Below are 121,896 nucleotides of genomic sequence, written 5' to 3' on the forward strand. Positions count from 1 at the left end.
CAAACAACCCGTGGTTGGGCAAGGCTGAGACAGTACCGCACCTAGAGCAAACGAGGAGGCATCTGCCTCCAGAATGTAGGGGAGGTCGGGATCGGGCTGTTGCAAAACAGGGGCAGAAATGAACCTGGCCTTGAGTGCCTCGAAAGCCTTCTGATGCGTAGGGGTCCAAGAGAACGGGACAAGAGGGCTGGTCAAAGCAGTCAGAGGAGAAACGATAGAAGAGAAGCCGGCGATGAATCGCCGGTAAAAATTAGCAAAGCCGAGAAAGGACTGGAGTTGTTTGATGTTAACGGGAGTTGGCCATTCAGTGACAGCACGAACCTTAGACAGGTTCATGGACAAGCCCCCAGGGGAGATGTGAAAACCCAGAAACTCCACTTCCTTTGAATGGAATAAACATTTTTCAGGTTTGGCGAACAAGGCGTTTGCCTTGAGGCGAGAGAGTACCTCTCTAACATGACCGACGTGTTCCTCCAGGGAGGATGAGTAGATCAAAATATCATCCAGATATACCACCACGAACGTATCCAGGATGTCCGAGAATACGTCGTTGATGAATCGTTGGAACGTCGCGGGAGCATTACAAAGCCCAAAGGGCATTACCGTATATTCGAATAAACCCTGTCGGGAGCAGAACGCCGTCTTCCACTCATCCCCAAGCCGCATACGAATCAGGTTGTACGCTCCTCTTAGGTCCAGCTTGGTGAAGACAGAAGCCTTAGTCAACCTGTCCAGCAGCGTGGATATGAGCGGAAGCGGGTACCTGTTTTTTACGGTGATGGAATTTAACCGTCTGTAGTCCACACATGGACGAAGATCGCCCGCCTTCTTTGGCACAAAGAAGATCGGACTGGCAGCTGGAGAACAAGAAGGCCGTATGTGACCCGACTTCAAAGCCCGATGTATGTATTCCTTAAGGGCTTGCTCCTCTGACTGTGACAACGAATAGACCCTACCCCTGGGAATGGGAGCCTCCGGAACCAGGTCAATCGGACAATCGTATGGTCTATGTGGGGGTAGACCCTCAGCAGTGGCTTTATCAAAAACCATATGGAAATCATGGTAGGCAACGGGTATGTTAGCTGTAACGGCCCCCACGGCGTGCGAAAGCACAGGGTCTGGAACAATGTCATCGATATGGGTGGCAGCCATGGCACCAAGGATCGTGGCAGGAGTGGACAGCGGGTCAGCTTCGATGAGACAAAACTGTTGACACACCTCGGATTCGAACGTGACTTGTCCGTTTCCCCAATTGATCAACGGGTTATGTTGCCGTAACCAGGGTATTCCCAATATGATGCCGAAATGTGGTGTATTGATAAGATCAAAGGACATGGTTTCCCTATGGATGTTTTGTATCACCACTTCCATCGGAGCAGTCTGGAACCTGATTGGGCCGGAAGACAGGGAAGTGCCGTCCACGGCGTGTACAGGTTCCGGGTGTTCTTTCCTGACCAGGGGCAGATTGAGACAATGGGCCAAGGGAATATCGATGAAACAACCAGTGGCCCCAGAATCAACTACAATACGAACTATGTGTGCGATCTCCCTAGTGGGCTTCAGTAGGGCATGAACTACCACTGGTCTGACAGGCCCGAAGGTGGGTTCAGAGGGGGTCATAGACAGGCTCGCCGGTGCCCCCTGTATCATGGGCGAGCCTTCTGAAAACCCGAGGTTTTGTTGTTGGGGCGTCGGGGGCATTCCCTTACAAAGTGTCCGTTTAACCCGCATAAAAACAGGCATTATCGTTTCTCCGACGTTCTCGTTCGGATGGTGTTATCAGACTACGGATACCGCCTACTTGCATGGGTTCAGCAGGGGTGGTAGAAACGGAATGTCCAGATTGACTAGTGAACGTTGTTTCAGCCCTTCTCTCGGATCTCCTTGCGTCAACTTGCAAAGCAAGATCCACCAGATCCGAAAATACCGAGGGAAGGGCAGGAACCACTGAGAGTGCATCCTTCATGGCGTTGCATAGGCCACGATAGAATACGATTGCCTTTTTCTCCTCTGGCCAGGATGTTTCAGCAGCGAGTAGGTTATACCTAGTAATGTATTCTATCAATGATTGTTTACCTTGTGTTAGATCCAGGAGTTCGAGATCCCTTGATTGGGCCTTATAGCGTGTATCGAAGACTTTGGCCATTTCCGATACAAGAAGATCAAAATCATATAGAGCGGGATGATCGTTCTCCAGCATTGGGTTCGCCCAGGTGGCCGCCACCCCAGACAAATGGGACAGAAGAAACGCGGCCTTTGTAACAGAATCGGGAAACGCTAAGGGCCTGCACAAGAAATGTAATTTGCATTGATTAACGAAAGTAAGATACTTCCGAGGGTCCCCCTGGTAGCGTTCTGGCGCAGCAAGAGGGACAGGTGTAGGAAGCAATACAGGAGTGGGTGCAGGGGCCGTGACAGGTGCTGGTTGGGCTGGGGCAACTGTGTCCCCGAAATCGGCATCTGTGGGTAATGGGAAACGTGTGCTTTGTAGGGCGTCCAGACGGTGATGTATAGCTGTCGTAGCGGTAGCCATGTCGGTCCTGAGGGCCGCCACAGCCTGCAACAAAGCGGTCACTGGATCCCCGGCGGAGGGATTCATACTCTGGACGACCAAAAAGGCTTCACAGTCTGTTACGAAGTTCGTTGGTCGTGTAGAGTATGAACAACCCCTCTGTACCCAAGAAACACCCTGACAACACCAGAAATACTGTCAGCGTGATTATTAAGGCCACAGGTGGAAGTTCCCAAGCCAGGACGCGGGACAGCCGGAAGAACCCCTTGAGCGCTGTAAGGCAAGGTACAATGGTTATGTAAGTAGGAAAGCAGGACACAATCTTCCCAAATGCAAATACCAAAACACTGGAATACCTGTGAGGACTTGTGTCTTTCCCAAGGCTGAAAGAGGTGTGAACCTCCAGACTGTGGCTGGACAAGGCTGTAAGGTAGAGCAGGTAACCACCTATTGTAGGACCGAGGTCCTAATGAAACACGTGATCCGTAGAGAACTCCAGGCAGTCCGAGGTCAGAAAACAGATGATTCAATGTTCCAGAGCCAATGAAGGGTTAAGCAAGGACAATCCGTGTAACAAGCGTAAGTCGGCAATAGGCAATCCAAAGTTCCAGAGTCAGTGAAGGGTTAAGCAAAGACGATCCGTGGAGCAAGCGTAGGTCAGAATAGAACTGGTCCTTGAACGAAGAGAGAGCGTCACGTGATCCTAGTTGAAACAGCTGTGAAGCAACGCCTTCGGTTTTCAAACTCCTTTTATCCCTGGAAGGGACGCACGTGACAGTATCACGTGAGAAGTGAACCGAAAGCGTTGTAGTGTTGCTAGGCAACTAAGAGTCACGTGATCCGTGACGTGCCGGGCAGCGGCGGTCTCCACGAAGGATGTGAGTTCCTGGAGTGAAGGAGTCTCCACTTGGTTTGCCACAGCCGTGAAGGGCGATAAACGCCAGCTCCGCCAAACATGCCATGCCGTGCCCTGTTGTGTGAAACGTGAGTGGGAAACGAAGTACATGAATCTGAGCGTGTGTGCCGGGGAGCGCGGTTAGAGGTAGACGCGGAGGGGCGTGTCCTTGACTTAGTAGGAAGCGGTGTGACAATGCCATTGAAGGGGCAATGATAACTAGCACAGATGAATCAAACATACAGCAGGTCAATAATCAACAGAAGAGTAATCAGGGCAGTAATGGGTTCTACCCCAGAGGGAGAGGCTTTCGAGGAAGAGGATGGCAGAGTAATCAGGGTGTCATACGACGCATTCCTACCTGGCATCTGTGGCCCCGATTCCGATTACGCACTTCCTAATTCCTGTCATGTGATTCACGTCACGTCCACTTGATGGTCTAGTCTTTCTCCATTTAGCAAACGCAGCGTTATTTAAGCCACACCCTATCTTCCTTCTGTGCGTTGCAACCCTTCCGGTCAGCTGTGCTTTCTTTTGCTGCAGCGGTTTGCTGTACGCTGTGTTCTGCTCCGCTGAGCTTTCCTCTCTCTACTCCTCCTCATCCTTTCAGGTTCCGATTGTCGGCACCGTTCTCTCTCTATTTTTCTTCTTATTCTTTGGTTCATTAACCATCCTGTTTTGCTTGCTATTTTTTCTGTTTTACTTGTTGTGGGAGTTATTGCATTCCTACACTTCCTGTTTCCTGTTATTCCTTCCTCACTTTCTATTACTGAGTATTGCTGAATTCCGTTGAGTTCAACTGCTACAACCTCCATCAGGATTCCCACCTGCCGTTGTGATTTCCTGGGGGTTTTTGCCTTCACTTGGCTTTTTTCCCCTTTCCGGTCTCTCCCAGGAGGGGGTCACGGTCAGGGCGTTCCTATCGTTCTCACTGTGGCTTCTTCTCGTGGGAGATATCTGCAACAAAGAAAAAAAAGAAAAGGACTACAGAGCGCATCGAACTTTCAGATCTATTGAAGAGGACTCTGATTCAACAGGTGAGGAGTTTGAAGAGGGAAGTGGGGATTTTGACATCGAGATTGTTGACAGTTTGCAACGCCACCAAACATCAAGAATGGCTACTCCTGAGGAAGTGCAAGAGTTAATAGCTGCGGTGCAAAATCATTCTCTCGAAATGCAAAACATGAAAGCTGAAAGTAACCTTTTGAAACAAATGGTGTCGGCACGCAAACCACCCTCAACAGATCTACCTCCTATGTCTTTGTCCTCTGGGAAGTACGATGGGTCTCCTAAGACCCTAAAAGAATTCCTTGATGCTTGCAGGGTGTATTTTTCATTTAGAACCCGTACTTATGCTTCAGATCATGCCAAAGTCGGGTTTCTAATATCAAACATGACAGGGAAGGCTCTTGCTTGGGCTACCTCTCTAGTCACAGGAACTGACCCAATTCTTCAAAATTTCGATACCTTTGTGGATCTAGTAAAACGCACATTTGTGAGACCAGAAATATCTATGGCAGCAGGGGAAGACCTGCTAGACATTCGCCAGGGCCAAGCCGATGTGTTGTCTTACATTTCCTCTTTCAAAAAACTGGCATTGGAGACTGGTTGGTCGGAAAAATCTCAATTTATATTATATCGCCGAGGCCTCAGAGAGGAACTTAAAGACGAATTGGCTCATTTTCCTCGTCCTGCCTCGTTACAGGTTCTGATGACTGCCGCGCTTCAGATGGAATTCAGGATGCAAGAAAGTCGGCAGGAGAGACGCAAGACATCCCCCTTTTTTACAAGAACCTCCTCACCTGCTTCAGCTTCACTCAAACTTAGTGATGAACCCATGCAAATCGGAGCTACTCGTCGGTCCCTGGCCTCTGAAGAAAGGAAAAGGAGAAGGGAACTTGGCCTATGTGCTTATTGTGCTTTGGATCGTCATTCAGTACATAATTGTACAGAATTGCCTCAGAAACCGGCGGAAAACGCAAATCCTCGTACCTAAAAGGGACAGGTTATCGAGGGTAATCTTCCAGTCCCTATGTGACTATGTCAATTGATTCTTCAGATTCCTCAGAAGATTCACGGCTTATGGTATTGACAGTAAAAGTTACCATTCATGGCAATCAACTGAAGACTCTGGCACTTTTAGATTGTGGTGCGGCAGGAAATTTTGCTGATACACTCTGGGTGGACAAAGTTGGAGCAAAGCGAGTTGATCGCAGACACGGCCAAAAGGTTGAGGGGGTAGACGGTACACCATTGAGTTCTGGACTCATTGTGCAAACAACTGAACCTCTGCCTCTCACCATTTTTCAACATTCAGAAGTCACCACATTCAACATTATCAGGGCAGCTCATTTTCCTCTGATCTTGGAGATTTCCTGGTTACGTCAACATAGTCCCAACATCGACTGGAAATCCAACAGTTTGCATTTCAACTCTAATTTTTGTCAAGCACATTGTTTCAAGGACACACCTTATCAGAAGATGAAGATCCATCCCACCACTCTTCAGACGACCAGTGGAGTACACTCTCTTGACAAAGTTTTGGAGGATTACCAATCAGTATTTGCAGAAGCTGCTCCCATGTCTTCACCTCCTAACAGACCTAAGGACTGCACCATTGACCTGGCTCCCAACGCTCTCGTACCCTTTGGCAGGATGTTTGCGTTATCAAAAACTGAAAAGGAAGTACTAAGGAAATACTTGGACGAAAACCTGTGTAATGGTCTCATTAGACCTTCAAAGTCCCCGGCAGGCGCTCCTTTGTTCTTTATCCCCAAACGGGATTCTAAAGACCTCAGACCATGCATTGATTATAAGGGACTTAACAAAGTAACTCTCAAGGACAGATACCCCATGCCGCTGATCCCAGACGTCTTAGAACCCGTACAAGGAGCAACAGTTTTCTCAAAGTTGGATCTGCGTAACGCTTCTCATTTACTCAGAATACGTTCCGGAGATGAATGGAAGACTGCGTTCAGAACACCATTTGGCCTATACGAATACTACGTGATGCCCTTCGGACTAGTGAATGCTCCCGCGATTTTTCAAAGGTTTATCGACCGTATCTTCTCAGATTTGTTATTTGTGTCTGTTGTCATTTACCTTGACGACACACTGGTTTTCTCTCAGACCGTGCCAGAACATCCTATACATCTCAAAGAAGTACTGGAGCGACTCAAAAGGCATAAACTACTAGCCAAAAGGGAAAAGTGTGTATTTGGTGTTTCCTCTGTACCCTACTTGGGATTTATTCTTTCATATCAAGGAATTCAAATGGAGCAAAAGAAGGTCGATGCCATTCTACAATGGCCAGCTCCTTCATCTGTTAAGGATATACAGCGATTCCTGGGCTTGGCAAATTTTTACAGGCGATTTAGACCAGGGTTCTCGAACATCATTCTACCCATCACCAGTTTACTTAAGAAGTCAGCCATGCCTTTTTTCTGGGACACTCAGGCTGAAGACAGTTTTCAACTCTTGAAGAAAAGTTTCTGTAGTGCTCCCATCCTACGTCAGCCAGATCAAAGGAAACCTTTTATCCTTGAGACCGATGCTTCAGCTGCAGCCATAGGAGCGGTTTTGTTACAGGAACACGACAATACAGAACATCCAATAGCCTATTTGTCTAAGACTCTTACAACAAGCCAACAGAATTATTCTGTTATTGAAAGAGAACTCTTAGCTATGAAAAAAGCTTGCGAAGTTTGGAGACATCTCCTACAAGGGAGTTGCCACCCCATCACAATTCAAACTGATCACAATAATTTACAAGTGTTCCAGTCAATGGATTGCATAAACTCCAGACAAGCAAGATGGGCCCATTTTTTTCACAATACGATTTCCAGATTACTTATATCCCTGAAAGCCAGAATACCTTGGATGATGCTCTATCCAGAAAGACACTTGCCTCCCAGACAGCCTCTTCCTACCCTGGAAAACTGTTCCCAAGGAATCGAATAATGGCTACCATCAGCTCATTTTTTCAATAGATTAGAGAAGCTACTTCCTCTCAACCGGAGCCCCATGGCATGACTGAACGTGATGGCCTGTTCTTCAAAGACAAAAAGATATGGGTACCATCCAAGACCCTCCAGAAAGACATCTTGTCTTGGTGCCATGATCACAAAACAGCAGGCCGTAGAGGGCAAGCCAGTACTTTAGACTTGATAAGAAGAACTTTCTATTGGCAGGGTTTGCCTGGGGATGTTAAACGATATGTCAGGACCTGCAAAATCTGTTGTCAGAGCAAAAACAGTACTACGAGGCCCCTTGGATTGTTGCAACAAGACACCATTCCTGATCGCCCGTGGAATCATATATCCACAGATTTCATTGTGGACTTACCACCCTCACAGGGACACATATGTATAATGGTGACTATCGATTCTCTCACCAAGATGGCCCATTTTTCTCCGCTACCAGGTCTTCCAACGGCTGACAGCATGGCATTGGTTTTCATAAAAGACATTTTTCTACTCCATGGTCTCCCAGACAAAATAATATCAGACCGGGGGAGTCAATATGTCTCTAAATTCTGGAAATCGCTTTGTGCTGCTCTTAGCATTCAGCGTGCTTTATCGTCTGGATTTCATCCCCACACGAACGGTCAGACGGAACGCTTGAAAGCCACCTTGGAACAATACTTACGCAGTTACACGACCTTGGAACAAGACAACTGGGTGGAACTTTTGCCAACGGCGGAATTCGCCTATAACAATGCCAGACATTCAGCAAGTGGGATGTCTCCTTTCTACTGTTCATATGGTTTTCATCCCCGAGCCATTATTCCTCTCTCAACCTTTCAACATACCCTTCTGGCGGTTGCTGAAACACTGTCCAGGTTAAAAGATACCCAAGAAAAAGCAAAGGTAAACCTGAATGACAGTTTACAAGTCTATAAGAAACAGGCAGATCGACACCGGCAGGTGGTTCCTGATTGGAAAGTGGGATCTAAAGTGTGATTATCCACTAAATACCTCCCAAGATGGTCTCGTCCGTCTAAACTCTCCCCTCGGTTCATTGGACCTTATCTTATCACTGAGAAAATCAATCCAGTGGCATTCCGTCTACAATTACCACATGCATTGAGACGGATCCACCCAGTGTTTCATGCTTCACTTCTTAAGAGTGCCGATCAGTCTCACAAGGCTCGATCTTTAACTATTTCTTCTTGTTCCCCTGATTCATCTGAATACAAGGTTTCCCAGTTGTTGGCTTCTAGGTATCGCAAAGGGCGCCTGGAATACCTGGTCCATTGGAAAGGTTTTTCTCATACGGAGGACTCTTGGGAACCTCGTTCACATATTCATGCCCCAATACTTCTAAGAAAGTTTCATCGATTGCATCCTCGTAAACCGGGAGGTCTGTGTCTTGGAAGGGGGCATACTGTCATGCGACGCATTCCTACCTGGCGTCTGTGTCCCCGATTCCGATTACGCACTTCCTAATTCCTGCCATGTGATTCACGTCACGTCCACTTGAGAGTCTAGTCTTTCTCCGTTTAGCGAACGTGGCGTTATTTAAGCCACACCCTATCTTCCTTCTGTGCGTTGCAACCCTTCCGGTCAGCTGTGCTTTCTTTTGCTGCCGCGGTTTGCTGTACGCTGTGTTCTGCTCCGCTGAGCTTTCCTCTCTCTACTCCTCCTCATCCTTTCAGGTTCCGATTCTCGGGGCCGTTCTCTCTCTATTTTTCTTCTTATTCTTTGGTTCATTAACCATCCTGTTTTGCTTGCTATTTTTTCTGTTTTACTTGTTGTGGGGGTTATTGCATTCCTACACTTCCTGTTTCCTGTTATTCCTTCCTCGCTTTCTATTCCTGAGTATTGCTGATTTCCGTTGAGTTCAACTGCTACAACCTTCATCAGGATTCCCACCTGCCGTTGTGATTTCCTGGCGGTTTTTGCCCTCACTTGGCTTTTTTCCCCTTTCCGGTCTCTCCCGGGAGTGGGTCACAGTCAGGGCATTCCTATCGTTCTCACTGTGGCTTCTTCTCGTGGGAGAAATCCGCAACAAAGAAAACAAGAAAAAGACTACAGAGCGCATCGAACTCTCAGATCTATTGAAGAGGACTCTGATTCAACAGGTGAGGAGGTTGAAGAGGGAAGTGAAGATATTGACATCGAGATTGTTGACACAGGGAGGGTTCCAAAGTAATCACTAAGGTTTTCAAAATATGCAAAGTGGCAATCAAGATATGGCAAATGGGCAATTAATCAGACCACCACCAATATGTTGGACGTGTGGGATGACAGGGCATCTAGCGCGCAAATGCAGAAGTCAAGGCATGGTGCAAACAGACCAAGGAATCAGAAGAGGAATGGTGACTCCACCTGTGTTTTTACAGCAGGGTGGAAATGTAGTTGCACAGAATCACACAGTGCAACCGCAAACGCCAGGAGCACACCAAAGCTTGCAACCTCAGAACTTGATATGTTTTCCACAAGGACAGTCTCAACAGTTGCTGATGCAACTGTCACAGACAACAAGTGTAGGACAGGCATTGAACTCTGGAATGAGAGCCAACACTGGTGATGGAGGAAGTCCATTCATGCAGCATGGGACAACGTTACATATGGACTAGGACAGCTCACTGGAAAACCTGATGTGTTCTATCCTATCGGTGACACCAAACCCTCATGAGGAACAAATGGTAGATGTCTGTATATGGGATAAAGAATATTCCTTCCTAGTTGACATGGGTGCAACACGCTCGTGTATATGTGAAGGCAAGTTTTCCTTGTCTGGTGATGGCATAAATACTCAAGGCTTCACAGGAGCAACAAGTTGTGTTCCTTTTACAAATGAACTTCCAGTCTCTATAGGAGAGTGTGACATGAATGTACCATTGCTATATTGAAGGCAGACCCTAGTAAATATATTGGGCTGAGACTTAACGACAAAGTTAAACATGACAATCTTGTTCACAGAGAAGGGCATAGTATGTTCGACTCCAGGAATGCATTATTTAAACATCTGCAAAATGATTAGAGCATACGTGGGACAAACAGCTATGAGAGCTGTCCCGTTGGAACCAGAAATATTTGCGTATGGGATACGCATACTAATGGCAGGGATACCAGGCCTCGCAGAAAGAACCATGAGAACCCCAGATGAGTTTCTATTTAGGCCAAGAATACCTATGCACGAGGAAAAGGGACAAGTATTTCCCTTGGCAATACACACAGCCACAGTGCGAGGGAAAATGGCGTTGATTGATGGTTGCGATGATGAAGGCAGACAATGGTGCACAGTAATCACCATTGAGGAAGGGTACAGATTGACTGACGTCACTGATGACGATCTGTTTGATGAGCAAAAGGATGTTGAGGAAACAACAGTTGAGGTAAATCTCATCTTTTGGGTAAAGATAATCAAAAGAGAGGTGCCCCAGAGAATGTTGCTGGCACAGAATCGTCCTGAATATTTTGATGACGACAAGGCCCGGGTGCCTGTCTCAGTGTGGACCACAGGCCCCTATGACGTAGGCTTATTGAAAGGAATCGGAGAAGTAAGGATGAAATTGAAACCAGGAGCAATTTTGCCCAAAGCACGACAATATCCCATGTCTAGGGAAGCAGATGAAGGGATTTTCAAGACAATTTCTGCTATGATGGAACAGGGCATCTTAGTGACGTCAGAGTCGTCATGCAACACCGTGGTTTATCCGATTAAAAAATCAAAGGGAGGGTCATGGAGACTAATTCAAGATTTACGCCCGATAAATGATATTGTAGATGCCGAGTTCCCTCTAGTACCTAACCCGGCCACAATCCTATGTAATATACCTGTTGAGGCTCAATATTTCACGTTAATTGACTTAAAAAATTCATTTTTCTCAATACCATTGCACAAAGACTCACAAGATCTGACGTCATTCATATTCAGACAGATGCGTCTGAAAAGCACGAGGTTACCCCAGAGGTACTGTGAGTCTCCTTCAATTTTTAACAGAGTCCTGCAGATGGACGTAAGCAATATTGCATTAGAGAGTGTTGTCTTACAATGTGTGGATGACATCTTAATTTGCAGCACAACAGAGGAGAGATGCAGACACATTCCTGTTTAGCTATTGACCATATTGGCTGAGAAAGGATATAAAGTTGACAAAGAAAAGTTACAATATTGTCAGCAAGAAGTGCTGAACATAGGCCAACTGATCTTGCATGACGGGAAAAAGTTTACCCCTGAAAGGGCTGAGGCCATATTGAACACAGCCAAGCCACACACGATAAAACAGATGCAGAGGTTTTTAGGACTTTGCAATTGTGTCAGGACATAGGTCTTCGACTACAGGTTATACACTAAGCCCTTCTTACAACAAGCCCTGAAGAAGGCACAGGGGACGAAAGAAAACATTTAATAGTCTGAGACCATGGAAGAAGGCTTTATTGAACTCAAGAAAGCCATTTGCATGGCACCAGTTTTAGGGATTCCCAATTATGCAGAGGAATTCTACCTGTTTTCACACACGAATGGCAATGTTATGACAGCAGTACTCACACAGAGAACCACTTTGGGGTACAAGCCCCAGGCATACTACAGTGGAAATTTGGACGCAGTGATGAGAGGTCATTTCCCTTGTGAACAGAGTTTAGCTGCCGCAGCATTCGCCATAGAGAAGGCTACAACCATTGTGATGGGATGCTCAATGACGTTTGTCGAGCACGCACTATTTGCCATTCTAGAGAAACCAAAGGGCACATTAACATCTCAGAGAGCTTCCGCTTATGAAGTGATCATATCAAATCCATTGATTAAGATAGTTCGATGCAAAATAGTGTTTCCAGTGAATCCAGCAAATTATGAAGAATTCTATGATGAGATTCCCAGAGTGAAAGAAAACGCATTGGCAGAAGGAGAAATTGTCTTTGTTGACAGTTCTTCGAAAATCGATCAGAATGATGGGAAAAGATATACAGGCGACGCTGTGAGGAAGTACACAGCGAATTGAGAGTTTCAAGTACTTATTAGTGCACGATTACCATCTTATTAGTCAGCACAGGCTGCAGAATTATTGGCGTGGATACTTTCCATTGAGATTCACGCAAAGCAGGAAGTGAAGGTGTACAGTGACTCTGCCTATGTAACATCAACTGTGCACGCAGGCTTAGCGCACTGGAAAAGGAGGGGCTATCTCCTAGCAGATGGCATGCCAGTGCAGCAAACAGCCCTATTGGATAGGCTCATTAAGGCACTACAGCTCACAGTGGGCATAGCAGTCATAACATGCGCCGTCCACACGAAAGGGACAGATTTGATCTCACGTGGAAATCGAACAGCAAACACAAAAGTCAAGCGTGTGTCCACCAAAGACGAAGTTGTAATGGATGTGGAAACAACTGATGTGTATGAGAGAATGATTGTTGCATGAAGTGAACCTGACAGTTATAGTAACATGGGGCAAACCCAGTTAGTGGAACTCCAAGGGGTAGCACCACAGGAGGAGAAAAACCTCTGGAAGCGGCAAGGGTGTTCTTTAAACCCCTCTGAAAGATTGTGGTGACAAGACAGCACTGGTAAACTGGTGATGCCTATAGCCCTATTGAAGATAGCAATGCAGCAATTGCATTACCCAGCACATATGACAAAAGAGAATCTAGCAGCAACACTCGCTGAAGACTGGTTTATACTGAATTTAGCAGAGCATTTTGCATTTTTTATGATGAACTGTATAATCTGCCAACAGTTCACGACTGGGCACACACTAAGAGTAATAAGAGGAGTCACCCCAAGACCTAATGGACCTTTTCAGCACTTGCATGTTGATTATGTCGATATGATTCAAGTATGTAACGGGTACAGGTTCCTAATTGTTGTGGTGTGTCCATTCTCTAGATGGATAGAAGCTTGCTGCTTGGTATAAAGCACAAGTTTTTGTCGGCGTATCATCTGCAAGGTAATGGAATATGCGAGAAGCTCAATGGCTTGTTAAAGGAAAGGATAGCCAAGTTGGAGCTTACTCTAAAAAAGGGATGGCTACACTGCCTTCCATTGACACTGTACGCACTCAAAAACCAGCCTGGTTCTGATCATCATCTTATGCCGCACAAAATAGCAACAGGCAGAAGGATGCATACACCCGAGCTAGAGCTAGATGTGATGCCCAGCCAACAGGAGAAATCTTAGGGTCTGAAATGCAAAATTACTTGAATTGCATGACATCTTGTCTTACTGTAATTTCAGGACAGCTGCAGCGATGACAAAAAGGGTGCAGGGCAGCACAGAACACAGAAGGAGATACTACAACTGACCCAATTCAAGGACTATGCTCACCTTCAATCTTTCCTGGAGACACAGTCCTGGTGAGAAACCACACGAGAAAGAAGTGGGATGAGCCAAGGTTCAATGGTCCATTCAGAATGGAGAACGTTACTCCCTCTGCAGTCAAGCTAGAAGGAAGAAGAGCTTTGCTCTTTCTGGGTGATATCAAACCATACATCGGAGAAGGCCCTGTCACGACTTGAATTCCTTTCCTCACACTCCTCCTCACCTGTGTCTTCTAGCAACTCCTCTGACTTCTCTGCTTCCTTCTTCTTCCTGGGTTTCTTAGATTCTATTGTTTTCTTCCCCTTCTTTTGATGTAAGTAGGGACGCCCTCCTTTGGTGGCCACCTTCATCTGAAGTTTATACAGACCTCGGGGACCCCCGAACAGCACGCCTCTGGGGCAGTGAAAAAGCCAAAGGCTGAAAAACCCTGTTAGGTGTTTCTGGACTTCTTCCAAGTAGATGTGCAGTCGTCGGATATAAGCAAGGGACTCTTCCACTTTAAGACCAGTATAACTTGAAGATTCCAGCAATACTGCTGGCAGCAATCCGAAATAGTCAATGTTAATAAGGACAAAGTCCAGGCTCACAAGAAAGGTGACTACATGGAACAAGACAGGATCCTTCGATCTTCCGAAGACAGGATTCAGGATGGAATCGAAACGGGAGGTTCCGATACAATAAACACCGGAGTGTGATGGAGGCGGTCCGAACAAGGAACGGAACTGGGAAAGGTAAGGTCCGATCCGGGAACCAGAAAGGCAGGTAAGAATATATAGCAAGACACCTAGATAGTAATGAGCACAGAAAATAGAAACGAAGAGATGAAAGAACAGTAGAAGTTAGCAGGACACACGGTACCGAAGAAGGCGGTACTAGAACAGAGGGAGACGAGTTAATTATAGCAGAACTAAAAGACACATAAACTGAGGTAGCGTCTACAAACGTAGGAAGTACGCGCTACGGTGCACAATAGAACAGTTAGAAAAATCCTGCAACTTTACCTGAAGACTTGAATACTCCTAGCGTGCTGGGAAAGTAGGACAGAAGGAAAAATAAGCAAGTAAAAAGTTAAGAAGATGTGAAAAAGCTCTGGAGAGCGTGTCACTTTGAAAAAAGGGACTGGCAGCGCACGTAACATATACGATACAACACAACGAGCGCCAGTTTGAACAGCTGTTTGTAGATTGCTACGGCCATCTTGGAAATAAACTTGACCGTTAAAGTGGAACTTCCAGGTCCATGTTAGTAGTATTTCCAGCGACTCCGGATCGTCCAGGGCTGGTGCATGACAGTCCCCCTGCCCGCACCCCAATGCATAGAGACTACAGATGACGGGGAAGAACCACAGCACGTGCAGACGAGATCCATGATGAGGAAGAAAGACGCATGACCAGCAAAACAAAGATGAGAAACTCTTATGAAAGTGTGGCTTAAAATTGGACATTTCCTCTGAGCAAAACAGGGGATAAGGACATAAAAATACAGACACTCTGTGCATCCTAGTTGCAGGGTGAAGAAGAGAATTGCACGTATAAGCCACAACCTTTTCTGTTGACTTTGAACTTTGGACTGAGGCATGTTGAAGCCTTTATAAGGAAAGAATATGCCAAATTTTGATCAAGGACGCACAAATTGGAAGAAAATACAATATCCGGACTCATTCCAAACAGGAGCATTATTTGGACTCACTTATGGTGTCCCACAGTATCGACATCAATGAAGACATTTTGAATTATTTTGACCTAGTCTTGAGGTCATACCCATCACTAGTGGGAAGGCTCACTAGCATCACTGAATTTCTTCAAGACCCTGAAAACAAAAAGACAATAAGGAGGTTGCTCACTGTGATCGCCGAGCAGTTCCTCCTGCTTCCGGAATACAGAGAGAAAAAAACAAATGTCCCAAGCAGAAGAAGAAGCGAATAGGCTTGTTAGCATACTGTTCTTTCGCTTAATTGAAGACTGCCCAGATCTTGTTGGGAGACGAACTGACGTCTTGACATTTCTCCGAGATCCTGCAAACACAGAACGTTTGAGCATAATCCTGAACGGAATCATAATCCAGGTTGCTCTTGAAACTGAAGGCAAGCGTCCCCAACCAGCACAATCCTCCCCGCAATGAGAGACAATGAAGGACTCTCCCAGGATGGGAATAAGGCCAAGACAGAGTGCGGGTGAGAGTAAATGGAAGTTTATCAATCAGAATAGGGAATGCAAAGAACTCTGCAACCTCCGAGAGCGCTCTGTCTGACAATAGCAAAGACAGGCGTATATATTTACAAAAATCGTCATAAGAACCTACACACTATAGGGGGCACAAGTTTAATAGGATTGGGTGGCGACGACTAACTATAGGTGCTGCTGCGGCGTGGTTGGTCTTGGCTGGAAGACGTCACTGGTCAGCCTCGTGGGTTGGGCTGGGCCTGGCAGGTCGGCTTGAGTTCATCCGGGCGGTGTTGGTGTGCCAATGTGGCCTGTGGCAGAGATGAATGCCTTTCCTGACTTATTTGCCCTCGGCCATGCACACCGCAGTCATTCAGTCATTACAGTGTTATTCTCTTTAGTAAATCTTCCAATAGGTTATCTTACAGGTTAATGCAACACAGGAGGAATGTACCTTGTGAGGGGTCTGGAGGTAATACGCCAGGACATGGTTACTAGTGTCCTGTTGACCGGGGCCATAGGTCGAGGGGCTAAGCTTCAGAGCCTGGGACGGGCGGTACAAGTCCTTCTGCCTTGTTAGAAGTTGTTATGGATGTTCCTCTGTGTGTTGTCAACGTGTTGGGTGCCCTGATTGCACAGGGCCATAGGTCTAAGATGGTCCGGTAGGTTGTGGGGTTTACAAGGGGGCGCGTGTGTTCAGGCAGAAGTTTACTGCTGAGCTGTAAATAATGCAGGTGGCGGGCCGCGGCCTTGGGTGCTACAGAGGGGATTACAACTCTTTGAAGCGGCTCCAGTCTGGTTGGGGGAGGTAAAGCAGTGCGGCGCGGTCTTTGTTCTCATGCCTTGGCAGTCTTCGCAGGGTGGGAGGGGGAATGGCCTTGCCCGTATTTCACAAAGGTATCTCCCTCGGGTGTTGCCGGTTTTGGGTAAAGACATCACAAGCATTTGAACACTCTATAATACTCATTCAAATTAATACAAAACATGCATTTACACTTTGCTGGATGCGTTTCGATTATATCCAGTCTGAGCCCCTTATTCATACATTATGTTTTAACATCTACAGTACTTGGTTATATATGTATATGTATATTTGCAGTAAGTGAGGTAGAATTAGAATTGGTGGAGTACACAGAAAATAACCCGCCACTGTTTGTGACGGTGGTGGCACCTGTGGGGCCTAGACATGCACACATGACAAACGCCTTCTCGTGCATCCTTCACATAAGCCCTCTTGTATGGTTACACTCATCTTCTCGTGTCCTCTAGCAGCATTAGTTCAGTTATGGCGCAAGCCCATAGAGTGTAAGTTTCCCAGTGATACACGTGACAAATAGATCCCTGGTGCATTCCTTTGTTTTTAGCACCTAACTGCAATGGTGTGGACTCGCCATCGCTTATATCATGGAAGCATGCTTTCTTAGGTTTATACATTTTACAGGCTTTTGTAATACACAGGGTTTTTGTGGAAGAAAGCATACTTTGCGAGTGGTCTTGACATTAATATATAAAGACTGTCTGCCATCTGATGACCGTTTTACTGTCCTTTTCATTTCCCAGGCCTGCTGGCCGGGTCATGCTGGGAGCGATGATACACTGCGGGAGGTGAACTGATACAATGTTAGTGTATTACGCTAGCTCATGTCCGTCTTGTTCGTGGGAACGTGCTCGCAGCGGATCTGCCAGGGTGCTGCGGCGACAGGGATGACTGAGATTCTTCAAGGGTGGGGGCCGCGCTACAGTGCGCCAAGCTCACACCATCTTTACCAAATAAAATGGTTTCTGGGCCTAGCTAAATTTTAATACATGTGGGCAGCCAATATGTGTTGGGCAATCAATACGTGTGGGCAATGTCTCCAGCGGGTGAACCCTCCACCACCTGGGCCCGGGTGGCATGAGGGGACGCCCAATGAGCCATTGCCCTCACCTGGGGAGAAAACGCAGGCGAGGGGGGTCTCTTGGACCAATCCTCCCCTACATTTCCCCCCTTTCGTTACTTAAGTAACGAATTCTTTAAATCCTCTATCCTTCTACATTCTGCTTCGTCCATCACTGCCTCATCCCATGCAGGAGTTCCTTTGATGGGCATCCATGCTCTGCACACCCCCCTTAAGCTCTCACCTCTCCTAGCGTATTCATCTGGAGTACACGTTAGGTATATGCATCCACCGTCTCCTTCTAAATCTACCCAAACTTCCTCGTACCACTCTAGTATACGGGGCTCTTTGATGGTGTGCCATAACTTATCTACAATATCCTTATCGTGGTATATAGGCACCAGTTGGTACCTGGGTGTGTTATCTATCCCTGTTTGTACTTGTGCTTCTTGCATCGTTTTCATTGTACCTTGTGAGTTGCCCACTGTCACCATCATCATTGCACCATTCGGTACTGCGTTAGCACAAACTCGAAGACCCACCTGGCACAGGCAAAAAATTAAAAGGAGGAACACCACAGCTCGCATCAAAAATTTCACAGTTATTCCAAGCCATGAGGGGACCCAGGAGAAGATGTTATCGAACCAGGTACTGTCTTCTGCTCCACCTTCCATTTTCATTTTTTCTCCTAGGTTGTGGACTGCTTCGATCACATGGGAAAGGGAGCCGTTCTCTGCGTCTTCAGAAGGTACGAAAGTGCAACAGGCACTTCCTATTTTTCGGCAAACACCGCCGTCTATCGCCGTCAACAGGTCCAGGACATACCTGTTTTGCATGGTCATCAGTCGTAAAGCTCTTAGTTCCACTTTTATTATATTGAACCCTTCTTCAGTGTCGTTTGCCAGCTGAATCAATTCCCAGCGGGTTATCTGGAGCCATTTTGCGTTTGCCCTTGCTTGGACACTTGAGATGAGCGAGGCAAAAAATGTTTCTGCTGAGCTGAATAATCGATATCTGTCTGGGATCTGAGCCAATAGTTCTGATGATGCCTTTGATATATAATTTGATGCGCGTCTGTTACGGGTCAGCACCTCTCCCTTGCTTCCGGAAGCCAGGACATACATTTGTGACTCTGCAGTTGGTTGAGCCACACTTTGCTGCATGCGTTCCTGTGTCCTTTTGCTCCCATCGATGTGGCTTTCGGGTATCACCATTAGGGCTGAGTGCAGAGTGGCCATTGAGCAGCTGCCACTCCATGACGGGAGGAGGTGTAGGTATGCCTGGTTGCCGCATACCCAGTACGTGTCCATAAGGGCCGCAGTCCCTTTTCTTAGATCTGGGATGGTGAGGGTCTTGTTACAGCTCTTGTTTGTTCCCATGGAGGTTCTCCCTTCTCCTTTAAAACATAGTTCATAGTCTATTTCGCTCTGTAGTTTGAAAGGTTTTTCGATGGCAGTTACCCAAGTTAGTTTTGAAATGTGTTCCTTCCATACTGGTGTACATGTTTCTTCTATCCACTGCAATTTCTCCGGTGCCACACCTCTCAGTGCTTCCACTTTGCACACTACTTCTTCATCCTTCCGCTTGTTATCAGAAAAAAGTGTCCCTTCAATTACAAAAAATGGTTCTTTCAGACATACCACCCCTGCCGGTTTCGGGTAGAACGTTTTCTCGTTCTGCAGCATTTGAAAAGTCACTTCATGTGCCTGGAAGGTGTTCTTAATTCTGCACAACGTGAGATGAAGGAGACATTGGGCATCTATAATTGGCAACTCTTTGGGTAACAGTACTTTGGGTGTACCTGATGCGTGGGGAATGAGGGAACAAACATAACAGCTCTCGTTTGTTGTTTGTTTAGCTGTGGCACTCATATCTGCATACCACTTATTTGTTTGGTGGGGGTGTCGTGGGTCTTCCATCTTATCTAGACCTAGCCCATAGTACTCGTCATACTTCCTCCCCCCTGCTTCCCTCTTCCGTCTGTTGTTCTTGTTCCTCATGTACTTCCCAACTCCCTGGGCAAGGGACAAACTAGACCCCCCTTTCTCATTCCCGCCCCCCTTGGCCCATGCATCATATAATATTTCGTGTATTGCTAGCAGCTTTTCCTCTTCCTTCCTGACGTTATCTGGCAGGTAGTTATTTAGTATGGGGGCAGGCTGGCTGGTGGGGGTATTATACAACCACGATATGACAGACGGGTTTCGGTCATTTAAACTGTGGGCATTGTAATTAGATACCCCTGGTGGAGACACTGTGTTGTTCTGCATTCCACCTTGTGACTTCTTTCTTTGTGCGATGACAGTACTGGAAGGTGTGGTATGATACTCCCATACAAGTTTAGTTCCGTCCCATCTCAAAAAATCACCTTCCCTTGTATTGGCCCTTGTAGTTGTATTGGGCCCAGTAGTGCTGTTAATCCCTCCCCCCTCGTTCATCTCGATAGAGATGAACGCTACAAACCAATATGTAACCAGACCAAGCATTAGCATAAAAAACAATGTTATGCATACAGATAATCCACACTCATACGAATATCTGCATCTTTCATGTACTAATTCTCTCATTCTACTAATTCTATCCGTTGCAGGCTGCCCGTTAGATGCCATGGAAGCTCCTGTTTGAGATATAAAAGTGTATTAAGTACATGCATGTTAACGTTTTGCTAGCACCATCAGTGCCAATATATATATATTTGACGGGAAATGGAGGCGGGTGGGGATGTGGGGAGGGGTTTTCACAGACAAGGGTATATACAGTCCATAATTGGTCATTTCATTAAGTATATACAAATCAACGAGATGTAAAGAGAACACTTCACACATTTTTTTTTTTTGATAGTATCTTTATCAGTTATTCTCCCATTCAAATTTAGTACCAATATACATACACAAGTTCATATTCAGTCATTCTGTTCAGTTGCATCGTTTGCTGTTGTCTGTGCCTCCTCATCTACCTCCTCTTGTACATTGCTATATGCTTTACGTACATCGGTCAAGTGTACCCAGTACCTCAAGCCCTTCACCTTCACTGCCGTGGGCGTGCAAAATATTACTTCATATGGGCCATGGAATCGTGGTGCGTTCCACCAACGCACAAAGCTTCTGACGTAAATTGAGTCGCCTGGCATCAGTTGTAGCTGTTGCTCTGGCTCCGTGACGAACTCTGTGACGTTACCCTCTTCTCTAGTGAAGGGTGGGGACAGTTGCTTTGATATCACGCGCGCTGCCCTTGTCAATTTCCTTAAATAGTCTGTGAACTCATCTCCCAATATCGCGGCGCTTCTGTGAGCATCTGAGTGTTCGCGCAGTGGAGAGCGTGCTGTGTTCATTCGTCTCCCAGTCACAATCTCGTGCGGGGACAAATGGTGGTCTTTGCTTGGCTGATTTCTCAATTCAAATAGCGCAAGGGGTAGACAGTAAATCCAATTCTTCTTTAATGAAAAGCACAGTTTTGATAACCTACCCTTTAACAGTCCGTTCATCTTTTCCACTACGCCATTACTTTGAGGATGATAAATTGAACATAATTTATGTTTTATCCCCAATAATGTAGTGACTTCCTTGAAAAGCTCATTTACAAAATGGCTGCCGTTGTCTGAGCGAATCACGTCACAAATTCCCCAGCGCGGGAACACTTCCCTTACTAGGAACTTGGCGGCGCCTTTGGCATCAGGTCGCGCACAGGGTCCTGCTTCCACCCACCTTGAAAATGGGCACACAACCACGATCATGTACCGTGCGCCATTACACCTTTCCCCCATGTCTGCATAATCTATATGCAGCTCTCTGAATGGGCCAATGGGTTTAGGAATTGTTCCCCGGAGAGTACGTAATGTCATTCCTGAATTGTATATTTGGCATGTTGTACATTCCATTGCCAACCGAGACACATACTCTTGGAGACAGGGCACGAACCATTCTTCCTGTATTTCTGCTGCGATGTGCTGTTTGGTGTTATGTGCAGGGAAGTGTAACTGTTGAAATGCAATTTCTAGTAACTGTATTGGCATTACCACTTTGCCTGAGTTATTTTGCCGCCACAGCAGGTCTGTTCCCGACTTGCTGCACCCCCGTTTTGTCCACATCAATTTCTCCTCTGCACTAGCTCCTTCCTGCAATTCTAGTATTTGTGACATGGGCATCATGTTGTATCCTTCTGGGGGCTCTTTGTTTCTTTTGTGCTTAAGTATGTACTCACCTGTGTCATATTTCTGAAAATAAGAAGCCTCCTTGGCGGCAGCGTCCGCTGCCGCGTTCCCCAAAGACACAACATCTGTGTTGGATGTATGTGCTTGGCACTTTACTATTGCTACTGCAGTAGGGTTTTGTAGGGCCTCAATTAGCTCTTTCAACAATTCTGCATGCTGTACTGGCGTTCCGTCTGCCCGTCTAAATCCCCTACGCCCCCATCTTGCTAGCCCTCCATGTACTGTCGTCGTCATGTAGGCTGAGTCTGTGTATATTGTCACTGCACAACCCTTTGCTGCATGCAGTGCTTCTATGAGCGCAATCAGCTCTGCTGCCTGTGCGGAGTAATGTGATGGGAGGCGGTATTGTACTAGTGTTTCATACTCACCATCTTCTAACCTAACTACTGCCATGCCAACGTGTTTTTCTCCCGTGTCCACGTCGATTGATGCAGACCCATCCACAAAGTACACTTCCCCCTCGCTTAGAGCGTTCTCACACACCACTGTGTCCTCCCCTCTTTCTCCTGTGTAAGTTGCGCAATCGTGGTTCTGCATGTCTTCGAGTGTGCACGCTTCTGTAATGAATGTGGCGGGGTTCACTGTCTTGCATCTCACTATATGGATATTAGCACTGGACAATATAATCTCGTAGGCGGTCGCCCGCTGTGTGGTCAGTGTGCTTTTTGATCTCTCAATTATTGCAAATAATGAGTGTTCCACAAACAATGTCACAGGGCAACCCATTACTATTGTGGCACTTTTCTCAATCGCGAACGCGGCTGCAGCGAGTGATTGCTCGCACGCGAAATGGCCCTGCATCACGACATCTAAGGTACCACTATAGTAAGCCAATGGCTTGTGTCCCAAGGATGTTTTTTGTGTCAGTACTGCGGTCATGAGTGTTTCCTTGCAGTGTGAGAATAGGTAAAATTCGCGTCCATAATCGGGGTTTGCTAGTACTGGAGCGCTTGAAATTAGCTCTTTCAATGATTGAAATGATTCGTTCATCTCCTCTGACCATTGTATCTTTTCATTCTCCTGTTGTGCTTCCTTGAGTGCTTGTAGGAGGGGCCTCGTGTATGCTGCATAATCTAATATCCATGCTCGGCAATAGTTGCACATCCCCAGGAATTTCTGCATATCTTTCACTGTTGTGGGTGCTCCTACTGATCTTATTGCTTCTACCCTGTCGGGAATTATTCTCTTTCCATCCTTTGATATGAGCTGTCCCAGGTATAAAACCTCAGTCAGGCAGTACTGTAGCTTCTCCTTGTCTACCTTGTATCCCTTGTTGGCCAGTAAAGTTAGGAGCGTTGTTGAATCTTTTCTACATATTGCTTCATCTTGTGCACACACTAATAGATCATCTACATACTGAATAATCGTGCTCTCAACTGACAGGTTTCCCAAGTCTTCATGCAATATGCGGTTGAATATGCTCGGGCTCTCACAGTATCCCTGTGGTAATCTGCAGTGTTCATATCTCTTGCCCCCCAGTGTGAAGGCGGTAAGGTATCTACTCTCTTCAGCTAGGGGTATTGAGAAAAATGCGTTTTTCAAGTCTACTACTGTGAAATGTGATGCCGCTTTCGGGATGCTGCATAGTATCGATGCAGGGTTCGGGACTAGAGGGAACTCTTTCTGAATTACATCATTGAGGGGGCGTAAGTCCTGTATCATCCTCCAAGACCCTCCTTTTGCTTTTTTGATGGGATAAATACATGTGTTACATGGGGAGTTTGAAGGCACTATTATCCCTTGTGCTAGTAGTGCATTTATTGTTTCTTTTATCCCTTCTTCAGCTTCGCGGGACAATGGATACTGTTTAACTCGGGGTAAAATTGCTCCTTGCTTTAGTTTTATTACCACAGGTTGTACTCCGTGCAACAGCCCTACATCATGGGGGCCTGTTGTCCATAAATTGTTTGGTACGAACCTCATGTCGTCATTAAAAAATGACGGCGGTGCTCCTACCACTGTCATTAATTGGACGGGGGTCTCCCTGGCTTGTATTACAATGTCACAGGGCATCGCTATTTCCATCACTATCTCTGGCGAGATAGTGATGGAAATCCTCATCTGTTACCTCTCGTAGGGCGATGTTGGCGTTTGTACACAGCACTGTGTGCCACTCGCATCCTTCTCCGTCCACCCCGATCACAGCGATCCTTTTCGCTGATACTTGTACAGCGTGCAAGTCCAATGATACCACTGATCCGGGTGCTGCGTTGGGACACACTATGGGGCGGAAGAGGAATTCCGCTGGAATCCTCCAGTCCATGCTTCTTAGCTCTGGAATTATGAGGGCCAAGGTTTTTATCCCTTCAATGAACATCTCCTCATCTTGTGGCAGCCCTCGTATTTCCTATGTGGTTATGTAGGCGTGCACTAACAGCATCGCACGCAAGGGACATATTCCGGGTGTAGAACACACTATTCCTCTCTCGGTGAATGATATGGTCATGTTAAGTTTACTCAGGAGGTCCCTCCCTAATAAATTTACTGGTGAGTTTTCATAGTATAGTAAGGGTGCCTTTACAGTTTTACCCCCCACTGTTACATCCAATGCTTCTGTGTAAGGAACTTCAATTACAGCCCCAGAGAACCCCTGCGTCTCTAACTTCCTGTTAGATAACGGGAATCGGCCCTCTCTGACACATGATTTCTCCGCTCCCGAATCAACCATGAATATGAATTGCTTGTCTCCTATCTGCGCCCCTACCAATGGTTCCTCTGCTGCACTGTAGGTGGTGGATAGGACTGGACACGCAAGTTTTCTCTGTGGGCTGTCCTATGCGGGGTGTCTCATTGGCCCCCCTTCATTAAATACACTTCCGGAAACCATTGACATACCGTTGTAAGGTGCTGGCGTGGGGGCCCCGTTTACATGTACCGCGAAGGGGTTACCTGGCGTGTATTGCATGCTGTCATTGTTTTGTGGGTGGTTCTGTGCTCTGTACTGGGGTCCCTGTTGCTGGCCAGCATTACCCTGGCCTGGGTTTCTCAGTTGCTGTTGTCCCATCGGAAGGCCATATGGGCTTCCCGGGTGGGGATGGCCATACTGTTCTACCTCCTGGAACCCGTTGTTGGGTCTGCTTCTACACTCTCTAGAGTAATGCCCCCACCGCCCGCAGTTCCAGCAACTTCCTTGTGCACCTCTTGGACCCTGCCATCCGTTTCCTCCCGTTCCCCCGTACCCCGGTCCACCTCCTCTTCGGCCCCTGTACCCACCTCGTCCCCCTCGAGGGGTCCACTCTTGCCACTGCGGACCTCCGCCTTGCTCCTGCTCATTCCACTGCCGCTGTCCTGTTCCCGCCCAATTAGTTGCCACTCTTCCTTGTAGTGCTATCAGCCCCTCCTCCTCATCATCTCCCTCTCTGCTGTGTGGGAGCGCGGCTACGGCTGCTGCAACCTTCACCAACTTTGTCTGTACTAACTTCGCCCTGTCTGCCAATCTTTTCTGCGCCACCTCCTTCTCCCTCTCCTTGATTCGTTTACAATGGTGTACTATTATGCTCTGAATTTCGGGCCATCCCTTTGCTTCAATGCCTGCTATCTTGTCGAGCGCCTTCTGCACTTCCTTTGGGAGCCCTCTTTTTATAATGAAGTAAAATAAAGATGTCGATTGATACCAGGGCGTACCCGTTTCTGCTCTCCACATCTCTTGGACCCGAAAAATGTAATCCATAGCCTCCTCCCCGTCATTCATTGTACACTGCATCACTGACTGTAAGTCTGGCGTATCTGGGAATGTTTCGCGTAAGGCATCCCACACCCTGGCACGCACTGTGTTAAAGGAGGCCCCATCGTGTCGGTCACAGTCTAACGTTACTCCCGGGAAACCGGCTTTTACCCATACTCTCTCAGCCTGATCGGCCACCGCTGGCACGAGCAGACTTTTCACATCTCCTATAGCTAGGGGTACCCCAGCAGTATGTTTCTCGAAGGCATATATCCACTTACTTGCCCCTCCTGATAACGGGGGCAATAACTTTAATAAATTGGCTTTATCCATCTGCGCCCATGGGATATAGTTAGGCCTCCCTCCTCCCCTGTGTATCAACGGGAGCTGTAGCTTTCCTTTCGTCGTCCCATCCGGACCTGTTTTGGCTGCTGATGTTCCCAGTGATGCCATTTTCCCCACTCTGTTCCTTAATCGCCCCGTCCATTCATCTTCCAGTGTTCTCATCGAACATGTACCATCCTCTCTTTCGCTTCCCCCTCCCATTGCCATGCTCAACCTGTCGCTTTCTTCTAATTCGTCCCTTATGTCACATAGTAATTCCTCTCTGTCCCCCATAGGCCTTTCTTCATTGTCGGTATCTTCCTCTCGCGTCCCTATTTCAATTATTCGTGTCGGTTCTTCTTCAATTCTGAACAGTATCTCACCTTTTTTCCACCCCTCTTCAGGTTTTTTATTCTCACTTGGCGCTCTAGACGCACGCCCTGATCTAGGTGCATTAAGTGCTGTTTGCCCACACATGTCCCTTATCCTTGAGAGCTCGTCTTTTGCTATTGACAGTCTTGACTGTAAATCATCTGTGAGCTTCTGTATGTCCCCCCTTTGTGTACTGGCCTGGCCTCGCTCTCTCGTACTTTCATATGGTGGGGGTGCCGTAGGCCGGTGGGGTGTGGTAGTTGTCGGGGGAGGCACATATGTGGGGTCACTGTATCCTTCTGCGGGTACTGGCTTGTTTAATATCGGGTACAAACTTATTACCTCTACTGGTGGCGCTACACTTGACCCTTCTTTGACATCTCTTTGTATTAGTAGTGGATTGTCGGTGGTGGACGGGAGATCAGGACTTAATGCTGGTGTTTTAGGCGGTGGTATCTCTTCAAATAACCTCCAAAGATCTAATACTTCTCTCCTATTTTGCAGCTGCTTTCCTTTGTATTTTAGAAAAATGCATGTGGTCTCCATATCCAGAACACTTTTATCAAATGACCCTCCCTCGGGCCAAATCTGAGGTAACCCCTCTCCCTTCAGCTCAGTTACCCATTGGTCGTGATATTTCTTAATCCGCTCTGCGTACCCTGGGAGATTCTTACAAATATGTGATAATGGTGTTTCAGCCCCCATCTCTGTGCCCTCCTAGTGCTTGTGTGTCTGTGTGTGTGTGTCCGCAACTGCAATGTAAATGTAATATCAATATTGTTTTATTATTTTTTTATATATATATATATATATATATATATATATATTCTACTTCACATTCAATGTTAGGCTCGGTTAGGCTCCCCCCCCCCTTTGATTGTACAATACAAAACTGACTGTACACAGTTTCTACTGTGTTCTCTTTGGGGGGCACATACAAGAGCAACCCATCATTTATTTTGACAATTTCAATCCAGAAATCAAAAGGTACCCACTCACTTCACTGTATCAACGTTGTCTAAAAAAAAAGGTTTTATCCGGTCACATTTACCATGACCATTTAACTATCATACATTTATATTCGCTTTACACATTCGCAACATCAGATTGTCTGCTGACACATACGAGGTGCACACACCTCTTGGTACCACTCAATTCACCATTCAAGCTGCCCTCCCTTTCCTCCCTAGCCGGCTGTCCCTGTCCGTCTTATTTGAATCTATGGATGCGCATGTATATATATATATATGTTATCCTGTTCTCCCCCCTTCCGGTAGGACTCTTTTTCTCTTATTTATTTATTTATTTATTTTTTCTTTTTCCCAAGTTTGTGTTAATCTCACTTTTATTCTCCCCCTACCCCTAAAGAAAAGAAAAGAGAGAAGTAATAGCGATCACTAATATATTCTCAGTGCCCCCTTTTGCTGAACACTTTTATTTCATATTCCACTTCTTCATATATTCCCAGTACTAGTCAAGATAGCACTATGCGGCGCCGCCTTCCACCCCCTTTCGGAGCTAGGTTCCCGTCACTTTTATCTCTTATTCACCTCGTAATCCTAATGGCCATATGCGAAGAAAAAGCAAAGAAAGCTTAAGATGATCTCTAGTAGATCTGCGTACCCCCTCTTCGTTACCTGTCCTACACTTCTCTTCCCGCTCCCCTTACAATCGCTCGCACTCAGTACTCACGTCCCCATCATGAACCGATAGTCTCCGAAACTGGGTCCGTCCAGGCAGTGTCGCCGTCAGCTCAACAGTCAGCCCCGGCTCCAGCGAGCGGTACTCAAAGGGGATTTTTCAACCGGGATCCCGTACCCTCTCTCTATTGAGTGCGCACTTCTTAGTGTACCGGTCGCCGTTGGCGGGCAGCCTCCCGGAGCCGGCTCACCGTGCGTATCCCTTTTCGACCGGAGATTCTCGTGCCAAAAGGGGACGGTAATGTTGGATCGGGAAATAATAATAAAAATCACGCTTTCGGGGTCACCACTGAAGGCAAGCGTCCCCAACCAGCACGATCCTCCCCGCAATGAGAGACAATGAAGGACTCTCCCAGGATGGGAATAAGGCCAAGACAGAGTGCGGGTGAGAGTAAATGGAAGTTTATCAATCAGAATAGGGCATGCAAAGAACTCTGCAACCTCCGAGAGTGCTCTGTCTGACAATAGCAAAGACAGGCGTATATATTTACAAAAATCGTCATAAGAACCTACACACTATAGGGGGCACAAGTTTAATAGGATTGGGTGGCGACGACTAACTATAGGTGCTGCTGCGGCGTGGTTGGTCTTGGCTGGAAGACGTCACTGGTCAGCCTCGTGGGTTGGGCTGGGCCTGGGAGGTCGGCTTGAGTTCATCCGGGCGGTGTTGGTGTGCCAATGTGGCCTGTGGCAGAGATGAATGCCTTTCCTGACTTATTTGCCCTCGGCCATGCACACCGCAGTCATTCAGTCATTACAGTGTTATTCTCTTTAGTAAATCTTCCAATAGGTTATCTTACAGGTTAATGCAACACAGGAGGAATGTACCTTGTGAGGGGTCTGGAGGTAATACGCCAGGACATGGTTACTAGTGTCCTGTTGACCGGGGCCATAGGTCGAGGGGCTAAGCTTCAGAGCCTGGGACGGGCGGTACAAGTCCTTCTGCCTTGTTAGAAGTTGTTATGGATGTTTCTCTGTGTGTTGTCAACGTGTTGGGTGTCCTGATTGCACAGGGCCATAGGTCTAAGATGGTCCGGTAGGTTTTGGGGTTTACAAGGGGGCGCGTGTGTTCAGGCAGAAGTTTACTGCTGAGCTGTAAATAATGCAGGTGGCGGGCCGCGGCCTTGGGTGCTACAGAGGGGATTACAACTCTTTGAAGCGGCTCCAGTCTGGTTGCGGGAGGTAAAACAGTGCGGCGCGGTCTTTGTTCTCATGCCTTGGCAGTCTTCGCAGGGTGGGAGGGGGAATGGCCTTGCCCGTATTTCACAAAGGTATCTCCCTCGTGTGTTGCCGGTTTTGGGTAAAGACATCACAAGCATTTGAACACTCTATAATACTCATTCAAATTAATACAAAACATGCATTTAAACTTTGCTGGATGCGTTTCGATTATATCCAGTCTGAGCCCCTTATTCATACATTATGTTTTAACATCTACAGTACTTGGTTATATATGTATATGTATATTTGCAGTAAGTGAGGTAGAATTAGAATTGGTGGAGTACACAGAAAATAACCCGCCACTGTTTGTGACGGTGGTGGCACCTGTGGGGCCTAGACATGCACACATGACAAACGCCTTCTCGTGCATCCTTCACATAAGCCCTCTTGTATGGTTACACTCATCTTCTCGTGTCCTCTAGCAGCATTAGTTCAGTTATGGCGCAAGCCCATAGAGTGTAAGTTTCCCAGTGATACACGTGACAAATAGATCCCTGGTGCATTCCTTTGTTTTTAGCACCTAACTGCAATGGTGTGGACTCGCCATCGCTTATATCATGGAAGCATGCTTTCTTAGGTTTATACATTTTACAAGCTTTTGTAATACACAGGGTTTTTGTGGAAGAAAGCATACTTTGCGAGTGGTCTTGACATTAATATATAAAGACTGTCTGCCATCTGATGACCGTTTTACTGTCCTTTTCATTTCCCAGGCCTGCTGGCCGGGTCATGCTGGGAGCGATGATACACTGCGGGAGGTGAACTGATACAATGTTAGTGTATTACGCTAGCTCATGTCCGTCTTGTTCGTGGGAACGTGCTCGCAGCGGATCTGCCAGGGTGCTGCGGCGACAGGGATGACTGAGATTCTTCAAGGGTGGGGGCCGCGCTACAGTGCGCCAAGCTCACACCATCTTTACCAAATAAAATGGTTTCTGGGCCTAGCTAAATTTTAATACATGTGGGCAGCCAATATGTGTTGGGCAATCAATACGTGTGGGCAATGTCTCCAGCGGGTGAACCCTCCACCACCTGGGCCCGGGTGGCATGAGGGAACGCCCAATGAGCCATTGCCCTCACCTGGGGAGAAAACGCAGGCGAGGGGGGTCTCTTGGACCAATCCTCCCCTACAAAACTCACCAAAATCACAGAATCTGCCCACAGTGCAACAAGGACAAGACCAATGTCCCTGTCACCAGAAGATAGCAGATTGGCGAGCAACATTTCTTTCGCTTAATTGAGGACTTTCCAGAACTTGTGGGGAGGCCTGCCAGCGTTGACGTCCTCACTTTCATCAGAGACCCAGCAAACTCTACACAGATGAGCATGCTCCTGCATGGTATTGTGATGCAGGTTGAACTGTCTAACCATCATCAGAATTTCCAAAGGAGACTGTCAAACTTTCCGCCGAGGGACAGATCGAGAAGTGTTGCCAGAGGCTTCACTCTTGTTTATACTGCCAAAGGATCTGACATGTCACCCAGAGTGAAACAGATAAGAGGAACAGACTGGGAGCTTGTGTATTTTGAACACGTACAGTAAAAGAGGACTTGCTGAAATGTTGTGCCTTCATTGCGACTACAGAAAACAGAACTGTATCCAGAGACAATAAGACAATCCAGTATCCAGACAAAGAAGGACAATTGTTCCAGTACCTACAACTGACAAACAAAAGCAGCAGAATCCAAAGATATTGTTTCCTAGAATGTATTAAAAGTTAGTTTTCTTTCCTTAAAATTATAGAGATGGGCAACCGAAGGAGTAGTGTTGTCATCCCTCAAGAAGAAAGGCGATCATACTATTCCAGAACTAAGTGTTGCCGCCTAACCTACAGAGGCAAAATGTACGTATGTATTGTATTTATCATTGTTCTACTGTCACTGACGATTCGAACTGCATTTTTTTATTGGTGCACAAAGTGTTCCGATTTCAGTGCACCCACCTAATGATGTACGCATGACACCCAAAAAAGTACCTAGACCTTTTATAGTCCTTCCAGTTTTTAGACAAGCTGACAAGGGGGTGAGTCAGCTTGAAATGGATGAGATTAACCATAACACGCACACACATTTGGTAACAAACAAATTAAAAATCCAGGGACAGGGGCGGCAGAGCAAGCATGAGAAGAGATTAATGAAAAATACACATGCACAAACAATGAGTACACTTGCACCAGGTCTAGTGTCAATAACTGCAGAACCGCAATCCAAAGCATGGGAGAAGAATAGACTGCCCACGGTGAGAAGTTCTACTACAAGTGAAGTGAAAAGACAAATGGAAAAAGCCAAACTTTTAAAGAGACAAAAAGAGTTGGAGAAAAAACCAAAAGAGACAGCATTGACAAGCACATATGTTCCAGTGAAGAGGACAAGCACACGTTCTACACTACAGCCATATACTGAGCCAATAACAGAGTGGATATGGACATTTATAACCAAGAGAAAAAGGATGCAAGAGGAGAAGGAAAGGATTGCCAGACTTCCGCCTACTCGTACATACAAAGAAACCTGAACCATGGGCTGAGGTACCTGAGAATGCTCAAATGAGAAGAAGCTACATGGATGCTATTAAGGATGTGATGATAGCAAACTACATGAAAACCTTGAGAATAAAGAGGAGCATACAAGGAGTAGACAATGAACTAAACGATTACCTGTGCAGCACAGCACACTTGGGAAATAACCTATGGTACCAACATATGAAAGAAGTTGGACGACGAAATTCAGAGGGGGAATGCTTTGTTTCTGCACTCCTACCTTACAGCATGGGGAAGTCAAAGATCTTCGTAGCTGTGGAAATTGATGTCCAGACAGCACACTGTCTACCATACTTAGCAATGTGCACGACCAGAGGCCAGTTCATGGGAAGTGATGCCTCACTAAAATGGGCAACTGAAGCAACTGATCCAAATGAAGATGATTATGTCCAGGACATAAAAACAAGAAACAATGGAAAAACAAAACACATTGTGATCAGATACGAGAAGCCTGGAGTTATAGGAGCATAAATCAGAAGGGAAGCAGATCACAAACTAAACATTCAAGGGAAGACACCAGAAGAGGCTCGAAAGTGGAAAAACAGAGGCCAAATGCTAATTTGGGGTGCAGTGCTTTCACCAGAGGGATGGGAGAAAGGAGTAGTGATATGCAGGGCATGTATGGTTTTCGGTCACTACGAGCCCACCATCAACATAGTGCGAAATGGATGCAAGCCATTATGGCCAAAACATGCTAAACTATTGACATGAGTCGAAGACAGAGGAGGACCCTTACAGATAGTGCCATTAGAGAATCTGAAATTGTGCTTCAGAAACAATGGTACAAGAACAATGGGAGAGAATCAGAACTGTGGACGAGTCTTTGATGCTCCAGTAATGGTACACGGTACTGCAGTAATCATGGATCATTATCGGGCATGTGGATCCAAAGCATATATCAGACTGCCGAGAAACTAGGGAGGTAAATGGACAATAGTAAATGTCCATGTTCCAGCACTGGTGATCCCAAAAAGTTATCTGAATATTGACAGTTTCCCGAAAGCAGATGCTCACCTGAGGAAAAGGAGATCTGTGCAACTGATGAGCCAAATAAAGCGAGAGAATTACTTTTCTGCCAAATCCATAGAGGTTTTTGATGCTATCCCTTATGAACATAGACTGTTCCGTCAGACTTCTTCAGTGTTCACGACAATTTTCATGCCAAGAATTCAAGTTGGAGCAAATACTAAATGGTTGCAGATAACCAGATGGGAGTTACTGCAGACCATCAACAAGACCATAAAAGGATTTAATGCGATCAGTGAAGAACTGAGGGCAAATCGACTAATGACTCAGAACGGGTATGTCTTTGACATGATCACAGCTATGGATGGAGGAGTTTGTGCAAAAATTGGAGAATCATGTTGCACATTTATACCATCTCACGACGAAGAAAATGGAGCGTTAACAGAGGCCATAGGTATGTTGACGAAATTACAGAATCAGATGATCGAAAAAGCTGACGAAGTGGACAATGACAGCTGGTTTGGATCACTGTTTTCCTAGGTTCCACAATGGATGGCAGATGCATTCAAGTTCCTAGGAGCCCTACTAGTGATAGGATTACTCGGATTCTGTGTTATCAAGATAATAATCTCTCAGTGCCAGAAAACTGTGAGAAAAGCCATAGGGATGAAGATCATGATCGACATTGAACCAGGATGGAAGCCCAAAGACCTGACTGATGAAGAAATAAGAAACTTTGTGAAAGCTGGCATTCATGCATGAAAAAGGAACCAAGTTTCGGTATCCAAGGAAACACAGAAACTATGTGGGAAGAGGGATCTATTGCAGTCCAAATGGACAATGTCAACTTATGACATGGAATAAGGACGAGCACGTGAGAACAGAAGGGAGCCTGAAGGGAGTCATAAAAATATGGACTCCAAAGAGACATTTCTTCAGACCATCATGTGTGGATCCAGAAGACGAAGTAAAAATGGATCCAGAAGATGAAATGAAAGTGAATACAGAGGATGCAGGAAAGATGGACGCAAAAGAAGAAGTGAAAGTGGTCTATGAATCACCCAGAGGAGGGAGTGTAGAGGAGGTCCCAAACACGATTTGCACCCCCACTGCCCATTTTGAGGTTCCAGGAACGTTCACGCTGCAATATGTGACGTATGATGAGCAAATAAACCAGCAGAGAGCAGCAGCAGGGCTCTGCCCAGTACCTATCAGACTGACAGCACCTATTGAAGTACCTACACCTACGAAACCTTGGACAGTAAGGTACCCATTGAGAAAACCATATTGACAAGTGAGACAGAATAACTATTGTCAAAATGCAATACCAGAAGAAGCCAAGAACGTCCTAAAAGTAGACGAATGGTGATGTCACAAGAACCCGGACTGACAAGAGATGATGGTCTATGAATGATGAAAAGAGACGAAATACCATGGATAAGTGACATCCTGAGTTTAAAGCGAAATAACTATGTCAAATGTTAGATGCTTATGCCATGAGCTTGATGCAAATTTTCAGCCAGCTTACACATGTACCTATGCAAGGAACCGCAAAGAAGCTAAAGAAAATCCTGAGGCTTGCTAAAGCTTACTAGTAAAATAGGGTGCGGCAAGCGCCACCTATACATACCTATACATACCTACCTCAAGAAAAGAACTGTATATAAGTATATTTCCACTATGCACAAGAGCAGAACTGACCAAAGGTTACTTAAGGTCTCATAGGAGAGCTTCGCAGCAGGAAAATCGAGAATTAAGGACAGACAGAAACTCAGACGAAGGCAAGTCATGCCAAGAAGCCAAGGTCGTACCAGCTGAAATAGCCCAACAGTGGATACATTTAATGAAGAGAAGAACAGAGTATCCTATTCTGAAAGGTCAAGATAAGCAACAGGAGGCAGATGGCTGACACAATTAAATCAAATGCTCAAATTACATGGAGAATAAGATGACTTTCACAGTGTTGGAATCACGTGACCGAGCCAGCAAAATGAATGATCCTTTCACTCCTAGGCATGGAATTGTGCCATGCCCAGGCGCCTTCGCTTTTCCAGACCAAGAAGCAGTCTCGAGGCCAAGATACAAAGAAATAATTGACACATGACCACTGAGGTGATGATTGATTGTTGAAATAATTGGAGGGAGACTGGGGAAGCAGATAAGCTCCCTGCACCTGACCGGCTATTCTGCATGCTACTAGGCTGGTGGAAAACTATGAGTGGGGTTGATGCCAACCCAATCATAGTGAACCAAATAATCTAGGGTTGTATAGTTAATAGAGCCAATGAAATGTCGTACTTTTAGTGACATCTATGGCAGACATTTTGAAGGAAGGGCTCAGATACCCCACCTGACAATGTTTATCAAATCTGCTCACTTTGTTGCCATATACAGATATAGCACCTATATTAAAGTTACTTTCCTATAACCAATAGAATTGCATGCAATATTTTAAGCATTACATGTCACTGATGACGAGTTTTTAGTATAAAAGATGTGTTTTTTATGAAGTTCGTTGGAGTTGTGATGCAAGAAGGAAGATCGAGCGACAGCTGATGTTCATGAACTCCCCGTTTTTTGTAATTGTCATTAAACGGGCTCCCTTTGCCAAACTATTGAGTTGTCATTATTGATTCGATGCTAGAGTATTAATCTGCATCCCCATCCATCTCACGGGTGCTGCTACTCATCTTAAAGTCCTATTGGGCAACCCCCAGCTTTATGGGCCGGTTGGGGTCCTAGTGCACAAACCTCTTCCCACCAGGTCAGAGTTCAGTAATCCATCTTAACAAATTGGTGTACAGCGGTGGGATAGGACTGAAGGTATCCAGTGTTGCACACTAGTGAAGGCATTTCAAGTTATTCCTACCAGGACACATAGTGAATTGTTGTAGTATAACTGAAAAAGACCATAGTCCTATCTAACAATATGGAAACAAGTACCTTATTAACTTTAAATGCTTCTAAATCTGAAATGTTGAGAAAGATGTGTGCTGAGAGAGGTGTCTCTGCTCAAGGCACAAAAATGGAAATGATCCAAAGAATCATGAAATAGAAAGAAGCCCTGCTTTGTGCCATAGCTTCTGGTGAGAGTGCAGAAGGAGGTGGGGCTGCTCCCACTGGCAGAACTGGAAGTTCTGCCGCTGCACTGGTTCATGGGACCCATGAGGATATAGATGATGTAGTGTCCAATGTTTCCTCTGCCAGTGCTGAAGGTGAGGCCATGCTTGAATTCAAGAAGCAAGAACTGGTGTTTAGGCAGAAGGAGCTTGAATTTAACATGGCCAAGCTAAAAATAGAGCAGGCAGAAAAACAGAAAGACAAGGATCACCAGTTGGAACTGGCCAAGCTTCAGGTTGCCAATGGATCCAAGGGCCCTGGTCATGGGTCTCGGTCCTCCTCTCATCCAAGGTTTCCTAAAGACCTGCTCAGTGTGTATGGTGAAACGAATGACATTATGGACTGGCTGAATGCTTTTGAGTATGCATGTGAAGTCCAAAAGGTTGACAATCCTGATAAAATTGCATGGTTACTTAGTAGACTGCCCCATTCTGGCTGCAGTGCCATTATGGAAATGTCAAAAGCCGAGGGAGCAGATTTTGCAATGTTGAAGCAAACTCTCATCTTAAAGTTTGGAAAGACTCCTGCCCAATACTTAAAAAGATTCAGAGAGTACAAAAAGAAAGAAGGAAGTACTTGGGTGTCTTATGTAACTGAATCCTTAAAAAACGTGACTGGCTGGGTTTAAGATTATAAGGTCTCCACTTTTGAGGGTGTGATATGTCTTGTCATGCTTGAACATATTTTTGCATCTTCTTCCCCGGAGCTTAAGCAGCATTTGGCAGATTCAAAGAAGTTAGATCCTAAGAAACTTGCCATCGCAGCAGATTTGAAGGTGTCACATAGAGTGTCCCATAAGGACAAGACTCATCCTGGTAAGCAGGAGGAGGGGAAAAAGCCCAAAGATAGGGAGGGTGGAAGGTCTGATAAAATTTCCTCCCAGAAGAGCCACAAAAAGAAAAATAAGGGTAAGTCACAAGAGAACTCACAGGGTAGTAGAGGTTATCCTCCAAAAAAGAACTCTGGTTAGAGTAAGCCTCCCTATGTCACCAGACCCAGTGGATCTTGTTTTGCTGGTGGAGCAAGTGATCATGTGAAGGGGGACCCTAGGAGGTCCACTCTTCTAATCTGGCATTCTCCTTCTCTGAGGAAGAAGAGATTACAGGGGCATCCTTCTCCTCAGACTCCTTCCCCAGTGGGATATAAGCTGAGGTAGTTTTAGTTTCCCTGGGCTCCTGGGAGCCTAAAGTCTCAGAGGCTTATGCTACGATTCCAGATAATACCAAGCACTACTTTAAAGACAGTGTGCTGATCAATGGAGTAGATACTCCAGCTCTTAGGGATAGTGGGTGCAGCCGAACTGTAGTGGTTTCTACCTTGGTAGACCCAGAGGAAGTTGCCAGAGCTCCTCTGTTACCCACTAAGTTGGCTGATGGCCCACCTCTCATGTTCCCAGTAATACCTGTAAATCCTACTATAAATGGTACAGCAGTCAGGATTCCAGTGAGCATCCAGAGGAATGTCCCAGGAAAGGTCTTGCTGGGAAATTATCTCAGAGCTTTAGGGCTTGTGGGAGATACAGCTGAAATACCCTGCACAAGGTCTCAAACAAGGGCAGCACTGGCCAAGACCACTGCATTGCCCACACCTAAGAGAAAACCCAAGGCTAAAGGAGTCAGAAAAACCAAAAGAGGGAAAGAAAACATTCCCCCTAACTCACCTACCACTGAGGTGGAGGTAGTTGGTCAAACACCAGAACCTGACGAGGTAGAGGTGTTGCCTGAAGTATTTGATCCAAATGACCATCCTGAACTAAAAGATTTGTTAGTAGGACCTTGAAAAGTATGATTGGGGCTCTGGAAGAACCCCAAAGAAGAAAATGGGATCTTCTATTACCTTCTTACTGTTTGCCTACAGAGAAGTACCACAGGAGGGTGTTGGCTTCAGCCCCTTTGAACTTTTGTTTGGTCACCCTGTGCGGGGACCCTCAGCCATAGTCAAGGAGGGATGGGAGATGCCCACTCCCCCTATTACTAACAACGTAGTGGACTATGTGTTAGGGCTCAGAAAACGGATGGTACTCCTGATGGGTCTGGCTAGTGATAAGTTGAAGGCAGGACAAGCCCTGGTGAAACATTGGTACAACCAGAAAGCTTCCCTCATCAACTTCACACCTGGTCAGCAAGTCCTGATCATGAATCCCATAAGGCCTAGAGCTTTACAGGATAAGTGGTCAGGCCCTTACACAGTGGTGGGGCCCCTGGGTGAGGTCAACTATTTAGTGGACCTTGGAAGGCCTGGACAGGCTCGAAATGTGTTCCATGTAAATAGGCTGAAGGCTTTCATCCCAAGAGTTGAAATCGCAGCACTGCTACTGACTTCAGATGTTGAGGAAGAGGAGTCTGAACCTCTCCCCGACCTGTTTCAAAGCAGTCCTTCAGGTAGCTCCTTTGAGGGTGTCCGAGTGGCCCCTCACCTGACTTCTGATCAGCAGGCTGAGGTGAAAAGTTTACTTAGGCAGTTTTCCCCCTTATTCTCACAGTCCCGTGGTTTGACACCTTGGTGCAAACATGACAATGACACAGGAGACAGTGTACCTATCAAAAGTAGGGGGTACAGAATGTCAGGCAAAGTAAGGTCTTACATTAAGACAGAGGTCAACAAAATGTTGGATCTTGGGGTGATTGAACCCTCCAGTAGTCCCTGGTCCAGCATAGTGGTTTTGGTTCCAAAGGCAGGCACTTCTGAATTGAGGTTCTGCGTGGACTACAGGGCTCTGGATGCTGTCACCGAGACAGATGAACACCCTTTGCCTAGAACAGATGAGCTGGTGGATACCTTGGGTGCCTCCAAGTATCTCAGCACATTTGACCTCACTGCAGGCTATTGGCAAATAGCTCTTGCAGAACATGCCAAGGAGAAGACAGCTTTCTCAACACCAGAGGGCCTTTACCAGTTCAGGGTAATGCCTTTTGGGTTGAAGAATGCACCTGCCACTTTCCAGAGGCTTGTGAATCAGGTGTTGAATGGGTTGGACGAATTCTGTCTTGCATATCTGGACGATATAGCAGTTTTCAGTGCCACCTGGGAAGACCATGTGAAACACCTCGGGATTATGCTCCAGGCTCTTCGGAAAGCCCACTTGACCATAAAGGCCAGTAAATGCCAGATTGGACAAGGCTCAGTGGTTTACCTTGGACATGAAGTAGGTGGAGGGAGGATACAGCCTCTACCCAGTAAAGTACAAGCAGTACCAGACTGGCATACCCCCACCACACAGACCCAAGTGAGAGCCTTTTTAGGACTCACTGGGTACTACAGAAATTTCATGGCAGACTATGGCACCATAGCTGCCCCCCTGACTGCTCTCACAACTCTGAAGAAACCCAAGAAGGTATCTTCGTCTGAGGAGTTTTTAGAAGGCCTTCCAAGGCTTAAAAGACTCCCTGTGCCAGACCCCTGTTCTCAGGGCCTCTGATTACCAAATACCTTTTATTCTGCAGACAGATGCCTCTGACACTGGGATAGGAGCTGTACTATCACAAGTAGATGAGAAGGGTAAGGAACACCCTATCGGCTTCATTAGTCGCCAGATTAAGGACATAGAGCTCAGTAGGTCCACAGTAGAGAAAGAGTGTGTCTCTGTTGTGTGGGCCCTAAGGAAGCTGAGGCCCTACCTCTATGGGACCCACTTCACTGTGCAAACTGACCATAAGCCCTTAAAGTGGCTAATGAACATGAAGGGGGAGAATCCAAAGTTGCTTAGGTGGTCCATAAGTCTACAAGGCTTCGACTTCACTATTGAGCATAGGTCAGGTGTCCAACATAGCAATGCTGATGGGTCGTCCAGAATGTTTAACCGACTTAAACAAGAGACTCATCCAGGGGTGGATTAGTTCCCCCTGCCCTTAGTCTGGGAGGGGCAAGTGTTAGGAAAGATTTCATAAATGTATGTAATTTTCCCTCCATGTGTACAACCCTAAACGTTTGGCTGCTGTTTAGACACCATTGACTGACTTTGCCAGAGAGGCACAGCCTTCAGCTGCACTCCTCTGGGCTTTTGCTCACTTTTTATGGGGAAACTGACATGCCCTTAAGACAGTCAGTACGGGGAGACTTTGTTTCCCTTAGTCCTTTTCAAATGTTGCAACTTTTCTGCAACATGTAACAAGTGCACAATGTACCTTCCAGTACAGTGTACTTGGGTCTGTAGTCATTTCAAAAGGCCCTGATACTCCCAATGGACCTTTTGTGAGATGAGCAGATGTGTCATGGACAGGTCTGGTGGCTATCGAATTGCATTATTTTTAACCCTTTCCTGCCATGTTAACCGCGTTAACCGTGTTTGTCACGAATAGGTGGCCTGGCTCCAAAATGGCCATGCCACGAGGTTCTTTGTCCTGTTCTTTGACCATCTTGCCCCTTCACCTTCCCCAGGTCGAGTCGACCCGGGCGAGTCCTTATTTGGTCATGCACTTTCCCGCAAATCCCAATGCTTTCGCAGGCTTCTGCATGCCTTGTGTGTGTGCCTCCAGGATGTGGGCTAGGATGTCTGTTCCCAATACAAATCCTGGGTGCCAGAGAGTCTGGAGTGCCATGAATGACTGGGACCACTGTGGTCCGTGATTGGTCCACGTATGGAGTGAGTGTTTGTGAGCAGCTCTCCCATTGGGTCCTCTCCGTTTTGGCGCGAGGGGAACTTTGGATAAGAAGAGGCCAAAAACACCCATACCAGGTCGATCTCTGGAGTTCTCACTGAACGAAGGATAGGATCCAAGTATCCTGCAACTACGAAGCTGAGTCGAGGAACCGCTGGAAGCTTTGGCACCCTGAGCCCGCTGTCGTCCCATGGGACCCCTCTGCATATGGTCGTCCTAGAAGGTCTGCGAAGACGCTTCGACCCATTGGAATAGTGGAACCAACTATTCTCGGCACCTTCATCAAAAACCTGCAAGTAAGCTTTCTCGGAAGTGTCCCTGGGTCAACCAGTGGACTGACCAGCCTGGCCAGGTCCTTTGCTCTGTCCCAGCCGCCGTTTCGAGGAAGCTGTCGAACTTGGTATACCGCTAGCTCTTTGTCCGCGGCACCCTCACATTGAATTTCATATACTTGGCGTTTCCAGGTCTGAAGTGAGACGAGTGCGCCAGGACCAGAGCATATACGGTTACTGTGTTGCCCTGCCGCGGCAACGACCTTTGCAGGTGCACTGCATTTGTGACCCTCTTGCCCCTGAAGCCTGCTGCAGTGAAACTGGGTCGATTCATCCACCCGGAGCAGAGAAATTGCAACTGTCCCATTTGGGAATCATCACTGTATCTTCGGAAACTGAAAGCCGCAGAGACGTCCTTTTTGTCGCGTTCGAACCTGCAAGCGAAGTGAACTTGACTGGCGAAGTTTGGTCCGGAGTGCGCCTGGGGCTCATGAGTAACCCTAACTATAACCGGTGGCCCCTAGTGCCTCCATCCATTTTTACACACAAGTGGCCCCTGAGCACCCCTCTCCTTTCCACTGCTAGTGCGAACTAGCAAAATATTCCCGATCTGCCTTCAAGTGGGGGCCCTCCCTGAATAGTGGGAATCTATTCTTCATCGCCTCATCCACCTTCCCAAGCTGCTAGAGACCCTGTTTTGCCCATTGGAGCAGCCGCGTGCATTGGCATTACATGTACTATTGAGCACAAGGCTCCCCTCTTCTTAGGGCTTGGACTGCCTCTTAATTAGGTGCGCTGTTGATGTTAAAGGGGACTAAAGACTATCTGCAATGCCTGTTTCCTTCCCTTTAGGTTGTGGACATATTTCGTGCAATTAACCCTTTAGACTCCAATGGTCTTGTATATACATTGTATTGATAGTGTTGTGTTGGTTTACCTAGTGTTAGTGTGATTCTTTTACTGTGTGCTGAGTTACAAAGACCTTGTAATAAATGTGTCTATATTCTTAATATAACCACCTGTCTGGGAGTCATTTTTAAGTGTGTACTCATTGAGGTCCTTCAGTCACCCTCACACCTCCTGAGACGTAGTCTTGACCGCCTGCCATAGCTACCTTGATTTGTCTGGCTTGTCCAGAGAATCCCTGTTCCAAGAAACTAGGCTGGCCTCCTGAACCTCTGCCCACCACGTTAGAGTTCAGAAATCCATCTTAACACTCCTCCTCAGCTACCAAGTGGTGCCTCTCCCCTTCCCACTCAAATGCCAATGGGAATGGGTTCCCCCAGCTGTACCTTACACCCTTTTCCTGCAACCATTTGGTGTGGGCCCCACACTTCTTGCGTCGCAGTAGCGTATAGGCAGAGAGGTCTTGAAAAATTGACACAGTAGAGTCTCCATAGTGTATTTCTCTAATCCCCTTCGCTCGGTCTAGGACCCTCATTTTGTCACCATTGTAGTGCATTCAGGCCAGTACTGTCTGAAGACCTCTTGCACCTCCGCCTGCTCTGTGGACTCTGTCTATCATAGGTTTATCACCATCCTCCGTACCAAGAGCCAACCTGAAGATGTCTTGCACCTTGCCCTCCAAACCCTCAGGAGTCTCCCCATCCGCCTCGACCAGTCCAAAAGTCTTGAGGTTATTCCGCCACTCACGGTTTTCAATGTCATCCACCTTGAGGCGCAACTCCTCCTCCCGCGGTGCCATCTCCATGAAGCGTGCTTCCATCTGCGTCTCGAGGAGCCCCGTGAATGTTTGGTTTGCCTCTACCCCATCCAGTCTGCCCTCCAACGTGTTCGCCTTGACAGACAGGTTGGCAATCTTTGCCCCCATGTCGCTTCTCATCCCCCTGATCTCCTCCAAAATTGTCTGTCTATCCGATTTGATGGACGACCGTTCCGGAGGCGCTGGGCACGAACTTCCCACTTCCATTCTGGTGTTTCCGGCGCAGAAGTGAATCTGGGCGAGGGTCTCTTTCCAGCTCATATTGTGACTAACAACTGCCTCACCGTCTGCCACAGGAGCCCAACAGTTGGAGCCACCAATATCCCCTCTGTACCCTTCAGATCAGGGACCCAATCTTGAAGGGCATAAGGTCCCACAGCAAGTCCAGGTGGGTCGAGGTAGACTGGGCCGGAGGAGGTGTTACAACAGGAGAGGGGACATCCTCAAGCTGAATCCAGCATGGGGGCATTGTGCAATCCAGCTCCCCAGCGACTAGCAACTAGGCCCGGCAATCCGCCCCACAAGCTGCCCAGCATCCATTGCGAGGGGTTTGGATCGGGGCCTAAAAATGTCCTGGTCTTGGGGTGGGGTTCCTTCCATATGCACCCAGGCAGCTGCCTAATCGTTCTTCCAGAACCTTTGACTATGGTGTCTCCAGGGGGGCAGCGCTGGGAGTCCTCACAGGTTCTGATCCTCCCCCTCACCTCTAGGCCTCCTATGCAAGGCCTGGTCTGCCACTCGCACCCTGTCCAGCCGATCTTGAGTTGAGTCTAGAGGCCCAGCAGGGGCTTGTGGCCACCTTCCATGCGGGGCTCGCACTTGTGACAGTAGATGCCCTCCCACACTGCAAATCGTGGGATAGACCGTCTCCACACTAACCCCCCAGGTGCCCTCTGCTTTATTTGCCAGTTGTTACTTGATGTAAGTGGCACTGCCTGTCGCTCCAGGTTCATTCCCTCTGGGGCTCTACTGTATCCCAGGTGCATAGCACTGTGCGTTTCACAGGGGTCCTGGGCACCCCGCCACCTTCTCACCTGCTGCCTGCGTGCTATCCGGGCCATCACTTCCTCAGGCCCCCCTCCTTGCTTTATGTTCCACGTCAGCCTCACCGGGGTATCACCTCTGTTGGGGGAGGGTGGTCGGGGGCCCCTCCAAGAGCCTCGGAGTGGCGACGGGTCAGCAAGAGCTGGGCTCTCCCTCGCCGGCTCCCGCTCTTCAGGGCCACATCTGGCGGCTGGTTCAAGAGCCCGCCCCCTTCACCCCGGCACTGGTGCCAGGCTAAGCAGGCCCCGGGGAGCCCCATTGAGGTCAGGCGCGCAACAGGGGTTCTCCGGGCATCACAGCACAGGGTTCAGTGCTTCGGGAAATCACGGCACATCACAAGCACTAAGCAGGGTTCCATGAGTGTCAGTGAGAAAGTTAAATGCTTTTTCCCTCATTATATCCAGGGCATGGAACGGAGCTTCAGTGTCACGCAGCCATCTCTGCCTGCGCCCCCTGATGGCCTTGTAATGTATGTTTTTTATTTCAGAGCCAGAGCCGGGTGACCACAATTATGCCAACCTCAAAGCAGGGCATCTGGATGCAGGGCCTTCGAAGGTTTTGAGAGAGGCACCGGTCATCGTGAAAGGTCATGATGTTTGTCACTAGGGACTTGCTAGTTAAAGGTCAACGGTGTGAAACCTGAATGTTTTTTTCTGTAGGCAGGTTTTTCTAAACTTTGGTCGTCTGTGTAAAAAACAAAAAGGAAGTAGTATGGAGCCAGGATTGAAAGCTATAGGACTAAACGTTTCTTTTTTTCAGATTCACACTCTGAAGGAGCCTCGCCATTGATCTCATCACTAAAGCAGAAACAACCTGTGGGGTATACATATTGTACGTTTTTATGCCTACTAACGACCAAAGCCTTTTTCCACAGCTACGCCTGTTAATATTTCAATGTGGTTTTTGTAATGCCATAGGCATACCCTCTCATTTCATTTTAGAGTATTGCCTGGGCTAATTCTTTTTTCAGCTACGCCTGTTAATATTTGAATATGCTGTTCCGAGGCCTTAGACATCCCCTTCCATTTCATTGTAGAGTATTGTTTGGTCTACTTGTTTTTTTCTGTAATAGCTGGTTAAAACTGTTTTTTCTTTCATTCAATTTTAGGGTTTTGTGTTGCGCAGGAGGAAGAAGTTCTAGCGCAAGCAACCTCTGTGGTCCTACCATCGGACATTCCGAAGACTACAGGTCAGGCGCATACACAACCCTTGTACACCGCAAACAGCGACAGTTGTGTGGAAGCCGAGGGTTTACATTATGTACTTAAAAAAAGATGGTTGTCTCTTAAAAAGGGGCGGGGACCTCAAAGGGTTTAAAATATTTTAATTACCTCTAATAAACAAAGTGTTAACCCTCACAACACACATTTACCACAACCTGTTGAATCTTGTATACTGTCACAAAGCACTAATGTTCTAGACCCCGTGAATGTTATCCTTAAACCGGAGGCACATATCGAGGGTGGCATTATACAGCACCTTGTGTTTCCAGCTATCAGTTCCAGAACCCTTTTAGTCAGAGCCTCTGGTAGCCCCCGCCTGTGGCCCCCCAGTGCTGGAGAGATCACCCCACCACATGTGTTCTCACCAACAAGCCCCAACATTAAGCTGTATGTTACTAATTCTGAAGATCTAGAGTGCCTGAGTCTTGACCAGAGTGCCAAAGCCACCCTACATTCTGAGCCTGTTATAATAATTACTGATTCACCCCTAAAAGAGCCGGTCATAGTTATTTCAGACTCCCCCTTAAAAATCGAGCCTCAAGAGTTTGTATATGTCTCAGTTATCTGGGGATCAGGATATGTCCCGAAACCCCTTGATATTTCTTACAGAGAACCCAATGGTGTAAACAAGCAGCGCCGTATAACTGTCATTTATTGTACAGACCATAATAAACAGACCTTAAAGTCCCCGAAGTCTAAACATCTTAATTAACCGAACATCTGTGTAAATACTCGAGACTCTAAAAGGGTTAGTGTTAAAAAATTATTTCGGTTACTAGCTTTAAAAAGGAAGACATTCATTAGGGCAGTGTAGCATTAGATTCTGACACCAGGCCTGTAGATTCAGACACAACCTTGTTAAAAAATCTTTAGCAGATATGCGTAAACGTGTTTCTAAGGCCAAACACGTCCTTTTCACCAAGGAAATCTAAAAACAGGATGTATACCTTACCTAAAGAAACAATTGAAAATAAAAGACCCCTGACTCATAAAAATACATTAAACAAAAGAAACGGTTGTTAAAAAATCATATACATGCCAGGTTGGATTTTGCAGACCTCTCAACGTCTTTAAGATCCGGGGTCGCCCCTGTGCTGTATTCCGATGATGAAGACTTAAGCGCCGAGCCTAAGACACCAATGCTATTCTTGAAGGATACAATCACACCATCAAACTCTGTCAAAATGCGGCGCTTACCTGTAAAAGGTTTACCGGCCTGGTGTTTAAAATGGTTTCAAACCCAGAGGCAGAGGAAATAGTTTTTGAAACACTTAAGAAAAGCAAAAATAATCATAAGTCAACGTGCACGGAAAGATTTAGGGTCACAGCCGCAAAGCCCACCCCGCCGTCCAAAACTGACACATTTTTTACAGAGTATGGGAACATACCAGAGAGATCTACCAAAATGTATAAGTGTTGAATACTATGAAGTTTTCCGCTTTGTAAATGTAGATCAATTAAGATCTACCAGACAAGGTTTATTAATGATAACAGAGGCAGTTGAAAGGCGTGTCTCACAAATCCTTGAAACGGTAGGGCCTAATGATTTTGTACAGATCCTTTTAGACAGTACGTCTTTAAACCATCCTCTTTTCACAAGGCACTCATTTCATCAGACCTTTGATGTTTTGGAGTTTCTAGAAAACATAAGAAAACTGTTACAAAGTAAGGCAGAGTTAGCTGTAACAGAACCGTTGAGACTAGTATCGATGGTTGTCAGATTTTGAGAGGGCAGCGTGTACAGAACCCTGAAAAAAATACTTTACAGCATGGTTGTGGCCAAGCAGAAACGTTGGGTCTTGGATTTTAACTATGGTTCCTTGAACCTATCTATGGCTGCAAGCATTATAGCCCTGCTGGAGGCTAGAACTGTTACTGACGGCTACATACTGACAAAGGCTTTGGAGGTTCACAAAGTTCTGGGTATACCCGCTGATATCACGGTTGGTTTTAATGAGCTGCGTTTATTTGTTTATTTGGAGACTACTTTAGAGTACCAATCAGAATTCAGTACAATGCAGACCGGCTTTGGAAATATTTCCTGGCAGGTGACGCAGCTAACAAGAACACTGTATATATTTTACACCACAATCAACACTATTACGCGATCTTAAATCTTCAGGGCTTCATAGGGGCCGGAAATGTATGCCTTCATTGTTGTCACATTTACATCAATAAGGTGGCTCACCAGTGCCAATTCCACTGCAACATGTGTCAGAGGGACGGATGCGTGGTGATCAGTGAAACAGGCTTTAAATGTCCCAAGTGTAAAACATGTGCCAGGTCTCAAGAATGTCCTCAAAAACACATTGAGAAGCATCTCAAGGTTTAGCAGGATGTTATCTTAAAACAGACTGTGGGATCAACCATAATTGTAAGGGTAGGATCTTTCCCCGATGTGAGGTGGAAGTTGCCTCGATGGATAAACACGTGTATTACATGACACCCCAAAAGATGTACCCAAGACCGAGAAATACATCGTCTTTGACATGGAGCGTATGCAAGAGACAGGAATACACATCTCCAACAATATTAATTCCAGATATCTGACTAGGGATAAGAGTTGGGAATTCAAAGGCCCTGAATGAATCAGTCTATTTATTACAACTTTTGTGGTTCAGAAATTCTGGGGCTATAGCTTTTTGGCTCCCAGCAGCCAGGGATATGATGCGTTCTTCCTAATACAGCAATTGATTAAAGAGAGAGTCACCGTCAAGCTGATAACTCAGGTTGCAAAACTGAAGCTCCTCGAGTTATCAGACCTTAAAATTCACTTGATCGACAGCTTGAATTTTCTACCCTTGAAATTAAGCAAACTGCCAAAAAGCTTTTTGTTTTCCTGGGGTCCAAAGGTTATTTCCCGCATTTCTTTAACACCAAACAGAATCAAAATTATGTGGGACCCATTCCCCCTGTTGAGTGTTATGGTTCAGAATTTATGATGGCTGCCGATAAGGAGGCATTTCTTAAATGGTGTACAGAGGCCAGCAAGCATGTTTTTGAATTTAAGAGAGAGCTAAAAACCTACTGTTGTGAAGATGTAAATATCTTGAGAACATCCTGTAATATTTTTCGAGAGGGTATCATCGAACTGACCCAAAAGGAACAAGTTCTGCACCCTGACGCCCCTGAGATGATAAAATGGGTTACCAACGTAGATCCCTTTACATTTATCACACTGGCTAGTATGTGTGTGAATATATCCAAACAGATGTTTCTAAAGCCGAAAACAATAGCCATTATGCCCCCAGATATGTACGACGGTAGACAGAAATTCTTCTCCACACCCTCCATCCAATGGTTAATGTATGTGTCTGAGAAGGTCAAGATACCTATACAACACTCCCTGTGGGGAGGTGATAAAAAGATTGGCCCCTATTTTCTAGACGGCTAAGCTTCTTTAAATGGAGAACCTCTGGCCTATGAGGTTAAAGGGTGTTTTTTTCACGGGTACCCCCGTTGCTATTAGAAAGATGGCTATAACACTTTGACGGGGTGTAAGTATGACCATCTATATAGAAGAACACTTAAACAAAAAATCTTGAGACACAGGGTTTCTGCGTCATTACGCATTTGGGAGCATGAATGGTCAGAAATGTTGAAAAGTGATGCCGAGTTAAAGATTTTTGTTGAACAGAAGAATTTATCAGAACCCCTAGAACTGCGTGATGCTCTTTTTGGAGGCAGGACTAATGTGGTCAAGCTCTATCACGAGATAGCTCCGGGTGAGAAGATACACAACTATGACTTTACTAGCCTCTACCCCTTTGTCAACAAATCAAAACCCTACCCGTTAGGGCAACCCCATATCACCTATGAACATTTTGGGGATATTAAGAAATATTTTGGTCTGATCAAATGCCAGGTGTACCCGCCTAAGAAGCTTTATTTTCCGGTGCTCCCCCAAAGGGTTTCTGGAAAGTTAATGTTCCCTTTATGTATGACATGTGCAGAGTCAAAACAGACTGAAAAATGCACACATAGTGATGAGGAACGCGTGATTACGGGTACCGGGTGTACCGTCGAGTTAGAAGCAGCATTGCAGAAAGGGTATCGCTGGTAAAGATTCACGAAATATCGCACTTTGATAACATTACGGTAGAGCTCTTCTGTGGCTACATTCGTCTATTCCTTCGAGATAAACAGAAAGCCCCAGGATACCCTGAGGATTGCAAGGACCCTGCCTCCCATCAGATGTACATAGATGAGTGTTACAAGCATCAGGGTATCCCTTTAAGACCAGAATTCATTGAGAATTACCCCTCCAGGCATCAACTAGCCAAGCTATGTTGAAATTCCTTATGGGATACGTTTGCTCACAGAACCAATTTACCGAACACCGCTTTTATAACCGACCCTGACGAGCTGACAGCCTATCTTTTTGACGCTGGTTATGACATTTCAAGCCTGCAGTTTATAGACAAGAAAATGGCGTGACTCTGCTGGAAGTTGCTGAGGAGTACCAGGCGTGTTCCAAAAATATAAACATATTGATTGCTTGTTTCACAACCGTTCATGCCCGTTTGGAGTTGTTCACAGTAATGGCCTCTCTCCAAGAGCGGTGTTTGTAACACGACACCGATTCGGTCATTTTTGTTAGTGCATGCGGGCAGGATGACCCCCTTCTGGGAGATGATCTGTGTAATCTAACAAGTAGCTACGGGTGATCACATTATAGAATTCTTTCTGCAGGGCCCAAAACCTATTCGTATCAGACATCCACGGGGCCGGTTTGTATGAAAGAGAAAGGTATCACTCTGAATTTCAGCAACAGCATGAAAAATCAATGTTGACAGTCTGAAGGAGTTAGTGCAAGAGTGCACTTTAAAAAGCACTACCAAGACTATTGTGGTGCAGCAACCATCCATAGTTTGTGAGAAAAAGCGCTGGGAAATTAGGACCCAGACGTTGCAGAAAACTTTGAGGGTAGTATTTGATAAACATGTGCTCACAAATGACTACAAGACATTACACTACGGCTATTGAAAAGGACTCATGCTTTCAACACCCTTTTTCATGCCTGTTAGCAGGCCCTTCCAGCTGTGGTAAAGCATGGTATCAAGAGAGACACAGACTCAAAGATCAGTTTTCAAAATGTTTATTTCTAAAAGTTCCTGGGTTGGTGTACCGCCTAACTGGCCCTAACACTAAAGGGATGGTTCCCTTAACTAATGTTTCTAATGGCCGTTGAAGTATAGAAGTCCAAAATAAAAATCGGTCTGTGTCTAAACCTATGCTTGCTCTCACTCTTTGACAAAAATGTGTTAGGAAGTCTTTCAAAAGCAAAAAGTGGTGGTTCAAGAAAAATAGGAAACCAGGATTGGTTTCAGGTGGTCTTCTCACCAGACGTAGATTGGTAAGCTTCAAAAGGGCGGGTTCAATCAAAAGGGACTGTTCAGAGGACCCTCTCCATAGTTCAAACAATGTCAATGTTTTGATGGTCTTGGGGTTGCCTTCCCTAAGCTTCAGTTCCTTCAGTAACACAAAACAATCAAGATTCCACTTTGATAGGTCTTTTAGGGTTCCCTTCCCCAAACTCAGCCCCCTCTTGAGCTAAAAAGAAAACATGGTTCAGTTTGTCAAGATGTGCCGTCTTCTTCATAAACAGTTCTTTCAAAGGGTTAGCATCAGAGGCTTTTGAAAACGCCAGTTTATTTGCTCCTCCTTAGCGTGACCACTCCAAACTTTATTTATTTATTAATTTTGATACTTATAAAGCGCACCAAACCCAGGGGCATCTGGGCGCTGGCTTACATGAGAGTAGTGGTTTCAAATGATTACGCGCATAGGTGGTACGTTGGTTTACATGAAGTAGTGGTTACAAATGGTTACAGACATAAGTGGTTCATACATGGTGCATAGATCTGCGTGTGTGGTGTGTATGGAGGTGACAGATGCCAAGTGCCTATAGAGTTGTGCAGGTTCAATTACTTTTGGAGGTCTTGGGAAAAGAGGCAGGTTTTGAGGCTCTTGCAGAAGGACCAGAAGGAGGAATGTGATCTTAGAGCTAGCGGCAAGGCGTTCCAGTGTTTGGCAGTGATCACAGGGAAGCTGCTGCCCCCGGCCTTCTGGCGCCTGTATCTGGGAGTGGCGAATAGGTTTGAGTAGGCAGCCAGCGTAGATCTGGTGGATTGGTCCTTTGAGATTTTTCTCTGGACAAGTAAGTTGGGGCAGTGTTTGAAAGTCATTTGTGGGCCAGAGACAGCATTTTGAACATGATGCGTTCTTGGACCGGGAGCCAGTGGATATTTCGTCTAGCTGTGGAGATGTGTTCTTTTTTAGTAATGTTTAGTGCAGCTCTTATGGCGTTATTCTGTATGACCTGTAATTTTTTTTATATTGCAAGAGTTGGTGCCTGTAAAGAGGGCGTTACAGTAGTCAATCCTGGACAGTATAAGGGTCTAGCACATCTGGTGCAAGTATCAGTGATCAGGAAGGGCCTGGACGCATTGATCAGTTTCGCGATGTATGCTGCTGCTGTCGATACGATAGCGTTTACCTGTTGTTAATCAGTAAGCGGGAGACGGTCAGCAGGTTGAAGAAACTGTCCTTTATTCAGGTAAGCAAATATATGCGGTTCTTAATCAACAAAAGAAATCACTGTTTTAAATATCAGAATTCACCGGTAGTCTTGGGTGGTGCAGGAACTTAAATCAATGCTTCTGCGCAAAGAAAACAAACATAAAGGTTCAGTCCGGTGTTCACCTTCTCTCTGTACCGCTCTGCTGGACACCTAATTCAAACAAAACTACAATCCCGCTGGACATCTGCTTGGAAGGTTCATATAAAGCAAAAGTTCCTTCCGCTAGTGCTTTGCTTGCAAATGCCTGCTCGGCAGTTTTTAAAGGCACCTGTTCCTCAAGTCTGCAGACCTCCGTTACGCGTTTCTTTACATGAACATGAACGTTTCATTCAGGTCCATTTACCACTTCTCACTTCCGCTCTGCCTTCCTTGACATTTGGTATGGCATGTGGACTTCCACGGTGCCTTTCTATCCCAGACTTAGTATGCCCATTGGAATCCAGCCACGTCCTCCGACCACTCCTCACCTGGATGGAAAAACAACCCACCACCTTGAGTTCACGCAGGTGGGTTTTAATGTGTTCTCCCCTCCTTCTCCCTCATCCCCAGGTGCAGTCAATCTTTCCCCTCTCCTCTGAATCAGCCCCTCCCTCTTCCTGTCTTCGTTTCTTGGTGTTTCCTCTTCATCATTCTGGCCGCCCTGTTTCTTATTTTGTTGAACCTGCCACCCCTGATTTCTCGTTATGGATGTCCTTCGGCCGCGATGGTAGGGTAAGTGTATCCCGCTGTGTATTTTAAAGGACTGGGCCTTAGGGCTTTTTAGGCTGCAGCTGGATTGCTGTGGTTCACTATAATGCATTATTGGAGTTGTAGTTTCTTTTTCTCCACCTGTTGCCGGGCACCTCCCCAAAACTCCTGGCAAAGTGTCATTGTGGCCTGGGTGATTCAATATTTCTCTTTTTTCTTCATTTGTTCCTCCGAGTTCTTCGTACCCTGCCACCACCGGCTTTTCAGTCTTTTTAGATCCCGGAACTCTTGTTGCCGAAAGGAGTGTTTTATCCTGTACGTCCATGGTCGTGGATTCTTGTTAGTTTCCCGGGGAAGAGGGCACTACCTTGTTCAAACCTTGTGACCCATGGGTACCAGTCTCACACCTGTCTAGTTAGTGATAACGCTAAGTCTAAGTATACTCCCAGGGTTTTTACTTATTTAGCGCCCGTGATGATATTCCCTTCGATATTAAAGGATTTGTAGGAGTCATTGAGCTTGTTTAGCCGAGGTTCTCTGCCAATAAGGAGTAATTCCGTTTTCTCATCGCTTAGGCAAAGTCCGTTTTGTGCCATCCAGGCCTGAACGTCTTGGTATATTCGGCTTAGTGCGTGGGAGTCAGCATCATAATTCCCGGAGATGGGCAGCAGGATCTGGGTGTCATCCGCAAAGTTAGTGTAGGTGACACCGAGGTCATCTAGGAGGTCAAAGAGGGGTTTAGTAAAGATATTGTATAGAGTCGGTGAGACACACAAGCCTTGTGACACTCTGCTGGTGACTAGGACTGGGGGGGCTGCCACTGAAGTGGAGAACACTCTCATTGTGCGGTTAGGTAGGAAGGACTCTATCCAGGAAAAATGGGCCGCTGAGGAGAGGTGTTAGCAGAGGATTTTGGGATTGACCAAGTCAAAGGCGGCAGAGAGGTCGAGTAAGAGGAGGATGGCCAGGTTACCCTTCTCTTTGATTTCATCCATTTGGATTTTTAGGTCCAGGAAGGTGGATTCCGTTCCATGACCAGGGCGGAAGCCGGATTGGCGTAGGCCGAGGAGATTGTGAGTTTCCAGGTGGTTTTTTATTTGCAGATATGCTGCTCTGTCAAGTATTTTAAGGAGGAATGGTACAGTCGTGAAAGGGCAGTAGTTGGTGGGAACGTTGGCGTCTAATGTAAGCTTTGTGAGCAGGGGGAGTAACCTGGCTTCTTTTAGATGCTCTGGAATATTGTCAGTTGAGAAGGAGTTATTAATCAGTGCTGTAATGAAAGGGGCACAGTCTTTTATAAAAGAGGCCAGGCATATGTCTTCTTGGCATCTGGATGGTTTTAAGCCTTTTTATAATTTTGGTGGTTTCAGTGGTCGTGACCGGAGCAAATTCAAACCAGGGAGTGGAGATAGTGGGTGGTGGCTGCTGGTCTAAAGGCTGGTCAGCTGACGAGAGTTTATTTTTGTAGCTGTGATTTTGATTTGAAACAGGGAGATTTTGTTTTAGGAGTGTATTTTGGATGTTCCTGCACCAAGGGAGGTCTTTAATGCAGTTGTCTGGTGAGGGAGCTGGTGTTTCAAGTTCACGTAAGATAGCAAAGAGCTATCTTGTGCCTGGGTTTGCTTTTTCAATTCTTTTGTTGTAAGTAACGCTTTAGTCCTTTTCCTTCGGGTCCCTTGCACGCTCTGCTTTCCGACTTTCTTTTACTTTCCCTTGACCCTGTCACATTTCTTTCAATCTGTTTTCTTTAATAGTTTCCTTTTCTTTCCTCTTTTCCGCTCCGTGCTGCTTTAATGCCTCACCTTTCACCCGTTCTGCTTCAGTCATTCGCATGCTCCAGGGTCTCTCTCTCTCTGTCTCTCTTACTTTGTGAGACTCTCCCAGGCAGCAGCGCAGTGACAAACGGTCCCTCCTGGTTACATGAGCCTGAGGTCAGGGTCTCGCTGCCTGCCTCGCAGACACCCCTGGGGCCGGCACAGGTCCCAAAGGAACAAGCAATGTCCCAACCGCTACAGCAGCCTGCAAGATGCTTCGCTCCGGCTCTCTGGAGACACGGCTCCCTAGCCAGGCTGCAGCCCTACAGAAACACCGGCCCAGCGTCTCGCCATGCTGTTCTCCCCTGAGCCGTCGATGTTGCTGTTCTCTGCTCCTTGACTTTTCTGGTCCAAACAACGTCCGCAGCTCGCTCCTTCAGCTGTGCAGAACCACACTTTTTATAGTTGAAAAAGCAGTCAAGTGGAGTCAGGTGTGAATGATTATTAGTGAATGCCTGACTCTGTCTGACTATCAATGGGACAACTCAGGTTCTTTCTACAGCCAGTTTCCCTTATACTCCCCATGTTATTCTTACGGGAAACCTTCACTATTCCCGGTTGCCACTTCCTCATCCCACGATTTGTTGGAAATGAGGATGGGTTGATGGTATGGGTTTGGAAATACCCCATGAAAGCTGAGGGAAAGGGTTTTGAGGTGGAATGGGAAAAGGGGTGAATGTCTTGCAATTGAATGTTCTCCTCCCAATCCCCCGTGACCCTCCACTCAGGTTATCCTCCCTCGCTTGTCCATCCCCAGGGTCGGGTTCCAAACACGATGGCCCTACCCTGGCCTCCTGGCTAGAGGATCCCAGGAAGTAGGTGGGAGAACCCCATCAGGTTTCTCACAGAATCCTATTGGTAAAATAAATGTACCCTTCGACTTCCGTATACCCAAGGGTTGTCTCCACAGAGAAGGAGATTCAGTGCAAAACAGGGTCGCCATTCCAGTGATTTGGAAGAAGTGGGGTTGACTTGATGGGGCGAAGGGTCAATCTGTAGAAGTTTCTCACGGTTACAAATTAATATCCTGGAACATAGCGGGTCTGAACAGGTTCTTTTATTCGCAATTTCCAAATCATAGTGTTACAGGAGACATGGGCCTCATTACGAGCCTGGCCGTCCAGAAATAAGGTTGCTGGTAACAACGTACCGGCACCCTTTCCAGACCTCCATACTACAAGTATGCCTGTAGGGGCTGTTGCTCCTGGCAGGTCTTACCTGGCACTGCAGGCATGACATTCCCAGAATCACTGGCACCGTTAGCAACAGTGCCAGTGCTTCCGTGCCCCCGTTCCTGTGGATGCCTATCGGACTCCACAGGAATGGGGACTTGTACTATCCACCGCCTGACATCCTGGGTCGCCGGGACTTGTAATGTCCCGGTGGCACCGGGATCTCAGGCAGAGGAATAGTGTTACGAGTTCTGCAGCAACCCACAGGTAGCACCGGCGGGTTACCACCGAACTCATGATGGGTCTTCTAAACCAGTCCTGTTTTAAGGTTATCAAACTTTTCATATTACGGAAACCAAAGGCCCCAAAGGTAGACCCGTGGTATTTTTTTGGTGTGGATAGATAGCTCTTCTGGTTGGAGGGTAGACGCTGTTTCTACAGATTCCCCGGATCTCCAGTCACTGTTAGTCTGGACTGGCAACGATGAATTACTGTGACTTTTTACCATTTATAACGGACCGTCAATGGTACTTGGGAAGGCAACCTTTGTTCACTTACAGGAGCAAATCAATACAAAGAGCAGACGTCTCCCTATGAATAATTGGACCCTTGAGGTCGGGGATCTCAATTTACAAATAGAGCCCCCAAAAAGATCTGCTTGGGTTATGGGAAGACCAAGATCAGGCATGGGAAATTCCGCCCCTGATTGCTGCTTCCCCTATTAGAACTCACTGTTTGGCCCTAGAGTCAGCCTGTATTTGCTTCCATATAAACCTGAGGGCCTGCAATGGCTGATTTGCTATGAAGACCTTTAGGGGCAATAATGGGAGTTCTATTATAGATGACAACTTTATCTCGGGTGTTGTCTGGTCAAGGGTTGATGGTTGTGAGATTTGTGTAAGATCTGAAAGTGATCATTTACCATCAACAGTTAGCATAATGGGACGTGATCTGGGGGTGGGTAATGTTAGCGCACATTTTAGTAACCAAACTGTAGAGCTACATGTACGTGCTTGTGAATCAGCAACATGGGCTCATCTAATGAATCGTGATATCAAGATCCTCATTTATGCATCCATTCTGGATAACCTCAGTGCTATTTGCAATGAGTAATCTAGTGATATAGTAATACTCAATGAGTATGGGATGCTGAAACTCAATCTAATTCCACATATTTCTATCCCTGTTGGTTCACTCGAAAGGAAAACCATGGGCAAACCTGGTTGGTACGACTGTGTGTGCTGCAGGAACATTGAGTTGTGTGTAAGCTCCCAGTTGGGGGTTGACAGACAGAAGCTGTGCACTTTAGGATTACATAATAAATGCTTAACTAATCTCAAAAAGAGAGAGTTTATCCAAGGGAAATGGTGTGCTCTCCATAATGTTTCCCAATCTGGGGATTATCCCCTTTTTTGGAAAGTGGTATCCAATAGGGATTTGAATGACGATCGCGCCTGTCAGTGCTGTATTAGTGAGGAGGATTGGTGGGCACACGTCTCTAGGTTATATCGGGTCCTGCTCTTGTTCCCCCCTCTGGTGTTTCGGACATGGTTACACCCCCTGATCCTTTGATAATTAGGGTGGATGAGGTGGAACCTGTTCTTTATTCCCTGAGGAGCAATAAAGGTAAAGCTGCCGGGCCTGACCTTATCCCGATAGATTTGCTGAAAGATGAGGTCCTCATTTGGGCACCTGTCCTATGCAGGATCCTTAACGCCATTATAAGCACTCGGAACATTCCAGAATCCTGGCGATTGGCTGTGATTTTACCTGGATATACAAAAGGGGGAAGGGAATCCCTCACTAACTTCCACCCGATCTCTCTTTTAGATTGTGTTGGAAAGTTGTTTGGGAAAATTATGTTAAAACATTTGCAGGAATGGGCAGTGTGAGAGACTCATGGTGACAACAAGTAAGACAGACACAAGTGATCACAGTTCAAGGGTGTTTTTTGAATAATGAAATGCTGTATGCAGTTTTGAAAAATGTCTAATCTAAACCTAAATCTAAGATGGGAGCAAGCATCAACCATCAAATGAAAAATAAGGCAGTCCTAGTGGTGTTGTGTCAAATCAAAAGGGCTTATACTAAGAAACCTATTGCCAAACCTCACAACTAATACAAAAAAAGGGATGTGTGATCGTTCTCAAGAAAAGAAAGAAGTGTTCACAAATAAAATATCAGGATGCTATAGCTCGGGGCTCCCTTCCCACGTTTTGAGCATGGAGTAAGGTTGGAGCTTGGAGCACAGCAAGTCTCGGCTTCGCCAGCACGAGACGACAGTTCTAATGGCATCTCTCAGCGCCATCGATGGCCAAGTCTCCTTCCCTTTGAAAGTCTCTTGTGTTTGAGGGCCTGGCATCTTCATATGCTAAAACAAAAGTTCTGTTAATAAATACGTTTGTTTCCAATGTTTGCTGGGTAATGGGTACACCTCTGGTTCCCCCTCTTCTGGGCGTTGAGCCTTCTCAATTGGTTATCACAGTTTCAAATGCACTGTTTCTTGGGACTTTAGACTTTTCCCCTCTAGGGATTAATTTCCCTTGTTTCTTCTCACTGCCGGATTCACTTCCCCTTTCTTTCTTATATCAGAATGTAGATCAAAGTCTTTTGCTTGTACAGGGATTTTGTTCAACCTCACGTATGACCACTTGACCTCCTTCAGCGACTCTACTACAGCCCTCTGGTACCCGTAGTTTCACTCAGATGTGGATCAACCAGAGTTTCTTGAATTAGCACGCACGTGGTGCCAGCTTTCCCGCTGCAGCTGCCCTCCGCTTAACACTTTTTACTGTTCTTTACACCGTTCATCAAACTTGGTTCAAACTTGCATCTTAGCGCTTCTCAATCAACACAGCCCGGTTCTTATTGATTCTCCCCTTGACTCACCGGCTGTGATGAACCACTTGGCTGTCCTGGAGTCAAGGCTGGTACCACAGGCGCGGGAGCTTCCCTCAGTCCTGCTTATCGGCATAGGCTTTCCCCGTGTACCGTTGGTATCTCCTGGAAGACACTTGTGCTATTGTTTGTGGTCTTAGGCTCTCTTTCACAAAGGATCCATTAGCATGGGATGAAAAGGAAAAGGTTGCTTCTCTCCTCGCCACCCTCTCGATTCCTGCCGCCTTTCTCCTTCTCTTGAACTGTCGTATGGTAGCCATCTCGTCATGCTGTTTGCCATACTCGCCTTGCTCGTACTGTGATCTCTGGCTGCACCTTTTATCCCTGTGGTGAAGGGAAAGGGCCATCGGGTGTGGTTGATTCTGATCAATTGCCTGACTTTGCCTGACCCTTGTAGTGGGACATGTCAGGTAAACGGCTCTAGTGTTAGTCTGTTGTCCTTTGTGTTGTGCGAAAGTGGTTGTGTTGGAAAAGGGGGGGCAGTGGTTTCGAATGTCCGATGTAAAATGATGAGGTAAAGGTCTGAAAGGAAGGGGGATAACACATCTCACACATCAGTGTCCCACTCCCTGAGGACCCCCTACCCAGGTGATCCTCCCTCACTGGACCACCCCAGGAACAGGATCCAATAGCGATGGCCGTGTCCTGGCCACCTGGATGACAGATCCCCGGGGACTAACTAGGTAGGCCACTTCAGGTTTCTCACATGCCCTTCCTGCATGCGATGTAGCCTCAATTGTTTCACAGGGGAACTAGGAAAGAAAATCCATGTTTCCCTGTTCTTTTCCCTCCAGGTGCTCCACTGTGAGAAAATAGGGTTATAGGTCTAGAAACCATCGCATGACCTGAGGGTTGGACTCTTTGTATTAGCTTATTACAGACTATAGATGAGTGGTCGGTAACCAAAGAGATCTTTCTTCCTAATAGATAGTGCCTTGGATGGATAATGGCCCACTTGATGGCTAGCGCCTCTAGTTCCACCACAGAGTAATGTTTCTCACATGGGAATAACTTGCGACTGGTGTATAGTATGGGGTGTTCTAAACGGTCGCAAATTTGGGACAGAACGGCTCCTAATCCTGTAAGGGAGGCATCCGTCTGTAACACAAACTCCTTTAAGAAGTCGACTACCTTTAGGATTGGGTTTTGCCATAGTGTTTGCTTTAAGATGTTATAGCATACCTCGTCGTCCTCACTCCACTGAAGTTTCTTCTTGTAACTAAGCTCTTGCAAGTAACAGCGCCTCAATGGTCTTGGGCTGTTTGCGCGCTTTATAAATATAAATGAATAAATAAAAGTCTGGGGTTCAGCATTTTGAAGCTTATCTGTCAACCGTGTAGTTTTATCAGAATACCTGGGGATGAACCTACAGTAATATCCTATTAACCCAAGAAAAGCTCCCAGGTCTCTTTTGGTCTTGGGAGTTGGAGTATCCAAGACAGCTTTCACATTTTCATGTTGGCGCTGTACCATTCCGTTCTCTACAAAGATGCCAAGATATTTCGCGGTGGATTGGGCTAATCTGCATTTAGCTGGATTTACAGTTAGACCAGCATTCCTTAGGACTTTCATGATGGTATAAAGATGGAAAAGATGGTCTTCCCAGGTCTTACTATAAATGATGATATTGTCAATGTAAGTGCCACAAAGGTCCGAATAGGGTTGTAGGATGTTATCCATAAGACGTTGGAACGTGGCTGGTGCATTGTGTAGGCCGAAAGGCAGAACATTAAACTGGAATAATCCCAGGGGTGTTGAAAACGCAGTTTATTCCTTATCTGGCCCATGTACAGGGACTTGCCAGTACCCTTTGGTTAAATCTAGGCTAGATGGATAGGTGGCTGTTCCTAGTTTATCAATTAGGTCATTGATGGCTGGCATGGGATAGGCATCGAAATCCGATATGGTATTGACTTGACGGAAGTCGATGCAGAATCACCAGGATCGGTCAGGTTTAGTGACTCACATGATAGGAGAGGACCATGGACTTGAGGAAGGTTCGATGATATTAGCCTTCAACATTTTGTTGACTGCCTCGATCACTATCTGTTTACGCGCCTCTGGTAGACAATAAGGTTTCAGGTGAACTACTTTGCCTTTAGGTGGGGGGCGTGGCTAGCCAGCCATGGACTAGGCTGTGTCTCTGTGCAGTGCTCCTGATGATCCGTCAATCATCCTTGGAACTACGCTACAAAAATGCCATCCGAGGCTTGAAACGAAAGAAAAGGGTGTTGGAAAGTGTTTACACATGGAATCCTGAAAGGCAAGTTGCCCGGGTCTGCGGACCGACAGATAATTGACTTTTCGTGTGGCGGCCGCATTGCAACGTTGTTGCCAAAATGACAGACAACAGAGGGAATGGCGCTGTGGCCTTATAGAAATCGGATTGCTGCTGGAGGGCACGGTGCGCGAGCGAAGTGGCTGCCTGCAGTGAGGATGGGAAAACCTCGCCTTGTGTTTTATGGGTATCCGGAGCTCGGATACAGGTAACAGCCCCGACTGCTACATTGTTTATGAGGAAGTGCTGTGAATGGAGGAGGCTCCCCACTGCTGAAGGAAACAACGAGTCTCTGCTGTGCCAGCTGTGAGCGCAGCCGCTCATGGCTCTGTGCTGCGAGAGAAGAAGCAGTGCCCCCCCGGACATTGCTCAGCGCCCGCAGACGGATCTTGTGGTTTGGAGACTCGCGCCCGTTCAAGAAGCGGAGCAGCGTGTGAAGATTGCTGGTCGCGGTGACTGCACGAGCGGGCTGCGGCCGGTGAAGTGGGCAGAAGCCAATAACGTTAAGTGGCCCATATTGGTAGGTGGTGTGGTCCTATGGGTCGTGGGCAGCAATGTTACGCCTATGCCCAAGACACACGACCTGATCCGCCGAGCCCGCAGTACACTGGATGGAGTAACACATCAACTGCTTTTTCCATAGCAGTGACTGTGCATTAAGTACTGCCCACATTAACAAAAGGCTGCAATTGGAGCCGATCGACTGGGCAACGACAGCGCACCATAGTGCAGTGGAAGCTGGCCTGGCTGTATCACGCGTCCAGGTTCAGACCCCACCCAGGACCAAGACATTCCGTAAACGACTCGTGTTGTGCGGCATGGAGGCACTGTGATAACTAGTTACAACTGTGCGCACCAGAGTGCGCAGAGAGCTTCAAAAGGAGCTATCACTTGCATATATTGGAACGTTTGGCGCGGAACACATGAACGGTGGGGGCGGATTGTAACGGCCGCAATACAACAAGAGGGCACATGACAGGAATCCTTTTTGTGGTGGCAGCACTTGGAAAGTTCATACCGCTAGGAGCGCGGGCCCCAGAAGCGTGCCACTGAAAACGTGTCAGAAGGAGGATACGTGAAAGGAAGCAGCCCACTCCCGGACTGAGCCTGACGGTGTGGCCCACCGAGACCATCAAACACTGCCTGGAATGGTGCAGTTACAGTGACATAGGTGTGCCGGTGTTAGATGCAGCGAGTAGGCAATATGTCTGTGAAAGGGTCGAAGTCCAGGAGTAAACAACCCACTATGGATACCTATGCAAAGGCACAGCGGACCCCTTCAACTTCGACACAAAAGACGGGAGAGGCATCGGGAGGGGTGTGACCCTGGAGGTGAAAATTAACAAGTCCTTGCAGCTATAACAGACTTGAGCGCGAAGTGGGGCACGGCGATGGCGGAACTGCGGACAGCCCTGGAAAATAAAATAGATGCCATAGGGATTGAAGTTACCTTGCTGTGGCAGGACGTTCGAGCGCTAGCGGAAAGGACTAGCGGACTGGAAAGTGCAGTGAAGACCAACACTGAAGTAAGCACGAACAACGCGAAAGAGGTCCAAGTGCTTAAGCAGCAGGTTGCCAACCTCAAAAAGAGGGTGGAGGAAGCGGAAGGACGGGACAGACGGAATAACATCCGAGTGGTTGGCCTGCCAGAAGGAGAAGAAGGCCAGGACCCCACGGATTACGTGGAGACCATGATCCTACAGGAAGTGGGAGCGGACAAACTCTCGCAGGGGTTCACGATTGAGCAGGCACATCGGGCCCTCATGAGGAAACCACGGCCTGGCGCTCCACCGAGGCCAATAATTGCGAAAATCTTGAATTACAGAGAGAGGGAAAAGATCTTGGAGTACTTTCGCAAGGGAGGCACGATAGAGAGGGCCTCTTCCAAGGTTACGGCGTACCCCGACTACACCATGTTGGTACAAAGGCAGCGATATAGTTATGTTGCGGTCAAGAGAAGACTACGTGCGGCGGACATCAAGTACATGTTGTTGTACCCTGCAAAGTTGAAAGTCTTACACAAAGGCAGAGCGCTGTTCTTTGACTCCCCGGAGGATGTGGATTCGTGGTAGTACCTGTAGGGCTGCCCGGCGCGGAACGAGGAACAGGACCCCTAGGCACACGATAAGTGAAGACACTATGTCATGTACCCTGAGGGAGAGGGGGTGAGTGGGGAGCCCGGATATAGTGTCTTGTATTGCTGGATAGACATGGCGTAGCCCTCGAACTTTGTGACTTTATGGGACTGGAATATAGCATGTTAACAGCTAAAGGAAATTGAGGTAATGGGCGTAGTAACCTTTTACAAATAGGAGCGGCAGGATCGCACTTACCTACCCCCCAGACTTAGTAGACAGGCGGCCAGTAGGGTGGCCTAACTCTGCTGAGCCGCGAGTACGGGTTGTACCAGAAAGGGCTGGATGCGGGGGTGCCTGAGATCCAGGTATGGAGCTGGGCAACAGTTGGGGAGGGTGAAGTTGGGGAAGGGAAGGGGGAAGGGTGGGAGGGGGATAGGGGAGGTTGGGGTTTTTGGAGTTAAGGGGAGTTTGAGTTGGGAAGCAAACCTAATGAGCCTATATAGTAGAACTGGATGGTTGAATCTGAGTTGCGCGGGAGGGTGGGATCTGCTGGAGGTAGGTAGGAGGGACGGTAATGGGCTATGGGGGATCTTAAAATAATCACGTGGAATATCAGGGGACTTAACAGCTACTTGAAAAGGAACAAGGTCATGCTATATCTGAGAAGACAGAGGATAGATATTGCGCTGTTGCAGGAAACGCATTTGACACGGGAGAAGATGGAAATGGAAAGGAGTGGTGGTGGGCTCGACATACTCTGCATATGCCAGGCGAGTACTAATCTGGGTGGCGCCACATGTTCCGTTCCAACCATTGCAGGAGGTGGCGGAGACGGATGGGAGGATGGTTATGCTTAGAGGGTTGGTGGAGAATAAGGAGATAAGCATTGTAAATACATATGCCCCCAATCGGGATATGGCAGCATATTTTAGGACTCTGAGTGCCAACCTCTGCATCTGTATGGGTAGATCAGTGATTTGGGGTGGTGATTTTAACTGTGTACTGAATCCTAACGTAGTTAGATCAGATGGTAAGACTGATAGACCTTCCCCAGCGGCGAAAGCACTACAGACACTGCTAGATGACTTTCGTCTGGCGGATGTGTGGAGAACGAAATACCCCCAAGAAAGGCAATACTCACATTACTATGCCCCACAACAGCTACATACGAGGCTGGACTACGTCTTTGCCACGTCGGATGTGATGGCAGAGGGTACTCAGGCGGAATATAAGGCAAGGGTCCTCTCAGGTCACTCGCCGTTGGTTCTGGGGTGGCAGTACCGCCCCCCGAGGGTGCTGATCCCGACGTGGCGCCTTTGTGCTGAGGCGCTGAAGGATCCAGTCTTTAGAGAACATATAAGGGAGGAGATTGCCAATTACTTTGAGGAGAATACAGGAAGCGTTGACTCGGCAAGCACGCTATGGGAAGCCTTTAAGGTAGTGATGCGAGGGGTTGCCATAGTGAAATCAAAGGGCCTGCAGGGCGGGGTTCTAGCTGACCTACGACGGATGGAGGAGGAACTTGAGGGAGTATTAAAGGGCGGACGCGAAGATATGGAACGGGTACCTGGGCTGCAGCAGAAATGTGCGGAACACTGGGAGAGGCTCTGCAATCTTAATTATAAAAAGTACATTGAGAGACAACATGTGGGAGGGGATGGAACATGACGGTTGTTAGCATGGCTATACAAGAGCGAGGCACCCAGATCCCCGATCAGAACGATAATGAGGGAAGATGGCAGCGTAGCGGACACCCAAGAGGGTGTCAATGAGGAGTTTGCAGAATATTATAAAGCGCTGTATGCAGACAAGATGGGGGGCAGCCGAGAGGAGATAATGGATACGTTAGAAGATATAGGATTACCCACGATAAGTGAGGAGGAACGGGAGGAGCTGGAATCACCAATCACCCTGGAGGAGCTAGAAGAAGTGGTGAGGCAGTTACCTACTTGCAAGACCCCCGGGGCGGATGGGCTCCCGAGTGAATTCTATAAGACATAAAGGGAGGAAGTGCTCCCCCCAATGTTAGAAATGCTCAATGAAGCGTTTCAGGTGGGACGGTTGCCGGAATCACTTAGAGAGGCGGTCATAATACCGCTTCCCAAGCCTAATAAACCTGCACACAGTTGCGGCTCTTACAGACCTCTCTCGATGTTGAATCAGGACAGCAAGATATTGACGGCTGTCCTGGCAAACAGATTGCAGAGAGTGATTAGCAAGTTAATGCACCCGGACCAGACGGGCTACGTCCCGAATAGGAATATAACTCATATTCATAGGCGACTCCGACGAGTTGTTGAGTGGGGTGGTATGGATGAGGGCAAAATGGTGATCGTGTCCTTAGATGCGGTCAAAGCTTTTGAATCGGTCAAGTGGCCGTGGTTGCTGGCAGCCCTGGAGAAGTATGGCATGGGGCCTGGTTATATGAGTTGGGTGAAGATGCTGTATAGTGAGCCACTGGCCAGAGTTAGAACGGGTTCAGTAATATCTGAGAGGTGGCAGCTTAGTAGAGGCACTAGGTAGGGGTGCCTTTGGTCCCCGATGCTCTATATATTAGCCCTGGAGCGCCTAGCAATATACCTCAGACAGCAATATGATACGATAGGTGTTGAAGTGGGGGGAGAGCGACATTTGATCTCCTTATACGCAGATGACTTGTTGCTATACCTGAGGTATCCGGAAGAAAATCTCCAGTACATACTGGAGGTGATGGCGAGGTATGCAGGGATGTCTGGGATAGCAGTGAATCTCCAAAAATCTAGTATGTTTCCGCTAGGTGACTATAAGGGAACCCCTGAGAGACGGTTACCGGTGTTACAAATACCATGGGAGGTTAGTTCTTTCCGATATCTTGGGATAGACGTATACCATACGGTGGAGGAGGAGCACAAGCATAACACTGAGGTGGCACTCAAGAAAATCGAGAAGTGTATGCAATTTTGGGTGAAGTTGCCCTTAGCAATGATGGGACGGGGTGCAATGCTAAAAATGGTGGTCCTGCCTAGGCTTCTGCATTACTTCAGCAACATTCCATACATGATACCCAAGAGGTTTTTTGCTAAACTTGACAGTATGTGTAGGGATTTCTTGTGGCATGGCACCTGGAACAGAGTGGCGTTGTGGAAGCTGCAAAATATTTATGAAAAAGGGGGGATAAAAGTGCCCAATTTTGAGGTGTATTACGTAGCAAGTCAGCTGCAATATGTGGCTCAGTGGCTCTCAGACGAGGCGACCCCTGAATCTATATTATTTGGACATCATTGTGCCCCATTTCACCTAAGAGAGATGATCTGGCTGCCCAGGTCCGAAATGAGAGAGCGCCCTGGGATGATGATGCTTGGGTGGCAGATGTGGCATCGGGCGTGCCGGTTGATGGAGAACCCATTCCCATGTTCCCCGCAGGTACCACTAGTCACGTTGGCAGGGGGAGATATGCAGTTAAGAGCAATAATCAGGACCCATTGGGAATCGGTGGGGCTAGTAACGTTAGGAGATGTCTTGCAGGCAGGGGCCATTTTGGACTTTGAGGCCCTTGTAGAGGAAACAGGATTGCATGCGGGCCAGTACATCACATACCACAGAATTGTGCAGAGAATTCGGGAGACGTGGCCCGAAACTGTAATAGCAGAAGAACCGGATGCCATCATAGAGGCAATATATGATATATCAGATGGGGGGCATGAGATTTCGAGGCTGTATGAGATGGTGATGTCCAAGGTTGGGAAGGACTTGACGCGATTGAGGCTAGATTGGGAGGCGGAAGTGGGAACCCCGATAGAGGATGGGATGTGGGAACGGGTATTGGGATACCATAAGAAGGTGTCAAGGAATGCTAGACTAAAGCAAATACAATTATATATAACGCACCAAGCATATATGACGCCTATGAGGATATCCAAGTTTGAAAACGCTGGACAACAAGCGTGCCCCAAATGTGACGAGCAGAAAGCTGATATGACACATATGTTTTGGTCATGCCCAGTAACTGAGCGTTTCTGGGGAGAAGTGGCACAAAAGCTAGCCGAGAAGGGGGTCACGTTACTCATAGATACAGCTTGGGCCTGCTTGTTGGGAGGGTTCCCCAGATCATCAAAACTTAAGCATGTCGGTGAACTGAAAGATCTGGCGTATGTGCTTGCTAAACGTAGGATTGCCATGGGATGGAAGACTTGTCACAGGCCACGGGTGGAGGTGTGGTGGAAGGAGTTAGAGAAATGGGCAGAGGCGGAAACGATGGTATGGCAAGAGTCGAGCACTGTAGGGGGGGAGGAAGAGACAGGGACCCTGATGGCATGGAAATCATTAATAGCTGAATTGTTTGGAGCAATACAAGATTGGACAGAATCTACAGGCAGCAAGACCCCACCGCGTGCGGCAGACACTGAGAACGATGAACAGACAGGCTCATGAAGGGGGGGCCGAGGGGGGGAAGCAGTGACCAAGATTGAAAATTAATATAATTATTTTGTTTCAAAATGCACTGCGTGTTTGGTTGTATTGCTGTTTTGTTTGACTAAAATTAATAAAATCGTTTAAAAAAAAAACAACTTTGCCTTTAAGTATTCGAATATAATGATATGTACCTTTTACTCTTCACGGTTTTTCTGAGAATACATCAGGGAATTAAACTATTACGTCCTTTAGATCTTCTCGTTGTTGGATAGATAGCTCGGGTAGAATTAAGTCAAAGTTATCTATCTCTTCGGGAACCAGGCAGGCTTGAACTTTGGCATGGGTGGCTGACAGGTTTTCTTTCCACTCTTTTAGGAGATTAATGTGTTATAAGTGGACATTCTGTTTTCGGTCTGGCTGGGCTATGTTATATGTGCACGTTTATCTCATAAGGTCTGTGCCACTTGGAGACATGTTTGTTTTCTGAGGTGGGTAAGAGGACAAGTACTTTCTGTCCAATAGAAAAATATCCTAAATTTACCTTTTTGTCGTAACAGGACTTTTATTTGGCTTTGAGCCTTTCCCATGTGAGTACAAACTAAGTCCCAGACTAATTTCATGTGTTCTCGCATTCTAGTGGCGGTTTAGGATATTGGTATGGTGGCCTCCTCACATTCTGCCCAGCATTTCCCGGAGCATGTCCAGGACATCTCTCGGTTCTGTTCCATAGAGTAGCTCCAAGGAAGAGAAGCCTGTGGAAGCTTGGGGTTTTTCCTCACTGCAAATAGTACCCATGGGATCATTCAGTCCCAGTCATTCCCGTCCTTGTCTACCAATTTTCGTAGAATTAGCTTCAAGGTCTTATTGAATCCTTCCACTAGACCATTGGTTTTGGGATGGTACACAGAAGTTCGCAAGGTAGTAACATGGAGAAGCTCTTTGACTTCAGCTATAATCTTACTCATAAAATTTGAACCCTGATCAGTTAGTATTTCTTTGGGAAAGCCAACCTTAGAGAAATACAGTAGAAGATGTTTCAGGATTTGCTGAGTGGTATTATTTCACATTGGGAATGCCTCGGGGTATCGGGTCGCGCAATGCACGATCACAAGGACATACCTGTTATCTAATTTAGATGTTTCCAGAGGTCCTATTATGTCCATGCCAATTTGTGAGAAGGGGACTTCTACAATGGGCAACGGGTTCAGAGGGGCAGGTAATGGAACATGTGGGGTTGGTCTTTTGACATATCTCGCATGCTTGTATGAAAGTTGTGATGTCAGCGTGGATACCTGGCTAGTAAAACTTTCCACTAATATGTGCCTGGGTTTTAGCTTGGCTCAAATGTCCTCCTGTGAGATGGGAATGTGCAATCTCTAGCACAACCTTTTGGTGACTTTTAGGTATTACCAGTTGGGTTTTTATTAACCCCTCAGGTGAGGTTTCTTTTTTGTAAAGTAGCCGCAGTTTTAAGAAGAAGAAGGGACTTCCGTTCTCTAAGCCTTGTTCTTCAAGAATTGCTTGTAGAAACGCTTCAGCGAAGGCTGGATCATTTCACTGTGAAAAGGCTTTGTCTGGATAGATGGTGGGTTTCTCCACTTTCTTTTCTTCAATGGGTTTCTCCACTTTCTTTTCTTCAATGGTAGGGGATTTAATAGCTTCTCCAAAGCCTAGGTTACCTCTGTCTGTTTCATCTGGTTCACTTTCTTGGAAGTGAGGCAATAGTCTTTTCTCCAAAATTCCCTGTGCAATTTGGTCTCCCTGACGTACCTCAAAGGGACTTTGCCATGATTCTGTAAGAGAACCTTCATGTCTCCTCGGAATTCAGGATCAATAATGCCCGCTAAGACGTCTATCCTGAACTTCCATGCTAAGCCAGATTTTGGGGGCTAATCTTATGTAGCAGCCCAGAGGGGGAATCCAAACTAAATCATTCCTCTTTTCCCAGGGGGAATAGTAGCTTCCCTACTGCTACAGATATCAAACGCTATTGATACCTTGGTGGCCATGGAAGGGTTGGAAGCTCTCTGACTAAGCTTTAGGGTTCCCCAATCTGTTTCAATTAAGGCACATCCCACTTCAAACACCATATATGAGAAACTCATGGTGACAACAAGTAAGACAGCCAGAAGTGATCACAGTTCAAGGGTGTTTATTGAATAATGAAATGCTGTATGCAGGTTGGAAAAATGACTGATCTAAACCTAAATCTAAAATGGGAGAAAGCGTCAACCATCAAATGAAAAATAAGGCAGTTCTAGTGGAGTTGTGTCAAATCAAAAGGGCCTAAACTAAGAAACCTATTGCCAAACCTCACAACTAATACAAAAATAAGGGGTGTGGGATAATTGTCAAGAAAACAAAGATGTGTTATCAAATAATATGTCAGGATGCGATAGCTCGGGACTCCCTTTCCCACGTTTTGAGCATGGGGTAAGGTTGGAGCTTGGAGCACAGCAAGTCTCAGGCTTCAACAGCACAAGATGACAGTTCTAATGGCAGCTTTCAGGACCCTCGATGGCCAAGTCTCAGTCCCTTTGAAAGTCTCTTGCCTTCGAGGGCCTGACGTGTTCATATGCTAAAATGAAAGTTCTGTTAACAAATAAGAATTTAGCTTCCAATGTTCGCTGTGTGATGGGTTCACCGATGGGTTCCCCTCTTCTGGGCATTGACCCTTCTCAATTGTTTATCACAGTTTCAAATACACTGTTTCTTGGGACTTTAGACTATTCCCCTCTTGGGATTAATTTCCCTTGTTTCTTCTCACTGCAGGATTCACTTCCCCTTTCTTTCCTTAATCAGAATATAGATCAAAGTCTGTTGATTGTACAGGGATCGTGCTCGACCTCACGTATGACCACTTGGACCTCCTTCAACGACTCTCCTACGGCCTTCTAGTGCCCGTAGTTTCGCTCAGATGGGGATCAACCAGAGTCTCTTGAATTAGCACCAACATGGTGCTGGCTTTCCTCTGCAGCTGGTCTCCCCTTAACACTTTTTACTGTTCTTTACACCGTTCATCAAACTTAATTCAAACTTACCACTTAGCGCTTCTCAATCAGCACAGACCGGTTCGTATCGATTTTCCCCTGGACTCACCGGCTGTGATGAACCGCTTGGCTCTTGGCCTTCCTGGAGTCAAGGCCTGTACCACAGGTGCGGGAGCTTCCCTCAGTTCTTCTTATCAGCGTAGGCTTCCCCCATGCACCGTTGACATCTGCTGCAAGCCACTTGTGCTATTGTTTGCGTCTTAGGCTCTCTTCCACAAAGGTTCTGTGGGCCTGGCATGAAAAGGACAAGGTTGTTTCTCTCCTTGCCACCCTCTCAATTCACGCTGCCTTTCTTCTTCTCTTGAACTGTCACGTGGTAGCTGTCTCGTTGTGCTGTCTGCTGTGCTCACCTTGCTCGTATTGTGCTCTCTGGCTCCACCTTTTATACCTATGTGGAAGGGAAAGGGCCGTCGGGTGTGTGTGATTCTGATCAATTGCCTGACTTTGACTGACTTTGCCTGACCCTTGAATTGGGACATTTCAGGTAACGGTCTCTAGTATTAGTGCTTTGTCCTTTGTGTTGTGCGGATATGTTTGTGTTGGAAAAGGGGGGAGGCAGTGGTTTGGAATTCCCTACGTAAAAGGATGGGGAAAAGGTGTTAAAGGAAGGGGGATAACGTGTCTCACCCATCAGCGCCCAACTCCCACTCCCCAAGGCACCCCTACCCAGACGATCTTCCCTGACTGGTCCACCACCAGGAACTGGATCCAATGGCGATGGCCGTGTCCTGGCCACCTGGATGAGAGATCCCCAGGGCCTAGCTGGTGAGACACCTTCCGGTTTCTCACAGCAGACAGGGATAACGTTATTAGTGATCACCAAGCTTGATTTAGGAAACATAGGGGAACGATGGACCAGTGCTTCATACTTTTCATGCTAATCCAAAAATACACTGTTTTGAAGAAAATGTATCTATAGGTGGTATTCTTGGACCTAAGTGCAGCGGTTGATTCTGTCTCCAGAGTGACTCTGGCAGATTATCTCAGCTCATAAGGCACAAGCCAACTTGATCTCCATTATACGCCAGTTCTACTTAGGAAACCAGGGCTGTGTACGTTATGGGTTGAGTAGTGAGTTGACCCGAGCCTCTGATGTTGATATGGGGTTAGACAAGGCTGTGTCTTGGCTCCCCTACTTTTTAATACTTACATTCACAAAATGATTGATGTTCTACCGAGGGAGTGCCAAGACAGCCCCAAAATGGCATCTGTGAAGTACCCTGCATTATTTTGCATGGATGATGTGATTTGATAGCTACAACCCCGCAAGGTTTGAGAAAATCTTTGTCGGTTCTTTTGGCTAAATGTAACGAGTTGTCTTTTACTTTGAATATTGATAAATCTAAGGGAATGGTGTTCAAACCTCAATCTTCAAATATAGACCAGTAAGGTTGAAGGTCGGAGGCTCCCCACTAGAACAGGTAATATTTTATGATTACTTGGGAGTGCGATTTCACGAGTACGGTGGCTGGGCAGCACACATTGACAAATCTGCAATTACCCTGGAGACATTTAGTGGAGCTCTAATATCTTTCCACTCTAAACGTGGTAGCGATGCATTATCCCAGCCACAGACGTGTAGCAACAACAAGCTCCATCTGCTTCAATGTGTGGTCCAGAGGTATGGGGTACACCAGTGTCGGTAAAATGAACATCTGTGAACACACATTTTTGAAAAAACAGCTGATGCTCCCTCTCAGCGCCCCTTCTCTCTGGTCTGTTTGGAGCTTGATAGTGGGCCAGTTGGCCACCAAGTTACTATTAAAGCAGTTCTTTTTTGGATCAGGCTCTGGAAGCAGCATGCCCTGGAAAACCTTTGGAATGCATTGTCCCATCTCATGTCATTGGATGAAATGGCTTCTACCTGTTAAGAGCACCCTCCAAAGCTTGGATGCATCTGACCTGTGGGAGAACCCCCAAGGTTAGACTCTCTCAGCTATGAAGAATCTAAAGTGCGAGCTAGTGAAAATCCTAGGGTATTAAAGACGGGTTTAGATTATCTGGAGTTTAGGCTACAAGCTAGACCCACATCCTACCTGGACGTAATTTCTCCATCCTTTGAGAAATCTCTGTATCTGCATTTTAGGCTGGGGATAGTCCCAGTTGCCTCCTTTACCCAATCGTGGAGGGCTTCGGAGTCAAGTAAATGACCGCAGTTTGGGGCAGCTAATGAAACAACCTTACATTTTTTGATAATTTGTGATAAGACCTTGCGATTAGGATGTTTGTACCTTTGATCAATTCAAAGGGAAATCGGGAGCCGTTCCTCTGCCCTTACCTTGAGATTTCTGAGTCAGCGCTTACACTCCCATGTTGTCTTTTCAACTGCCCATTACATATACAGGGCGTGGCCTCATTACATATACAGGGCGTGGCCTCTTTACATATACAGGGCGTGGCCTCTTTACATACACAGGGCATGGCCTCATTACATATACAGGGCGTGGCCTCATTACATATACAGGGCGTGGCCTCATTACATATACAGGGCGTGGCCTCTTTACATATACAGGGCGTGGCCTCTTTACATACACAGGGCGTGGCCTCATTACATATACAGGGCGTGGCCTCATTACATATACAGGGCGTGGCCTCATTACATATACAGGGCGTGGCCTCATTACTTATACAGGGTGTGGCCTCATTACATATACAGGGCGTGGCCTCTTTACATATACAGGGCGTGGCCTCATTACATATACAGGGCGTGGCCTCTTTACATATACAGGGCATGGCCTCATTACATATACAGGGCGTGGCCTCATTACATATACAGGGCGTGGCGCCAGCAAGGATCTAAATCTATGAAGAACTCAGGCTTAGAATTAGATGGTTGTTGAGGGTCTGACAAGGTCGCGAGTTGTCTCTGCTTGCCTTTTATTTTTCTTAGCAGTTTTGTATTCTGCATTGATGGGTCTTGGATAAGAAATGCACATTGTTTGCTATTTCGTGTATTTGTCTTATTTTTTTAACAATTTGTATCGTTGTGCACTTCTCTTTTTCATATATTTATATCATTGTCTTTATTAGGAAAGCTCATTTTGTGTGTTGACTTCATGGTTGACACCAAATGGAAATGTATCCCCTGAGGGAAATGAAGAAAGAAAGACACATGGGCCTCATTACGAGGTTTGAGGTAGCCATGGTGCTATTAGCACCATGGCTACCCCCTTACCGCATTCCGGGTCCAGGTTCTCGAAATAGGGACTTACCGTGTCATTCCAACCTTGGAGGACCCGGTAAATCCCCATTCTGAGAACCATTCCCCATTCGATCCCCCATAGGGCTCAATGGGAATGGAGCTAATAACGGTACTGCAATTTGCGGTACCGTTTTTAGCTCTGAAGTCCCTTAACGGGTCCCTTCCATAACGCCGGGTAAAACCAGGTGTTAAGGGAGGGACCTGCTAAGGGACCTTGGAATAGGGTGGTAAGGGATTACCAGGACCGGTGTCCTTACCGGTGCCCGTAATCCCTTACCACCTACCTCGTAATGACCACCAATGTCTTTATTTCGAGAACATTGGCCCGCATTACAAGCTGGGCGCAAAGGGATACCGAGCACCGGTAATGACACCGGTGCCGGTAATCCCTTTGCGCCCTATTCCGAGGTCCCTTAGCAGGTCCTTTCCTTAACGCCTGGTTTTAGCAGGCATTAAGGACGGGTCCCGCAAAGGGATACCGGGTCAATAACGGTATTTATTGACCGTTATTGCCGCCTTCCCCCTTCCCATTGAGCCCTATGGGGGCTCAAATGGGAATGGGGAATGGCTCTGGTGAATGGGGAATTACCGGTCCCACCGACCCTGAACTGGACCGGTAATTACTCCATTCACCAGACCGGAGTCGGACCGATTTTGGAGGAAGCCCTGGCACTAATAGCGCCATGGCTACCTCCAAACTCGGAATGAGGGCCATTCTCTCGCCTGGCCACTCCACTCCCCGGGCACTGAAGACCCTTTCATAGCTGAAGCAAATGCCCCTTAGGCAAGAGCAAGAAACACATGCGCATTTATTCTGAAGACGTGTTCCAGTTTTTACATTTCACATCCTTGAGAGCAGAGGCCCCCAGTGTCGCCCCCCCCCCCCGACTCTACGCCACATTCCACAGTCTGGCCATTGCGTTGCTGGACGTTTTCTTGAAGTGGCTTGTTTTCATGAAGGCGCTAATCTTCTCCAAGGCCTGTTAGACAAAAGAAAATGTACAATGCATTGAAAAGCTACAGACAAAGCATAGCTCAGTGGCCAACACCAGATGGACCAGACCAACCTGTAGGCTGCGCCTCTACATCTCTGCCAGTACACCGGAATACAGCACTGCATGGCTCAGTGACCAACACCAGATGGACCAGACCAGACTCTAGACTGCGCCTCTACAACTCCAAACCTTAGCCAGTACACCAGAAGACAACAGTGCAGGGCTCAGTGACCAACAGCAGATGGACCTGACCAGACTCTAGGCTGCGCCTCTACAACTCCACACCTTTGCAAGTACACCAGAGGACAGCAGTGCAGGGCTCAGTGCCAACACCATATGGACCAGACCAACCTGTAGGCTGCGCCTCTACAACTCCACACCACTGCCAGTACACCAGAACACAGCACTGCATGGCTCAGTGACCAACACCAGATGGACCAGACCAGACTCTAGGCTGCGCCTCTGCAACTCCACACCGCTGCCAGTACACTGGAAGACACAGTACAGGGCTCAGTGACCAACACCAGATGGACCAGACCAGACTGTAGGCTGCGCCTCTACAATTCCACACCTATTGCAGTACACCGGAAGACAGCAGTGCAGGGCTCAGTGGCCAACACCAGATGGACCAGAGCAAACTGTCGGCTGCGCCTCTACAACTCCACACCTCTGCCAGTACACCGGAATACAGCACTGCATGGCTCAGTGACCAACACCAGATGGACCAGACCAGACTCTAGGCTGCGCCTCTACAACTCCACACCTCTGCCAGTACACTGGAAGACACAAGCAGGGTTCAGTGACCAACACCGGATGGACCAGACCAGACTGTAGGCTGCGCCTCTACAATTCAACACCTCAGCCAGTACACCAGTAGACAGCAGTGCAGGCCTCAGTGACCAACACCAGATGGACCAGAACAGACTTTAGGCTGCGCCTCTACAACTACACATCTGCCAGTACACCAGAAGACAGCAGTGCAGGGCTCAGTGACCACCACCAGATGGACTAGACCAGACTGTAGGCTGCGCCTCTACAATTCCACACCTCTTGCAGTACACCGGAAGACAGCAGTGCAGGGCTCAGTGGCCAACACCAGATCGACCAGATCAAATTGTAGGCTCCGCCTCTACACCTCCACACCTCTGCCAGTACACCGGAATACAGCACTGCATGGCTCAGTGACCAACACCAGATGGACCAGACCAGACTCTAGGCTGTGCCTCTACAACTCCACACCTCTGCCGGTACACTGGAAGACACAGTGCAGGGCTCAGTGACCAACACCGGATGGACCAGACCAGACTCTAGGCTGCGCCTCTGCAACTCAACACCTCTGCCAGTACACTGGAAGACACAGTGCAGGGCTCAGTGACCAACACCAGATGGACCAGACCAGACTGTAGGCTGCGCCTCTACAATTCCACACCTCTTGCAGTACACCGGAAGACAGCAGTGCAGGGCTCAGTGGCCAACACCAGATCGACCAGATGAAATTGTAGGCTCCGCCTCTACACCTCCACAACTCTGCCAGTACACCGGAAGACAGCAGTGCAGGGCACAATGACCAACACCAGATGGACCAGACCAAACTGTCGGCTGCGCCTCTACAACTCCACACCTCTGCCAGTACACCGGAATACAGCACTGCATGGCTCAGTGACCAACACCAGATGGACCAGACCAGACTCTAGGCTGCGCCTCTACAACTCCACACCTCTGCCAGTACACTGGAAGACACAGTGCAGGGCTCAGTGACCAACACCGGATGGACCAGACCAGACTGTAGGCTGCGCCTCTACAATTCCACACCTCGGCCAGTACACCAGTAGACAGCAGTGCAGGCCTCAGTGACCAACACCAGATGGACCAGAACAGACTTTAGGCTGCGCCTCTACAACTACACATCTGCCAGTACACCAGAAGACAGCAGTGCAGGGCTCAGTGACCACCACCAGATGGACTAGACCAGACTGTAGGCTGCGCCTCTACAATTCCACACCTCTTGCAGTACACCGGAAGACAGCAGTGCAGGGCTCAGTGGCCAACACCAGATCGACCAGATCAAATTGTAGGCTCCGCCTCTACACCTCCACAACTCTGCCGACAGCAGTGCAGGGCACAATGACCAACACCAGATGGACCAGACCAAACTGTCGGCTGCGCCTCTACAACTCCACACCTCTGCCAGTACACCGGAATACAGCACTGCATGGCTCAGTGACCAACACCAGATGGACCAGACCAGACTCTAGGCTGCGCCTCTACAACTCCACACCTCTGCCAGTACACTGGAAGACACAGTGCAGGGCTCAGTGGCCAACACCGGATGGACCAGACCAGACTCTAGGCTGCGCCTCTGCAACTCCACACCTCTGCCAGTACACTGGAAGACACAGTGCAGGGCTCAGTGACCAACACCAGATGGACCAGACCAGACTGTAGGCTGCGCCTCTACAATTCCACACCTCTTGCAGTACACCGGAAGACAGCAGTGCAGGGCTCAGTGGCCAACACCAGATCGACCAGATCAAATTGTAGGCTCCGCCTCTACACCTCCACAACTCTGCCAGTACACCGGAAGACAGCAGTGCAGGGCACAATGACCAACACCAGATGGACCAGACCAAACTGTCGGCTGCGCTTCTACAACTCCACACCTCTGCCAGTACACCGGAATACAGCACTGCATGGCTCAGTGACCAACACCAGATGGACCAGACCAGACTGTAGGCTGCGCCTCTACAACTCCACACCACTGCCAGTACACTGAAAGACACAGTGCAGGGCTCAGTGATCAACACCGGATGGACCAGACCAGACTGTAGGCTGCGCCTCTACAATTCCACACCTCGGCCGGTACACCAGTAGACAGCAGTGCAGGCCTCAGTGACCAACACCAGATGGACCAGACATGAGTATAGGTTGTGCCTCTACAACTCCACACCTCTGCCAGTACACCAGAAGACAGCAGTGTGGGGCTCAGTGACCAACACCAGATGGACCAAACCAAACTGTAGGTTGTGGCTCTACAACTCCACACATCTACCAGTACACCAGAAGACAACACTGCATGGCTCAGTGACAAACACCAGATGGTCCAGACCAACCTGTAGGCTGCGCCTCTACAACTCCACAACTCTGCCGGTACACCAGAAGACAGCAATGCAGGGCTCAGTGACCAACACCAGATAGACCAGACCAAATTGTCGACTGTGCCTCTACAACTCCACAACTCTACCAGTACACCAGAAAACAGCACTGCATGGCTCAGTGTCCAACACCAGATGGACCAGAACAGACTCTAGGCTGCACCTCTACAACTCCACACCTCTGCCAGTACACCGGAAGACAGCAGTGCAGGGCTCAGTGACCAACACCAGATGGACCAGACTGTAAGCTGCGCCTCTACAACTCCACAACTCTGCCAGTACACCAGAAGACAGCAGTGCAGGGCTCAGTGACCAGCACCAGATGGACCAGACCAGACTCTAGGCTGCACCTCTACAACTCCACACATCTGCCAGTACACCAGAAGACAGCCGTGCCGGGCTCAGTGACCAACACCAGATGGACCAGACCAAACTGTCGACTGCGCCTCTACAATTCCACAACTCTGCCAGTAAACCAGAAGACAGCAGTGCATGGCTCAGTGGCCAACACCAGAAGGGCCAGACCAACCTGTAAGCTGCGCCTCTACAACTCCACAACTCTGCCAGTACACCAGAAGACAACAGTGCAGGGCTCAGTGGCCAACACCAGATGGACCAGACCAGACTTTAGGCTGTACCTCTACAACTCCACACCGCTGCCAGTGCACCAGAAGACAGCAATGCAGGGCTAAGTGACCAACACCAGATGGACCAGACCAGACTGTAGGCTGCGCCTCACCACAACTCCACAACTCTGCCAGCACACCAGAGGACAGCAGTGCAGGGCTCAGTGCCAACACCATATGGACCAGACCAACCTGTAGGCTGCGCCTCTACAACTCCACACCACTGCCTGTAAACCAGAACACAACAGTGCAGGGCTCAGTGACCAACACCAGATGGACCAGACCAACCTGTAGTCTGCGCCTCTACACCTCCACAACTCTGCCAGTACACCGGAATACAGCACTGCATGGCTCAGTGACCAACACCAGATGGACCAGACCAGACTCTAGGCTGCGCCTCTGCAACTCCACACCTCTGCCAGTAGACTGGAAGACACAGTGCAGGGCTCAGTGACCAACACCAGATGGACCAGACCAGACTGTAGGCTGCGCCTCTACAATTCCACACCTCTTGCAGTACACCGGAAGACAGCAGTGCAGGGCTCAGTGGCCAACACCAGATCGACCAGATCAAATTGTAGGCTCCGCCTCTACACCTCCACAACTCTGCCAGTACACCAGAAGACAGCAGTGCAGGGCACAATGACCAACACCAGATGGACCAGACCAAACTGTTGGCTGCGCCTCTACAACTCCACACCTCTGCCAGTACACCGGAATACAGCACTGCATGGCTCAGTGACCAACACCAGATGGACCAGACCAGACTCTAGGCTGCGCCTCTACAACTCCACACCTCTGCCAGTACACTGGAAGACACAGTGCAGGGCTCAGTGACCAACACCAATGGACCAGACCAGACTGTAGGCTGCGCCTCTACAATTCCACACCTCGGCCAGTACACCAGTAGACAGCAGTGCAGGGCTCAGTGACCACCACCAGATGGACTAGACCAGACTGTAGGCTGCGCCTCTACAACTCCACAACTCAGCCAGTACACCAGAAGACAGCAGTGTGGGGCTCAGTGACCAACACCAGATGGACCAAACCAAACTGTAGGTTGCGGCTCTACAACTCCACACATCTACCAGTACACCAGAAGACAACACTGCATGGCTCAGTGACAAACACCAGATGGTCCAGACCAACCTGTAGGCTGCGCCTCTACAACTCCACAACTCTGCCGGTACACCAGAAGACAGCAGTGCAGGGCTCAGTGACCAACACCAGATAGACCAGACCAAATTGTCGACTGTGCCTCTACAACTCCACAACTCTGCCGGTACACCAGAAGACAGCAGTGCAGGGCTCAGTGTCCAACACCAGATGGACCAGAACAGACAGTAAGCTGCGCCTCTACAACTCCACAACTCTGCCAGTACACCAGAAGACAGCAGTGCAGGGCTCAGTGACCAGCACCAGATGGACCAGACCAGACTCTAGGCTGCACCTCTACAACTCCACACATCTGCCAGTACACCAGAAGACAGCCGTGCCGGGCTCAGTGACCAACACCAGATGGACCAGACCAAACTGTCGACTGTGCCTCTACAACTCCACACCTCTGCCAGTACACCAGAAGACAGCAGTGCATGGCTCAGTGACCAACACCAGATGGGCCAGACCAACCTGTAAGCTGCGCCTCTACAACTCCACAACTCTGCCAGTACACCAGAAGACAACAGTGCAGGGCTCAGTGGCCAACACCAGATGGACCAGACCAGACTTTAGGCTGTACCTCTACAACTCCACACCTCTGCCAATACACCAGAAGACAGCAATGCAGGGCTAAGTGACCACCACCAGATGGACTAGACCAGACTGTAAGCTGCACCTTTACAACTCCACAACTCTGCCAGTACACCAGAAGACAGCAGTGCAAGGCTCAGTGGCCAACACCAGATGGACCAGACCAAACTGTTGGCTGCGCCTCTACAACTCCACACCTCTCCCAGTACACCGGAATACAGCACTGCATGGCTCAGTGACCAACACCAGATGGACCAGACCAAACTTTAGGCTGCGCCTCTACAACTCCACACCTCTGCTAGTACACTGGAAGACACAGTGCAGGGCTCAGTGACCAACACCAGATGGCCCAGACCAGACTGTAGGCTGCGCCTCTACAATTCCACACCTCTGCCAGTACACCAGAAGACAGCAGTGCAGGCCTCAGTGACCAACACCAGATGGACCAGAACAGACTTTAGGCTGCGCCTCTACAACTCCACACCTCTGCCAATACGCCAGAAGACAGCAGTGCAGGGCTCAGTGACCAACACCAGATGGACTAGACCAGACTGTAAGCTGCGCCTCTACAACTCCACACATCTACCAGTACACCAGAAGACAGCACTGCATGGCTCAGTGACCAACACCAGATGGGCCAGACCAACCTGTAGGCTGCGCGTCTACAACTCTGCCAGTACACCAGAAGACAGCAGTGCAGAGCTCAGTGACCAACACCAAATAGACCAGACCGAATTGTCGACTGCGCCTCTACAACTCCACACCTCCACCAGTACACCAGAAGACAGCACTGCATGGCTCAGTGACCAACACCAGATGGACCAGACCAGACTGTAAGCTGCACCTCTACAACTCCACAACTCTGCCAGTACACCAGAAGACAGCAGTGCAGGGCTCAGTGACCAACACCAGATGGACCAGACCAGAGTCTACGATGCGCCTCTACAACTCCACACCTCTGCCAGTACACCAGAAGACAGCAGTGCAGGGCTCAGTGACCAACACCAGATGGACCAGACCAAACTGTAGGCTGCGGCTCTACAGCTCCCCACCTCTAACAGTACACCAGAAGACAGCACTGCATGGCTCAGTGACCAACACCAGATGGACCAGACCAACCTGTAGGCTGCACCTCTACAACTCCACAACTCTGCCAGTACACAAGAAGGCAGCAGTGCAGGGCTCATTGACCAACACCAGATAGACCAGACCAAACTGTCGACTGTGCCTCTACAACTCCACACCACTGCCCGTACACCAGAAGACAGCAGTGCAGGGCTCAGTGAACAACACCAGATGGACCAGATCAACAGGTAGGCCTGCGCCTCTACAACTCCACAACTCTGCCAGTACACCAGAAAAGTGCAGTGCAGGACTCAGTGACCAACACCAGATGGACCAGAACAGACTCTAGGTTGCGCCTCTAGAACTCCACACCTCTGCCAGTACACCAGAAGACAGCACTGCATGGTTCAGTGACCAACACCAGATGGACCAGACCAACCTGTAGGCTGCACCTCTACAACTCAACTCTGCCAGTACACCAGAAGACAACATTGCGGGGCTCAGTGACCAACACCAGATGAACCAGACCAGACTGTAGGCTGCACCTCTACAACTCCACACCTCTGCCAATACACCAGAAGACAGTAGTGCAGGGCTTAGTGACCAACACCAAATGGACCCGACCAAACTGTAGGCTGCGCCTCTACAACCCCACACCTCTGCCAGTACACCAGAAGACAGCAGTGCAGGGCTCATTGACCAACACCAGATGGACCAGACCAGACTGTAGGCTGTGCCTCTACAACTCCACACCTCTGCCAGTACACCAGAAGACAGCAGTGCAGGGCTCTGTGACCAACACCAGGTGGACCTAGACCAAACTGTAGGTTGCGCCTCTACAACTCAACTCTGTCAGTACACCAGAAGACAACAGTGCGGGGCTCAGTGACCAACACCAGATGAACCAGACCAGACTGTAGGCTGCACCTCTACAACTCCACACCTCTGCCAGTACACCAGAAGACAGCCGTGCACGGCTCAGTGACCAACATCAGATGGACCAGATCTAACTGTGGACTGCGCCTCTACAACTCCACAACTCTGCCAGTACACCAGAAGACAGCAGTGCAGGGCTCAGTGACCAACACCAGATGGAGCAGACTCAACTGTAGGCTGCGCCTCTACAACTCCACACCTCTGCCAGTACACCAGAAGACAGCCGTGCACGGCTCAGTGACCAACATCAGATGGACCAGATCTAACTGTGGACTGCGCCTCTACAACTCCACAACTCTGCCAGTACACCAGAAGATAGCACTGCATGGCTCAGTGACCAACACCAAATGGACCAGACCAGACTCTAGGCTGCGCCTCTACAACTCCACACCTCTGCCAGTACACCAGAAGACAGAAGTGCAGGGCTCAGTGACCAACACTAGATGGACCAGACCAGACTGTAGGCTGCGCCTCTACAACTCCACAACTCTGCGAGTACACCAGTAGACAGCAGTGCAGGGCTCAGTGACCAACACCAGATGGACCAGACCAGACTCTAGGCTGCACCTCTACAACTCCACACATCTGCCAGTACACCAGAAGAAGACAGCAGTGCGAGGCTCAGTGACCAACACCAGATGGACCAGCCCAGACTTTAGGCTGCGCCTCTGCAACTCCACACCTCTGCCAGTACACCAAAAGACAGAAGTGCAGGTCTCAGTGACCAACACCAGATGGACCAGACCAGACTGTAGGCTGCTCCTCTACAATTCAACACCTCTGACAGTACACCGGAAGACAGCAATGTAGGGCTCAGTGACCAACACCAGATGGACCAGAGCAGACTGTAGGCTGCACCTCTACAACTCCACACCTCTGCCAGTACAACAGAAGACAACAGTGCAGGTCTCAGTGACCAACACCAGATGGACCAGACCAAACTGTAAACTGCGCCTCTACAACTCCACACCTCTGCCAGTACACCAGAAGACAGCAGTGCAGGGCTCAGTGACCAACACCAGATGGACCAGACCAACCTGTAGGATGCGCCTCTACAACTCCACAACTCTGCCAGTACACCAGAAGACAGCAGTGCAGGGCTCAGTGACCAACACCAGATGAACCAGACCAGACTTTAGGCTGCGCCTCTACAACTCCACACCTCTGCCAGTACACCAGAAGACAGAAGTGCAGGTCTCAGTGACCAACACCAGATGGACCAGACCAGATTGTAGGCTGCTCCTCTACAATTCCACACCTCTGCCAGTACACCGGAAGACAGCAGTGTAGGGCTCAGTGACCAACACCAGATGGACCAGACCAACAGGTAGGCTGCGCCTCTACAACACCACAACTTTGCCAGTACATTGGAAGACAGCAGTGCAGGGCACAATGACCAACACCAGATGGAGGACCAGACCAGACTGCAGGCTGCGCCTCTACAACTCCATACCTTTGCCATTATACCGGAATACAGCACTGAATAGCTCAGTGACCAACACCAGATAGACCAGACCAAACTGTCGGCTGCGCCTCTACAACTCCACACCTCTGCCACTACCCCAGAATACAGCACTGCATGGCTCAGTGACCAACACCAGATGGACCAGACCAAACTGTAGGCTGCGCCTCTACAACTCCACACCTCTGCCAGTACACCAGAAGACAGCAGTTCAGGGCTCAGTGATCAACACCAGATGGACTAGACCATCCTGTAGGCTGCGCCTCTACAACTCCACAACTCTGCCAGTACACCGGAAGACAGCAGTGCAGGGCTCAGTGACCAAAACCAGTTGGATCAGACCAGACTGTAGGCTGCGCCTCTACAACTCCACACCTCTGCCAGTACACCGGAATACAGCACTGCATGGCTCAGTGACCAACACCAGATAGACGAGACCAAACTGTATGCTGTGCCTCTACAACTCCAAAAGTCTGCCAGTACACCGGAATACAGCACTGCATGGCTCAGTGACCAACACCAGATTGACCAGACCAAACTGTCGTCTGGGCCTCTGCAACTCCACACCTCTGCCAGTACACCGAAATACAGCACTGCATGGCTCAGTGACCAACACCAGATAGACCAGACCAAACTGTCGGCTGCGCCTCTACAACTCCAGACCTCTGCCAGTACACTGGAAGACACATTGCAGGGCTCAGTGACCAACACCGGATGGACCAGACCAGACTGTAGGCTGCGCCTCTACAATTCAACACCTCGGCCAGTACACCAGTAGACAGCAGTGCAGGCCTCAGTGACCAACACCAGATGGATCAGAACAGACTTTAGGCTGCGCCTCTACAACTACACATCTGCCAGTACACCAGAAGACAGCAGTGCAGGGCTCAGTGACCACCACCAGATGGACTAGACCAGACTGTAGGCTGCGCCTCTACAATTCCACACCTCTTGCAGTACACCGGAAGACAGCAGTGCAGGGCTCAGTGGCCAACACCAGATCGACCAGATCAAATTGTAGGCTCCGCCTCTACACCTCCACACCTCTGCCAGTACACCGGAATACAGCACTGCATGGCTCAGTGACCAACACCAGATGGACCAGACCAGACTCTAGGCTGTGCCTCTACAACTCCACACCTCTGCCAGTACAGTGGAAGACACAGTGCAGGGCTCAGTGACCAACACCGGAAGGACCAGACCAGACTCTAGGCTGCGCCTCTGCAACTCCACACCTCTGCCAGTACACTGGAAGACACAGTGCAGGGCTCAGTGACCAACACCAGATGGACCAGACCAGACTGTAGGCTGCGCCTCTACAATTCCACACCTCTTGCAGTACACCGGAAGACAGCAGTGCAGGGCTCAGTGGCCAACACCAGATCGACCAGATGAAATTGTAGGCTCCGCCTCTACACCTCCACAACTCTGCCAGTACACCGGAAGACAGCAGTGCAGGGCACAATGACCAACACCAGATGGACCAGACCAAACTTTCGGCTGCGCCTCTACAACTCCACACCTCTGCCAGTACACTGGAATACAGCACTGCATGGCTCAGTGACCAACACCAGATGGACCAGACCAGACTCTAGGCTGCGCCTCTACAACTCCACACCTCTGCCAGTACACTGGAAGACACAGTGCAGGGCTCAGTGACCAACACCGGATGGACCAGACCAGACTGTAGGCTGCGCCTCTACAACTCCACAACTCTGCCAGTACACCAGAAGACAGCAGTGCAGGGCTCAGTGACCAACACCAGATGGACCAGACCAGACTGTAGGCTGCTCCTCTACAATTCCACACCTCGGCCGGTACACCAGTAGACAGCAGTGCAGGGCTCAGTGCCAACACCATATGGACCAGACCAACCTGTAGGCTGCGCCTCTACAACTCCACACCACTGCCAGTACACCAGAACACAGCACTGCATGGCTCAGTGACCAACACCAGATGGACCAGACCAGACTCTAGGCTGCGCCTCTGCAACTCCACACCTCTGCCAGTACACTGGAAGACACAGTGCAGGGCTCAGTGACCAACACCAGATGGACCAGACCAGACTGTAGGCTGCGCCTCTACAATTCCACACCTCTTGCAGTACACCGGAAGACAGCAGTGCAGGGCTCAGTGGCCAACACCAGATCGACCAGATCAAATTGTAGGCTCCGCCTCTACACCTCCACAACTCTGCCAGTACACCGGAAGACAGCAGTGCAGGGCACAATGACCAACAGCAGATGGACCAGACCAAACTGTCGGCTGCGCCTCTACAACTCGACACCTCTGCCAGTACACCGGAATACAGCACTGCATGGCTCAGTGACCAACACCAGATGGACCAGACCAGACTCTAGGCTGCGCCTCTACAACTCCACACCTCTGCCAGTACAATGGAAGACACAGTGCAGGGCTCAGTGACCAACACCGGATGGACCAGACCAGACTGTAGGCTGCGCCTCTACAATTCCACACCTCGGCCAGTACACCAGTAGACAGCAGTGCAGGCCTCAGTGACCAACACCAGATGGACCAGAACAGACTTTAGGCTGCGCCTCTACAACTACACATCTGCCAGTACACCAGAAGACAGCAGTGCAGGGCTCAGTGACCACCACCAGATGGACTAGACCAGACTGTAGGCTGCGCCTCTACAATTCCACACCTCTTGCAGTACACCGGAAGACAGCAGTGCAGGGCTCAGTGGCCAACACCAGATCGACCAGATCAAATTGTAGGCTCCGCCTCTACACCTCCACAACTCTGCCAGTACACCAGAAGACAGCAGTGCAGGGCACAATGACCAACACCAGATGGACCAGACCAAACTGTCGGCTGCGCCTCTACAACTCCACACCTCTGCCAGTACACCGGAATACAGCACTGCATGGCTCAGTGACCAACACCAGATGGACCAGACCAGACTCTAGGCTGCGCCTCTACAACTCCACACCTCTGCCAGTACACTGGAAGACACAGTGCAGGGCTCAGTGACCAACACCGGATGGACCAGACCAGACTCTAGGCTGCGCCTCTGCAACTCCACACCTCTGCCAGTACACTGGAAGACACAGTGCAGGGCTCAGTGACCAACACCAGACGGACCAGACCAGACTGTAGGCTGCGCCTCTACAATTCCACACCTCTTGCAGTACACCGGAAGACAGCAGTGCAGGGCTCAATGGCCAACACCAGATCGACCAGATCAAATTGTAGGCTCCGCCTCTACACCTCCACAACTATGCCAGTACACCGGAAGACAGCAGTGCAGGGCACAATGACCAACACCAGATGGACCAGACCAAACTGTCGGCTGCGCCTCTACAACTCCACACCTCTGCCAGTACACCGGAATACAGCACTGCATGGCTCAGTGACCAACACCAGATGGACCAGACCAGACTCTAGGCTGCGCCTCTACAACTCCACACCTCTGCCAGTACACTGGAAGACACAGTGCAGGGCTCAGTGATCAACACCGGATGGACCAGACCAGACTGTAGGCTGTGCCTCTACAACTCCACAACTCTGCCAGTACACCAGAAGACAGCAGTGCAGGGCTCAGTGACCAACACCAGATGGACCAGACCAGACTGTAGGCTGCTCCTCTACAATTCCACACCTCGGCCAGTGCACCAGTAGACAGCAGTGCAGGGCTCAGTGCCAACACCATATGGACCAGACCAACCTGTAGGCTGCGCCTCTACAACTCCACACCACTGCCAGTACACCAGAACACAGCACTGCATGGCTCAGTGACCAACACCAGATGGACCAGACCAGACTCTAGGCTGCGCCTCTGCAACTCCACACCTCTGCCAGTACACTGGAAGACACAGTGCAGGGCTCAGTGACCAACACCAGATGGACCAAACCAGACTGTAGGCTGCGCCTCTACAATTCCACACCTCTTGCAGTACACCGGAAGACAGCAGTGCAGGGCTCAGTGGCCAACACCAGATCGACCAGATCAAATTGTAGGCTCCGCCTCTACACCTCCACAACTCTGCCAGTACACCGGAAGACAGAAGTGCAGGGCACAATGACCAACACCAGATGGACCAGACCAAACTGTCGGCTGCGCCTCTACAACTCCACACCTCTGCCAGTACACTGGAATACAGCACTGCATGGCTCAGTGACCAACACCAGATGGACCAGACCAGACTCTAGGCTGCGCCTCTACAACTCCACACCTCTGCCAGTACACTGGAAGACACAGTGCAGGGCTCAGTGACCAACACCGGATGGACCAGACCAGACTGTAGGCTGCGCCTCTACAATTCCACACCTCGGCCAGTACACCAGTAGACAGCAGTGCAGGCCTCAGTGACCAACACCAGATGGACCAGAACAGACTTTAGGCTGCGCCTCTACAACTACACATCTGCCAGTACACCAGAAGACAGCAGTGCAGGGCTCATTGACCACCACCAGATGGACTAGACCAGACTGTAGGCTGCGCCTCTACAACTCCACAACTCAGCCAGTACACCAGAAGACAGCAGTGCGGGGCTCAGTGACCAACACCAGATGGACCAGACATGAGTATAGGTTGTGCCTCTACAACTCCACACCTCTGCCAGTACACCAGAAGACAGCAGTGTGGGGCTCAGTGACCAACACCAGATGGACCAAACCAAACTGTAGGTTGCGGCTCTACAACTCCACACATCTACCAGTACACCAGAAGACAACACTGCATGGCTCAGTGACAAACACCAGATGGTCCAGACCAACCTGTAGGCTGCGCCTCTACAACTCCACAACTCTGCCGGTACACCAGAAGACAGCAATGTAGGGCTCAGTGACCAACACCAGATAGACCAGACCAAATTGTCGACTGTGCCTCTACAACTCCACAACTCTACCAGTACACCAGAAAACAGCACTGCATGGCTCAGTGTCCAACACCAGATGGACCAGAACAGACTCTAGGCTGCACCTCTACAACTCCACACCTCTGCCAGTACACCAGAAGACAGCAGTGCAGGGCTCAGTGACCAACACCAGATGGACCAGACCAGACTGTAAGCTGCGCCTCTACAACTCCACAACTCTGCCAGTACACCAGAAGACAGCAGTGCAGGGCTCAGTGACCAGCACCAGATGGACCAGACCAGACTCTAGGCTGCACCTCTACAACTCCACACATCTGCCAGTACACCAGAAGACAGCCGTGCCGGGCTCAGTGACCAACACCAGATGGACCAGACCAAACTGTCGACTGCGCCTCTACAATTCCACAACTCTGCCAGTACACCAGAAGACAGCAGTGCATGGCTCAGTGACCAACACCAGATGGGCCAGACCAACCTGTAAGCTGCGCCTCTACAACTCCACACCACTGCCAGTACACCAGAACACAGCACTGCATGGCTCAGTGACCAACACCAGATGGACCAGACCAGACTCTAGGCTGCGCCTCTGCAACTCCACACCTCTGCCAGTACACTGGAAGACACAGTGCAGGGCTCAGTGACCAACACCAGATGGACCAAACCAGACTGTAGGCTGCGCCTCTACAATTCCACACCTCTTGCAGTACACCAGAAGACAGCCGTGCCGGGCTCAGTGACCAACACCAGATGGACCAGACCAAACTGTCGACTGCGCCTCTACAATTCCACAACTCTGCCAGTACACCAGAAGACAGCAGTGCATGGCTCAGTGACCAACACCAGATGGACCAGACCAAACTGTCGGCTGCGCCTCTACAACTCCACACCTCTGCCAGTACACTGGAATATAGCACTGCATGGCTCAGTGACCAACACCAGATGGACCAGACCAGACTCTAGGCTGTGCCTCTACAACTCCACACCTCTGCCAGTACACTGGAAGACACAGTGCAGGGCTCAGTGACCAACACCGGATGGACCAGACCAGACTGTAGGCTGCGCCTCTACAATTCCACACCTCGGCCAGTACGCCAGTAGACAGCAGTGCAGGCCTCAGTGACCAACACCAGATGGACCAGAACAGACTTTAGGCTGCGCCTCTACAACTACACATCTGCCAGTACACCAGAAGACAGCAGTGCAGGGCTCATTGACCACCACCAGATGGACTAGACCAGACTGTAGGCTGCGCCTCTACAACTCCACAACTCAGCCAGTACACCAGAAGACAGCAGTGCGGGGCTCAGTGACCAACACCAGATGGACCAGACATGAGTATAGGTTGTGCCTCTACAACTCCACACCTCTGCCAGTACACCAGAAGACAGCAGTGTGGGGCTCAGTGACCAACACCAGATGGACCAAACCAAACTGTAGGTTGCGGCTCTACAACTCCACACATCTACCAGTACACCAGAAGACAACACTGCATGGCTCAGTGACAAACACCAGATGGTCCAGACCAACCTGTAGGCTGCGCCTCTACAACTCCACAACTCTGCCGGTACACCAGAAGACAGCAATGCAGGGCTCAGTGACCAACACCAGATAGACCAGACCAAATTGTCGACTGTGCCTCTACAACTCCACAACTCTACCAGTACACCAGAAAACAGCACTACATGGCTCAGTGTCCAACACCAGATGGACCAGAACAGACTCTAGGCTGCACCTCTACAACTCCACACCTCTGCCAGTACACCAGAAGACAGCAGTGCAGGGCTCAATGACCAACACCAGATGGACCAGACCAGACTGTAAGATGCGCCTCTACAACTCCACAACTCTGCCAGTACACCAGAAGACAGCAGTGCAGGGCTCAGTGACCAGCACCAGATGGACCAGACCAGACTCTAGGCTGCACCTCTACAACTCCACACATCTGCCAGTACACCAGAAGACAGCCGTGCCGGGCTCAGTGACCAACACCAGATGGACCAGACCAAACTGTCGACTGCGCCTCTACAATTCCACAACTCTGCCAGTACACCAGAAGACAGCAGTGCATGGCTCAGTGACCAACACCAGATGGGCCAGACCAACCTGTAAGCTGCGCCTCTACAACTCCACAACTCTGCCAGTACACCAGAAGACAACAGTGCAGGGCTCAGTGGCCAACACCAGATGGACCAGACCAGACTTTAGGCTGTACCTCTACAACTCCACACCGCTGCCAATGCACCAGAAGACAGCAATGCAGGGCTAAGTGACCAACACCAGATGGACCAGACCAGAATGTAGGCTGCGCCTCACCACAACTCCACAACTCTGCCAGCACACCAGAGGACAGCAGTGCAGGGCTCAGTGCCAACACCATATGGACCAGACCAACCTGTAGGCTGCGCCTCTACAACTCCACACCACTGCCTGTAAACCAGAACACAACAGTGCAGGGCTCAGTGACCAACACCAGATGGACCAGACCAACCTGTAGTCTGCGCCTCTACACCTCCACAACTCTGCCAGTACACCGGAATACAGCACTGCATGGCTCAGTGACCAACACCAGATGGACCAGACCAGACTCTAGGCTGCGCCTCTGCAACTCCACACCTCTGCCAGTAGACTGGAAGACACAGTGCAGGGCTCAGTGACCAACACCAGATGGACCAGACCAGACTGTAGGCTGCGCCTCTACAATTCCACAACTCTTGCAGTACACCGGAAGACAGCAGTGCAGGGCTCAGTGGCCAACACCAGATCGACCAGATCAAACTGTAGGCTCCGCCTCTACACCTCCACAACTCTGCCAGTACACCGGAAGACAGCAGTGCAGGGCACAATGACCAACACCAGATGGACCAGACCAAACTGTTGGCTGCGCCTCTACAACTCCACACCTCTGCCAGTACACCGGAATACAGCACTGCATGGCTCAGTGACCAACACCAGATGGACCAGACCAGACTCTAGGCTGCGCCTCTACAACGCCACACCTCTGCCAGTACACTGGAAGACACAGTGCAGGGCTCAGTGACCAACACCAGATGGACCAGACCAGACTGTAGGCTGCGCCTCTACAATTCCACACCTCGGCCAGTACACCAGTAGACAGCAGTGCAGGCCTCAGGGACCAACACCAGATGGACAAGAACAGACTTTAGGCTGCACCTCTACAACTACACATCTGCCAGTACACCAGAAGACAGCAGTGCAGGGCTCAGTGACCACCACCAGATGGACTAGACCAGACTGTAGGCTGCGCCTCTACAACTCCACAACTCAGCCAGTACACCAGAAGACAGCAGTGTGGGGCTCAGTGACCAACACCAGATGGACCAGACATGAGTATAGGTTGTGCCTCTACAACTCCACACCTCTGCCAGTACACTAGAAGACAGCAGTGTGGGGCTCAGTGACCAACACCAGATGGACCAAACCAAACTGTAGGTTGCGGCTCTACAACTCCACACATCTACCAGTACACCAGAAGACAACACTGCATGACTCAGTGACAAACACCAGATGGTCCAGACCAACCTGTAGGCTGCGCCTCTACAACTCCACAACTCTGCCGGTACACCAGAAGACAGCAGTGCAGGGCTCAGTGACCAACACCAGATAGACCAGACCAAATTGTCGACTGTGCCTCTACAACTCCACAACTCTGCCGGTACACCAGAAGACAGCAGTGCAGGGCTCAGTGTCCAACACCAGATGGACCAGAACAGACTCTAGGCTGCACCTCTACAACTCCACACCTCTGCCAGTACACCAGAAGACAGCAGTGCAGGGCTCAGTGACCAACACCAGATGGACCAGACCAGACTGTAAGCTGCGCCTCTACAACTCCACAACTCTGCCAGTACACCAGAAGACAGCAGTGCAGGGCTCAGTGACCAGCACCAGATGGACCAGACCAGACTCTAGGCTGCACCTCTACAACTCCACACATCTGCCAGTACACCAGAAGACAGCCGTGCCGGGCTCAGTGACCAACACCAGATGGACCAGACCAAACTGTTGACTGCGCCTCTACAACTCCACACCTCTGCCAGTACACCAGAAGACAGCAGTGCATGGCTCAGTGACCAACACCAGATGGGCCAGACCAACCTGTAAGCTGCGCCTCTACAACTCCACAACTCTGCCAGTACACCAGAAGACAACAGTGCAGGGCTCAGTGGCCAACACCAGATGGACCAGACCAGACTTTAGGCTGTACCTCTACAACTCCACACCTCTGCCAATACACCAGAAGACAGCAATGCAGGGCTAAGTGACCACCACCAGATGGACTAGACCAGACTGTAAGCTGCACCTTTACAACTCCACAACTCTGCCAGTACACCAGAAGACAGCAGTGCAGGGCTCAGTGACCAACACCAGATGGACCAGACCGGAGTCTAGGCTCTGCCTCTACACCTCCACACCTCTGCCAGTACACCGGAATACAGCAGTGCAAGGCTCAGTGGCCAACACCAGATGGACCAGACCAAACTTTAGGCTGCGCCTCTACAACTCCACACCTCTGCTAGTACACTGGAAGACACAGTGCAGGGCTCAGTGACCAACACCAGATGGCCCAGACCAGACTGTAGGCTGCGCCTCTACAATTCCACACCTCTGCCAGTACACCAGAAGACAGCAGTGCAGGCCTCAGTGACCAACACCAGATGGACCAGAACAGACTTTAGGCTGCGCCTCTACAACTCCACACCTCTGCCAATACGCTAGAAGACAGCAGTGCAGGGCTCAGTGACCAACACCAGATGGACAAGACCAGACTGTAAGCTGCGCCTCTACAACTCCACACATCTACCAGTACACCAGAAGACAGCACTGCATGGCTCAGTGACCAACACCAGATGGTCCAGACCAACCTGTAGGCTGCGCGTCTACAACTCTGCCAGTACACCAGAAGACAGCAGTGCAGAGCTCAGTGACCAACACCATATAGACCAGACCGAATTGTCGACTGCGCCTCTACAACTCCACACCTCCACCAGTACACCAGAAGACAGCACTGCATGGCTCAGTGACCAACACCAGATGGACCAGACCAGACTGTAAGCTGCGCCTCTACAACTCCACAACTCTGCCAGTACACCAGAGACAGCAGTGCAGGGCTCAGTGACCAACACCAGATGGACCAGACCAGAGTCTACGATGCGCCTCTACAACTCCACACCTCTGCCAGTACACCAGAAGACAGCAGTGCAGGCCTCAGTGACCAACACCAGATGGACCAGACCAAACTGTAGGCTGCGGCTCTACAGCTCCCCACCTCTAACAGTACACCAGAAGACAGCACTGCATGGCTCAGTGACCAACACCAGATGGACCAGACCAACCTGTAGGCTGCACCTCTACAACTCCACAACTCTGCCAGTACACAAGAAGACAGCAGTGCAGGGCTCATTGACCAACACCAGATAGACCAGACCAAACTGTCGACTGTGCCTCTACAACTCCACACGACTGCCCGTACACCAGAAGACAGCAGTGCAGGCCTCAGTGAACAACACCAGATGGACCAGATCAACAGGTAGGCCTGCGCCTCTACAACTCCACAACTCTGCCAGTACACCAGAAAACTGCAGTGCAGGACTCAGTGACCAACACCAGATGGACCAGAACAGACTCTAGGTTGCGCCTCTACAACTCAACTCTGCCAGTACACCAGAAGACAACATTGCGGGGCTCAGTGACCAACACCAGATGAACCAGACCAGACTGTAGGCTGCACCTCTACAACTCCACACCCCTGCCAATACACCAGAAGACAGCAGTGCAGGGCTTAGTGACCAACACCAAATGGACCCGACCAAACTGTAGGCTGCGCCTCTACAACCCCACACCTCTGCCAGTACACCAGAAGACAGCAGTGCAGGGCTCATTGGCCAACACCAGATGGACCAGACCAGACCAGACTGTAGGCTGTGCCTCTACAACTCCACACCTCTGCCAGTACACCAGAAGACAGCAGTGCAGGGCTCTGTGACCAACACCAGGTGGACCTAGACCAAACTGTAGGTTGCGCCTCTACAACTGAACTCTGTCAGTACACCAGAAGACAACAGTGCGGGGCTCAGTGACCAACACCAGATGAACCAGACCAGACTGTAGGCTGCACCTCTACAACTCCACACCTCTGCCAGTACACCAGAAGACAGCCGTGCACGGCTCAGTGACCAACATCAGATGGACCAGATCTAACTGTGGACTGCGCCTCTACAACTCCACAACTCTGCCAGTACACCAGAAGACAGCAGTGCAGGGCTCAGTGACCAACACCAGATGGAGCAGACTCAACTGTAGGCTGCGCCTCTACAACTCCACACCTCTGCCAGTACACCAGAAGACAGCCGTGCACGGCTCAGTGACCAACACCAGATGGACCAGATCTAACTGTGGACTGCGCCTCTACAACTCCACAACTCTGCCAGTACACCAGAAGACAGCACTGCATGGCTCAGTGACCAACACCAAATGGACCAGACCAGACTCTAGGCTGCGCCTCTACAACTCCACACCTCTGCCAGTACACCAGAAGACAGAAGTGCAGGGCTCAGTGACCAACACTAGATGGACCAGACCAGACTGTAGGCTGCGCCTCTACAACTCCACAACTCTGCGAGTACACCAGTAGAAAGCAGTGCAGGGCTCAGTGACCAACACCAGATGGACCAGACCAGACTCTAGGCTGCACCTCTACAACTCCACACATCTGCCAGTACACCAGAAGAAGACAGCAGTGCGAGGCTCAGTGACCAACACCAGATGGACCAGCCCAGACTTTAGGCTGCGCCTCTGCAACTCCGCACCTCTGCCAGTACACCAAAAGACAGAAGTGCAGGTCTCAGTGTCCAACACCAGATGGACCAGACCAGACTGTAGGCTGCTCCTCTACAATTCAACACCTCTGACAGTACACCCGAAGACAGCAATGTAGGGCTCAGTGACCAACACCAGATGGACCAAAGCAGACTGTAGGCTGCACCTCTACAACTCCACACCTCTGCCAGTACAACAGAAGACAGCAGTGCAGGGCTCAGTGACCAACACCAGATGGACCAGACCAAACTGTAAACTGCGCCTCTACAACTCCACACCTCTGCCAGTACACCAGAAGACAGCAGTGCAGGGCTCAGTGACCAACACCAGATTCACCAGACCAACCTGTAGGATGCGCCTCTACAACTCCACAACTCTGCCAGTACACCAGAAGACAGCAGTGCAGGGCTCAGTGACCAACACCAGATGAACCAGACCAGACTTTAGGCTGCGCCTCTACAACTCCACACCTCTGCCAGTACACCGGAATACAGCACTGCATGGCTCAGTGACCAACACCAGATAGACGAGACCAAACTGTATGCTGCGCCTCTACAACTCCAAAAGTCTGCCAGTACACCGGAATACAGCACTGCATGGCTCAGTGACCAACACCAGATTGACCAGACCAAACTGTCGTCTGGGCCTCTGCAACTCCACACCTCTGCCAGTACACCGAAATACAGCACTGCATGGCTCAGTGACCAACACCAGATAGACCAGACCAAACTGTCGGCTGCGCCTCTACAACTCCACACCTCTGCCAGTACACTGGAAGACACATTGCAGGGCTCAGTGACCAACACCATTTGGACCAGACCAGACTGTAGGCTGTGCCTCTACAACTCCACACCTCTGCCAGTACACCAGAAGACAGCAGTGCAGGGCTCAGTGATCAACACCAGATGGACCAGAGCAGACTGTAGGCTGCACCTCTACAACTCCACACCTCTGCCAGTACAACAGAAGACAGCAGTGCAGGGCTCAGTGACCAACACCAGATGGACCAGACCAAACTGTAAACTGCGCCTCTACAACTCCACACCTCTGCCAGTACACCAGAAGACAGCAGTGCAGGGCTCAGTGACCAACACCAGATGGACCAGACCAACCTGTAGGATGCGCCTCTACAACTCCACAACTCTGCCAGTACACCAGAAGACAGCAGTGCAGGGCCCAGTGACCAACACCAGATGGACCAGACCAGACTTTAGGCTGCGCCTCTACAACTCCACACCTCTGCCAGTACACCAGAAGACAGAAGTGCAGGTCTCAGTGACCAACACCAGATGGACCAGACCAGATTGTAGGCTGCTCCTCTACAATTCCACACCTCTGCCAGTACACCGGAAGACAGCAGTGTAGGGCTCAGTGACCAACACCAGATGGACCAGACCAACAGGTAGGCTGCGCCTCTACAACACCACAACTTTGCCAGTACATTGGAAGACAGCAGTGCAGGGCACAATGACCAACACCAGATGGACCAGACCAGACTGCAGGCTGCGCCTCTACAACTCCATACCTTTGCCAGTACACCGGAATATACAGCACTGCATGGTTCAGTGACCAACACCAGATAGACCAGACCAAACTGTAGGCTGCACCTCTACAACTCCACACCTCTGCCATTATACCGGAATACAGCACTGAATGGCTCAGTGACCAACACCAGATAGACCAGACCAAACTGTCGGCTGCGCCTCTACAACTCCACACCTCTGCCAGTACCCCAGAATACAGCACTGCATGGCTCAGTGACCAACACCAGATGGACCAGACCAAACTGTAGGCTGCGCCTCTACAACTCCACAACTCTGCCAGTACACTGGAAGACACATTGCAGGGCTCAGTGACCAACACCATTTGGACCCGACCAGACTGTAGGCTGCGCCTCTACAACTCCACACCTCTGCCAGTACAGCAGAAGACAGCAGTTCAGGGCTCAGTGATCAACACCAGATGGACTAGACCATCCTGTAGGCTGCGCCTCTACAACTCCACAACTCTGCCAGTACACCGGAAGACAGCAGTGCAGGGCTCAGTGACCAAAACCAGTTGGATCAGACCAGACTGTAGGCTGCGCCTCTACAACTCCACACCTCTGCCAGTACACCGGAATACAGCACTGCATGGCTCAGTGACCAACACCAGATAGACCAGACCAAACTGTAGGCTGCGCCTCTACAACTACAAAAGTCTTCCAGTACACCGGAATACAGCACTGCATGGCTCAGTGACCAACACCAGATTGACTAGACCAAACTGTCGTCTGGGCCTCTGCAACTCCACACCTCTGCCAGTACACCGAAATACAGCACTGCTGTGCTCAGTGACCAACACCAGATAGACCAGACCAAACTGTCGGCTGCGCCTCTACAACTCCACATCTCTGCCAGTACCCTGGAATACAGCACTGCATGGCTCAGTGACCAACACCAGATGGACCATACCAAACTTTAGGCTGCGCCTCTACAACTCCACACCTCTGCCAGTACACCGGAAATGAGCAGTGTATGGCTCAGTGACGAACATCAGATGGACCAGACCAGACTGTAGGCTGCGCCTCTACAACTCCACAACTCTGCCAGTACACCGGAAGACAGCAGTGCAGGGCTCAGTGACCAACACCAGATGGACCAGACCAGACTGCAGGCTGCGCCTCTACAACTCCACAACTCTGCCAGTACACCGGAAGACAGCAGTGCAGGGCTCAGTGACCAACACTCGATGGACCATACCAAACTGTAGGCTGTGCCTCTATACCTCCACACCTCTGCCAGTACACCAGAAGACACCAGTGCAGGGCTCAGTAGCCAACACCAGATGGAGCAGATCAAACTGTAGGCTGTGCTTCTACACCTCCACACCTCTGCCAGTACACCAGAAGACAGCAGTGCAGGGCTCAGTGGCCAACACCAGGTGGACCAGACCAAACTGTAGGCTGCGTCTCTACAACTCCACATCTCTGCCAGTAGATCAGAAGACAGCAGTGTAGGGCTCAGTGACCAACACCAGATGGACTAGACCAAACTGTAAGCTGCGCCTTTACAACTCCACAACTCTGCCAGTACACCAGAAGACAGCAGTGCAGGGCTCATTGACCAACACCAGATGGACCAGACCAGACCAGACTGTAGGCTGTGCCTCTACAACTCCACACCTCTGCCAGTACACCAGAAGACAGCAGTGCAGGGCTCTGTGACCAACACCAGGTGGACCTAGACCAAACTGTAGGTTGCGCCTCTACAACTCAACTCTGTCAGTACACCAGAAGACAACAGTGCGGGGCTCAGTGACCAACACCAGATGAACCAGACCAGACTGTAGTCTGCACCTCTACAACTCCACACCTCTGCCAATACACCAGAAGACAGCAGTGCAGGGCTCAGTGACCAAGACCAGATGGACCCGATCAAACTGTAGGCTGCGCCTCTACAAACCACACCTCTGCCAGTATACCAGAAGACAGCAGTGCAGGGCTCAGTGACCAACACCAGATGGAGCAGACTCAACTGTAGGCTGCGCCTCTACAACTCCACACCTCTGCCAGTACACCAGAAGACAGCCGTGCACGGCTCAGTGACCAACATCCGATGGACCAGATCTAACTGTGGACTGCGCCTCTACAACTCCACAACTCTGCCAGTACACCAGAAGACAGCACTGCATGGCTCAGTGACCAACACCAAATGGACCAGACCAGACTCTAGGCTGCGCCTCTACAACTCCACACCTCTGCCAGTACACCAGAAGACAGCAGTCCAGGGCTCAGTGACCAACACCAGATGGACCAGACCAGACTCTAGGCTGCACCTCTACAACTCCACACATCTGCCAGTACACCAGAAGAAGACAGCAGTGCGGGGCTCAGTGACCAACACCAGATGGACCAGAGCAGACTGGAGGCTTCACCTCTACAACTCCACACTTCTGCCAGTACACCAGAAGACAGCAGTGCAGGGCTCAGTGACCAACACCAGATGGACCAGACCAAACTGTAAACTGCGCCTCTACAACACCACACCTCTGCCAGTACACCAGAAGACAGCAGTGCAGGGCTCAGTGACCAACACCAGATGGACCAGACCAGACTTTAGGCTGCGCCTCTGCAACTCCACACCTCTGCCAGTAATCCAGAAGACAGAAGTGCAGGTCTCAGTGACCAACACCAGATGGACCAGACCAGACTGTAGGCTGCTCCTCTACAATTCAACACCTCTGCCAGTACACCGGAAGACAGCAATGTAGGGCTCAGTGACCAACACCAGATGGACCAGAGCAGACTGTAGGCTGCGCCTCTACAACTCCACACCTCTGCCAGTACACCAGAAGACAGCAGTGCAGGGCTCAGTGACCAACACCAGATGGACCAGACCAACCTGTAGGATGCGCCTCTACAACTCCACAACTCTGCCAGTACACCAGAAGACAGCAGTGCAGGGCTCAGTGACCAACACCAGATGGACCAGACCAGACTTTAGGCTGCGCCTCTACAACTCCACACCTCTGCCAGTACACCAGAAGACAGAAGTGCAGGTCTCAGTGACCAACACCAGATGGACCAGACCAGATTGTAGGCTGCTCCTCTACAATTCCACACCTCTGCCAGTACACCGGAAGACAGCAGTGTAGGGCTCAGTGACCAACACCAGATGGACCAGACCAACAGGTAGGCTGCGCCTCTACAACACCACAACTTTGCCAGTACATCGGAAGACAGCAATGCAGGGAACAATGACCAACACCAGATGGACCAGACCAGACTGCAGGCTGCGCCTCTACAACTCCACACCTCTGCCATTATACCGGAATACAGCACTGAATGGCTCAGTGACCAACACCAGATAGACCAGACCAAACTGTCGGCTGCGCCTCTACAACTCCACACCTCTGCCAGTACCCCAGAATACAGCACAGCATGCCTCAGTGACCAACACCAGATGGACCAGACCAAACTGTAGGCTGTGCCTCTACAACTCCACACCTCTGCCAGTACACCGGAAGACAGCAGTGCAGGGCTCAGTGACCAAAACCAGTTGGATCAGACCAGACTGTAGGCTGCGCCTCTACAACTCCACAACTCTGCCAGTACACCGGAAGACAGCAGTGCAGGGCTCAGTGACCAAAACCAGTTGGATCAGACCAGACTGTAGGCTGCGCCTCTACAACTCCACACCTCTGCCAGTACACCGGAATACAGCACTGCATGGCTCAGTGACCAATACCAGATAGACCAGACCAAACTGTAGGCTGCGTCTCTACAACTCCAAAGGTCTGCCAGTACACCGGAATACAGCACTGCATGGCTCAGTGACCAACACCAGATTGACCAGACCAAACTGTCGTCTGGGCCTCTGCAACTCCACACCTCTGCCAGTACACCGGAATACAGCACTGCATGGCTCAGTGACCAACACCAGATAGACCAGACCAAACTGTCGGCTGCGCCTCTACAACTCCACACCTCTGCCAGTACCCTGGAATACAGCACTACATGGCTCAGTGACCAACACCAGATGGACCATACCAAACTTTAGGCTGCGCCTCTACAACTCCACACCTCTGCCAGTACACCGGAAATGAGCAGTGTATGGCTCAGTGACGAACACCAGATGGACCATACCAAACTGTAGGCTGCGCTTCTACAACTCGACAACTCTGCCAGTACACCGGAAGACAACATTGCAGGGCTCAGTGACCAACACCAGATGGACCATACCAGATTGTAGGCTGCGACCTCTACAACTCCACACTGCTGCCACTACACTGGAAGACAGCAGTGCAGGGCTCGGTGACCAACACCAGATGGACCAGACCAAACTGTAGGCTGCGCCTCTACAACTCCACACCCCTGCCAGTACACCGGAAGACAGCAAGGCAAGGCTCAGTGATCAACACCAGATGGTCTAGACCACCAAGAAGGCTGCGCCTCTACAACTCCACAACTCTGCCAGTACACCAGAAGACAGCAGTGCAGGGCTCAGTGACCAACACCAGATGGACCAGACCAAACTGTAGGCTGCGCCTCTACAACTCCACACCTCTGCCAGTACACCAGAATACAGCACTGCATGGCTCAGTGACCAACACCAGATGGCCTAGACCAAACTGTAGACTGTGCCTCTACAACTCCACACCTCTGCCAGTACACCAGAAGACAGCAGTGCATGGCGCAGTGACCAACATCAGATGGACCAGACCAGACTGTAGGCTGCGCCTCTACAACTCCACAACTCTGCCAGTACACCGGAAGACAGCAGTGCAGGGCTCAGTGACCAACACCAGATGGACCAGACCAAACTGTAGGCTGCACCTCTACAACTCCACACCTCTGCCAGTACACCGGAATACAGCACTGCATGGCTCAGTGACCAACACCAGATGGCCTAGACCAAACTGTAGGCTGTGCCTCTACAACTCCACACCTCTGCCAGTACACCAGAAGACAGCAGTGCATGGCGCAGTGACCAACATCAGATGGACCAGACCAGACTGTAGGCTGCGCCTCTACAACTCCACACCTCTGCCAGTACACCGGAATACAGCACTGCATGGCTCAGTGACCAACACCAGATGGCCTAGACCAAACTGTAGGCTGTGCCTCTACAACTCCACACCTCTGCCAGTACACCAGAAGACAGCAGTGCATAGCGCAGTGACCAACATCAGATGGACCAGACCAGACTGCAGGCTGCGCCTCTACAACTCCACAACTCTGCCAGTACACCGGAAGACAGCAGTGCAGGGCTCAGTGACCAACACTCGATGGACCATACCAAACTGTAGGCTGTGCCTCTATACCTCCACACCTCTGCCAGTACACCAGAAGACACCAGTGCAGGGCTCAGTAGCCAACACCAGATGGAGCAGATCAAACTGTAGGCTGCGCTTCTATACCTCCACACCTCTGCCAGTACACCAGAAGATAGCAGTGAAGGGCTCAGTGGCCAACACCAGGTGGACCAGACCAAACTGTAGATTGCGCCTCTACAACTCCACATCTATGCCAGTAGATCAGAAGACAGCAGTGTAGGGCTCAGTGACCAACACCAGATGGACTAGACCAGACTGTAAGCTGCGCCTTTACAACTCCACACCTCTGCCAGTACACCGGAAGACAGCAGTGCAGGGCTCAGTGACCAACACCAGATGGACCAGACCAAACTGTAGGCTGCGCCTCTACAACTCCACACATCTGCCAGTACACCAGAATACAGCACTGCATGGCTCAGTGACCAACACCAGATGGCCTAGACCAAACTGTAGGCTGTGCCTATACAACTCCACACCTCTGCCAGTACACCAGAAGACAGCAGTGCATGGCGCAGTGACCAACATCAGATGGACCAGACCAGACTGTAGGCTGCGCCTCTACAACTCCACAACTCTGCCAGTACACCGGAAGACAGCAGTGCAGGGCTCAGTGACCAACACCAGATGGACCAGACCAAACTGTAGGCTGCGCCTCTACAACTCCACACCTCTGCCAGTACACCGGAATACAGCACAGCATGGCTCAGTGACCAACACCAGATGGCCTAGACCAAACTGTAGGCTGTGCCCCTACAACTCCACACCTCTGCCAGTACACCAGAAGACAGCAGTGCATGGCGCAGTGACCAACATCAGATGGACCAGACCAGACTGTAGGCTGCGCCTCTACAACTCCACACCTCTGCCAGTACACCGGAATACAGCACTGCATGGCTCAGTGACCAACACCAGATGGCCTAGACCAAACTGTAGGCTGTGCCTCTACAACTCCACAACTCTGCCAGTACACCAGAAGACAGCAGTGCATGGCGCAGTGACCAACATCAGATGGACCAGACCAGACTGCAGGCTGCGCCTCTACAACTCCACAACTCTGCCAGTACACCAGATAACTGCAGTGCAGGACTCAGTAACCAACACCAGATGGACCAGACCAACCTGTAGGCTGCACCTCTACAACTCCACACCTCTGCCAGTACACCAGAAGACACCAGTGCAGGGCTCAGTAGCCAAAACCAGATGGAGCAGATCAAACTGTAGGCTGCGCTTCTACACCTCCACACCTCTGCCAGTACACCAGAAGACAGCAGTGTAGGGCTCAGTGACCAACACCAGATGGACTAGACCAGACTGTAAGCTGCGCCTTTACAACTCCACAACTCTGCAAGTACACCAGAAGACAGCAGTGCAGGGCTCAGTGACCAACACCAGATGGACCAGACCGGAGTCTAGGCTGTGCCTCTACAACTCCACACTTCTGCCAGTACACCAGAAGACAGCAGTGCGGGGCTCAGTGACCAACACCAGATGGACCAGACCAAACTGTAGGTTGCGGCTCTACAACTCCACACATCTACCAGTACACCAGAAGACAGCACTGCATGGCTCAGTGGCCAACACCAGATGGTCCAGACCAACCTGTAGGCTGCGCGTCTACAACTCCACAACTCTGCCAGTACACCAGAAGACAGCAGTGCAGAGCTCAGTGACCAACACCAGATGGACCAGACCAGACTGTAAGCTGCGCCTCTACAACTCCACAACTCTGCCAGTACACCAGAAGACAGCAGTGCAGGGCTCAGTGACCAACACCAGATGGACCAGACCAGAGTCTACGATGTGCCTCTCCAACTCCACACCTCTGCCAGTACACCAGAAGACAGCAGTGCAGGGCTCAATGACCACCACCAGATGGACCAGATCAACGGGTAGGCTGCGCCTCGACAACTCCACAACTCTGCCAGTACACCAGAAAACTGCAGTGCAGGACTCAGTAACCAACACCAGATGGACCAGACCAACCTGTAGGCTGCACCTCTACAACTCCACAACTCTGCCAGTACACAAGAAGACAGCAGTGCAGAGCTCATTGACCAACACCAGATAGACCAGACCAAACTGTCGACTGTGCCTCTACAACTCCACTCCTCTGCCCGTACACCAGAAGACAGCAGTGCAGGGCTCAGTGACCAACACCAGATGGACCAGATCAACGGGTAGGCTGCGCCTCTACAACTCCACAACTCTGCCAGTACACCAGAAAACTGCAGTGCAGGACTCAGTAACCAACACCAGATGGACCAGACCAACCTGTAGGCTGCACCTCTACAACTCCACAACTCTGCCAGTACACCAGAAGACAGCAGTGCAGGGCTCAGTGACCAACACCAGATGGACCAGACCAAACTGTCGACTACGCCTCTACAACTCCACACCTCTGCCAGTACAGCAGAAGGCAGCAGTGCAGGGCTCAGTGACCAACACCAGATGGACCAGACCAACCTGTAGGCTGCACCTCTACAACTCAACTCTCCCAGTACACCAGAAGACAACAGTGCGGGTCTCAGTGACCAACACCAGATGAACCAGACCAGACTGTAGGCTGCACCTCTACAACTCCACACCTCTGCCAATACACCAGAAGACAGCAGTGCAGGGCTCAGTGACCAACACCAGATGGACCCGACCAAACTGTAGGCTGCGCCTCTACAACTCCACACCTCTGCCAGTACACAAGAAGACAGCAGTGCAGGGCTCATTGACCAACACCAGATGGACCAGACCAGACTAGACTGTAGGCTGTGCCTCTACAACTCCACACCTTTGCCAGTACACCAGAGGACAGCAGTGCAGGGCTCATTGACCAACACCAGATGGACCAGACCAGACTAGACTGTAGGTTGGGCCTCTACAACTCCACACCTCTGCCAGTATACCAGAAGACAGCAGTGCAGGGCTCAGTGACCAACACCAGATGGAGCAGACTCAACTGTAGGCTGCGCCTCTACAACCCCACACCTCTGCCAGTACACCAGAAGACAGCCGTGCACAGCTCAGTGACCAACACCAGATGGACCCGACCAAACTGTTGGCTGCACCTCTACAACTCCACACCTCTGCCAGTGCACCAGAAGACAGCAGTGCAGGGCTCATTGACCAACACCAGATGGACCAGACCAGACCAGACTGTAGGCTGTGCCTCTACAACTCCACACCTCCGCCAGTACACCAGAAGACAGCAGTGCAGGGCTCCGTGACCAACACCAGGTGGACCTAGACTAAACTGTAGGCTGCACCTCTACAACTCAACTCTCCCAGTACACCAGAAGACAACAGTGCGGGGCTCAGTGACCAACACCAGATGAACCAGACCAGACTGTAGGCTGCACCTCTACAACTCCACACCTCTGCCAATACACCAGAAGACAGCAGTGCAGGGCTCAGTGACCAACACCAGATGGACCCGACCAAACTGTAGGCTGCGCCTCTACAACTCCACACCTCTGCCAGTACACCAGAAGACAGCAGTGCAGGGCTCATTGACCAACACCAGATGGACCAGACCAGACTAGACTGTAGGCTGTGCCTCTACAACTCCACACCTCTGCCAGTACACCAGAAGACAGCAGTGCAGGGCTCTGTGACCAACACAAGGTGGACCTAGACCAAACTGTAGGTTGGGCCTCTACAACTCCACACCTCTGCCAGTATACCAGAAGACAGCAGTGCAGGGCTCAGTGACCAACACCAGATGGAGCAGACTCAACTGTAGGCTGCGCCTCTACAACCCCACACCTCTGCCAGTACACCAGAAGACAGCCGTGCACAGCTCAGTGACCAACACCAGATGGACCCGACCAAACTGTTGGCTGCACCTCTACAACTCCACACCTCTGCCAGTGCACCAGAAGATAGCAGTGCAGGGCTCATTGACCAACACCAGATGGACCAGACCAGACTGTAGGATGTGCCTCTACAACTCCACACCTCTGCCAGTACACCAGAAGACAGCAGTGCAGGGCTCTGTGACCAACACCAGGTGGACCTAGACCAAACTGTAGGTTGCGCCTGTACAACTCAACTCTGTCAGTACACCAGAAATGAGCAGTGTATGGCTCAGTGACGAACACCAGATGGACCATACCAAACTGTAGGCTGCGCCTCTACAACTCCACAACTCTGCCAGTACACCGGAAGACAACATTGCAGGGCTCAGTGACCAACACCAGATGGACCATACCAGACTGTAGGCTGCGACCTCTACAACTCCACACTGCTGCCACTACACTGGAAGACAGCAGTGCAGGGCTTGGTGACCAACACCAGATGGACGAGACCAAACTGTAGGCTGCACCTCTACAACTCCACACCTCTGCCAGTACACGGGAAGACAGCAGTGCAGGGCTCAGTGATCAATACCTGATGGTCTAGACCAACCAGAAGGCTGCGCCTCTACAACTCCACAACTCTGCCAGTACACCAGAAGACAGCAGTGCAGGGCTCAGTGACCAACACCAGATGGACCAGACCAAACTGTAGGCTGCGCCTCTACAACTCCACACCTCTGCCAGTACACCGGAATACAGCACTGCATGGCTCAGTGACCAACACCAGATGGCCTAGACCAAACTGTAGGCTGTGCCTCTACAACTCCACACCTCTGCCAGTACACCAGAAGACAGCAGTGCATGGCACAGTGACCAACATCAGATGGACCAGACCAGACTGTAGGCTGCGCCTCTACAACTCCACACCTCTGCCAGTACACCAGAAGACAGCAGTGCAGGGCTCAGTGACCAACACCAGATGGACCAGACCAGACTGTAGGCTGCGCCTCTACAACTCCACAACTCTGCCAGTACACCGGAAGACAGCAGTGCAGGGCTCAGTGACCAACACTCGATGGACCAGACCAAACTGTAGGCTGTGCCTCTATACCTCCACACCTCTGCCAGTACACCTGAAGACACCAGTGCAGGGCTCAGTGGTCAACACCAGATGGACCAGATCAAACTGTAGGCTGCGCTTCTACGCCTTCACATCTCTGCCAGTACACCGGAAGACAGCAGTGCAGGGCACAATGACCAACACCAGATGGACCAGACAGCAGGCTGCGCTTCTACAACTCCACACCTCTGCCAGTACGCCGGAATACAGCACTGCATGGTTCAGTGACCAACACCATATAGACCAGACCAGACCAAACTCTAGGCTGCGCCTCTACAGCTCCACACCTCTGCCATTACACCGGAATACAGCACTGCATGGCTCAGTGACCAACACCAGATGGACCAGATCAAACTGTAGGCTGCGCCTCTAAAACTCCACAACTCTGCCAGTACACCGGAAGACAACATTGCAGGGCTCAATGACCAACACCAGATGGACTAGACCAGACTGTAGGCTGCGCCTCTACAACTGCACACCTCTGCCAGTACACCTGAAGACAGCAGTGCAGGGCTCAGTGACCAACACCAGATGGACCTGACCAAAGTGTAGGCTGCGCCTCTACAACTCCACACCTCTGCAAGTACACCAGAAGACAGCAGTGCATGGCTCAGTGACCAACACCAGATGGGCCAGTCAACCTGTAGGCTGCGCCTCTACAACTCCACAACTCTGCCAATAAACAGGAAGACAGCAGTGCAGGGCTCATTGACCAACACCAGATAGACCATTCCAAACTGTCCACTGTGCCTCTACAACTCCACACCTCCGCCCGTACACCAGAAGACAGCAGTGTAGGGCTCAGTGACCAACACCAGATGGACCAGACCAACCTGTAGGCTGCGCCTCTACAACTCCACAACTCAGGCAGTACACCAGAAGACAGCAGTGCAGGGCTCAGTGACGAACACCAGATGGACCAGAACAGACTCTAGGCTGCACCTCTACAAATCCAAACCTCTGCCAGTACACCAGAAGACAGCACAGCATGGCTCAGTGACCAACACCAGATGGCCTAGACCAAACTGTAGGCTGTGCCTCTACGACTCCACACCTCTGCCAGTACACCAGAAGACAGCAGTGCATGGTGCAGTGACCAACATCAGATGGACCAGACCAGACTGTAGGCTGCGCCTCTACAACTCTACAACTCTGCCAGTACACCAAAAGACAACAGTGCAGGGCTCAGTGACCAACACCAGATGGACCAGACCAGACAATAGGCTGCGCCTCTACAACTCCACACCTCTGCCAGTACACCAGAAGACAGCAGTGCAGGGCTCAGTGACCAACACCAGATGGACCAGACCAGACAATAGGCTGCGCCTCTACAACTCCACAACTCTGCCAGTACACCGGAAGACAGCAGTGCAGGGCTCAGTGACCAACACTCGATGGACCAGACCAAACTGTAGGCTGTACCTCTATACCTCCACACCTCTGCCAGTACACCAGAAGACACCAGTGCAGGGCTCAGTGGCCAACACCAGATGGACCAGATCAAACTGTAGGCTGCGCTTCTACACCTCCACATCTCTGCCAGTAGATCAGAAGACAGCAGTGTAGGGCTCAGTGACCAACACCAGATGGACCAGACAAACCTGTAGGCTGCGCCTCTACAACACCACAACTCTGCCAGTACACCGGAAGACAGCAGTGCAGGGCACAATGACCAACACCAGATGGACCAGACTGCAGGCTGCGCTTCTACAACTCCACACCTCTGCCAGTACGCCGGAATACAGCACTGCATGGCTCAGTGACCAACACCATATAGACCAGACCAGACCAAACTCTAGGCTGCGCCTCTACAGCTCCACACCTCTGCCATTACACCGGAATACAGCACTGCATAGCTCAGTGACCAACACCAGATAGACCAGACCAAACTGTCGGCTGCGCCTCTACAACTCCACACCTCTGCCAGTACACCAGAATACAGCACTGCATGGCTCAGTGACCAACACCAGATGGACCAGACCAAATTGTAGGCTGCGCCTCTACAACTCCACAACTCTGCCAGTACACCGGAAGACAACATTGCAGGGCTCAGTGACCAACACCAGATGGACTAGACCAGACTGTAGGCTGCGCCTCTACAACTGCACACCTCTGCCAGTACACCTGAAGACAGCAGTGCAGGGCTCAGTGACCAACCCCAGATGGACCTGACCAAAGTGTAGGCTGCGCCTCTACAACTCCACACCTCTGCCAGTGCACCAGAAGACAGCAGTACATGGCTCAGTGACCAACACCAGATGGGCCAGTCAACCTGTAGGCTGCGCCTCTACAACTCCACAACTCTGCCAGTACACAGGAAGACAGCAGTGCAGGGCTCATTGACCAACACCAGATAGACCAGACCAAACTGTCGACTGTGCCTCTACAACTCCACACCTCTGCCCGTAGACCAGAAGACAGCAGTGCAGGGCTCAGTGACCGACACCAGATGGACCAGACCAACCTGTAGGCTGCGCCTCTACAACTCCACAACTCAGCCAGTACACGAGAAGACAGCAGTGCAGGTCTCAGTGACCAACACCAGATGGACCAGAACAGACTCTAGGCTGCACCTCTACAAATCCACACCTCTGCCAGGACACCAGAAGACAGCACTGCATGGCTCAGTGACCAACACCAGATGGACCAGACCAACCTGTAGGCTGCACCTCTACAACTCCACAACACTGCCAGTACACCAGAAGACAGCAGTGCAGGGCTCAGTGACCAACACCAGATGGACCAGACCAAACTGTCGACTGCGCCTCTACAACTCCACACCTCTGCCAGTACAGCAGAAGGCAGCAGCGCAGGGCTCAGTCACCAACACCAGATGGACCAGACCAACCTGTAGGCTACACCTCTACAACTCCACAACTCTGCCAGTACACCAGAAGACAACAGTGCGGGGCTCAATGACCAACACCAGATGGACCAGACCAAACTGTCGACTGCGCCTCTACAACTCCACACCTCTGCCAGTAAAGCAGAAGGCAGCAGTGCAGGGCTCAGTGACCAACACCAGATGGACCAGACCAACCTGTAGGCTGCACCTCTACAACTCAACTCTGCCCGTACACCAGAAGGCAGCAGTGCAGGGCTCAGTGACCAACACCAGATGAACCAGACCAGATTGTAGGCTACACCTCTACAAGTCTCCAACTCCACAACTCTGCCAACACACCAGAACACAGCAGGGCATGGCTCAGTGACCACTACCAGATGGCCCATACCAGACTGTAGGCTGTACCTCGACAACTCCACACCTCTGCCAGTACACTAGAAGACACCAGTGCAGGGCTCATTGACCAACACCAGATGGATCAGACCACACTGTAGGCTGTGCCTCTACAACTCCACACCTCTGCCAGTACACCAGAAGACAGCAGTGCAGTGCTCCGTGACCAACACCAGGTGGACCTAGACCAGACTGTAGGCTGTGCCTCTACAACTCCACACCTCTGCCAATACACCAGAAGACAGCAGTGCAGGGCTCATTGACCAACACCTGATGGACCAGACCAGACAGTGGGCTGTACCTCTACAACTCCACACCTCTGCCAGTACACCAGAAGCCATCAGTGCATGGCTCAGTGACCAACACCAGATGGACCAGACGAACCTGTAGGCTGCACCTCTACAACTCCACAACTCTGCCAGTACACCAGAAGACAGCAGTGCCGGGCTCCGTGACCAACACCAGATGGACCAGACCAAACTGTCGACTGCGCCTCTACAACTCCACACCTCTGCCAGTACAGCAGAAGGCAGCAGTGCAGGGCTCAGTGACCAACACGAGATGGACCAGACCAACCTGTAGGCTACACCTCTACAACTCCACAACTCTGCCAGTACAGCAGAAGGCAGCAGTGCAGGGCTCAGTGACCAACACCAGATGGACCAGACCAACCTGTAGGCTACACCTCTACAATGCCACAACTCTGCCAGTACACCAGAAGGCAGCAGTGCAGGGCCCCGTGACCAACACCAGGTGGACCTAGACCAGACTGTAGGCTGTGCCTCTACAACTCCACACCTCTGCCAGTACACCAGAAGACAGCAGTGCGGGGCTCATTGACCAACACCTGATGGACCAGACCAGACTGTGGGCTGTACCTCTACAACTCCACACCTCTGCCAGTACACCAGAAGACATCAGTGCATGGCTCAGTGGCCAACACCAGATGGACCAGACGAACCTGTAGGCTGCACCTCTACAACTCCACAACTCTGCCAGTACACCAGAAGACAGCAGTGCCGGGCTCAGTGACCAACACCAGATGGACCAGACCAAACTGTCGACTGCGCCTCTACAACTCCACACCTCTGCCAGTACAGCAGAAGGCAGCAGTGCAGGGCTCAGTGACCAACACCAGATGGACCAGACCAACCTGTAGGCTACACCTCTACAACTCCACAACTCTGCCAGTACACCAGAAGACAACAGTGTGGGCCTCAGTGACCAACACCAGATGAACAAGACCAGACTGTAGGCTGCACCTCTCGAAGTCTCCAACTCCACAACTCTGCCAATACACCAGAACACAGCAGGGCATGGCTCAGTGACCAACACCAGATGGACCAGACCAAACTGTAGGCTGCGTCTCTACAACTCCACACCTCTGCCAGTACACCAGAAGACAGCAGTGCAGGGCTCAGTGACCAACACCAGATGGACCAGACCAAACTGTAGGCTGTGCCTCTACAACTCCACACCTCTGCCAGTACACCAGAAGACAGCAGTGTAGGGCTCAGTGACCAACACCAGGTGGACCTAGACCAAACTGTAGGCTGCGCCTCTACAACTCCACACCTCTGCCAGTATACCAGAAGACAGCAGTGCAGGGCTCAGTGACCAACACCAGATGGAGCAGACTCAACTGTAGGCTGCGCCTCTACAACTCCACACCTCTGCCAGTACACCAGCAGACAGCATTGCAGGGCTCAGTGACCAACACCAGATGGACCACACCTAACTGTGGACTGCGCCTCTACAACTCCACAAATCTGCCAGTACATCGGAAGACAGCACTGCATGGCTCAGTGACCAACACCAAATGGACCAGACCAGAGTCTAGGCTGCGCCTCTACAACTCCACACCTCTGCCAGTACACCAGAAGACAGCAGTGCAGGGCTCAGTGACCAACACTAGATAGACCAGACCAGACTGTAGGCTGCGCCTCTACAACTCCACACCTCTGCCAGTACACCAGAAGCCATCAGTGCATGGCTCAGTGACCAACACCAGATGGACCAGACGAACCTGTAGACTGCACCTCTACAACTCCACAACTCTGCCAGTACACCAGAAGACAGCAGTGCCAGGCTCAGTGACCAACACCAGATGGAGCAGACACAACTGTAGGCTGCACCTCTACAACTCCACAACTCTGCCAGTACACCAGAAGACAGCAGTGCCGGGCTCAGTGACCAACACCAGATGGACCAGACCAAACTGTCGACTGCGCCTCTACAACTCCACACCTCTGCCAGTACAGCAGAAGACAACAGTGTGGGCCTCAGTGACCAACACCAGATGAACAAGACCAGACTGTAGGCTGCACCTCTCGAAGTCTCCAACTCCACAACTCTGCCAATACACCAGAACACAGCAGGGCATGGCTCAGTGACCAACACCAGATGGACCAGACCAAACTGTAGGCTGCGTCTCTACAACTCCACACCTCTGCCAGTACACCAGAAGACAGCAGTGCAGGGCTCAGTGACCAACACCAGATGGACCAGACCAAACTGTAGGCTGTGCCTCTACAACTCCACACCTCTGCCAGTACACCAGAAGACAGCAGTGTAGGGCTCAGTGACCAACACCAGGTGGACCTAGACCAAACTGTAGGCTGCGCCTCTACAACTCCACACCTCTGCCAGTATACCAGAAGACAGCAGTGCAGGGCTCAGTGACCAACACCAGATGGAGCAGACTCAACTGTAGGCTGCGCCTCTACAACTCCACACCTCTGCCAGTACACCAGCAGACAGCATTGCAGGGCTCAGTGACCAACACCAGATGGACCACACCTAACTGTGGACTGCGCCTCTACAACTCCACAAATCTGCCAGTACATCGGAAGACAGCACTGCATGGCTCAGTGACCAACACCAAATGGACCAGACCAGAGTCTAGGCTGCGCCTCTACAACTCCACACCTCTGCCAGTACACCAGAAGACAGCAGTGCAGGGCTCAGTGACCAACACTAGATAGACCAGACCAGACTGTAGGCTGCGCCTCTACAACTCCACACCTCTGCCAGTACACCAGAAGCCATCAGTGCATGGCTCAGTGACCAACACCAGATGGACCAGACGAACCTGTAGACTGCACCTCTACAACTCCACAACTCTGCCAGTACACCAGAAGACAGCAGTGCCAGGCTCAGTGACCAACACCAGATGGAGCAGACTCAACTGTAGGCTGCACCTCTACAACTCCACAACTCTGCCAGTACACCAGAAGACAGCAGTGCCGGGCTCAGTGACCAACACCAGATGGACCAGACCAAACTGTCGACTGCGCCTCTACAACTCCACACCTCTGCCAGTACAGCAGAAGACAACAGTGTGGGCCTCAGTGACCAACACCAGATGAACAAGACCAGACTGTAGGCTGCACCTCTCGAAGTCTCCAACTCCACAACTCTGCCAATACACCAGAACACAGCAGGGCATGGCTCAGTGACCAACACCAGATGGACCAGACCAAACTGTAGGCTGCGTCTCTACAACTCCACACCTCTGCCAGTACACCAGAAGACAGCAGTGCAGGGCTCAGTGACCAACACCAGATGGACCAGACCAAACTGTAGGCTGTGCCTCTACAACTCCACACCTCTGCCAGTACACCAGAAGACAGCAGTGTAGGGCTCAGTGACCAACACCAGGTGGACCTAGACCAAACTGTAGGCTGCGCCTCTACAACTCCACACCTCTGCCAGTATACCAGAAGACAGCAGTGCAGGGCTCAGTGACCAACACCAGATGGAGCAGACTCAACTGTAGGCTGCGCCTCTACAACTCCACACCTCTGCCAGTACACCAGCAGACAGCATTGCAGGGCTCAGTGACCAACACCAGATGGACCACACCTAACTGTGGACTGCGCCTCTACAACTCCACAAATCTGCCAGTACATCGGAAGACAGCACTGCATGGCTCAGTGACCAACACCAAATGGACCAGACCAGAGTCTAGGCTGCGCCTCTACAACTCCACACCTCTGCCAGTACACCAGAAGACAGCAGTGCAGGGCTCAGTGACCAACACTAGATAGACCAGAACAGACTGTAGGCTGCGCCTCTACAACTCCACACCTCTGCCAGTACACCAGAAGCCATCAGTGCATGGCTCAGTGACCAACACCAGATGGACCAGACGAACCTGTAGGCTGCACCTCTACAACTCCACACCTCTGCCAGTACACCAGAAGACAGCAGTGCAGGGCTCAGTGACCAACACTAGATAGACCAGACCAGACTGTAGGCTGCGCCTCTACAACTCCACACCTCTGCCAGTACACCAGAAGCCATCAGTGCATGGCTCAGTGACCAACACCAGATGGACCAGACGAACCTGTAGGCTGCACCTCTACAACTCCACACCTCTGCCAGTACACCAGCAGACAGCATTGCAGGGCTCAGTGACCAACACCAGATGGACCACACCTAACTGTGGACTGCGCCTCTACAACTCCACAAATCTGCCAGTACATCGGAAGACAGCACTGCATGGCTCAGTGACCAACACCAAATGGACCAGACCAACCTGTAGGCTACACCTCTACAACTCCACAACTCTGCCAGTACAGCAGAAGGCAGCAGTGCAGGGCTCAGTGACCAACACCAGATGGACCAGACCAACCTGTAGGCTACACCTCTACAACGCCACAACTCTGCCAGTACACCAGAAGGCAGCAGTGCAGGGCTCCGTGACCAACACCAGGTGGACCTAGACCAGACTGTAGGCTGTGCCTCTACAACTCCACACCTCTGCCAGTACACCAGAAGACAGCAGCGCAGGGCTCATTGACCAACACCTGATGGACCAGACCAGACTGTGGGCTGTACCTCTACAACTCCACACCTCTGCCAGTACACCAGAAGACATCAGTGCATGGCTCAGTGGCCAACACCAGATGGACCAGACGAACCTGTAGGCTGCACCTCTACAACTCCACAACTCTGCCAGTACACCAGAAGACAGCAGTGCCGGGCTCAGTGACCAACACCAGATGGACCAGACCAAACTGTCGACTGCGCCTATACAACTCCACACCTCTGCCAGTACACCGGAATACAGCACTGCATGGCTCAGTGACCAACACCAGATAGACCAGACCAAACTGTCGGTTGCGCCTCTACAACTCCACACCTCTGCCAGTACACCGGAATACAGCACTGCATGGCTCTGTGACCAATACCAGATTGACCAAACCAAACTGTAGGCTGCGCCTCTACAACTCCACACCTCTGCCAGTACACCGGAAGAGAGCAGTGTATGGCTCAGTGACCAACACCAGGTGGACCTAGACCAAACTGTAGGTTGCGCCTCTACAACTCCACACCTCTGCCAGTATACCAGAAGACAGCAGTGCACGGCTCAGTGACGAACATCAGATGGACCAGACTATAGGCTGTGCCTCTACAAATCCACACCTCTGCCAATACACCAGAAGACAGCACTGCATGGCTCAGTGACCAACACCAGATGGAGCAGACTCAACTGTAGGCTGTGCCTCTACAACTCCACACCTCTGCCAGTACACCAGAAGACAGCCGTGCACGGCTCAGTGACGAACATCAGATGGACCAGACTTTAGGCTGTGCCTCTACAAATCCACACCTCTGCCAATACACCAAAAGACAGCCCTCCATGGCTCAGTGACCAACACGAGATGGAGCAGACTCAACTGTAGGCTGTGCCTCTACAACTCCACACCTCTGCCAGTACACCAGAAGACAGCCGTGCACGGCTCAGTGACGAACATTAGATGGACGAGACTGTAGGCTGTGCCTCTACAAATCCACACCTCTGCCAATACACCAGAAGACAGCACTGCATGGCTCAGTGACCAACACCAAATGGACCAGACCAGACTCTAGGCTGCACCTCTACAACTCCACACATCTGCCAATACACCAGAAGACAGCAGCGCAGGGCTCAGTGACCAACACTAGATAGACCAGACCAGACTGTAGTCTGCGCCTCTACAACTCCACAACTCTGCCAGTACACCGGAATACAGCACTGCATGGTTCAGTGACCAACACCAGATAGACCAGACCAAACTGTCAGCTGCGCCTCTACAACTCCACACCTCTGCCAGTACACCAGAATACAGCACTGCATGTTTCAGTGACCAAAACCAGATGGACCAGACCAAACTGTAGGCTGCGCCTCTACAACTCCACACCTCTGCCAGTACACCGGAAGACACATTGCAGGGCTCAGTGACCAACACCATTGGACCAGACCAGACTGTAGGCTGCGCCTCTACAACTCCACACATCTGCTAGTACACCAGAAGACAGCAGCGCAGGGCTCAGTGACCAACACCAGATAGACCAGACCAAACTCTAGGCTGCACCTCTACAACTCCACACCTCTGCCATTATACCGGAATACAGCACTGCATGGCTCAGTGACCAACACCAGATAGACCAGACCAAACTGTCAGCTGCGCCTCTACAACTCCACACCTCTGCCAGTACACCAGAATACAGCACTGCATGTTTCAGTGACCAAAACCAGATGGACCAGACCAAACTGCAGGCTGTGCCTCTACAACTCCACACCTCTGCCAGTACACCGGAAGACACATTGCAGGGCTCAGTGACCAACACCATTGGACCAGACCAGACTGTAGGCTGCGCCTCTACAACTCCACACCTCTGCCAGCACACCAGAAGACAGCAGTGCAGGGCTCAGTGATCAACACCAGATGGACTAGACCATCCTGTAGTCTGCACCTCTCCAACTCCACAACTCTGCCAGTACACCAGAAGACAGCAGTGCAGGGCTCAGTGACCAACACCAGATGGATCAGACCAGAATGTAGGCTGCGCCTCTACAACTCCACACCTCTGCCAGTGCACCGGAATACAGCACTGCATGGCTCAGTGACCAACACCAGATAGACGAGACCAAACTGTAGGCTGCGCCTCTACAACTCCAAACCTTTGCCAGTACACCGGAATACAGCACTGCATGGCTCAGTGACCAACACCAGATTGACCAGACCAAACTGTTGGCTGGGCCTCTACAACTCCACACCTCTGCCAGTACACTGGAATACAGCACTGCATGGCTCAGTGACCAACACCAGATGGATCATACCACACTGTAGGCTGCGCCTCTACAACTCCACACCTCTACCAGTACATGGGAAGAGAGCAGTGTATGGCTCAGTGACCAACACCATTTGGACCAGACTGTAGGCTGTGCTTCTACAACTCCGCAACTCTGCCAGTACACCGGAAGACAACATTGCAGGGCTCAGTGACCAACACCAGATGGACCAGACTAGACTGTAGGCTGCAACCTCTACAACTCCACACCTCTGCCAGTACACTGGAAGACAGCAGTGCAGGGCTCGGTGATCAATAACAGATGGACTAGACCAACCAGTAGGCTGCACCTCTACAACTCCACAACTCTGCCAGTACACCAGAAGGCACAGTGCAGGGCTCAGTGACCAACACCAGATGGACCAGACCAGACTGTAGGCTGCACCTCTACAACTCCAAACCTCTCCCAGTACACCGGAATACAGCACTGCATGGCTCCGTGACCAACACCAGATAGACCAGACCAAACTGTAGGCCGCGCCTCTACAACTGCACACCTCTGCCAGTACACCAGAAGACAGCAGTGCAGGGCTCAGTGACCAACACCAGATGGACCAGACCAAACTGTAGGCTGCGCCTATACAACTCCACACTTCTGCCAGTACACTGGAATACAGCACTGTATGGCTCAGTGACCAACACCAGATGGCCTAGACCAAACTGTAGGCTGTGCCTCTACAACTCCACACCGCTGCCAGTACACCAGAAGACAGCAGTGCATGGCGCAGTGACCAACACCAGATGGACCAGACTAGACTGTAGGCTGCACCTCTACAACTCCACACCTCTGCCAGTACACCAGAAGACAGCAGTGCAGGGCTCATTGACCAACACCAGATGGACCAGACCAGACTGTAGGCTGCGCCTCTACAACTCCACAGCTCTGCCAGTACACCGGAAGACAGCAGTGTAGGGCTCAGTGGCCAACACCAGATGGACCAGACCAAACTGTAGGCTGTGCCTCTATACCTCCACACCTCTGCCAGTACACCGGAAGACAGCAGTGCAGGGCTCAGTGGCCAACACCAGATGGACCAGACCAAACTGTAGGCTGCGCCTCTACAACACCATAACTCTGCCAGTACACCGGAAGACAGCAGTGCAGGGCACAATGACCATCACCAGATGGACCAGACTGCAGGCTGTGCCTGTACAACTCCACACCTCTGCCGGTACACCGGAATACAGCACTGCATGGTGCAGTGACCAACACCATATAGACCAGACTAAACTCTAGGCTGCACCTCTACAACTCCACACCTCTGCCATTACACCGGAATACAGCACTGCATGGCTCAGTGACCAATACCAGATAGACCAGACCAAACTGTCGGCTGCGCCTCTACAATGCTACACCTCTGTCAGTACACCGGAATACAGTACTGCATGGCTCAGTGACAAACACGAGATGGACCAGACCAAACTGTAGGCTGAGACTCTACAACTCCACACCTCTGCCAGTACACCGGAAGACAGCAGTGCATGGCTCAGTGACCAACACCATTTGGGCCAGACCAGAATGTAGGCTGCGCCTCTACAACTCCACAACTCTACCAGTACACCGGAAGACAACATTGCAGGGCTCAGTGACCAACACCAGTTGGACCAGACCAGACTGTAGGCTGCGCCTCTTCAACTGCACACCTCTGCCAGTACACCGGAAGACAGCAGTGCAGGGCTCAGTGACCAACACCAGATGGACCAGACCAAACTGTAGGCTGCGCCTCTACAACTCCACACCTCTGCCAGTACACCGGAAGACAGCAGTGCAGGGCTCAGTGATCAACACCAGATGGACCAGACCAACCTGTAGGCTGCGCCTTTACAACTCCACAACTCTGCCAGTACACTGGAAGACAGCAGTGCAGGGCTCAGTGACCAACACCAGATGGACCAGACCAGACTGTAGGCTGCACCTCTACAACTCCACACCTCTGCCAGTACACCGGAATACAGCACTGCATGGCTCATTGACCAACACCAGATAGACCAGACCAAACTGTAGGCTGCGCCTCTACAACTCCAAACCTCTGCCAGTACACCAGAATACAGCACTGCATGGCTCAGTGACCAACACCAGATTGACCAGACCAAACTGTCGGCTGGGCCTCTACAACTCCACACCTCTGCCAGTACACCGGAATGCAGCACTGCATGGCTCAGTGACCAACACCAGATAGACCAGACCAAACTGTCAGCTGGGCCTCAACAACTCCACACCTCTGCCAGTACACCGGAATGCAACACTGCATGGCTCAGTGACCAACACCAGATAGACCAGACCAAACTGTCGGCTCCGCTTCTACAACTCCACACCTCTGCCATTACACCGGAATACAGCACTGCAAGGCTCAGTGACCAACACCAGATAGACCAGACCAAACTGTCGGCTGCGCCTCTACAACTCCACACCTCTGCCAGTACACCGGAATACAGCACTGCATGGCTCAGTGACCAACACCATTTGGGCCAGACCAGACTGTAGAATGCGCTTCTACAACTCCACAACTCTGCCAGTACAACGGAAGACAGCAGTGCATGGCTCAGTGACCAACACCATTTGGACCAGACCAACCTGTAGGCTGTGCCTCTACAACTCCACAACTCTGGCAGTACCCCGGAAGACAGCAGTGCATGGCTCAGTGACCAACACCATTTGGACCAGACCAACCTGTAGGCTGTGCCTCTACAACTCCACACCTCTGCCAGTACACCGGAATACAGCACTGCATGGCTCAGTGACCAACACCAGATGGCCCAGACCAAAATGAAGGCTGTGCCTCTACAACCCCACACCTCTGCCAGTACACCAGAAGACAACAGTGCAGGGCTCAGTGACCAACACCAGATGCACCAAACCATACTGTAGGCTGTGCCTCTACAACTCCACATCTCTGCCAGTATTCCAGAAGCCAATAGTGCAGGGCTCAGTGGCAACACCAGATGGACCAGACCAAACTGTAGGCTGCGCCTCTACAACTCCAAACCTCTCCCAGTACACCGGAAGACACAGTGCATGGCTCAGTGACCAACACCAGATGGACCAGACCAACTGTAGGCTGCGCCTCTACAACTCCACACCTCTGCCAGTATACCAGAAAACAGCAGTGCAGGGCTCAGTGACCAACACCAGATGGACCAGACCAGACTGTAGGCTGCGCCTCTAGAACTCCACACCTCTGCCAGTACACCAGAAGACAGCAGTGCAGGACTATTGTGTTCACCATGGGAGGTTAAGGCAAGGTGAGGTAAGTTACTGCCCAGCTGTGGTGAACGGGAGGACTCACAGGGTAAAGCTACTGTAGAGGGGGTGCCCATCCACCCCCTGGGCAACACAGGATACCCTGAGCAGTACTGGGGCACAGAGGCTTTCATACTAGCAGAGCCAAGGAGTAACATTGCCCTGCTTTCGCAAGCAAACACATAGAGGGGCGAGTGGTTAGAAATGGAGGGGCGTCACCGTCCTTCCTGCTCCCTTTTTTGGCCAGTGCATTGGGTATGAACCTGAAGCAGAGCACAGGGGAGAACCTCTATGGGGAGATTTTGTGAATGTGGATGGAACGCGCCATTGAGATTCACCTCAAAGTCTTGCATGAAGGTCTTGGGTTCCAACATGCGGTGCTGGTCCAGGATGTCGTACATGAGGAAATCCACAAACGTGATCTGAGGAGAGAAGAGGAGTCGCAGCATCATTAACCCTCCGGCTCCCTGCACTACCCAGCGGCACCCCCAGAAGCAGAGATGCCGCGCAAGAGCCTGGAAGCCCCCAAGTGAGAAAACCAGAAGGAGATAAACAACTCTGAGGAAAAGCAGCACAGAAGAAGCAGGGATTCCTGGGAAGGGGCAATGCCACCGCCCCCCAACACACAAGTAGCCCACCACTTAACCTCGGGCACAATCATGGGGGTCGTCAACACCTACAGGGGCATTTGCCCCCGACTCATGCCACGGGGTCTCAGACTTCAGCCACATTCTTCACACCTTAAACTCATCAGTGTCAGATTTAGGTGTAGGGGTGGGGGGATTACAATCTTAGGTCGGCACCCCCTACCTACCCCATCTCACCTCCCCTCTGGCAGGGGGTGCAGTAGCTGCTACTCACAGGACCCCTTAAGAAATCAGCACCCCGGAGGGTCAGGCTCTGAGAGCCAAGATCTTAGAGCCAACCCCCCTCTAGGGACAACCTCGGACTTAAACCTTTAACCCAATATGCAAAGCAGTGGACCACCGTAGCACCAGAAAATCAAGTACCTGCTCTCTAGCAAACCACTTCCTCTCTCCCAGGAACCTCGAAAACAGCCTCAGTTTTCCGGGGAGTTTCTCCACAAATGGGCCCTTCAGCGTCTTCTGGCGAGAGAAAGGTGGGGCAGTGAGGTCCAGAAACACTGAGGAACGTGGGCAGACACTGCACGCCACTCCCCCAACCCTTACCCCACATCCCAGACACCACCGGCACTTACTAAGTTAGGGTTATACACCACAGAACCGAGCTCCAGCCGGACGTCCATGGCCGGATCCACCAGAAGGTCCACTCTGCACATCTCCTCCTCACTTCCGCCGCCTGGAAGGAAAGTGGCACGAGAAGGGTTCAGAGGCCGCGCCTTCCACTCACATTTCTCCATTCCAAGCCGCCTCAGAGAGATTCCATTTGCAAGCATGATGGATCAGGCTTCCCTGCCACCTGCATGCTGCACCCACTGCGCCAATGCCCCTGAAGGCCAGCGTGTGCCTCCAACATTGGGTAGTGGAATGCAGCTGTGGGCCCGCACGCGCAGCACCCGTTTGCAACACAGAATTGGAGTGATCGCAGGGGGACAGTCTCTGCTCAGACCTCAGTTTGAAACATGCATCCAAACTGTGAGCAGTGAGAGGTTGGCGCCTGTGGCTTCCAGTCCACACATTTACCCGCCCCCACCCCCCCCCCAGCAATGAGATGGATGTCAAGCATTTGGGGGTTGGGCTGCGGGGCTAGGGGGGCTGGGAGTGGTGAGACCTGTGCTTGGATCCAGTAGCTTAGAAAGTCAAGCGTGGCAAAATATTGCAATGTTTCAAGTCAGGGAAGGTTGCAGCCACACTGTCCATGTTCCCAAAAGATAGGACAGGGAAGGGCTAGAAGACCCTGTCCGTGCCGGGACCACCCTAATCAGTTCTCCAGAAGAGTAGTGTGGGGCACCCCTCTCCCTTAGACGAGGCTTGGTCGAGCCCAAGGGCACCGGCTGGTACAGATTTGAAGCTGTGGTGCACAGGCAGGGCACATGCCCCGGAACCCCTTCCCCTGAGAAGGAGGTAGGGGACAGTGAAGTCGGA

The 121,896-nt window shown here is 49.9% G+C and overlaps 1 protein-coding gene across 1 annotated transcript; it reads right to left on the reverse strand.

The window, feature by feature from the left end:
- Positions 1-73,649: 73,649 nt before the first annotated feature.
- On the reverse strand, positions 73,650-121,247 carry LOC138520148 (glutathione S-transferase Mu 1-like). The gene is made up of 4 exons (XM_069632633.1): positions 121,050-121,247; positions 120,841-120,936; positions 120,169-120,252; positions 73,650-73,819 (listed from the first exon to the last, which is right to left on the reverse strand). The coding sequence occupies exons 1-4, from the start codon at positions 121,245-121,247 to the stop codon at positions 73,730-73,732; spliced, it is 468 nt and encodes a 155-aa protein (XP_069488734.1). The 3' UTR covers positions 73,650-73,729.
- Positions 121,248-121,896: the final 649 nt, after the last annotated feature.

This window comes from Ambystoma mexicanum, chromosome 13, assembly GCF_040938575.1.
Source record: "Ambystoma mexicanum isolate Mex_15411 chromosome 13, UKY_AmexF1_1, whole genome shotgun sequence".
Lineage (NCBI taxonomy): Eukaryota > Metazoa > Chordata > Amphibia > Caudata > Ambystomatidae > Ambystoma > Ambystoma mexicanum.

What these genes read in the sequence shown, in the direction of transcription:
- LOC138520148 (XM_069632633.1), bottom strand. Translation starts at nt 121,247, where the DNA reads ATGCTTGCAAATGGAATCTCTCTGAGGCGGCTTGGAATGGAGAAATGT. An exon ending in TGGTGTATAACCCTAACTTA is followed by an intron (nt 120,937 to 121,049) that starts GTAAGTGCCGGT and finishes TTCTCTCGCCAG; the next exon opens with AAGACGCTGAAGGGCCCATT. An exon ending in CCTTCATGCAAGACTTTGAG is followed by an intron (nt 73,820 to 120,168) that starts GTGAATCTCAAT and finishes TTTGTCTAACAG; the next exon opens with GCCTTGGAGAAGATTAGCGC.